General features: G+C 43.2%; 1 protein-coding gene across 7 annotated transcripts; it reads left to right on the top strand.

Moving 5' to 3' along the window:
* Positions 1-36,877: 36,877 nt before the first annotated feature.
* Positions 36,878-139,513, top strand: FAM120A (family with sequence similarity 120A). Of its 7 annotated transcripts, XM_036260272.1 has the most exons (19): positions 41,819-41,859; positions 48,503-48,552; positions 55,224-55,470; positions 58,446-58,528; positions 75,801-75,929; positions 76,647-76,743; positions 86,795-86,892; positions 87,138-87,418; positions 97,888-97,975; positions 99,999-100,226; positions 102,740-102,914; positions 113,363-113,612; positions 120,504-120,618; positions 125,532-125,741; positions 127,437-127,620; positions 128,163-128,300; positions 130,312-130,453; positions 131,062-131,158; positions 138,040-139,513. In XM_036260272.1, the coding sequence occupies exons 2-19, from the start codon at positions 48,532-48,534 to the stop codon at positions 138,346-138,348; spliced, it is 2,892 nt and encodes a 963-aa protein (XP_036116165.1). In that variant the 5' UTR covers positions 41,819-41,859; positions 48,503-48,531; the 3' UTR covers positions 138,349-139,513. The 7 variants fall into 7 exon arrangements, with proteins under 7 accessions (XP_036116164.1, XP_036116168.1, XP_036116170.1 ...); XM_036260271.1 differs by lacking the exons at positions 41,819-41,859; positions 48,503-48,552 and adding an exon at positions 36,878-37,580; XM_036260276.1 differs by lacking the exon at positions 48,503-48,552 and having other exon boundaries at positions 41,769-41,859.
* Positions 139,514-144,179: the final 4,666 nt, after the last annotated feature.

Raw genomic sequence — 144,179 nt, 5'->3', positions numbered from 1 at the left:
AAACAAAATGGAAGCAATCAATCTACCAGATGCATAGTTCAAAACACTGGTTATAGAAATGGTCAATGACTCTGAATGATGTTGTTCAGTTGGCTGAACATTGTCCCATGCGCCAAAAGATTATTGGTTCAATTTTTGGTCGGGGTATATGCCTAGGTTGTGGGTTCAACAGGAGGCAATTGATTGATGTATATCTCTCTCCCATTGATGTTTCTCTATCTCTCTTCCTCTCCCTTTCTATTTCTCTAAAATCAATAAAAACATATATCATATATATATATATTAGCCTGTTGATGTGGAAAATTCCATTGCTTTATTTTTTTAATTAATTTACTTATTTATTTTTGTTACAGATGATTCTCCTTTTTCCCCCACTGATACCTCCTCCCTCTCCCTCCCCACCCTGCCCCCGGCTTTGTTGTCCATGTCCACTGTTCATGCATACATGCATATAAGTTCTGTGGTTTATCTATCCCCCCACCACCATATATATTTTTTTAAATGGTCAAAGAACTTAGGGGAAAAATAGATAAGCGAAATAAGAACTAACACAAAAGATAGAAATCATAAAGAAGAACCAGTCAAAAATCAATACAAAAACTGAAATGGAGCCCTGGCTAGTTTGGCTCAGTGGTTAGAGGGTCAGCCTGTGGTTTGGAGAAACCCGGGTTTGGATCCCACTAAGGGCACATACCTTGGTTGCAGTTTGTCCCTGGCCCTGGTTGGGTCCAGCGAGTGGCAACAACTCAATGTGTCTCTTTCACATCAATGTTTCTCTCTCTCTCTCTCTCTCTCTCTCTCTCTCTCTCTCTCTCTCTCTCTCTTCCTCTTTCTCCCTCCCACTCTATCTGAACAAAAAAATGGAAAAATGTCCTTGGGTGAGAATAAAAGAAAAAAAAAACTGAAATGGAGTATACATTAGATAAAATCAATATCAGATTAGATGAAGCAGAGAATTGAATCATCAATCTGAGAGTCAAAGTAGCACAAAATTCCATATAGAAACAGCACAAAGAAAAAGAATTTTAAAAATCAAATTAGTGCCCTGGCCAGTTGTTCAGTAGTTAGAGCATCAGCATACAGACCAAAGGGTCACAGGTTTGATTCCCAGTCAAGGGTACATACTAGGGTTGCACATTCAATCCCCGACCCCAGTCAGGATCATGTGGGAGGCAACCAATTGATGTGTCTCTGCCATATCGATGTTTCTTTCTCTCTCTCTGTCTCTCTGTCTCTGTCTCTCTATCTCTCTCTCTCTCCCTTCCTCCCTTCTACTTTATCTAAAACTCAATGGAAAAATATTCTTGGGTGAAGATTAACAAAAAAATAAAAATACATTAACAAAAATAAAAATGAGATTAGTTTAAGGGACCTCTGGGGCATCAAGCATAAAAACATTTACAGCATAGAGATATCAGAAGAGAGAGAGTGCAAGGAATTACAACCCTATTTGTAGAAATAATAACTGAAAAATTTTCTAATCTGGTGAAGAAAATAGACATACAGGATCAGGAAATGCAGAGAGCCCCAAACAAGATTAACACAAAAAGGCCCAAATCAAGACTCATCATAATTAAAAGACAAAGTATAAAGACAAAAAAAAAAAAAAAGTATTAAAAGCAACAAGCTAAAAACAGTTAGTTAGCCCTGGCCAGTTTGGCTCAGCGGTTAGAGCATTGGCCTGTGGTCCAGAGAGACCCAGGTTCAGTTCCCACTAAGGGTGTATGCCTTGGTTGCAGTTTGTCCCCGGCCCTGGTTGGGTGGTGTGGGTGGCAGCCACTTGATGTGTCCCTTTCACGTCGATGTTTCTCTCTCTGTGTCTCTTCCTCTCTCTCCTTTCCTCTCTATCTGAACAAAAAATGGAGAATTGTCCTCAGGTGAGGATTAAATAAATAAATAAATAAATAAATAAATAAATAAATAAAATAAAATAAAATAAAAACATTTACATACAAAGGAACTTCCAGAAGACTGTCAGTTGATTTCTCAACAGAAACTTTGCAGGCCAGAAAGGAATGGCATGAAATAATCAGAGTGATGAAAAGTAAGGATCTACAACCAAGATTACTCTACCCAGAAATATTATCACTGAGAATCAAAGGACAGATAAAGAGTTTCTTTCGTTTTTCTTTTTTAGAAAAGGCTAAAGGAAGTCATCACTACCCAACCAGTATAACAAGAAATGTTAAAGGGACTTCAAGAGGAAGAAAAAAATAAAATAAAAAATATGAATAATAAAATGTCAATACCTACTTATTAAAAAGTAATTACTTTAAGTGTGAATGGATTAAATATTCCAATCAAAAGACACAGGGTGACTGAATAGATAAGAAAAAAGTTTCATACATATGCTGCCTACAGGAGACCCATTTCAGATTAAAAGACACACAGATTTAAAGTTAAAGGAATAAAAAAATATATTTCATGCCCTGGCCAGTTTGGCTCAGCAGTTAGAGCGTCAGCCTGCAGTCCGGAGAGACCCGGGTTCGGTTCCCGCTAAGGGCGCGTACTTTGGTTGCAAGTTTGTCCCCGGCCCTGGTTGGTCGTGCGGGTGGCAGCCACTCGATGTGTCTCTTCACGTCGATGTTTCTCTCTCTCTCTCCCTTTCTCTCTCTCCCTCCCACTCTATCTGTACAAAAAATGGAAAAATATCCTCGGGTGAGGATAAAAAATATATATATATATATATATATTTCATGCAAATGTAAATTTAAGAAAGCTGGAGTAGCAATACATATATTAGACAAAACAGACTTTAAAACAAAAGCTATACAGGAGACAAAGAAGAACACTACATAATGATAAAGAGCATTTATAACCGTTGTAAACATTTATGCAACCAATGTTGTAGCATCTAAATATATAAAGCAAATATTGACAGACATAAAGGGAGAAATGGAAAGTAATACAGCCATAGTATGGGGGCTTTAACACCCATTAACATCACTGGATAGATCATCCAGACAGAAAATAGAAGAGTTTATGAGACAACACATCAGATAGATTTAATTGATATTTTTAGAATATTTCATGCCCAAGCAGCAAGAATATGCATTTTTTTATAAATTGTGACAACTTTTCACTGTGACAGATAATTACTAAACTTAACTGTGGTAATCCCATCATAAGGTATATAAATGTTGGATCACTATATTGTACACCTGAAACTAATATAATATTTTTTAACAACTATGCCTGAATGTAAAAAGTCAATTTAGAAGAGATACAAGATGGCAGAAAAGTAAGTAGAAGCTACACTCACCTTCCCTCAGGACCAATCTGGAATAACAACTAAATTAGAACAATCATCCTGAATAACCACCTGAAGACCAGCTGAAAAGAAGTCTTATAACCAAGATTTATAGTAGAAGCTACATCAAGACTGGTAGGCAGGTCAGAGACACACAAAGGACAGGCCTCTCTCCCATGGGCAGCAGCTGAGGTCCTGGAAGAATATCTCAGCTGCTGGGGGTACCCCCTGGGAAGCGTGGGGATCTAAACTAAAAAGCAATCTCCACAAACCAGAGCACTAGAAGCAGGAAGAGGTGCCCACATAACTTTGGCTGTGAAAAGTAGCAGGGATTCTTTCTGCCAGGGATAGACTGGAGTTTACTAGAGACACAGGCACTCCCTTAAAGGACCAAGGCACAAAAGTTTATTCACAGCCACTATCCCTGGGCTCCAGTAATGGAAGGGCAAAGCAAAGTACAGTCACATGAAAAGAGTCTTGGGCCCAGCCAATATGGCTCAGTGGATTGAGGGTCATCCTATGGACTGAGAGGTCCAGGTTCAATTCGCAGTCAGGGCACATGCCTGGGTTTTGGGCTCAATCCCCAGTAGGGGACATGCAGGAGGCAACCAATCAATGGTTCTCTCTCACATCAATGTTTCTATCTCTCCTTTCGTCTCTCTCTAAAAAAAATCAATAAAAACATATAAAAAAAAAGAGAGAAAAGAGTCTTGGGCCTGTGGCTTTGGGGAGGAAGCTGAAGGGATAGCTGCCAGGATCCCTGTGCTGAGTCATTCTTCCATACCACAGATGCCAACTTTCATGGGTGGAGCACTCCCTTCTGAGTAGCATCATTTGGGGGAAAATTAATATCTCTATTCTCTGTACTGCTTCTAGACTCACCTTGTTAATCTTACACCCTGCTGAAAAGTGCAATCAGAAACTCTCTCAATGAGTGAGCCTAATAGGCAGCTGACAGGCAAAGGTGGAGTTCAGGGTGCCTTGAAACTTTGCCTGACCTGCCTCCAAGCCCAGTGCTAGTCAGAGCATGGTCCTTGAAGCATGGTCCTTTCTGCACACACTCAGGCCCAGCAAAGTCGGCCACAAACTGTGAATTGCTTGTAGTTTCAAACAGGTTGCCAGGAGCCAGTCACAGAAGGGTCTTACATTGACCTGCACAAGAATCCCTCCCAAAGAGGCCCAGAACCAATACATCCAGCGGCCAGATTTAGGCAAGATCAGAGCAGGATCCAATAAGCTTCACAAGCAGCATATTGAAAGGGAGATCTTGGTGGGCACAAAACCACTTCATGTTGTCAGCACCTACATAGCAGCTCACATGCTGTGGTTGGGAATGAGCTTCGCATTCAGCCAGCCTGAGGGTCAATATCATACACAAATGGGCTAATAGCAATCAATTGCAACAGGAGGGTCCACATAACCCACACAGAAGACATTCCTGGAGCACCCAGCTCAGGTGATCAAGAAGACTGCATTCACTGAACCCCACAGGACACCTCCTATATAAGGCCACACTACAAATCCTGAGGCTCATAGCAGATCTCTCTAATACATAGAAACAAACATAAAGAGGCAGTAAAAATGAGACAAAAAAAAAAAGGGTTCCAAGTGAAAAACAAAGAAGAAATATCCAGAAAAAGAGCTACATAAAATGGAGGCAAGCAATTTATCAGATACAGAGTTCAAAATAGTGGTTATAAAAATGCTCAACAGGCCTGGCTGGTTTTCTCAGTGGTTAGAGCATCAACCCACGAACCAGAGAGTCCCAAGTTCAGTTCCTGCTAAGGGCACGTACCTTGGTTGCAGTTTGTCCCCGACTCCAGTTGGGGTCCTGTGGGTGGCAGCTACTCAGTGTGTCTTTCTCACATCAATGTTTCTCTCTCTCTCTTCCTCCTTCTCTCCCTCCTGCTCTGTCTGAAGATAAATGCAAAAACATCCTCCAGTGAGGATAAAAAAAAATGCTCAACAGCATAAAAATGAAATAGAAATGATAAAAGAAGACTAGAAATAAAAAAAATACAATATTAGAAATAAAGAATACTCTGTAAGGAATAAACTAGTAGGTTGAATGAAGCAGAGGTTCATATCAGCAATTTGGAAGACAAGAAAGTACCAAACAACGAATCAGTGTAGCCAAAAAAAAAAAAAGAGGACAATATCATTAAGCATAACAACATCCACATCATAGGGATATAAGAAGGAGGAGAGAGAGAGAAAGAGAGAGAGAGAGAGAGAGAGAGAGAGAGAGAGAGAGAGAGAGAGATATCAAGAACCTATTTGAGGAAATAATGACCAAAAACTTTCTTAACCTGATGAAGGAAAAAGACACACAAGTCCAAGAAGTGTAGAGAGTCCCAAACAAGATGGACCCAAAGAGGCCCACATCAAGACACTTCATAATTGCCCTGGCCAGTTTGGCTCAGTGGTAGAGCATCAGCCTGCAGACCAATGAGTTTCAGGCTCAATTCTGGTCAAGGGCACGTACCTTGGTTGCAGTTTGTCCCTCGCTCTGGTCGAGGTCATGCAGGAGGCAACAGTCGATGTGTCCCTCTCACACCGATGTTTCTCTCTTTCTCCCCTCTCTCTCCCTCCCATTTTATCTGAAGATAAATAGAAAAATATCCTCAGGTGAGGATTTAAAAAAAAAGACTCTTCATAATTAAAATGCCAAAGTTAAAGAGGAAGAGAGAATCCTAGAAGCCACAAGAGAAAGACAGTGAGTTACCTACATGGGAGCTCCCATAAGACTGTCAGGTGATTTCTCAACAGAAATATTATTGGCTTGAAATATTCAATATGATGAAAAGCAAGGACCTACAACCAGGTCTACTTTACCCAGCAAGGCGATTATTTAAAATTGAAGGAGAAATAGATCTTCCCAGACAAAAAAAAAAGCTAAAGGAGTTTGTTACCACCAAACCAGTATTATGAGAAATATTAAAGGTCTTGCTTAAAATAGAAGAAGAGGAAGGAGACAGGTGAACATAGTTAAAAAATAAAATGGCAATAAATAGGTATCTATCAATAATCAGTTTAAATGTAAATGGCTTAAATGCTCCCATCAAAAGACATAGGGTAGCCTGACCAGTGTGGTTCAGTGGACTGAGCATCGTCCCATGGATTGGGAGGTCCCAGTTTGATTCCAGGTCAGGGCACATGCCCAAGTTTCTGGCTCAGTCCCTAGTGTGTGTGTGTGTGGGGGGGGTATGCAGGAGGCAGCCGATTGATGTTTCTCTCACACACTAATGTTTCTAACTCTCTCCCTTCCTCTCTCTAAAAAACAATCAATAAAAATATATATATTTTTTATTTTTAAAAAAGACATAATGTAGCTAAATGGATAAGAAAACAAGACACACACACACACATATAAAAGATATACAGACTAAAATTAAAAGGATGACTACAGAAATTTTATGCAAATGGCAATTAAAAATAAAAACCCTGGGGTGGCAATACTTCTATCTGACAAAACAAACTTTAAAATAGAGGCTAAAGTAAGAGACAAAGAAGGACACTACATAATGATAAAGGAAGCAATCCAACAAGAGGATATAACTCTTGTAAACATTCATGCACCTAACACAGGAGCAACTAAATATGTAGAGCATATATTGATGGCCACAAAAGGGAAGATTGACAGTAATACAGACACAGTAGGAGATTTTAACACCCCATTGACATCAATGGATAGATCTTCCAGACAGAAAATCAACATGGAAACATCAGTCTTAAATGACACATTGGATCAGCTGGATTTAATTATTATCTACAGAGAATTTCACCCCAAAGCAGCAGAATATACACTGTTTTCAAATGCCCATGGAACATTTTCTAGAATAGATGACATGTTAGGACATAAAACAAGTCTCACTGCATTTAAGAAGATTGAAATCATATCAAGCATTCTCTCTGACCATAATGGTATGAAACTAGAAATGAATCACAAAAAAATAACTGAAAAATACACAAAAACATGGAGGCTAAGTAACATGTTACTAAATAATGAATGGATTAACAATAAGAACAAAGAAGAAATCAAAAGATACTAAGAAACAAATAAAAAAGAGAACACAACCCAAAATTTATAGGAAACAGAGAAAGTAGTCCTAAGAGGAAAATTCATAGCATTGCAGGCTTATCTCAAGAAACAAGAATAATCTCAAACAACCTAACTTTACATTTAAAGAAACTTGAAAAAGAATCACAAACAAAGCCCAAAGTGAGTAGAAGGGAGGAAATAATAAAGATCACAGCAGAGATAAACAAAACAGAGTCAAATAAATAATACAACAGATAAATGAAACCAAAAGCTGGTTCTTTGAAAAGATAAACAAGATTAAAGAAACTTTAACCAGACTAATCAAAGGGGAAAAAAAGAGAGAGAGAGAGAAAACCAAAATAATAAAATTAAAAATGAAAGAGGAGAACTAACAACTGACACTAAAGAAATTCCAAGTATTGTAAGAAAATGTTATGAATAATTATATGCCAACAAATTAGGCTATCTGGACAAAATGGAAAATTTCTAGAAACATACAATCTTCCTAAATTGAACCAGTAAAAATCAAAGAATCTGAATAGACAGATTACAACTGGTGAAATTAAAGCAGTAAAAAACAAACAAACAACAACAACAAAAAAACTCCTAACAAACAAAGGTCTTGAACAGGAGAATTTTAACAAAAATTCAAATAAGAACTAATATCTGTCCTTCTTAAACTATTCCAGCATTATCCTAATTCCAAAACACTACAAAGAAAGAAAATTATAGGCCAATATCCCTGATGAACATAGATGTTAAAATCCTGAACAAAATATTAGCAAACCACATCCAGCAATACATTAAAAATATTATACACCATGATTAAGTAGGATTTATTCGAGGAATCCAAGGTTGGTACAATATCTGCAAATCAATAAATTTGATACACCACATAATCAAAATGAAGGATGAAAATCACATGATCATATCTATATAGCTATATATAGCTATATATATCTATATATATAAAAGCATTTGACAAAATCCAGCACCTATTTATGATAAAAACTCTCAGCAAAGTAGTAATAGAAAGAATGTACCTCAACATAATAACGGCCATATATAACAAATCTAGCCACCATCATGCTCAAAGGGCAAAAACTGCAAGCATTTCCATTAAGATCGGGAACGATACAAGAATGTTCACTTTCACTGCTCCTATTCAACACAGTACTGTCAGTCCTAGCCACAGCAATCAGAAAAGATGAAGAAATAAAAGACATCCAAATTAGAAAGTAAGAAGTAAAACTGTCATTTGCAGATGACATGATACTGTATATAAAGAACCCTAAAGAGTCAAACAAAAAAATACTAGAACTGCCCTGGCCAGTTTTGCTCAGTGGTTAGAGCGTCGGCCTTCGGTCTGGAGAGACCCAGGTTCTGTTCCCACTGAGGGCATGTGCCTCGACTGCAGTTTGTCCCCGGCCCTGGTTGGGTCGTGTGGGTGGTGACCACTTGATGTGTCCCTTTCATATCGATGTTTCTCTGTCTCTCTTTCTCCCTCCCACTCTATCTGAATAAAATATCAAAAAATGTTCTAGGGCGAAGATAAAAAAAAAAATACTAGAACTGATAAATGAATTCAGTGAAGTAGCAGGATACAATATAAATATCCAGAGATCAGTTGCACTTTTATACACCAATAATGAATTATCACGAAGAGAAGCTAATAAACTACAGTCACCCCTCATTTATCACGGTTAATCAGTTCCAGACTCTACTGTGATAAATGAATTTCCACGAAGTAGGATTCTTTATTTTGGGATGACTGTAATCTCATTCACAATTGCTTCAAAAAGAATAAAATACCTAGGAATAAATTTAACCGAGGATGTAAAATACTGGTACTTTGAAAATTATAAGACACTGAAGAAAGAAATTGACAAGAATACAAATAAGTGTTCATGGATATGAAGAATTAACATCATTAAAATGCCCATACTACCCAAAGCAATCTATAGTTCAATGCAATTCCTATCAAGATACCAATGGCCTATTCCACAGAACTAGAACAAATATTTCAAAAATTTATATGGAACCACAAAAGATCCTGAATAGCAACAGCAATCTTGAGAAAAAGAACATAGTTGATAGAGTCATGCTACCTGATATCAAACTATACTACAAACCCATGGTAATCAAAACAGCATGGTACTGGCACAAAAACAGATATATGGATCTGTGGAATAGTAGAGAGCACCAAAATAAACTCATGCCCTTGTAGTCAATATTTGACAAAAGAGGCAAACACATTCAATGGGCTAAAGATAGTCTATTCAATAAATGGTGTTAGATATATTGGACAGATGTGTGCAGAAAATAAGTAAAACTAGACCAACTTTTTGCACCACCCACAAGAATAAACCAAAAATGAATTAAAAACTTAAAAGTTAGACTTGAGCCCTGGCCGGTTTGGCTCAGCGGTTAGAGCGTCGGCCTGCGGTCCTGAGAGACCCGGGTTCGGTTCCCGCTAAGGGTGCGTATCTCGGTTGCAGTTTGTCCCCGGCCCTGGTCGGTTGTGCTGGTGGCAGCCACTCGATGTGTTCCTTTCACATCGATGTTTCTCTCTCTCTCTCTGTTCCTCTCTCTCCCTCCCACTCTACCTGAACAAAAAATGGAAAAATGTCCTCGGGTGAGGATAAAAAAAAAAAAAAGAACAAAAAAAGTTAGACTTGAAATCATAAAAAACCTAGAAGAAAACATAGGCAGTAAAATCTTGGACATTTCTCATAATAACATTTATTCTGATATATCTCCTCAGGCAAGGGAAACAAATAAACAAGCAAACAAAAATAAATAGGACTACATCAAACTAAAAAGCTTTTGCAGAGCAAAGGAAACCATCAACAAAATGAAAACAACCCACTGAATGGGAGAACATATTCATCAATGATACATCTGATAAGGGTTAATATCTAAAAATTTTAAAGAACTTATAAAATTCAACACCAGAAAAACAAAGAAATCTAATTAAAAAATGGGAACAATACCCGAATAGACACTTTTTCTAAAAGGACATACAGATGGCCAATATACATATGAAAAGATGTTCAATGTCACTAATAATTAGAGAAATGCAAATTAAAACCACAATAAGATATTACATCACATCTATGAGAATGACTATCATCAATTAACAAACAGCAAGTGTTAGCGAGTTCACTGTGGTGGAAATGTGGATTGGTGCAGCCACTGTCGAAAGCAGTATGGAGTTATTTCAAAAAATTAAAAATGAAACTGTCTTATGACCCAAAGATTCCTGTTTTGGAACGTTATCTGAAGACATCAGAAACACTGATTTGAAAGAATATATGTACCCTTATGTTCATTATGTGCAGTAACCAAGCTATGGAAATAGCCCAAGTGCCCACCAGAAGATGAGTGGATAAAAAAGCCTGGTACAGTTACACAATGGAATACCACTTGGCCATACAAAAGGGGTGAGTTGGGGGGAAGGGAATCTCACCCTTTGCGACAGCATGGATGGACCTGGAGAGCATTATGCTAAGTGAAATAAGCCAGTCAAAGAGAAGTATCATATGATTTCACTCATATGTGAAATCTAGTGAACAAAATGAACTAAGAAACATATTAGAAACAGACTTATAAATGGAGAGTAGGCTGACTGCTGTCAGAGGAGAAATATTCATGGACACGGACAACAGTGAGATGATTGCCAGGAGAAGTGCAGTACAGGGAAGTGGAGGAGGGGATAGGCGGGACAAATGGTGATGGACAAGACCTGATTTGGAGTGGTGGACACACAATACAATGTACAGATGATGTGTTAAAGAATCATGCACCTGAAGCCTATATAATTTGGTAAACAGTATCACCCTCTTAAATATGATAAATAGGAAAATAGGAAAATAGGAAAAAAAATAAAAATTCAATTTAAGTGTTTTTAAAATTTGAATGAATAAAGTAAAATGATCTCCACACAGATGAAATAATCTTATATATACAAAATGTAAGAATCTACAATAATATGGTTAGAGCTAATAAATTCAGCAAAATTGCAGAACACAAAATCAACACACACAAATCAGTTGTATATCTATATACTTAAAATGAACAAAATTACATTTACAGTAACATCAAAATTAGCATCAGAATAGTATTATCAGGGGTAAATTTAACCTTAGAGGTAAGACTTGTACATAAATACTACAAAAGAGTGCCAAAAGAAATTTAAAAGACCTAAATACATGGAAAGACATGCCACATTCATAAACTGAAATATTTAATATTATTAAGAAGATAATACTAACCAGAAGGATCTAAAGACTCAATGAAATCTTTCTCAAAATCCCAGTGATTCATATTACCTAATTTAAAGACTGAGTATAAAACTACAGTAATTAAGACAATGTGGTACTGGCATCATGATAGAGAAAGAAATCGATGTAACAAAATAAGGAGTCCAGACATAGGCCTGCACATTTGTAGTTGATTGAGTTTCAAAAAAGATGTCAAATAAATTCATAAGGAAATGTAATCTTTTCAAGAAGTGGTTCTTATATAATTGTATATTAATATATAAATAAAACAAATTAATACATTTGATCTGCACCCAACACTGTGTACAAAAAGTAATTCAAAACACGTGTTAGACCTAAATGTGCAACCTAGAACTTTGAGGGATCTAGAAAGAAACACAGAAGAAAATCTTTGTGATCTTTGGTTGAAGATATTTCAAATTGTGCCAAAGGCATGATCTCTAAAAAGAAAAATTGGGCCCTGGCCAGTTTGGCTCAGCGATCAGAGTGTCGGCCGCGGACCAGAGAGACCCTGGTTCGGTTCCTGCTGAGATCATGTACCTTGGTTGGTTTGTCCCCGGCCCTGGTTGGGGTCATGTGGGTGGCAGCCAGTCAGTGTTTCTCTCTCACACAGATGTTTCTCTCTCTCTCTCTTCCTACCTCTCTCCCTTTAGCTCTATCTGAAGATAAATGCAAAAATGTCCTCGGGTGAGGATAAAAAAAAAAAGAAGAAAAATTGTAAAATTTAACTTTACCAAAATTAAAAACTTGAGCTTTTAGAAAGACACTGTTAAGATAATGAAAAGACAAGTAGTTGCAGTGGTAGAAAATGTTTACAAATCATATATGTGATAAAGCACTTGTGTTCATAACATACAATAAAACTCAACAATAGAAAACCATCTCAATATATATTTGGGGGAAATAATTTCACCAGACTCATCACAAAAGAAAACAAAACAAACAGATGACAAATAAGCACATGAAATTATGCTCAACATTATTTGTTATTAGGAAATGAAAAAAAAAACCACAATGAAGTGATGTCATGGTAGATAGCAGAGCAGAAAGCTCTAGAAATTAATTTATCTGAAGAAATATTTTAGCTATTAAACTGAGCAGCTATTTTGCAACTTTGGGTGTAATAAAACTATTGCAGCATCCAGGGGAGTGCTTGAAGAGATGGGTAACTTTCATTAAAGTTTGATGAATATCAGCTTCTGCATATCTCAGCACTTCATTTCCCAGTGCAGCTTGCAGAAGCTAGGATTAGAAATATTGTAAAATCCTTGTTCTCCAAAAACTGGGATAATGGCTTTTGATTCTTGATCCCTGCTTTTGATCACTGAGGGACTGGCATAGAAGTTAGTCACTGTTTTCATCTCAAAGGGCTGAAGTCACTTCCTGGCTAGGCAAAAATGTAAAGAAACTGTACCTGCAATGAACATACAGGTGCATATATTCACTCATTAGTAAATAAGTGGATAAAAAAGCTGTGGTACATTTACCAATGGAATACTACTCAGCTGTAAAAAAGAAGGCAATCTTACCTTTTGTGACAGCATGGAGATTATTATGATAATTTAAAAAGCAAGTCAGAGAAAGACAAAGTAAACCAACAAACAAAATAGAAAGACTCATAGATACAGACAACAGACTGACAGCTGTCAGAGAGAAGGGGAGTTGGAAGACTGAGTGAAAAAGGTGAAGAAGGGATTAAGAAAAAAAATCATAGACAGACAACAGTATGGTGATTGTCAAAGAGAAAGTGGGTTGGAGGAGGTAGAAGAGGGTAAAGGGGGGATAAATGATGATGGAAGGAGACTTGACTTGGGGTGTTGAACACATAATACAATACACAGATGATGTATTATAGAATTGTGCACCTGAAACCTATATAATTTTATTAACCAATGTCACCCCAATGAATTCAATTTTAAAAGAGAGTACCCATTCTTTCCCTTTTGGGAGCCAGATGTTTAAGGAAATCTTTGTCAGGTTGCTGGTTCAATGCAAGGACAATGGAGCTGAACCTTCAGTGACCCAGCACAATGAATGTATGCTTCCCAAAAATAGTTTGGAAAAGTTACAATTGGATGGCTTCAGCCTTCAACAAATAAAACCCAGCAATCCTTGATGATGAGAATTAGAAGTTCAGAATTTCAACAGCATTATAATTTGAGTTACCGCAACTCGAAATTTTCAGTTTTCAACAAAAATTACAAAAAATACAAAGAAACAATAAAGTATAGCTTCTTCATAGAAACAAAAGAAGTTGACAGAAGCCATCCCTGGGGAAGCACAGATGTTTAAATTATTAGTCAAAGACATAAAATCAATTTTCTTAAATATGTTAAATCAGTTAAAGGAAATCATAAAGAAAATTAGAAAAACAATGTCTGTACAAAATAAGAATACTGATTAAAATAAACAATAAAGAGGGTCTTTCAGTCAAGATGGTGGGTAGGTTAATGTGGTCCCATATCTGAGACTCCAGGAACCTGGCTCACACTGTTTGCCCTGCCCTGATGATTCCCTGAGGCTCTGCCGTACTCAACTTTCAGGATTGGCCTGTTTTGACTCCTGTTTTAGATTTTTCTAAATTCTCCCAAACAAACAGCATCTGGCCTCAGCAAGCCCCATACCTCTCGTTAAGTGGCCCCAGGTCCAGCACTAGAAGCAGCCAGCCTTGGTTCACAGCTTGGCTTTGAATGGGCACCTCCAAAACCAGCATAAGAAGCAGCCATCTGCACATCACTTTGTAGCTTATGCCTGGTGGTCCTAGGTAGAACACAGGCAGAGGTTGACCTTTCCCCAGAGCCAGCACACCCAGTGGACAGCTTCAGACCATGCTGAAGCACCACCACTCAACCACCTCCACAAGTGACACACTCAAGGAGTAGATTCAGTGGGTACCAGAGCCCTGCTGAAGTAAGTCTTGCTCTTACAGTGGGCCCTGCACAGCAGATCCTCCAAGGTAGTCAGAGATCAGTGGTCAGTGGGCACAGCCAGTCCTTGCAGTTGATTAGCCTGAGTAAATCCCTCTCATTGGCATGCCAACAGCAGTCAAGACTCAATTACAACAGACGGGTGGACAGTCTACATGAGGGGTGCACAGCTGGGGTGACCACGGAGGCTGTGCCACTGGATCCTGCAGGATACCTACTACAATAGTCCACCCTAGGAAGCCAAGGAGACATAGCAACTCTACCTAATACATAAAAACAGACACAGGGAAGCAGCCACAATGAGTAGACAAAGAAACATGTCCCAAATGAAAGAAGAGAACAAAACTCCAGGAAAAGAACAAAATGAAATAGAGATAAGCAATCTAACAGACACAAAGTTCAAAACACTGGTTATAAGGATGCTCAATGAATTTAGTGAAAATATCAAGAGACTTAGTGAGAATGTCAAGGAACTTAGTGAGAACCTCGAGAGCATAAAAAGGACCAGTCAGAAATGAAGGCTGACTCTTTTTTTTATCCTCACCCAAGTATATTTCGAGGAAATTTTTTTTTTTTTTTTTGCATTTATCTTCAGATAGAGCGGGAGGGAAAGAAGGAGAAAGAGAGAGAGATAAACATCAGTGTGAGAGAAACACATCAACTGGTTGCCACCTACATGACACCGACCAGGCCAGAGACAAACTGTAACCAAGGCACATGCCCTTAGTGGGAACTGAACCCGGGACTCCCTGGTCCACGGGCCCATGCTCTAACCGCTGAGCAAAACTGGCCAGGGCTGAAGGCTGACTCTTATTTAACATAGAATTGGAAGTCTTAGCCACAGCAATCAGACATGAAAAAAAAATAAAAGAGATCCAAATTGAAAAAGAGGAAGTGAAACTGTCATTATTTGCAGATGACATGATATTATACATAGAAAACCCTAAAGACTCCATAAAAAATCTGCTAGATTTTCCCTGGCCGGTTTGGCTCAGCGGTTAGAGTGTTGACCTGTGGTCTGGAGAGACCGGGGTTCAGTTCCCACTAAGGGCACGTACCTCATTTGCAGTTTGTCCCTGGCCCTGGTTGGGTCTTGTGGCTGGCAGCCACTCGATGGGTCCCTTTCATGTCGATGTTGCTCTCTCTTTCTCTCTCCCTCCCTCCCACTCTATCTGAACAAAATATCAAAAAATGTCCTCTGGTGAGGATAAAAAATAAATAAATAAATTTTAGAAAATCTGCTAGATTTAACAAACAAATTTGACAAGGTAGCAGGATACAAAATGAACATCAAGAAATCAAGAGCATTCTTTTTTTAATTTTTTTTTTTTACCCGAGGAAATTTTTGCATGTATCTTCAGATAGAGCAGAAAGGAGATAGGGAGGAAGAGAGAGAGAGAAACATAGACATAAGAGAGACACATAGAGTGGTTGCCACCCACACAACCCCAACCAAGGCCAGGGACAAACTGCAACCAAGGTATGTGCCCTTAGCAGGAACCGAATCCAGGACTCTCTGGTCCGCAGGCAGATGCTCTAAGCCCTGAATCAAACCGGCCAGGGTTTGAGAGCATTCTTATACACCAATAATTAACTCACAGAAAGAGAAACTAAAAAAATCCCATTTACCATTGCAGCAAAAAGTTTAAGATACCTAGGAATCAACTTAACCAAAGAAGTAAAGGACCTATGCGCAGAAAACTGCAGGACATTGAAAAAAGAAATAGAGGAAGATATAAAAAAGTGGAAGCACATACCTTGTTCATGGATTAGAAGAATTAACATCATTAAAATGTCCATACTACCCAAAGTAATCTACAGATTCAATGAAATCCCTATCAAAATACCAATGACATATTTCACAGAACTAGAACAAATACTTCAAAAGTTCCTATAGAACCAAAAAAGACCCTAATTAGCCACATCAATGTTGAAAAAGAAGGAAAAAGTAGTTGAGATCACAATACCGGATATCAGGTTATACTACAAAGCTATTGTAATTAAAACAGCCTGGTACTGACACAAGAACAGGCATATAGATCAATGGAACAGAACAGAAAACCCGTAAATTGACCCAAGACATTATGCTCAATTAATATTTGACAAAGACGGCAAAAGCATACAATGGAGTAAAGACAGCCTCTTTAATAAATGGTGAGAATAAGTGTACTTCGTCTTGTTCTCAGTCTTAGGGGGAAAACATTGAATCTTTCACCTTTAAGTTTGTTTGTTTGTTTGTTTGTTTGTTTGTTTTCTAATCCTCACCCGAGGATATTTTTCCACTTTTATCTTCAGATAGAGTGGAAGGAAGGAAGAGACAGAGAAAGAAACACTGATGTGAGAGAGACACACCAATTGGTTGCCTCCCACAGGACCCTATCTGGGGCGGGGACGAACTGCAACCGAGGTATGTGCCCTTGGCTGGAACTGAACCTGGGACTCTTTGGTCCTCCAGCCAATGCTCTAACTGCTGAGCCAAATCAGCCAGGGCTCACCTTTAAGTTTAATAGTAACTGTATGGTTTGTTTGTTTGTTTTGTAGATGATCTTTATCAGGTCAAAGAAATTTCCCTTTGTTTCTTTTTTTTTTTTTTCTTTAGAGTTTTCCTCATGAAGGAGGGCTTAGGTTATCAAATACTTATTTTTTTGCATCAACTGATATAATTATATAATTTTTCTTTGTTTAGCTTAATTTTGATTTTCCAATATTGAATGAGTCTTCTGTTCTGGGAGGTGGGGGTGCATTAGGTCATGGTGTATAATTCTTTTTTATATAGTTGGTTTCTTTCTTTTTCTTTTTCTTTTTGGTACGTGCCCCTAGTGGGAACTGAACCCAGGACTCTCTGGTCCACAGGCCGACGCTCCAACCGCTGAGCCAAACCAGCCAGAGCCATTGTTGGTTTCTAATTGCTAATATTTTGTTAAGTATTTTTGTATCTATATTCATGAGGTATATTGGTCTGTGGTTTCTTATTTTTGTACTGTCTATGATTTTTATTATTATAATAATATCTGGTTATAAAACTAATTAAAAAGTTGTGTTTCCTCTTCTATGTTCTAGAAAAGATTATATGTATGAATTGGTGTTACTTGTTTTTTTAAATGTGTGGTAGAATTCTGTGTTTAAATTATCTGGGCCCACAGATTTTATTTTTCAGTATTTTTAAAGTTATTCTCAGTTGCCCTGGCCAATTTGGATCAGCGGTTAGAGTGTCAGCCCTTGGACCAATGAATAGCGGGTTCGGTTCCTGTTAAGGGGATGTACCTCGGATACAATTTGTCCCCCGCCCTGGTTGGGGTGGTGCGGGAAGCAACCACTCGATGTGTCCCTTTCATGTTGATGTTTCTCTCTTCCTTTCTCTCCCTCCCATTCTATCTGAACAAAAATGGAAAAATGCCCTCGGGTGAGGATAAAAAATGAAATAAAATAAAGTTATCCTCAATAGTTATTGAGATATTCAAGTTATCTGTTTCACAATGGGTGAGATGTGATAGTTCATGCCTTTCAAGATGGCATCTAAGTTTTCAAATTTATCTGTGTAAAGTTTTTACAGCATTCATTTCCTTGTAATCATTTCTTTGTGTAGGGGCTATAGTGATATTCCCTGTTTAATTAGTGATACCTCGGTTCTCGAACGCCTCGGTTTTCGACCAAATCGGTATTCGACCAGGAGATTCGAGAAACTTTTGTCTCGGAATCCGAACAAATATTTGGAACTCGAACTTCCGAGATGAGCCAAGTTGAGCCGAATGGCGTTCATTCGGCCCAGTGCGCCTTGCTTGCGTCATCAGTGTGAGTGCAGAGAGAGAGTCACGCTTTGTGGAGTCACGCTTTCCTATTGGGTTTCATTGCTTCGGTTCTCGAACAATTCGGTTCTCGACCGTCCTCCTGGAACGAATTATGTTCGAGAACCGAGGTATTAGTAATTTTTGTCCTCTCTATTATTAACCTTATTAGAAATTTGTCAATTTTATTGACCTTTTAAAAAGAACCAACTTTTAATTGATCATCTCTGGTTTTGTTATTGTTGTTGTCGATATCATTCCTTCTCGCTCTTCTTTATTATTTCTCTTTTCTACTACTCTGGATTTATTTAGCTCTAGTTTTTGCAGTTTCTTGAAATGCGAGCTTAGATTTGAGACTTTCCTTTTTCCTAATGCAAGAATTCAGTATTGTAGATTTCCCTCTTAGCACTGCTCTGGATGATTCCCGCATTTTGATGTGTTGCATTTTCATTCAGTTCAATGTCTTTTTACATTTCCTTTGAGACTTCTTTTTTGTCTCTTGTATTATTTGGAATATGCTTCTAGTTTTGAAATAAATGGAGATTTTCCTGTTATCTTCATGTTATTAATTTCTAGTTTTATTTCATTGTCATCAAAGAGCATATCCTGTATGTTTTCATTTTTTTTTAATTTGTTGAAGTTTGCTTTATGACCCAGGAAATGGTCGATTTAGATGTATGTTCTGCCAGTACTTAAAAAAATGTACATTCAGTTGTTATAGGGTGGAGTTTTCAATAAATGTTGATTAGATCATGTTGGTTGATGGTGTTCAGTTGTTCTACATTGTTGCTGGTTTTCTGTCTAGTTTATCAAATTGTTGAGAGATGTTGTAGTCTCTAACTAAAACTTCATATTTGCCTATTTTTCCTTTGAATTCTATCTATTTTGGGTTCAAATGTTTTGCAGCTCTGTTGTTTATTTGTGCATCACACTTAGGATCGCTAGTCTTCTTGGTGGATTGACCCTTACAGCATTACATGTCTCTCTCTTTCTCTGGAAATTTTATTTCTGAAATCTACTTTGATATTAAAATAGCAACTCTTGCATTATCTGATTACTGCTTATATGGTATATATTTTTCATCCTTTAACTTTCATTCTACCTATATTATTCCATGTGAAATGAGTTACTTGTAGATAGCAGATGGTTAAGTCATTTTTATTTTTTTTATTATAATCCTCACTGGAGGATACTTTTCTATTTATCTTCAGATTGAGTTGGAGGGAAAGAAAAGAAGAGAGAGAGAAACATTGATGTGAGAAGGACACATCAATTGGTTGCCTCCCCCACGAACCTGACCAGGGCCAGAGACCAACTACAACCGAGGTACGTGCCTTTGACCAGAATCGAACCCGTGACTCATTGGTCCTTGGGCCGACACTCTACCCCTGAGCCAAACCAGCCAGGGGAGTTAAGTCATGTTTTTTAAACTACCCTGCCAGTTTATTTTAATTGGTGTATTTAGACCTTTTATATATAATGTAATCATTGATATATTAAGGCTTACATCACCCATTTTATTTTTTATTTTGTTCTGATTTTTTTGTTTTTCTGTTTTATTTCCCTTGTTTTCCCATGGGTCACTTGATAATATTTAGAATTCTGTTTTTATTTTTCTAAAGTGTTTTTAATGTATCTCTTTGCATATCTTCTTTAGTGGTTCCTCTAAGTATTACATTATGTACATGTAAATGATCACTACCCACTGTGTCTATTTTTACTTATTAAAGTGAAGTGTAAAGGAATTGCCTCCTTTAATGTCCTTTTACCCTCCACTAGTTATCATTGTCTTAAATATTTCCTCTACATATACTGAAAAACTACCATTATTCATGTTACTGTTTTTATTTCACCATCATACATAATTTAGAAAACTCAACAGGATAAGGAATATGTATTGTATTAACCCACCTCATTTTTTACTTTTACTTTTCTTTCTTTATTCTTAATGTTCTATGAGTTCCTCGGTTATTATTTCCTTTCTGTTGGGAGAAATTCCTATAGTCATTCTTTTAGGATAGATATGCTGCCAACAAATCCTCTTTGTTTACCTTCATCTGAGAATGTCTTGATTTCCCCTTTATTCCTTAAGTATATTGAATTCTGTGTTGATGGTTCCTTTGTCTTAGCACTTGAAAAATATTTGTCATTTCTTCTTGGCTCCATAATTTATACTGGGAAGCACACTGTCATTCTAATTGTTTTCCCCCTGTAATTAAAATGTCACTTTTCTCTCAATGCTTTCAAGATATTTTTCTTTGTCCTTTAGAAGTTTGACTATGCTGTGTGTTGCCATGAATTTCTTTAGGTTTTTCATATTTGAGGTTCGTTAAACTTCTTTAGTCTGTAGGTTTATGTTGTTTGCCAAATTTGGAAGGTTTTCCTTTATTATTTCTTCTTGTATTTTCCAGTCCTGCTCTGTTTCTCCCCTCCTCTGGGACTCTAATGACATAAATGTTGGATATTTCGTGATAGCCTCACTGGTCCCTAGGTTTGTTATTCTTTGTTATTCTATCTATTTTTTATTGTTGTTGTTCATCAATCAGGGTAATTTCAACTGTTCTGTCTTCGAGTTCACTCTTCTTTCCTCTCTCTCCTCCATTTTGTATTGAGTCCATCTACCGAGTTTTCTGTTTTCTTTATTATATATTTCAGTTTAACATTTTCCATTTGGTTCTTCATATTTTCTGTTTCTTTGTTTGAAGCATGCTCAAATTACCCACTGAAGCATTTTCATGATGGCTGCTTAAAATTCATATCAGATCATTATAACATTTCTGTCATTTTAATGTTGGCATCTCTTGATTGACTTTGGTTACTCAAGTTGAGATTTTTCTGTGTGTTGGTAAGACAAGTGATAGTTGATTGAAACCTGGAAATTTCTGATATTATGTTACAAGATTCTGTGCCTCATTTAAATATTCTCTCAGTTGGCTTCTTTTGATACTTCTTTGGCAGAGATGAGGTAGAGTTCTGCCTTGTTACTTCTGCTTGGGGTGGGAGTCTAGGTTCCTCTCTCAGCTCCCTTGCTATTAGTAGGCATGCACGGGAATTCCAGGTCACCTCTAGGTTTCCTCTGATACAACCCTGGCTGGTAGGGGCAAGACTGCTTCTTTACTGCTCCGCCCATGGCTTCAACTGTCACAGCAGAGAAGTGAACTCGTTTTCAATGAATGGTGACTCTACTAGTCCTTTTCTAACTCAACCCCAGCATAGAGGTTAAGGGTTGCCTCATAACCACTGGGCAGAGATAGAAGCCCAGGCTCTCTATGTAGTGATGTCATTTGGCAGGCCTCAGTACCTTGTGGCAGGTATGAAAATCCTGGCTCCACTTGGGCTTCCCTAAAACCACTTTCACAGAGGACTTGGGAATCCTCTTTAATGCCTGACAAAGGTGGAAGACTAGGCCCCACTCTCAGCCTTTGCTGTTGGATTTGCAGGTCAGGCTGCTGTTTCTACTCTGTATTTAGCTTGAGCAGAGCATTTATTGTTTAAAATGTTTCTGTTTTTCTAGGTTTCCTCTTTTCTGGTCTTTTGGTTACAGAGAAAGCTGCCTTCCACTGAGGCTTTTTACATTTTTTTAGCCTGTGCCTCTTGGTGTTTTCCTGTTGCCAGATTCCCTAACAAGTCTTAGATTTATGAACAAAAAGAAAATCCCTAGAACTTACTACCATATTGTTCCCAGGGTAGGAAGTCCCTACCCAGCCTTTCTTCTTCTCTCCATCCTTCAGAGTTTTCTATATATAATATTTGGAGCTTTTAGTTCTAATTAGCAGGAGAAATAGCAAAAAGTACTTTTACTCCATTTCTTTTGAAGTCAATGTTCATGATCATTTGCATTCAATGTGATTAATGATGTGGTTTGTTTTAAATCTACCACCTTGCTATTTGTTTTCTATTTGTTCTATTTAGTCTTTCTTCCTTTTTACTTCTTTTTATACCTTTGTTTGGATCAAATAAATATTCTGTATGATTCTGTTTACTATCCTTTGTTGTTTTAGTAGCTACTGTTCTTTGTTGTTTATTTTAGTGGATGTTTTAGAGGTCATAGTATGCATCTTTAACTCATCTCAATCTAACTCCAAGTGATATTACACTACTTTACACACAGTAGAAGAAATTTATGACAATGTATTTTTATTTCTCTACTCTAAGATTTTTGTGTTATTGCTGTTATACAAATGTAGAAATTTTACTTCTATACTTACTATAAACTGCACAATGCATGGTGCTGTGGCAGAATTTCGTTTCCCCTACCCCTCAAAAAAACCCCTCATATATTGAATCTCTAACCCCAAATATGACTCTACTTGTATATAGGGCATATAAAATGGTAATTAAGGTTGAATGAGGTCATAAGGGTAAGGCTTTGATACAATAAGATTAGTGTCCTTCTAAGAAGAGAAACTAGAGAGCTTTCTCTCTCTCTCTGCCATGTGGGAACACAGTAAAAAGGCAGGTGTCTGAAAGCCAGGAAGAGAGCCCTCAACAGGGTCTAATCACACAGGAATCCTAATCTTGGACTTCCAGCTTCCAGAACTCTGAGGAAATAGAGTTCTTTAAGCCTTTCAATCTATGGTATTTTGTTATGGAAACTCCATCTAACTAAGGCACATAGTTATTACTTTGCTTTCCATTGTCAATAACCAGTTAACAAATCAATCATTATTTCTTAGAGTTAAATAGTAAGAAAATTACATCTAACTATGTAGTCATCATTTCTGGAGAACTTAATTCATTGTGTAGGTCTAGGCTTCTGTCTGGTAAAGTTATCATTTGACATTTCTTATAGTCAGGAATATCCTTATTTCACCTTCATTCTGTAAAGATATTTTGATGGATAAAAATTCTTGGTTGAGTCCTGGCCAGTATTGCTCAGTGGTAAGAGCGTTGCCCATGGACCAAAAACTCGGGTTTGATTCCTGCCAAGGGCATGTACCTCAGTTGCGGTTCATCCCTGGCCCTGGTTGGGGTTGTGCGGGTGGCAGCCAGTCGATGTGTCTCTCTAGCATCGATGTTTCTCTCTCTCTCTCATTCTTCCTCTCTTGCTCCCTCCATCTCTATCTGAAGATTAATGTAAAAATATCCTCCAGTGAGGATTAAAAAAAAAATTCTTGATAGATAGGGGGTTATTTTGTTTCTTGTTTTTTAGTATTTTAAAGAAGTTCCTCTACTGTCTCCTAGCTTCCATTATTTATGATAAAAAGTCTGATGTAGTTTCTTTCTTTTTGGTCATGTATCTTTTAGAGAGCACACCTTTAAAAATTTTTTTCAGGATTTTAAGCAACTTGATTGTATTGTGTGATTATGCAGTGTCGTTTTTCTGCATAGTTCTTGTGTTTGGGGTTTATTTCATTTTTTGAATCTGTGAGTTTATAATTTCTATCAAATTTGAAAAATATTTCTTTAAATATTCTTTCAGTCTGTCCCATTTAGGGAGTCCAGTTGCATGTATATTTATCAACTTGATATTGCTTCATACATTGTTGTTACGTTATTTTAATTTTCTGCTCTCTGTTTTACTTGAAAGAGCTTCTATTGCAATGTCTCCAAGTTTTGCAATGCCTAATTCATTAATCTCATTGTATTTTTTATTTTACACATTGAAGTTTTCATCCTTATGCTTAATATCTCCTCCACCTTCTCAAACATATGAATCAGAAGTCATAGTATTGTCATAAATTTTCCTGTTTATTAATTCTATCAACTGTTCCATTTCTGAGTCAGTGCCTTGCTTAATTTTTCTCCTTGTGCTAGGTAGACTAATGCCCTCACTAGAGATGTCCATGTCTTCATCTTCTATACCTGTGCTATCTGAGTGGGTCATGTGTAATCATAAGGGTTTTTATAAGAGGGAGGCAGGAGGGTCAGGGTCAGAGTGAGAGAGATGTTATGATGGAAACAGAGGTAAGTACAACGTGGAGCCATCTGCTAAGAAATGTGGGAAGCTTCTAGAACCTGGAAAAGACAAGGAAACACATTCCCCCTGAGAGCCTCCAGAAGAAATGCAGTCCTGATGACTCAGTGTAGATTTCTGATTATAACATAATACACTTGTGTTGTTTTAAGCCACTAAGTTTGTCATAATCTGTGACAAAAAACATGAAATAAATACATTCTTCTTTCAGGCTGTTTTCAAGCTTCTTCACATGTCTGGTAATTTATTTTTTATTGTTGACACAATTACAGATGTCCTCCATGCACCCCCCCCTCCCCTTTGCCACACTCCACCCAGCCTCCACTCCACCCCAGACCTTCACCACAGTATTATCTAGGTCCATAGACTATGTATATGTGTATATAAATTCTTTGGTTAATCTCTTTTCGTCCCGCCCACCCCGAGCTCTGTCAATCTGTTTCATTCATGCATGCCTCTGGACCTATTTAGTTCTTCAGTTTATTTTGTTCATTTTGATTGGATGCCAGACATGGCATATTTTACCATGTTGGGTGCCATATATTTTTGTATTCTTACAAATATTCTTGAGTTTGTTGTTAGGCTTTGTTAGGGAGGTCCAGAGCTGTGTGTCTTGTCTAGCATTAATTATTTTATTGTGTTAAAAAACATATAACATAAAACTTACTATTTTAGCCACTTTAAGTGTACAGTTCAATAATATTAAATACATTCACATTGTTGTGCAACCATCACCGCTATCCAACCCAATAACTCTTTTCACCTTGCAAAACTGAAATTTCCTACCAAATAAATAGTAACTCCCCATTCTCTCCTCCCCCCACCCAAGAAACCACTATTATATTTTCTCTCAATGATTTCTTTTTTTTACTCCTTACTCAAAGGTATGTTTTGTTTTTTATTAATTTTAGAGAGAAGAGGAGGGAAAGAAGGAGGGAGGGAGGGAGGGGCGAGAGAGAGAGAGAGAGACATAGATGGGTTGCCTCCTTTACATGCCCCCACTGGGAATCAAACGGGCAATCTAGGTATGTGCCCTGTTTGGGAATGAAACTGGCAACATTTTGGTGCACGGGACAATACTACAACCAACTGAGTCACACTCATCCATTGATAGACACTTTGACTGCTTCCACATTTTAACTTTGTGAATAATACTGCTATGAACATAGGTAGTCAAACATTTCTTCAAGACTGCTTTCTTTTTTTTTTCATCCTAACCCGAGGACATTTTTCTACTTTTTGTTCAGATAGAGTGGGAGGGACAGAGAGGAACAGAGAGAGAGAGAGAGAGAAACATCGACATGAAAGGGACACACTGAGTGGCTGCCACCTGCACAACCAACCAGGGCCGGGGACAAACTGCAACCGAGGTACACGCCCTTAACAGGATCTGAACCCCGGTCTCTCTGGACTGCAAGCTGACGCTCTAACCGCTGAGCCAAACCACCCAGGGCCAAGACCCTGCTTTCAATTCTTTGGGTAATTCCAGAAGTGGAATTACTTGGTTATATGATAATTCTATTTTTACCTTTTAAAGGAACCTTTGTACTATTATTCACAGAAGCTGAACCATTTCACATTCTTACTAATAGTACATAAGTTTCTAATTTCTCCACATCTGCACCAACACTTGTTGATTTCTGTTATTTTGATAGTAGACATCTAATGGGCATAAAGTGGTACCTCATTGTAGTATATGTTGAAATCAGGAAGTGAGAGTCTTCTAGTTTTATTCTTGTTCAGGATTTCTTTTGACTATTTAGAGTCCCTTGAGATTTCAATTGAATTTCTACTTCTGCAGAAAAAATTTCTTGGGATTTTGACCAAGATTGCATTGAATCTATAGACCATCTTTAACAATTTTAGGTCTTCCAATTCATGAACATGGGGTGTGTTTCTATTTATTTATGTCTAATTCCTTTCAGCAATGTTTTGTAGTTTTCATTGCATACATCTTTGCCTCCTTGATTAAGTTAATTCCTAAGTACTTTATTTATATTTTGACTATATTGTAAATGGAACTGTTTTTGTAATTTCCTTTTCAGACTGTTCAGTGTTTTTGTATAGAAATACAACTGATATTTGTGTCTTGACTTTGCATTCTGCTACTTTGCTGAATTTATTTATTGGAATTATTTGGGTGGAGTCTTTAGGGTTTTCTACCTATGAGGTTATATCTGCAAACAAAGATTATTTTAATTGCTTCTTTCCAATTTGGATGCCTTTTATTTCTTTTCCTTATTTATTTTTTCTGGCTAGAACTTTGAGTACTAGGTTGAATATATGTGATGAAAGGGGGCATTTTTGCCTTGTTCTTGATGTTAAAAGAAAAGCTTTTAGTCTTTTACCACTGAGTATTACGTTTGCAGTGTATATTTTATATATGGCTTTTATTTTGTAGAGGTAGTTTTATTTATTTATTTATTTATTTATTTATTTATTTATTCATTCTTATTTTGTTGAGAGTTTGGTTTTTTTTTTTTAACATGAAAGGGAGTTAGAGTTTGTCAAATACTTTTTCTGCATTAACTGAGATAGTCATGTGGTTTTTCCTTTTCATTTTCTTGATGTGGCATATTACATTGATCCATTTTCATATGTATGGTGAATGAAGTCCTTGTATTCCAGGAATAAATCCCACTCATTATTGTGTATAACCCTTTTAATATGCTGCTGAATTCTGCTTGTTAGTATTTTGTTGAGGACTTTTACATCAATGCTTATACGGGATATTTTCCTTTAGTTTTCTTTTCTTGTAGTGTCTTAAACTGCCTTTGGTATCAGGATTACTCTGGCCTCAAAGAATAAATTAGGAAGTGTTCTCTTCAATTTTGGGGAAAATTTTGAGAAATACTAATATTAGTTCTTCTTCAGATGTTTGGCAGAATTAACCAGGTCCAGGGACGTTCTTTGTTGCGGGATTTTTGATAACTGGTTCACTCTCCTTAGCAGTAGGTCTGTTTAGATTTTCTGTCTCTTCAGGATTTAGTCTTGGTAAGTTTTGTGTTTCTAAAAACTTGTCCTCATCAAAGTTATCCAATTTTTTGGTGTACAGGTATTCATATTACTCTCCTATAACTCTTTGTATTTCTCCAGAATCAATATAATGGCCTCACTTTCATTTCTAATTTTAGTAATTTAAGTCTTCTCTCTTTTTAATTTTTTTTTTTTTTTACTTTATTGATATTAGATAAAGAGAGGAAGGGAGAGGAAGAGACAGATAGAAACATCAATGAGAGAGAATATCGATTGGCCGCCTCCTGCATGCCTCCCACTGGGGATCGGGCCCACAACCTGGGCATATGCCCTGACCAAGAATCGAACTTGCTATCTTTTGGTGCATAGGTTGATGCTAAACCACTGAGCCATACCGACCAGGCCTCTCCCTTTTTTCTTAATCCATCTAGCTAAAGATTTGTAAATTATGTTTATCTTTTTCAAAGCACCAACTTTTGGTTTCATTGATTTTTATCTGTTGTTCTTGCGATTTCTATTTCTGCTCTAATCTTCTTTTTCTCTTCTGCTAGCTTTGGATTCAGTTTGTTATTTTTTTTTAAAAAAATATGTTTAATTGATTTGAGAGATGGGAGAGGGAGAGAGAGAAAGAGAGAAACTTCGATCAGTTGCCTCCCTTACAAAGGCTTACTGGAGATCAAACTCGCAACTTGGGTATGTGCCCTGACCAGGAATCGAACTGATGACCTTTCAGTGCATGGATCAGCACTCAACCAACTGAGCCACACTAGCCAGGGCTGTTCTTTTTATAGTCCCTTGAACTGTAAAGTTAGTTGTTGACTTGAAATCTTTTTTTTTTTTTAATTAAATGTATTGGAGTGATATTGGTTAATAAGATTATATGGGTTTCAAGTATAGATTTCCACAATACAATATCTTTATATTGCATTGTGTGCCCACCACCCAAAGTCAAATCATCTATCACCATGTATTTAGTTCCCTTTACCCTTTACAACTCCTCCTCCTTGTTTTTTTAATGTCAGCATTTATAGCTATAAATTTTCCCCTTAGTATCTCTTTCACTGTGTTCTATAAATTTTAGTGTATTGTGTTTAAATTTTCATTCATCTCTAAGTATTTTCTAATTTCCTTGTAATTTCTGCTTTGAGCCATTGGTTCCTTAAAACTATATTGTTTCACTTCCACAATTTTGTAAACTTTCCTGTTTTTTTTTATGTTACTGATTTTTTTATTTCATCCAGTTCTGGTTAGAGAAAATACCTTGAATAATATCTATCTTTTAAAATCTACTGAGGCCCTGGCCGGTGTGGCTCAGCGGTTAGAGCATCGGCCTGTGCTCCAGAGAGACCCGGGGTCAGTTCCCGCTAAGGGCATGTACCTCGGTTGCAGTTTGTCCCCGGCCCTGGTTGGTCGTGCGGGTGGCAGCCACTCGATGTGTCCCTTTCACATCGATGCTTCTCTCGCTCTCTCCCTCCTACTCTATCTGAATAAAATATGGAAAAATGTCCTCGGGTGAGGATTAAAAAATAATAATAATAAAATAAAATAAAATCTACTGAGCATTTATTACTTATGTTATGTCCTGAAAAATGTCCATGTTCACTTGACAAGAATGTGTATGCTGTGTATATGCTTGTTAGACACAGTTGGTTTATTGTGTTAATTCTTCCACTTTTTTTCTTATCTTCTATCTGGTTGTTCTGTCCATTATTGTGAGTGGGGTATTGGAGTCTCCAACTAGTATTGTAGAAACTCTGTATTTTTCCCTTCAATTCTGTTGGGTTTTGCTCTTAGTGTTTTGATGGTCTGTCATTAGTTACATAAATGTTTATAATTGTTATATTTTCTTGCTCTATCGAACCTTTTATTAGTATTAGTATATAATAATATTATAATATAATATAATTAGAATATATTTGTCTGTTCTAAACTTTGACTTAAAGTTTATTTTGTCTGATATTAGTAGAGCCACTCCTGCTTTCTTTTGGTTACTATTGCATTAAACATATTTTTCCATCCTTTCACTTTTAACCTGTTTGTGTCTTTGAATCTCAAGAGAATCTTTGTAGACAGGATATAGTTGGATCATGTTTACTTCCATCTTAACCATCTCTATCTTTTTTTTTTTTAATCCGCACCTAAGGATATGTTTTCTTTTTCCTTTAGTGATTTTTAGAGAGAGAGGAAGGGAGAGAGAGAAGAAGGGAGAGGGAGAGGGAGAAAGAGATAGAAACATCGATGAAAGAGAACATCCACTGACTACCTCTTGTATGCCCCCCACTGGTGATTGGGCCTGAAACCTGGGCATGTGCCCTGACCGGGAATTGAACCACTGACCTCTTGGTGCATGGGTTGACGCTCAACCACTGAGCCACACAGACTGGGCAAAGATATGCTTTTATTGATTTTTTAGAAAGAGAGCAAGGGAGAGAGAGAAAGAGAAACATCGGTGTGAAAGAGAAACATTGATCCACTCTCTCCCAGTCGGCTGCCTCCTGCATGTGTCCAACCCAGGATCGAACCACAACCTAGGCATGTGCCCTGACCAGGAATCTGACTCACAACTTTTTTAATTTTAATCCTCCCCCAAGGATAGTTTTTCCTTTTATAGTCAGATAGAGAGAGAGAGAAACATCGACGTGAGAGTGACACATCGACTGCTTGCCTCCCACATGACCCAGACCAGGGCTGGGGGTGAACCGCAACCGAGGTATGTGCCCTTGACTGGAATCGAACCTGCGACTCTTTGGTATGCAGGCCCGTGCTCTAACTGCTGAGCCAAACTTGCCAGGGCTAACCCGCAACTGTTTTTGGTGTACAGGACGACACTCCAACCAACTGAGCCACTGGCTGGGGTTCAATCTCTATCTTTGGATTGGGAAGTTTAATACATTTACAATGTAAATAATTATTGGTACAAAGGGACTAACTTCTGTCACAGTGTTATTTTGTATATGCCCTACAGCTTTTTCTGTCTGTTACTTCCTACATGCCTGACTTCTTTTGTATTTAGTTGGTCTTTTGTAGTAAAATGTTTAAAAAATATTCTTAATTTGTTTTTGTGTGTTTTACAGCAGCTATTTTCTTTATGGTTACCATGAAGATTACATTTAACATTTTAAAGTTGTAGCATTCTCATTTGAATTTATTTATTTATTTATCCTTTCCCAAGGACATTTTTGCACTTATCTTCAGATAGAGTGGGGGGGGGAGGAAGAGAGAGAGAGAAACATCGATGTAAGAGACACACATCAACTGGTTGCCATCCACACGACCCCAACTGGAGCCGGGGGACAAACTGCAACCGAGGTACATGCCCTTAGCGAGAACCGAACCCAGGACTCTCTGGTCCGCGGGCCAACGCTCTAACCGCTGAGCCAAACTGGCCAGGGCCTCATTTAAACTTATAGCTGCTTAATACAAAGACTCTGCTCCTTTACAGCTCCATTCCTCCCCTTTTAGTCGTTGATGTCACAAAATTACATCTTTGTATATTGTGTACCCAAAAAGATAGACAAATAATTCTTTTAAAAAGCATTAATCTCCTAAATTATGTAGAAAATAAGATTTGGAGTTACAAGCCCATGCTACAGTAGTGTGAAATACTAGTTTTTACACTAACAATTTTTTCTCTATATGTATTAGTCTCTTAAATCATGTAGAAAACAAAATATGATTACAAACCCTTATTTACAATAATACTAGCTTTTTACTCTTTTTTAAAAAAATATATTTTTATTGACCGTTTTTAGAGAGAGAAGAAGAAAGAGGGAGAGAGAAGGAGAAACATTGATGTGAAAGCGGAACATCAATCAGATGCCTCCTGCATGCTCCCTACCAGGGATTGAGCCCCCAACCTGTGCATGTACCCTGACCAGGAATTGAACCAGCAACCTTTTGGTGCATAGGACAACGCTCAACCAACTGAGCCACCCGGCCAGGGCAATACTGACTTTTTAAATTGCCCCCCCCTCCCGCTTTTTTTTACCTTTATTGAGATCTTTATTTCTCCATATGACTTTGAGTTACTGTTGAGTGCTCTTTCATTTCACCTTGCAAGACTCGCTTGAGCATCTCTTGCAAGGATGGTTCAGAGGTCACAAACCCCCTCAACTTTTGGTAATTTGAGAATTTCTTAATTTCTTCCTCACTTTTGAAAGGCAGTTTTGCCAGATTCAGGATGCTTGGTTGACAGCTGTTTTCTTTTAGTACTTTAACTATATTGGCCCACTTTCTTCTGGCCTCTAAAGTTTTTGATGAGAGATATTCAGATAATCTTATTGAAGATGCCTTGTATGTGATAATTTGCTTCTATCTTGCTGCTCTCAAGGTTCACTCTTTGTCTTTGTCATTTGAAAGTTTGATTATATTACGCCTCAGGGTGTGTCTCCCTGAGTTCATCTTAGTTGGAGTTTGTTGAGCTTTTTGGATTTTTTTTTTTTTTCATTTCTTTCATCAAATTTTGAACGCTTTCAGCCACTATTTCTTCAGAAGTTCTCACTGTCCCTTTGTCTTTCTGTGATTAGTGTGTTTTAGTGTCCCACAGTTCCCATAGACTCCATTCCTTTTCTTCAATCTTTTTCTTTTTGTCCTCAGCTTGGATAATTTCCATTGTCCTGTTTTCAAGCTCATTGATTACTTCATCCACTGCTCAAACCTGCCTTTGAATTCTCATAGAGAATTTTTCATTTCAATTATTATACTTTCCCACTCCAGAATTTCTTTCTGGTTCAATTTTAGATGATCTTTATTAACATTTTATTTTGTTCACACTTTATTTTCTTGTCTCCACACCTTCCTATGGTCTTTGGTAATATATCTTCCATTAACTCTATTTCAGGGACAGATTCTGTTGAATTATATTTTTCCTTTTAAGGGGCCATACATTCCTGATTTTTTGTATGCCTTGTGTGATTTTGTTTGTTTAACACTGGGCATTTGTTAACTCTGGAAATCAGATTTTCCCCATTCCCCAGGGTTTGCTGTTTTTATTATTATTATTATTTTATTGTCGCAGGCTGTCTTCGTGCCAAGGAGGTGTAAATGTAATGTCTTAGGATTTTTCTGAGCCTATCTGTGGGCATGTGCAGTCACATTCTAATTTTCCCCATATATGCAGTTGTTTTTTAATGTCCTAGTCTTTAATGCCTAACTCCCTAAAAGGGAAAACAGAAAAACTGAAGGAGAACAGGTCACTGGCCCTTTAAATCTTCTGGAATCTAGTTCAGCCAGAGGGGGAGGGACTTTTAATAAGGGGTGAGGGGTGAAGGGAAGGACACCACCCAGGGAAGTGCAACAACAATGGCTACCCACCTATTTGTCAGTATCTCCTGATCAGAACACAGATCCTCAGTATTTGGAAGACAGGTTCCTTTTTGCCCACCCTGGTTCCTGCAAGCTGTTCCAGGAACACGTGGGCAGCTGCCTGCCACAAGTCTGGGGGTTGGGATAGGTAACTGCTACTGCCCTAAGAGCTGAAATGGACCAAAATTTACCACCCTGGAAGTTGCAAGTCCTCAACAGACTCCAGAGATCTAGAAGAGTTACCTCAGACAGATTGTGCAAGTACCATTGTTGTCTGATGGGAGACAGATTCCTGGTGTTTCCTATTCCATTATCGTTCCAGAATCTTTGTCTAGGGTACATTTTATCTCACTACTGAGGGAAAACCTTTTTTAGTGCTGTAGCTGATGACTTTTATGTGATTTTCCAATCTGTTGGAAACAGTCAGTTCTGGCTGTATGAACTTGAGGAACTGTATCCTCCCCCCTTCCCAATGGTTTTCCCTCCGCCTTGGGTAGCTTGCTTGCATGCAAGCACTTCATCCTCAGCTAAAGGTTTGAGGAGCAGCCTTTGCGGATCTCTGGAGTCCTCTCTGTACTGCGTTTCTCTCTCTAGTACTCTGCTCTGTGAATTCTACCCACCTTACTCCATCCAGATTTCATTTCATTCCTTTAACTTGTGGACGCTGCCAAGTTCTGAGTTCCCTTCCTCACATCGTGGCCTGGAAACTTTCACCAGGCAGAGAGCTGGGTCCATTGAAGGGCTCACCTCCTCTGTTTCCCATCTCTCAGGGACCTCTGTGTATCATAGACTGATGTTCAGTGTCTTAAGAACTAGTGTTTGACATATTTTGTCTGTTTTTTTTTTGTGTGTGTGTGTATGTTGTTTCAGGTGGGAGGGTAATCAGTCCCTGTCACTACACCTTGACTGAAAGTGAAAGGCTGAAGCTCCAATTTAAAATTAATTCCTTTCTCATATGATATCTTAGAACATATTCTGATCTCTCCATTGGTATTAATCAATACCTTTCTGGGTAATACAAGCTATATATACACATAGTTATGTTTGCTTAGTAGACTGAACTTCTGGAGAGTAAGATATAAACCTGAGTCATACTATGTAATTTACAAATAAAAAACATGAATGCTTAATAAGCATCTACTTAATAGATTAAGTTATTAAAAACTATCCTTATTTGGCATAGGATATCTAGACATATAGGTCAGGAAAATGTCATAGTGTATGTTGATAGCTATAAGGAGTTTCATGATGTTTCTTATGAGAAACTTTGTGGTAAGATATAAATTTTCATTTGTCAGTCATGCATTTGGGAGCTTCCTATATTCTTGGAAATTTCCAGAAATGTGAATTTATAGAATTTGCCTATAGTTTCCCATTGACTTACACTTTAAAACTATAACTGTACCTGTTTGAAAAAGAAAATGAATTCACACCTGTGAAGAGGACTTTTAATTCCCATAACTAATTCCCATAACTAAAGGCAGAAAGCTCTAATTCCAGAATACCAAAACAATAAAGAACAAAATCTTCAAGACTGTAGATATACCTGTGTGCTCTTCCTGATAATTTAAGTTGATAATCAATTAACAGATTAGAGCCTACTTTCAGCTAAACATTTCAGGTTCAAATCCCAAGCAGTAATAAACTTGCTCTCTTCCAGAGTCACAGATTCCAAGCTTAGCCCAAGCCTTCTGTTCTCAATATATGCTATGTACAGATGGTAAACAACAAGGTTTAAAAATGTTAAGTAATTTTCGCAGGGGAACAGAGTTAGGACAACACCTATTTGGCAGTCTGACATCAGAACGTTAGTACTCTACACTGTGTAGGTAAAAATAAATTTATTTCCAGAATCCCAGATACTGGCATAAAAGCATTTAACAAAGTAAAAGCAAGCACCTTTTAAAAGAAATAAAAACAGTACATAGTGAATGAAGGTAAAGATATAGAATGAATGCTATAAATTAAAATACAGTGATTAAAATTACTACTTAATCTTGTGAACATGCCATGGGTAATAGAAGGAAGTTTGGATACTTCTTGGGCATCAATATTTAACTTGGTTTTAAATGACTAATTGGAGCCCTGACTGAGCAGTGGTTAGCGAGTCGGTCAGTGGACCAAAGGGGTCGTGGGTTTGATTCCCAGCTAGGGCACATACTTGGGTATGTTACGATTCCCAGCAGTTACGATTCCCAGCTGGTTAGGGGATTGTGAGATGTCTCTCTCACATAGATGCTTCTCTCTGTCCCTCCCTCTCTTCCACTCTATCTAGAAAAAATTAATGGAAAAATATCCTCAGGTGAGGATTAACAATAAAAATAAATGACTAATTGGATTTCTACATAATATGTAATCCTGGCTTCATTTTGCATGAGTAAATGGCTTAACTTGCCACAGTTTGTTTTTTAAAGTAAATATATTTATCAAAATATCAAGAGCATTTTATTTATGTTTATATCACACTGACATATGTTTGAGGTGACATTATAAAATGAAATGAAAGTTGCCTTTTCAGGGACAAAGAGTATGGGGGCTTCTTGTAGCCTACACCTGCTCAGACTCCATCTGCTCTGCACCTGCTAGACAGCCTGTTCCTCTAGAGAAGTTTCTTCAAGGGGAAAAAAAAACAAAATCCGATGGGAGAGGGCTGGAGGTAAGTAAAAAATGCCACTTCCAAACTCTTAAAAATTACAGGTTCTGACTTTCTAAATACTTCATTCTACAAGATTTTCTGTTCTTATAAACATTTTACTGAAGCATAATATATTTACAGTATTGACCTCATTTTAAAAGCATTTACTGCAGCCTGGCCAGTGTGGCTCAGTGGCAGTGACTGAGCATCAACCCATGGACCAAGAGGTGGCCAGTTCCATTCCCGATCAAGGCCATGCCCAGGTTGTGGGCCGAGCCTCAGTGCTGGGCATGCAGGAGGTGTGCGGGAGATGTTCTCTCTCATTGGTGTTTCTATCTCTCTACCTCTCCCATCCTCTCTTTCTAAAATCAATCAATAAATAAAAAAATTAAATAAATAAAAGCAATGATTGCAGTGCTCTGAGATGTAAGCCATGAAAGGATCTCCTTCGAGAAGGTGTGAAGGCCGAACAGCCTGAGGAAAGGGAGTTAGGGAAGGTGGGCTTTCACCTGGCAATGAAATAGAAAGGAGGCATTTCTCACGCTGTAACAGACCTGTTTTCAAAGCCTTCTGTGATTATAGGACACTAAGTTTACTTGTATACTCAGACCTTATAGAGTGTATGTCATTGCAGGGTCTGGGCCAGGAAACCCGTGGCCCGTGTGAAAACGCGGTATCAGGGCTCCTTCGGGCAGTAAAGCCACTTAAGTCAGAACTACTGTAGAAAACCCTGCTCCCCACTGGGAGCTTTGGTGGGCCCCTTGCCGCTCCCCACAACCCCCTATTTCTCCCAGGAAAGCCATACGTCCAGCGTGTTGGGGTCAACCGGACACCTCTTAAATTCCCCCAGAATAAGGACTCCGACGCTTTGTGATCTCTGGAAGTCTGGAGAGTATTTCCTAAGTTACAGATAGCACGATTAAGGTTGAGGAAGCAGGTGATCATTTCCAAAGCGGTATCTACACCCGGGGACAAAGCGCAGCGACACGAATCCTTTCTCCACCTGGGACAGTGGCATCTGCTCGCTCCTTCCTCCCAAGGGCACCCCGACTTCCAAGCTCCTGATCAGCCTGCCCCCCTTCCCTTCCGCAGCCACCTGGCCGGGGCACTAGTCCCGTCTTGGGAGGGACCGGCTTCCTCGGGATGACCAGACCACGGGGACGGGACTGGGCCTCCTCCGGGTGACCAGGGTGACTGGACGCCGGGGACAAGATGGGCCTCTAGAGGTGACCGGACCCCAGGACGGGAAAGGGCTCCTCAGGGGGACCAGCTCCCGGGGGCCGGCCTTCTCAGGGTGACCGGATCCAGAGACACGACGCGGCCTCCTCGGGGTGAGTGGACCGGGATAGAAGAGGGTTTCCCCGGGATGACCGGATCTGGGGACAACGCGGGCCTTGCTGGGGTAACTGCACCCGACGATGGGAAGGGGCTTCCTTGGGGTGACGGCTCCCGAGTAGGGATGGGGACAGGGCCGCCTGATTGGTCTCGGGGACGGGATGGGACGCAGCCGCCTCCCCGCGGGATCTAAGGCGCCGCGCAGACCCGAGAGCGCCGCGGGAGTCCCGGCGCCCTCCCCCGGGCCGGGCCGCGCGTCCTCTGCCCCCGGGGTGTGCTCCTCCGCGGGCCCCACAGCAAGCGGGCGCCCAGACCTCCGCTCGGCCCGCAGGCCGCGGCACCGCCTCTTCCGCCGGCCGCGTACGTCAGCTCGCCCCGCCCCGCCCCGCCGCCGCCGCCGCCCGCCCGCCCGCGAGAGGCCGCCTCTGCCTGGCCTGGGCCTGGAGCGGCGCACGGCGCAGTCCCTCCCCGCCATGGCCCTGGGAGGCGGCAGCACATGGCGGCCGCAGCGGCCATGAGCACGCCCGCGGCCCGCCCCGGCCCTCCCTAGAGCCCGCCGCCGCCCGGCCGCGCCACGGCCCCGCCGCCCCCGGCCCCGCCGCCCGCGGCCCCGCCGCCCCGCCGCCCCGCGCCCGCCGCCGTCGCCGCCGCCATGGGCGTGCAGGGCTTCCAGGACTACATCGAGAAGCACTGCCCGAGCGCCGTGGTGCCGGTGGAGCTGCAGAAGCTGGCCCGGGGCAGCCTGGTGGGCGGCGGGCGGCAGCGGCCCCCGCACACTCCGCTGCGCCTGCTGGTGGACGCCGACAACTGCCTGCACCGCCTCTACGGCGGCTTCTACACCGACTGGGTGAGCGGCGGCCAGTGGAACCACATGCTCGGCTACCTGGCCGCGCTGGCCAAGGCCTGCTTCGGCGGCAACATCGAGCTCTTCGTCTTCTTCAACGGCGCGCTCGAGAAGGCGCGGCTGCACGAGTGGGTCAAACGGCAGGGCAACGAGCGCCAGACGGCGCAGCAGATCGTCAGCCATGTCCAGAACAAGGGCACCCCGCCGCCCAAGGTCTGGTTCCTGCCGCCCGTCTGCATGGCGCACTGCATCCGCCTGGCGCTCATCCGCTTCCACGTCAAGGTGCGGCCGCGGGCGCGCGGCGGGGCCGGGGTCGGGGCTGTGGACGGGGGGCCGGGGTTTGGATCCCGGCCGGAGGCGGGGCCGGCTGGGGTCTGGGGGTTCGGGGCTGGGGTCGGGCCCGGGGCCGGGGATCGGCGGGATTCTGGGGTCAGGGGACACTAGGGTCAGAGTGTGCTGGGGCCGGCCTCCGGTGGGGTTTGGAAACCTGGGGTCGGCCGGGGTCAGGGGGGCCGGAGTCGGGGGTGTGGCGGGGTCTCTCGCGTCGGGGGGTCAGGGTTGCGGGGGGTCTGGGCCATAGGCGCCGCTCTCCCCTTCCTGTCCGCCGGGCCGCAAGATGGACGCTCGGTCTGGAACCCGGCTGGCGGCTGCGAGTGCCCAGGGGTCCCGCTGCTCAGGCCGCTCCAGACCCCCAGGACTGGCGGGTAGGTGCAGACTGGGCTAGCAGGGTGCAGCACCTCTCTCTCGGACGCCCACGAGTTCTCCCCGACTCTTGGAGGCGGGCTGGTGACTCCCCTGAACTTAGACGAGGTGCCCGTTTCCGAATAGCAGTGCTTGGACAGCAACAGGTTTTTCACGGGGGCAAGTGAGCTGGATGGCGGCAGGAAGGGGTCCCCAGCCAGTGGGGGTGGGTGGAAGCTGCCAGCTGCTGTCACCGAGTCTCAGCCAGGCAGTGACCTGGATAAGGCCTGCGGAATTGGCCCCCCTTGAAAACACAGGGCTGTGTCCACATTCCCCGTAAGATGACAGTTGTAGAGAAATTGTCTGATTTTTGCGTGTTAGGTTCGAAAATACGGTAACATTTGACACGATGAACTGGTATTAGTTCTGTGATTTAGAGTCTGTGTGAACAAACTCCTGGGCTGGGTGCTGTGAAAGTAGTAGTTCCGAGTCAGGGAAGAGCATGTGCATTAGTCTCCAGGATTTACTTCTCTTTGCCCAGTGGGGACTCCGACACTTTGGGCGGCGCACCCAGGTAATTAGAGCTTTGGCTGTGGCTGCTCAGCTGTCCCTTTGGCAGAGGGTGCCCAGCTGAACCTGGGCCATGGAGAGCTTCAGGACCAGCATCGAGGGCAGAGATAACATGCAAATCACTGACCCTTGACTTGAGTTTTGCTTCCTTTTTCACTTTTTTTTTTTTAAGGTTTCTCGTGGGCTGTGTTGGTTTTCTGGATGTTGCCCCTCTGTCTTCCAGGTTGTTTTCACTTCCTTTATTTCCTCTTGAAACTGCTCGAAGCCCAAAGTTTGTGAAATTGAAACTCTTCCTCACTGCCCCTTGCTGCCTGAACTGAGATGGTGGTGGTTAAGCCTAAAGTGATAGCGGAAGTCCCACCCCGATCCTGTTGCAATTGGTGACAGGGTTTCTAAGTCTGCAGGTCGGGGCTGCTGGCAGAACAGCGATTGGTCTGTGAGCATGGCATAGACACGGGGTTTCTCTGTGGGGAAGTTGGGGTGAGAGCCAGGGGCTGCCGCTGGCGTTTTCTGCTCTGGAGCCAGAGCTCTCCCAAGAAGTAAGGCCGGTTCCCAGAGGTGATCCACCTCTAGAAGATGTCAATGAATGTGAACAGTTGTATCTTGTTCCGAGATGGAAACTACTACTGGAAAGACAGGATGGGCTTTCTAATAAGGGACTTTCAAAAGAACACTGCAAACATCAGGATTTGAATCAGTGTGTGAACAGTCGCTATGTATCTATTGAAAGAACTGCTGACTTCTTTTTTAATTGTAAAATCCCTTTGTATTTTTCTTGGTGCCCCTGTGCATGCCTGTTTTCTCTCCGTTGCAGAATCAAGTTCTCTTCCTCATAGACTCCCCTCTCCCTTTCAGATGTAATTCTGATTTGCTTAGTTATCTCTTTCTAAACTCGGCTTGAGAAGGGTGCAGAGGAAAGTCTGCTAGAGGCAGGAGCACCATTAATCGCAAGAAGTGACACTTCACAAGGGAAAAGATTTCTTAAAAACTATTTAAAAAGACACAATTTTGGCCCTGGCTGGTTTGGCTCAGTGGTTAGAGTGTCGGCCTGCAGACCAGAGTTGTGCGGGTCCCATTCTGGTCAAGGGCATGTGCCTCAGTTGCGGCTTGTCCCCAGCCCTGGTCAGGGTCCTGTGGGAGTCAACCATTCCATGTGTCTCTCTCACATGGATGTTTCTCTCTCTCTCCCTCCTCCTTCTCACTCTATCTGAAGATAAATAGAAAAATATCCTCTGGTGAGGATTAAAAATAAAAAAAAATAATTTGGGGGCTACTTTAGAAAACACAACCTTGTAACTCATTAGCCCCTGAGGGGTTGGTACAGTGTTTATAAGGATGATTTTGAGTCAGAAGAATTTATGTTTAGCATTCTCTGAGGGAGTGAAGCAGTGTGTACTACTTTTCAAAGATGCCCATTAAAATGGCTAAGTAAGTTAAAACCATGATGAAATATCACTGTTGGAAGGGCTAAAATAACACCAACAATACCAAGTGCCGACAAGAACGCTGAGTGGCTGGAATTGCCCCATGTGGCTGGTAGAAATGCAAGAGGGCACCATGCCAACCTGGAGAACAGCTTAGTGTGGTTCCTTATAGACTTGAACATACATTTACCATAGCAATTCTGCCTCTGGGTATTTATTTAATGAAATATTTGTTCACACAAAAACCATACACAGATGTTTATAGTAGTTTTACTCATAGTAGCACAAACTTGAAACAACCAAGATATCCTTTAATAGGTGAATAGTTAAACTGTAGTACATCTGTACTATGCAATACTACTTAGCAATAAAAAGGGAGGAAGTATTGATAAATGCAACAACTTGGGTGAAAGCCAGGCTCAAAAGGTATGATTCTATTTTTATGGTACTCGTAAGGATAAGACTATAGTGATGAGGGGAAGGGCAAGAGGTGTGAATATAAAGGAACAGCAGGAGGGAGCTTTTTGGGGTGATGGAACTGTTCTGTACCCTGACGGTGGTGTTGGTAACATGTTTTAAAATCATAGAGCTATACCTCAAAAGTAAATAAAAGTTAATTTTACTGTGCAATAATCTACTTTAAAAAAAAGTTAAGTAAAAATTGACAAAGAATTGACACGAGCACCTATGTGTAATATTGGGCATCTGAGGCATTTCTCCTATAAAAATCCACCATCTTCAGGCTTTAGTCTTCAGGCTTCTATAAACTGTCAGAAAGGTTTTAATTTTCTGTGAACTTTGCTGAGATAAATCTATTTTTTTACTTAGAAGAGTATATCTTTGATAAAGTACAATTATTACTGTAAAGAAATAGTAATAATTGTATTTCTTTAACCATCAGAAATTGGCTTATGTATCAGCTAATTTTGTTCAGGTCACTAAACTGCCTGGCCTGAATTTGGCTTCTGCTAGTTACTAAGGAGCATTTCCTCTGGTGTGCCTTGAGTCATCATAACCTTTGACACTCAGTGAGGAATTGATGTTTATTTAAAAATCTTGGTGGCGTTAGATCCCTGGAGGTTTCCTAAATGTTCCTGTCACAAGATTTACAGTGTTGGTGTGTGGGTTTATGATGAAGTTCTTCAGATCTTGTCCTGAATCAGTGCTCTAGTGTATTTACTTAGATATACATAAAACAGTGCTGATGTTTTAAGTCATCGGAAAAATGAGATTCTGCTGTGGCCTGAGATCTTGGAATGATGCTCTCTTTCCTTGCATAGTTGATGGGGGCAGGGGACTAACTTGTAGGGGGCAGGCCCTTGCTAGGTCTTCTCGCACAGCACTGTTTGTCTCATTTAACCCTCAGCATTTTGTTACCCCATTTTATATGGGAAGAAATGGGCTTGCTGATTGACACCTGGGGACAGGTAGCCAGAAACCTCTTCAAGAGGGAAGTGCCCTGCTAAAGCCAAAGTTCAGTTTCATTGAGTAAGAATGCTTTAAGGGTGTGCCTACCAGCAGTTCGCTTTCAGGTCAGATTCCACAGCAAACGGCCTCTAACGCTTTTTGCAATCATAACAGGAGCGGCACAGTTCCTATCCAGGAGACACTGAAAACTAGCAATACACCTTATTCTTAAACACCTCAAATTGCCCAGGGAATACTTAGGGTTCGAAATTGACAGTATTATAACTCAAACCAGTCATTCATTTAAAATACTTATTTCCCTTAGCCTAATGTCTTCAAGGTTCATCCATGTTGTAAAATTGTGTTATAATTTCCTTTCTTTTTTAGGTTTAATAATACTCCATTGTGTGGATGGACCCCATTTGGTTTATCCCTCCAGCCCTTCACAGATACTTGAGTTGCTTTCCCTTTTGGCTGTAGTGAGTAATGAATAATGCTGCTTTGAACATGGGTGTACAAGATCTGTTCAGGTGCCTGCTTTCAGTTCTTTTGGGTATATACCCAGAAGTGAATTGCTGGGTCAGTTGGTAATTCTATGTTTAATTTCTCAAGGAATCACCATACTAGTTTCCACAACAGCTGCCTACATATATTTTATATTATACATTATATAACACATTATCACAGTATAGTTTTAATTTTTTAAGGTTACTGTAATCACACAATGGATTGTTGAGGAATTTGGGTTTTTGTAAATAGTAAAATAATCTTTCCATGTCTATGCTTATAGTTCTAATTCATTTTAATACCCACGTAGTATTCCATAATTTATTTAACCCTTACAAATGATATGCACACATACTCGGTTGCTACCACCTCAGAGTCATCCTTAACATGTTATAATCTCATCCTGCCAGTCCCTACAAAGTGTCATGTCAATTCTAGCCCAGCAGTCTCTCCCTTTCCTTCATCCTCATTTCTAATATCCCCAACATGTGAACTCACCAAGTTTACCCAAAAGGTCTGACAAGTGCTTTGCAAACCCATTGGTGGGTTGTGACATCAAATTATTGAGGGTTTACTAGCACTTAGAAAAAACAATAAGGAATAAAATAGAACAAAAAGTAGAATGCAAGATATATACAAAGGATAAATACCTTTTCATTAAACCATGTCTTGCCCAGGGGAGTAGTCAGAATTGCCTCTGGATGTGACTGGGCTCCCACACCTGGTGTCTCACCAGTGAATTTCCTCTCTGATGGGTCACTCTCCTGGTAGTGACTTGAACAAACCATCACTCTAAACTCCTTGTTCAGGCTTTTAGAATGTCCTACAGTGTGAACCCATTACACTTTCATGTTTCATAATCCTTCTGTGCTCTCAAACTGCTCACTGTTTCCCCAAGAAATGTTCAACTTCTGCTTATGTTTCTCCCTTTTGTCTTACTACCCCATTTTTGCTCGTCAGAATTTTACTCATACTTGAAAGCCCATCTCAAATGCCAGCTTCCTTCATGGAGTCTCTTCTGATGTTCCCAAAGGTGGACCAGGGACACACACACAACGTCATCTATCTGTATTTGCAGTGGTAGTTCCTGCAGTCTGCCTCCCCCCACCCCCCAATATGTTTTTATTGATTTTTTAGACAGAGAGAGAGAGAGAGAGAGACATCAGTTGCCTGCCTCCTGCGCGCCCCCTGCTGGGGATTGAGCCTGCAACCCGGGCATGTGCCCTGACCTGGAATCTCACTCACCATGAGGATCGATGCTCAATCCACTGAGCCACACCGGCTGGGCGCTGCAGTCTGCTTTCTTACAGCTACCTGCATATGGATCTGCCTCACTAACTATACACTACTTGAGACCAAGGACTGATTTTAGTCCTTGTATCTTCTATATGTTTAATGTAGGCAATCAACTTTTAAATCATATATTTGCTTTGTTCTATTTACACAGGCAGGCAAATTTTTTTTTTTTTCAACACCTGAATCAGTGGCCACTATGTAAGATTGTTTGTTATCTTAAATTTTTTATACTGTGTTTTCTAACTGGTTCCCAGTGCTGATTTATTCTCCCTTTAGCAAAGGTCGAGGCCTGCTGGTGACCAAACACAAGGAGTGACTATAATAGGAAAGAAGGACTCCTTCCTTCAAGGAGCTTAGTCTAGTGGGGGCAGGGGACTCATTTATATCATTTTTCCATGTCAACATTTGGAGCTTTCTTTGATGCCACAGAACAATCTACTTAGTCATTGAAGACCAGTGAGTAGTTCTTACAGGGGTGGGGGGTGGTTTTGACAATGTCTAGAAACATTTTTAGTACTCACAACTTGAGGGTGTATAGTGCACAGAGGCCCAGGGTGCTACTGAATATCCCATAATGCACAGGACACTCCCACAGCAAAGAAGTATCCATCCCCAAATATCAGTAGTGCGAAGGCTAGGGAATCCTGGTGTGAACAAATCAAAAAATTCTAAGTTTTGGGCCTTTGGTAAAACCATATAAATGTGTGAAATAGAGATTTCTAAGTATAGCAGGAAGAGAAGTAATAAAAAATTCAACTTAGCCCTTGCCGGTTTGGCTCAGCGGTTGGAGCATCAGCCTGCGGACCAGAGAGTCCCGGGTTCGGTTCCTGCTAGGGACATGTACAAAAAAATAAAAAATAAAAAAATTCAACTTAGTGTTCTAAATTCAAATATGCACATACACATACCCCATTTCTAAAATGTTCCTAGATCCACATTGCTCTTCTTTTGTACAATGGGAATTTATACAATGGAAAGAAACTGATTAGCACATGCCACACATTCCAGCCTTAGTAAGCAATCAACTATAGGACAAATGCCAAATACCATATAATATGAAGAGGAGGTGCTTTATTAAAAATACTTTTTTTTGAAATATAATTGACATATTACATTTATTGTCAGGTTTACAACTGATGATTCAATATTTGCATATATTGTGAAATGATCACAATAAGTCTAGCTAACACCTTATATAGTTATAAAATGTTTTTTCTTAGGATGAGAAGTTTTATTTTTTTAGAGGCAGAGGAAGGGGGGAAGAGAGAGAGAGAGACATTGATGTGAGAGAGAATCATCTGTTGGTTGCCACCTCGACTTGCCCTGACTGGGGATTGAACCCAAAACCTGGGTATGTACCCTGATCAGGAATCGAACCTGAGACTCTTTGGTGGACAGGATGACGCTCAACCAACAGAGCCATACAGCCATGGCTTATAAGAACTTCTAAGATCTGTCTTAACAACTTACAAATATACAAATACAGTATTGTTACCTGTAGTGGCCATGTTGTGTATTACATTCCCCAAGACTTACTACTTTATACTGGAAATTTGTACCTTTCGAATGCCTTCACTCATTTTGTCCACCCCTAGCCCTGAAGAAGAGATACTTTAGAATTTGAAAAATTAGATTTGTTTTCCAATGACTTTATAGACAAAATTTTAAAAATAGATCTATTAGCTATAAATAAATCAGTTTAGTTAAAAAAATACTCTAAAATTTTCCAAATGTCTCTATATAGCTGGCATCATTTGCTTTATTTTTAATTATGCTTATGTTTTCTATAGAAAGTCCTTTGATGACCTTGCCTGTTCTAGCTCTTAGAGCATTATCCGGTGTATAGTAGGTCTTTAAAATACATGTGATAAATGGATATGTAAACTAATTCCAGACTCACCAGTTACTCAGCCCCTTGTGCAAGGCAAGGCAATATTATGGCATAAAGATGGTAGAAAGTTTGTGTTCAAACCCAGTGGAGTCAATTCCACAGATAAGTAGTGTCAACCTGGCCACCTGGGACAAAAGGTTTACCTTTGAATAAGTCCCTTTTGCTTCTTAACTTGGGAGCTGTGTTGAAGACAAAAAAGAGTTAATTGCTTAGGAAAGTTGGCTGAATTCAGCCATCTTTTCTTCCTTGTTTTACCTGGTTCTATCGAACATTGTTTCTGGCATCTTAGGGCCAGTATTGAGTTGAACTTGACACACTGAATTATCTGCAAAGGTGACAGTAAGTTTGCAGTCCTTAAGGATCTGTGATCTAGAAATGTGATCCATTTGTCCCCCAGTCATTGGGCATTTCCTACTTGTCTGTGGAATAAATTGGCTGCTTTGGAAAAACTGAACCTACCATGCTATTGGTATTTTTTCTTTTAGTGTAGAAAAGTATACTGGAGGGTGTGTTGCTGGTGCGCTGACTTTTTGTAGGTCTGCAGTGCATTGTTCATCTCAGGAGCAGAAATGCCACCGGGGCAGACTAGGTGGGCGCGCCTGCCCTGCTTGGATAAGCACAAGCACTGGATTTTTGTTCACCTGCGCCTATGTGAGTCTTAAAATAGTTCAATAAAGGGTTTGTAGGTGTCACCATCTTGAAATAAATTATATTTATTTGAGATTCATTTCCCTGAATTCTAAACTTAAATTTTAATGTATTTTGGAATTAGATTTTTTATTATTTGTTTTTTTATTATTTGTATTATTTTTCTTGTATTTTATTTTATTTTACTTTTTATTTTTTATTTTTATTTTTTATTAATTTATTTTTGTTGCAGATGTTTCTCCTTTTTTTCCCCATTGACACCCTCCTCCCCATCTCCCCCACCCCGTCCCCAGCTTTGTTGTCTGTGTCCATCGGTTATGTGTACATGCGCATAAGTTCTGTGGTTTATCTCTTCCTTTTCCCTCCACCCCCTCTTCTGAGGGTTGTCAGTCTGTACCCTACTTCCACATCTCTGAGTCTACCCTGTTCCTCAGACTGTTATGTTCATTATATGGAATTAGATTTTTAACAATAATATTATTGCTAGGAGTTAGCTGAGTTATTATGTAATTAATATAGTAGGCTAAATAAACACTGAATACAAATAATGTTGGTCTTCTACTCTCCTTTTATCATTTTTATACTTTTAAAGTTTATAAAGTTTGATTTGTATTTCTTTCATGACTCTACTGTTCTATTAATTTTTTTAGCAGAGAAAGAAAACAGTTTTATTATTGAATAAGTATTGAACGCAGACTAAATCACATCACAGACAATCTGTTAAAGAGATTGCAAAGAAAAAAATAAATCTTATCCTTTTATATATCCTGGCAGATACAGTTCATTACATGTGTGCCAATGTCATTATCCAGAGGAAAAATAAAACTTCTGTCTCTTGACAAGTTGGACATTACATCATGGAGTCCAGCGCCTGAGATCCCTGAGAAGACGGGGAGAGTGGGCATCACTCTTCCTTATTATAAGTTTTTGTTTCTATTTTTAAAGTTGTGGTAAATGATACATAATAAATTTTTTTACCATTTTAACCATTGTTAGGTGTACACTTTAGTGGAAATTAAGTACATGCATGCTAGTTGTGCAACTATCACCACCGTCCGTCTCCAGGACTTATCCAAACTGAAACCCTGTACCCATTAAATACTTATTCTCTGTTCCTCCTCCCCCAGGCCCTGCACCCGCTACTCTACTTTCTGTCTCTGAGAATCGGACGACTCTAGGTCCCTCATATGAGTGGAATCACACAGTATTCCTACTGTGACTGGCTTATTTCACTTAGCGTAATGCATTCAAGGTTCATCCATGTAGTCGCATGTGTCAGAATTTCTTTTTCAAGGCTGTATAACATTCTTCTGAACATATATGCTACATTTTGCCTCTCCGTTGCTTTTACCTTTTGGCTGTTATAGATAACATTGCCATGAAAATGGGTGTGCTAATATCTGTTTGAGTTCCTACTGTCAGTTTTATGGATACTCAGACATGGAATTGCTGAGTTACATCCTAATTCTATGTTTACGTTTTTGAAGAAACACCATACTTTTTTCCATAGCAGTTGTGCCATTTTACATTCCTACCAGCAATGTGTATAATGGTTCCCACTTCACATCCTCATCAACACTTATTTATTTTTTTAATGGTAGCCATCCTAATAGGTATTAAATGATATCTCATTGTGTTTTGATTTACATTTCCCTTATGATTAATGAAGCTGAGGATTTTTTTCTATTACCACTCCCTTGTTTTTTGTTTTTTGTTTTTGTTTTATCCTCACCCAGGGTCATTTTTGTATTTATCTTCAGATAGATAGGGAGGGAGGAAGAGAGAGAGAGAAACATCGATGTGAAAGGGACACATCGAGTGGCTGCCACCCGCACGACCTACCAGGGCTGGGGACAAACTGCAACCGAGGTACATGCCCTTAGCGGGAACCGAACCCGGGTCTCTCTGGACCACAGGCTGACGCTCTAACCACTGAGCCAAACCGGCCAGGGCATACCACTCCCTTGTTTTAGGAGAAATTATTTTTCTTTGCTTTTAAGACCATTGCAACCAGTTCTTATAGACAAGAGATATGTAAGGTAGGAAGCGTATTAAGCTTGATTTCAGATTTTTTGAAAAGGAGAGATTCTCTTGTAGAGACATAGCTAATCTAGGTCATAACATTTAAATTGCCTTTTTAAAGTAAATAACAAAAATAAAAATCTTCCACCAAATTAGAATTGACTTTTGTGGTCTAATTCTTCTGCTGGACTCTCGCGTAGGGAGTCAGTAGCCTAAGTTTTACCCACCTAATACCTGGTGACTAGAGTTCAGCTGGATAAAGGTGAAAACCTGTTTTGTTCTTTTCCTTTAAAAACAGTATCATTTAGGTCAACTCATATCCTCTTATGTTTAGGTTGACTTATATTTTTTAAGTCTGGTAGCTGGCTGGAAGATGTGTCATGTTATTCCTTGAGCTGGTGTGAAATTATTCTGAAGTAAAACCACATGTAGCATTTTTTTCTTTGTGTCAGAAAATCTATATATGACAACCCACAGTGTTTCGGTGTGTGTAAAATGTATGAAGAAGCAGATCTTTTTCACATAGCATACTTAAAAACAAATAGTAGCTGACATTTATCAAGCACTTTTTATTTATGAATGATTCTGAGCTGCCCTATCAGGCAGGGGAGTACTACTATCTTTGCAGACGAAGAAATGGAAGTACAGAAAGTTTAAAGTAGGTGGTGGAGTTCACTCACCTGGTGCCAGACCAAACCTCCTGTGCAAGTGCTTCTTCACTGGAGACAGGAGTAACTGTTACCTTTTCATTCTTACAGGACTGGCTGCATAGCTGCTTTCAGCATTAATGCATAATGACACTCACGAAGTAAGCTTGGGAGTTTTTTAGCCATTAGTCCTTGTACAAATACAAGTTTTGATGTACCTGCCTTTTAATGATGAAACTTAAAACTACTGAGAGAAGCCCTGGACAGTTTGGCTCAGCAGTTAGAGCATTAGCCCACGGACCAAAGAATCTTGGGTTTGATTCCAGTCTAGGGCACGTACCTCAGTTGCAGTTCGTCCTTGGCCCTGGTTGGGGTCGTGTGGGAGGCAACCAGTCAGTGTGTCTCCCTCACATTGATGTTTCTCTCTCTCTCTCTCCCTTCTTCCCTCTCACTCTACCTGAAGGTAAATGGAAAATAGTATCCTCAGGTGAGGATTTAAAATAAATAAATAAACTTTTTGGGAATAATTTCAGGTTTATAGAAAAGTGGCAAAGATGGTTCAGAGTGTTTTCAAATATCCTGCACTCATCTTCCATGCATGTTAACATCCTAGGAACTGGTATAATGATCAAAACTGAGAAATTAGCATTGGTGCAGTACCCTTAACTGCATCATGTACTTTGTTCAGATTTCGTTTGTTTTCCAGCCGTGTACTTTATGGCTCCAGGACCCAATCCTGAGTACCCTGTCACCTAAAGCTGTGTCCTCTCCTTGGTCCCTTCTGGTGTGGAACAGCTCAGCCTCTGCTTCTTTTTTTTTACTTTATTTATTTATTTATTTTTATCCTCACCCGAGGACATTTTTCCATTTTTTGCTTAGAGTGAGAGGGAGAGAGAGGAAGAGAGAGAGAGAAACATCGATGTGAAAGGGACACATCGAGTGGCTGCCACCCGCACGACCAACCAGGGCCAGGGACAAACTGCAACCAAGGTACGTGCCCTTAGCGGGAACCGAACCCGGGTCTCTCCGGACAGCAGGCCAACGCTCTAACTGCTGAACCAAACCGGCCAGGACAGCCTCTGCTTCTTTTGACACTTTGGAGGACTGATTATTTTGTAGGCTGGCTTCCGATTTTGGCTGTCTGATGTTTTCTCAAGATTTGGGGCCACTACTCAGAGTTTTAGTGCCCATCTCATCACACTGTACCATGGGGTGCATGATGTGAGCAGGACTTGGTTGATTGTGACCCTGGTCACTTGGTGAAGGTGGTGTCTGCTGGGTCTCTGCTCTGTGATGTGACTGTTGTCTCTGGTTTGGTTTTTGGAAGCCGTTTGGTTTTTGGAAGCCGTTAACTCAGTCCAGCTCACAGTTAGAGGAAGGGGAGAGATTTTACGTTATTTGAATTCTTTAGGGGAAATTTGTGTCTTTCCACTTTATTTATGTAATCATTTATATATATCTATGTGGACTCGTGTATTCATTTTGTACTTTGGGTTGTAACCCAATACATGTTATTTTATTTACTGCTCAAATTGTTCCAGCTTTGGCCATTGGGTATCTTTCAGGTGAGGTTCTGTGTTCCTCTGAGACACCCCATGCTTTGTGAACACTGCCTTTCTTTCTGGCACCACATGGAAAATGCTCTGGGCTCCCCTTGAATTTCTCTGTCCCAGCATCATCCATTTTTTTCTCGGTGGTTGTTCTTTTTAATGGAGAATGATATTTAGAAACCAGACCTGGTTGGGGGGTTCTCACTTCTGGGGTGCTGCTGCTTCGCAGCCCTCAGCTGATAGCTGAGAGATACATGTGTGCAGACTAACTCACACGTACAGACTTACTTCTGATGATTTCTGTGCCTGCCTGCCTGCGTTGTCACCTACACGCCGTTTCTAATGGACGTCTCCACGGCCAGCCCAGCACCACAGGGTCATGCTGGCCTCTTCTCTTTGCACATTTCTACTCCCATTATCTGATGGGGGACATCGGCTCATCCACCATCTATTTTCCAAAGTTACTTTGGGGAGCTCCTCTCACCAGCATAGTGGGGTTATTCCAGACATTTCATAATACAGTTCAATACATTTGTCAGTCCGCATTCTGTCTTGGTACCCCTGACATCCTGGCAGATTTTTAAAAAATTTGTGTACATTGCAGTTCATTCTCTATACAAGATGTACAGTTGACTGAGTTTGGACAGATACGTGTCATGTTGTGTCCACCACCCAGTTAGCTCTGAACTCCTTTGGGGTTTTGGGGATTTTCTTTCCTAAGTGAGTACTGCCCCACTTCCATTGTTCGCCTATTGAGAAGGACTCTGTTACCTTGCAGTTTTTATTTTTTTTATTTTTTTTTGTTATCCTCACCCGAGGATATTTTTCCACTTTTTGTACAGATAGAGTGGGAGGGAGAGAGAGGAAGGGAGAGAGAGAGAGAAACATCGACGTGAAGGGACACATCGAGTGGCTGCCACCCGCACGACCAACCAGGGCCGGGGACAAACTGCAACCGAAGTACGTGCCCTTAGCGGGAACCGAACCCGGGTCTCTCCAGACCGCAGGCCGACGCTCTAACCGCTGAGCCAAACTGGCCAGGGCTGTTACCTTGCAGTTTTTAATGCCATGTTGCTTTTCCTCACATAAAGACAAGCAACCTTGGGGAAGAATATTCGAATTTTAGAAGTTGAAGGAACTTAAAAGATCCACTAATTTTACCTTGTTAGCTGGGCAGATTGGGCATCAAGCCAGAATTGGAGTCTAGACATTTTGGTTCTCCTCTCCATCACTGTCACTCTGGGTGCTTGAGATAGGAAAGATGAGCAAGACCAGGGCACAGATTGCCTCGCTTTGCTTTGATTTAGGTTTGAAGTCTGTGCTTATGGGCGTGATTTCTTTATTTTTGTTTTAGGAAGTTAATTCTAGCAGGCACGTATTTGTTTAATGTTGGGTGAGCTTTGGGGGAGGACTTAAAGTATAGTTAATCATTTGCTACTTAGTATTGTAGTGAATTATTAACAGTTCATTCACTTTGCTTCTTAATCCCAGTCTGTAACCAAATGTTCTGAATGAAAGAGGAACTGTATTTGGGGAAGAGGTGATTGTGGAGTGCTCCCCATTTTACTCTCTAGAGGCAGATGAAAACTCTGGAAGTCTCTACCAGATGTTGTCTTCTTCTGAACAGAGTATCTTATTAATCTTTAGGTAGTTTAGGTAGTTTAAAGAGTCTTTGGGGGCCCCCGAAATGGGACTCTCCAGTGATTTTCATTCTTTTGGTGCTTACTGTGTGCCAGGCACCAAGCTAGACCCTTGATACGCAGATGAGTAAGCTTTGTACTTTGTCATCTTGCAAGCGAGGGGCACATGGAAGGAAGAGCATTTGTCCTCAGTTTGCTGGCACAGAGGTGGCCAGTATGGGCATCCTAGTGCTGCTTCAGCTTTTTACTGGACTTTTTTCTTTAAAAAAAAATCTTTTATAAGCATAATTGTACCATTCTGACACAACTGTGGTGGGTTTTGCCTTTTTCCTTCCAGTTTTTTCCCACTGTTTTACACGGTTGTATGTACAGATAATATATTCTGAAATGGTTTTGTTTGGTATTTTGTCATAAGCTTTGCCCAGGTTTCTTCACAACACCACGTAGCTCTGTATGTACCCAGCTCTTTAATGTTAAGTTATTTTTTCCCACAAGAGTCTACCCTGACCCTTTTTATGTTCCCAACGTTTTTTTATTGGGTGTGTTGGTTTCTTAGGCTCTATTTCCTGGGGTAAGATTACTGGGTCAGAGAGCATGACCATTTTACAACTCTGGAAATACATTGCTTATAGTTTTACAACCCAACAGCCTTCCTTGAAATCATGCCAGATTAGACTGATAAGCTGCCTACTCTGCCGCCATCACCCACCACTTTCCCCAGGGTCAGCAGGGCGGGATGCACACCATGCTCACCTCCGGGCCTTGCACCTGGCTCTTCCCTGATCAAAGAGCCATCTGGGCGGTCCCCAAAGGGCTGGCCCCTTCTCTTACCTCCACGTGGTTGTGAGGATAATGTGGTAATAATGACATGAGGCACTCTACCCAGTGACTGACAGCCAGTGGGCACTCAGAGAAGACAAGCCATGTCATGTCTGGACTGCCCTCCTGGAGGTGGGCAGGGCCAGCCTCTGAACTGCTCCCAGCCTTGGTTTTTTGGAAGAATTGGGTTAGTAAACTGTCTTGCAAAATATAAATATTGAATACTCAACTTGTATGGTGAATTCTGCCTTATCTCCTCTATAAGATGTCTGACCTATGGAGCAAGCAGCCGTGCTGTCTTTTCTAGAACTCCTTGGATTAGGGAGCAAGGGCATGATAGCCCACACCCTTTCATTTCAGGGACTCTTTTTAAAAATCTTTTCATTAATTTTTTAGAGAGGGGGGAAGGGAGAGATAGAAACATTGATGTGAGAGAGAAACATTGATGGACTGCTTCCTGCCCGCCCCCTACTGGAGATGGAGCCGGCAACCTGGGCATGTGCCCTGACTGGGAATTGAACCAGGACCTCTCAGTCCATGGGCCAATGCTCAATCCACTGAGCCACACAGGCAGGGTCGGGGCCACTTAAGAGACTGTACAGACTTACTATTAAAGATGTTGGCAAAATAGCCAGGATCTACTAGTAATTTAAAAATATTTTAAGATCTCGCTATCAATATAAAGTTCTCTGTAATAAGTGATTTGAGGTAGAGAGCTTAGATGAAGGTTATCCTTTTTAGAATGTGAGATGATGAAACTGGCTTAATTTTAGAAATTTTTTTTAAACTATACTTTTCTATTTTAGTGAATGTACAATGTTTTTAGATTAAAGGATACAATAAAATAAGATTCTCCTAAGAAATAGAACATTAGTTGACTAATTTCATGTTTTATTTTTTTCTTACAGACTCAAAAGTATATTTTTTGTTGTTAATCTTCACCTGAGGATATTTTTTCCATTGATTTTTAGCGAATGTAAGGGAGAGAGAGAAGGAAGGAGGGAGGGAGGGAGGAAGAGAGAGAGACAGACAGATAGACATTGTTGTGAGAGAGACACATCAATTAGCTGCCTCCTTCTCATGCCCTGCCCGGGGCCAGGGATCAAACTTGCAACCCAGGTACATGCTCTTGACCTGGAATCAAGTCTTTGACCCTTCGGTGTGCAGACCGATGCTGTAGCCACTGAGCCACACCAGCCAGGGCCAAACTAGCATATTTTTATCAAAACTTTACCTCAAGAATACAGGAAATTATTTTTTCTTTACATGTGCATCTTTAAGAGGTTTGCTTTGCCTTTAAATGAGATTCATTATAACTATCTTTCCAGCAAAATTTGGTGACTACTTCTGTTATGAAAATCAATGAGAAATGAGAATAACTCCACAGTGATATCCAGTAGGTGACCACTGAGCACTCAAACTTAATTTCTATTGTAATTTAATTTTAATTCCATGTAAGCACATAATTGGACAGTGGCCTTGTAGAAATTTACATTTAAAGGCACATAATTTTCACCTTTAGGGGCTCTGTGGAGAGTAAATTTTCCATAGGTAGCTGAATCACCTAGTTTAGTTTAAAATTATGTTTTCTAAAATACCTTATGCAATACTCAACTTGTATGGTGAATTCTGCCTTATCTCCTCTACAAGATGTCTGATCTATGGAGCAAGCAGCCGTGCTGTATTGTAAAAACAAAAAAAAAACCCCGGCAGATTTTAATTGGGTGAACGAGTTAGGAAAACAGCAGGAGAGGAGTCAATTGTCCTTATATATTTTAGGAAAATGTTTCTCAGTGCCTGTTAGGTGTGTGTTTAGGAACAGAGAGGTTTCAGACACCTTTTACTTTTCCTTGGAAGTTGCTTCTCTGCCCCTCCTTAATATGTCACAGGCACTCGAGATAGGTGGGGTGACTTTTTGCAGTGGGAGAGGCAGTAGAAGTAAAAAGGCTTTGTCTATAGTTTTCATCACTAAAAAGGCAGTAGATTTAGACTTGGTACCCATGGTGGTTCTGAACCTGGTGCCATACTACCAGGCCTGGTTTTTGCACTGAAGAAGCATGTGAAAATTATTTTGGGGTAAATGTGTTCGTTTTTATTATCCTCATATGCTGAATGCTTCAGAGTATATAATAACTAGTAGATGGATATACTTGGCTTTTTAAAAAATTCTTCTGATTATTTTGCCTATTTGATACATTTGATCTACTTTGAAGAAATTATTTTGGTGTCACTGAGGGTGGCTGGCTTCTCTCTTTCATCTTCTTTACATGTCTTTATTTTCCTGTTCTGTCTCTTTTTTTCCATCCCTCTTTTCCTTTCCTTCAAAATACTGGGTTTGTGCCTGGCCGGTGTGGCTCAGTGGCTTAGCATCAGCCCATGCACCAAGAGGTTGCTGATTTGATTCCCCGTCAGGGCACATGCTCAGGTTGCAGGCTCAGTCCCCAGCAGGGGGCGGTGAGGAGGCAGCCAATAGATATTTCTCTCTCATTGGTTTCTCTCTCTAGAATCAATAAAAACATATTTTAAAAAAATACTGGGTTTGGGGAGGTGGCATTGTATATTTGTGAGCAAGGTGATCTTTGACCTGGATAAGAAATCAAACACTAATTTGCAGTGTGGATAGGATCATATGTTACTGACCAGGAGATGATTTCCCATTTGAGCAAGGTGCCGCACACTTTAATAAGGCACTCTGGACCGTTTGGCTCTCTTGAGTATTTCCCATATCAGGAATTTTTGGATTCTGTACAGACATGTCTGCATTTTGAGCATGTGCTGCTGTGGTATCTGGCCTCTGACCAAGTGTCCTTCTCACTTGCACAGGTCGCGCAGAGCATCGAGGACCATCATCAAGAAGTGATTGGTTTCTGCAGAGAAAACGGCTTTCATGGCTTGGTTGCTTACGACTCTGATTATGCGCTATGCAACATCCCCTACTATTTCAGTGCCCACGCCCTAAAACTGAGCCGGAACGGGAAAAGTCTTACCACAAGCCAGTACCTGATGCACGAGGTAGCCAAGCAGCTGGACCTGAACCCAAACCGCTTCCCTATCTTTGCCGCTCTGTTAGGTAGGTGGGCAGTGTGGAAGTGATCTCCAGTTGCTAAGGAGATGTGTGCCAAGAGCATACTGATATTAATAATTTCAGGGCTGGAATGTTTTGGATTCTATTTTAAATTTAAAAGAACCAGGGAATGGGCTCCTCCTCAAAAGCATTTCTTAGTAGTGTTTTTGGTGTTGCTGATAATGTGCTTCTTTTGTTTTAATGTGTTTGTTTGTGTATTGTGCCGTCTGGGCAAAAAAACTAATTTTGTGAATAAATTCACTTAAAGTTAGGGAAAATAACATTTAAAAAAATCACAAACATTAACACAATCTCACTATGAAAATTTGACCTTTAAACTTTGGCATAAATGATGTTCGTTGTAAAAAAAAGCATGGTGTAAAGTTAGTACTGTTGTGTTCCCCCTCATTTTTGAGACACACACTACTTTCTACTTTAAAAGAAAAACAACAAAAACAAGCTATCTTACCTTGTTTACAATGCCTACATTTTAAGTAAATATATAAATGTCTTTAAAAATTCCTTTGGAGTAATTTCTTACGTTAAATACCTAGAGAGGATGAAATCTTGTTTTAACTAAGATTTTATATATTTACTTATTTATTTATTTCTGTGGTACGTGCCCCTAGCAGGAACTGAACCTGGGACTCTGGTACGCAGGCTGACGCTCAACCGCTGAGCCAAACTGGCCAGGGCTATATTTACTTATTTTTTACTTAAAAAAATTTTACATTCATTTGTTACTTTATGTTTTCATTTTATAGTTATTTCTTTTCTCTTTTGTCAGTTCCTCTGTCTGCATGTCCATATCTACTTCAATATCCAGCTCTAGGTTCCTGCGAGTATGTAAGAATTATATCCACAATATAAGTCAACATGTTTTGAATGATGTCCTCCTGTGATTAAAATTTATGAATTGTTGTGATGGAATGAGGGCTGTTTGTAACACACAGACCCCTTTTGAAAGATATGTGGGCTCAAGATAGTAAGACCATGTACTTTCTCAGTTAGTATTCTGTGGAGGTTAGTGGCCCAAACAGGTTATATTAAGAGGGGAATTATATTGTGGATTATTTTTAGAAATTTCTAATTATCAGATTTTTATGAACATTACAAAAGTTATATACAATTATAAATTATTATAAGCAAATTTTCATATTTCACAAGCCACAAATTTTCAGTTCAAATTGTATAATATTCAATCAGTCAACAAAATTCTGATTTCATAAATTGTCTTTATTTATGTGGATCTAATCTCAAATAATTGTCTTTAAGTTTGTACTTGGCTGTTTTCTGTCTGTCTTCTTAGGCAACTCTTGTGACTTGTGATTTGGAGGATTAAAACTAATTTTCTAAATATACTTTAATATTTTCAAATGTTAAAATATAAAAGTGTATTCTTCTGATGTTAAAAGTGATTAGATGGTCACATTACAAAAAGTTTCATATTAAACATTATACAGAATGACTTGGGGGATTTTAATTGACTTTAATGAACTGGAAAATCATATGCTTTTAGAGTATGAATGCCTTAGCTAGCTTGAGATGTGGCAGCATATTTGTTGATCTTATTTAAGAAACATTGAATATATTTCTTGGGAGATAATACCGGTTCTCCTTTAGCTAAATTATTTTGTGAAATTTTTAAATAAATGAAAAACAATCAGTAGTAACATTTTGAATAGTTTTAATGAATGAATTTAGGGCTTGGAGTGTTTTTTTTTTTTAATTTAGCCAAATTATAGGCAAACTCTTAATTGGGTGAGCATTTTTATTTTAGATTTTGTATACAAGTTTCAATGTCCTCAAATAAGAAAGATGATTTTTCTTTTTTAATAGAAAATATAGCTATATAAGCTGTTTTGTTTTATCAAAGTTGGGTGGAATACTCATTTAAAATATATTTGACTCATGTTTTAACAGACTTAGTGATGTTGGAATTGGGTTAATATTTTTTGTATATAGAAGCTTTAAAAAGTCTCAGACAGTTCATACTTCTCATTAAAGTTTTGTGCAATCCATGAAAAGAGGAAGGCAGCGCAGAGCAGTGCCTGGACAGGACTTAGCTATGTCCTCTGGGCATCAGGCAGTTCATTGCTTCTGTGTTGTGTTTTTAGAATATTGTGAGTAGGAATGTTACAAATGATATCACCTCACTTTGCTTCCTGTTAGCACCTAATCACTGAACTGCTGTCCCTGTAGTGGTGACTAAATTATATAAAAATCACAGAATTACTTAGGAAATTACTGCTTTTTAAAATTTCACTGTGATAACATATTGAAGATGTCAGTGTATTAGACTGCAAGCACTATAGTGAAGGGAGAATGTTTCCTTCAAATATAGCTTCTCAACTGAACACAGTTCTCATTGGTGACATAGCCTGGTGATTGGGTGCATAGCTGAATGACATTGGTTGGTGGTAGTGTGGTCTCTACTTTGTCACATCCATTTGTGGGTGGCAGTGGACATGATATGAAGAGGGTGTTGACCTATGCCACAAGCAGTAGTCGTCACTTAACCTTGCATATAACTGCCGATTTCACCTTTGCTGCTGAACTTGTGCACAGAGTGCAGTCTTGTCTTGAACCAGTGAAAACTTATCAAGTTGGCATTATCGGGCTGACCTTAGTCCTGGCTGGGAAGTCACTTAGGTTGTTACATAGTATGCTCAGTTGACTGCTGCTGGCTGTCACATAGTATGCTCAGTGTGACTGCTGCTGGAGGGAGGCTGCAAAATCACCTTGTGCTTCAGGCAGCCCAGAAGTCGGCCTGCTGTATGCTTTATATTCAAAGATGAAGAAATAGTCCAGATTTCTGTGTGGAAGTTTTATGTGGTTTATCAAATGAGGTGGTCCTAAAAAGTTACATTTTAAAGTCTAAATCACAAACGAGTGTAATCTTTGGATTATACCATGCAGTGATAAGCTTCCCTGTGTCACTCATAGTGATAGCTTTCATAGTCTCCGTGTTTGCATTCCAGGAAATCACATTCTACCTGATGAAGACCTGGCTTCCTTTCACTGGAGTTTACTTGGTCCAGAACACCCACTTGCCTCACTTAAGGTACAGATTCATTTCATTTCCAGCCTTTGTAATCATCAGCTGTTGATTTTGCTATTACTTTAATATACATAATGTTCCTTTATTGTAGAAGGAACTTAACTATGCCACAAAGTTCACGATGTCATGCTTTCCCTTGAGGCAGGATCTGCACTGCCTTAAACACAACCTGTCTTGTCTTGTTCCCAACATCTGTACTTGAGAGAAACTATAAATGTCCTTAAAAATTCCCTTAGAGCATTTCTTTATGCCCTGCACTTACAAGGGAGCCTTCTTTCAGCTAGTTTTCCTATATGAATTTTCTTACTTACAGATATGTATTTTTCAATAGCTAGTAGAGTTACCTGTTACTTAGATCAATGCGTTAGCATAATTTGATAAATTTCATAACTTTCTTAAGCATTTTCTAAAACTATAAAAGTCTATATAAGGGTTTAATGCTTTTTGAATGATGGAGGAAACCAAAGTTTATTAGAGAAATAGTTCCTTCTTACTTAATGTTGTTCTTTTTTTTTTTTTTTTTTTATCCTCACCCGAGGATATTTTTCCATTTTTTGTACAGATAGAGTGGGAGGGAGAGAGAGGAAGGGAGCGAGAGAGAGAAACATCGACGTGAAGGGACACATCGAGTGGCTGCCACCCGCACGACCAACCAGGGCCGGGGACAAACTGCAACCGAAGTACGTGCCCTTAGCGGGAACTGAACCCGGGTCTCTCCGGACCGCAGGCCAACGCTCTAACTGCTGAGCCAAACTGGCCAGGGCCTTAATGTTGTTCTTATAAAGTGTCTTATTAACACTTACTATTTATTTTATTATCTTTCCTTCCTGTTTGTGAAATGAATGAACATCTGAGAAGATGGACTTAACTTTGATTTTCTAAAGTGGGAAAGTTTACGGTTTGGCGTGAGCACAGCAGTGGAATTGCCATGAGCCACTGGAAAGCTTGGGGTTGTACGTGTGCCCAGTTCCCTTTGTTGGGCAAATTGGCTGCGACTGCTCTACTATTAGTGTTGTACTCACAGTTGTAGTTTGTTAGGTGGAGAATCCTGAAGTTGGGGTGTAGACTGGCTAGCAGTCTGTCCTCAGTTCCTTGTAGTGAAGGGAGATTGCATGGGATGGTTCCGGAGGCCCATTTTTCTGTAAAAGTCCTGAGTTCTGTCAGAACTGCTTTCCCTCAAGAAGTAGTCTTAACTGGTGGTGAGTTTCAAATCAGAGTTCTATATTTTCACTGAGAGTGAACTTGGGTGATACCTGAAAGGTCAAGTGGAATTCCTTTCCTATCTCATCTTGTTCTTTGCCACCAAGAACCCACTATCTGTCCCCTCTTACTAACGTGTCACAGTGTTTTTATTTCTAACAGTTTTTGGTATGGGGGTTTTCCACATCCACTGAAAGTTAGCCAGCCTTTCTCCTCTTGTTAGAAATGACTGGTTGTCTTTCTGTTTTTTGTCTTTGAAGGAGGAAAGCTTTTTATTTTTATTTTTTTATTTTTTTTATCCTCACCCGAGGATATTTTTCCATTTTTTGTACAGATAGAGTGGGAGGGAGAGAGAGAGAGAAACATCGACGTGAAGGGACACATCGAGTGGCTGCCACCCGCACGACCAACCAGGCCGGGGACAAACTGCAACCGAAGTACGTGCCCTTAGCGGGAACCAAACCCGGGTCTCTCCGGACCACAGGCCGACACTCTAACCGCTGAGCCAAACTGGCTAGGGCGAAAGCTTTTTATTTTGTTTATTTATTTTTTAATCCTCATCCGAGGACATTTTTCCATTTTTTGTACAGACAGAGTTGGAGGGAGAGAGAGGAAGAGAGAGAGAGGGAAACATCGACGTGAAGGGACACATCGAGTGGCTGCCACCCGCACGACCAACCAGGGCCGGGGACAAACTGCAACCGAGGTACATGCCCTTAGCGGGAACCGAACCCGGGTCTCTCTGGACCGCAGGCGGACGCTCTAACCGCTGAGCCAAACCGGCCAGGGCGGAAAGCTTTTTATTTGCTGTTTACATTTATGAAGTGTTACAAATTTGTAATCTTGGTTCTGAATTCTTGGCGTGTCCATTATTGAAATGCAGATTGGGGAAAGTACAGCTTAAATTAGGTAGACTTCAAGGTGTTGTGCTCATTGGGTTTGCTAAGCAGTATGCTGTAAGTGGAGACAAAGCCAAGGCTTGTTTCTTTCCGGGTTTATGTTTTTTGAATAGTAGGGTGAGAGGCTCCAGGGATCCTAGGCCAGATGCATGTGTCTAAGTTGAACTAGCCTTGCTTCGTTTGTTAGAGAGTGGAAGTGAGGAGCTGTTTGAAGAATTACTGAGAAACTAACTTGGTCTGTAGATTGGTCACTGACATCATTATCATGTGTTTTCCCTAATATTTTTGTTAAGAAGAAGATTAAGTATCTAAAAAGTTAAATAGAAGATTATCAATATATCCATCATCTTGGTTCAACAATTAACATTTTGCTATAAAGTATTTATATGTTTGTTTGTTTTTTTATTGAACTATTTGGAAGTAAGTTGCAAATATAACACTTCACCTATGAAAACTTCCGTTTATATCATTACCACCAAAATATAAGATAATCTCTAACTTATTCATGTTACTATTATCACATCAACTAAATTAGCAGTAATTCCCTAATGTTATTTAATATTACGTTTGTATTCAAATTTTACCAGTTGTTCCCTGAAAATCATTTGTAGCATTGTTTATTTGTTTAAATCAGGATCTAGTAAAGTTTTATGCATTCTTATCATGTGTGTATTAAATATTGCCTGGGTGTTTTTTTTTGTCTGTCTGTTTTTTTTTTATCTTTACCTGAGGACATTTTTCCATATATTGTTTAGATAGAGTGGGAGGGAAAGAGAGAGAGAAACATCGACGTGAAAGGGACACATTGAGTGGTTGTATCACCCAAGTTCACTTTCAGTGAAAACATAAAGGGACACACCTGTACGACCCAACCAGGGCCGGGGACAAACTGCAACCGAGGTATGTGCCCTTAGCAGGAACCGAACCCGGGTCTCTCTGGACCACAGGCTGACGTTCTAACCGCTGAGCCAAACCAGCCAAAGCTGCCTGGGTGTTTTTATGGCATAATAGAGAATCAATCCAAAATAATTTTTTAGTGACTTGATAAGTTGTAGGATTTTTAAAGTCACATTATGAAATGCAAGCACTTCTGACTTGGAGTTCAAAAATTGCAGTGGTTTTATGTTTTGACCTTACATACACATTTTCTGTGTGGACCATCATTTCTGTCGTCTTAACGTAGATGGTGGGAGATTGGATGTGGTGATTTTTTTCCCCATGAACATTGCTGCTGTATAGAATTGTATGCATCCCATCTGCTTTTTAGTCTCTTCTTTTTCCCAGGTTGAAAATTTGGTTAGTTGTTGCTTATGAAACTTTCTCATGGTTTTTATTAATCCTTTTTAACACACTATTTTGTATGCACAGCTTTTAAAGATAGCTAAATTTGCATTCCCAAGTTCAGGTCTTTGTTGATCCATTCTTTTTATCCTACAATATTTTGCCAGAGTCAAATCTACTTGTTTATTGTACACAAAGGGTTGGTGATTTATGAACTCATTATTTAACAAATTCACAGCACTACTTAACAGATATTATCATGATCTTTGTGCTCTCAACATTTCAACCTCACCATCCACAGTGCTAGTTGTGCTAAGAGTAAGTGTCTGTGATGGACCTCTGAGGGTTAGGAAGTATAAGAGAGACCTGCAGGGTTGGGAGGAACATAAGATAATTAGCTCATGGAATGGCATCCACAGAGAGGAAGCCAAGAAGGAAATAGAATTCTGTTGTGTGCTGCCTTACTTGTTTGTTAATCAGGGCTCATGCTCACGAGGAGCACGAATGCATCGCTAGAGGTACTTCGTGTCTAAAATCACATGAGAGCTGTAGGAAGGGGAAGTAGGCCGCCAGTTAGCTTTTAAGCTTTTCAGTACTTCACTTTTGATATTAAGAGTTGCTAGTAAAATGGTATCAAATTTCTTAGATTTGGAAGTAAAGGATATTTTATTTGTATTTAGAACAGTGGGAGGCCATTTCGTGTAACGTAAAATTGTAGAAAGGGGTGTTTTCGGGGGTGTGGAGCCGCCGAGTCTGGTGGGACCACCTGGCCATTAGCATGGGCTAAATAAGCACCCTTTTTAAAAGGAGCTTTCTGACTATTTTGTTGTTCTTAAGTTGTGGAATTTTTTTGTTTTGAGTAGGTATTTAGTTATTTTAATTAAAGACTTTTTAAAAATTGGACCATTAGTTACAGGTCTTTGTATTCATTTTAATGGTTTTTGTGTTCTTAAACTTCATGCATCTCTCATTTTTATCCCCATGAGTTGTTAATTACCCCCAAGTATTTCCTGCCATGGAGTCTCTTCTGCCATCTTCTTTTTATTGGATAAACCACCTTGCAGTTTTATTCTGGCCTTTCCTCTCCCAGACCTCCTGCAAGCATTGTTCTCCTGTGCAGTTACTCAGTTTCTGTATTGCTCTCCCTACGTCACAGCCCAGTTGTGGTGAGCAGGCAGAGGAGACCACCCCCACACCCCCATCCCAGCTCTGTCCATCAGCCTGGGCCAGGCCTGTACCTCTGTGTGGCTGGTTGACACATTTCTTCCAGAGTCCCCTTGCTTCTGCTTCTTCTCAGAGCTCCATCCGAGACCCAGCCTTTGCATGTCTCCCTTTCTAATTTAACAATTCCGGAGTGTTTACAGCCCAGCCTTCCAATCCACTGATATTTAGTCACTCACCTTCCTTTAGCAGTATTACCTTACCGTAGGCAGCTGGGTGCCAGGGCAGCCTATCAGGTCACATCAGGGACACTTTGTTTTAATTTACTTAGATTTTTTCCCAAAGTTATCCCTAACTTTGTATTTTTTTATGTCTTAACAGTCTGCCATCAAAAGTCTCTGAGTAGTGTTTTTTACAAGTGTCTTTAGGAACAGCGTGTATTCAACCCCAGGGAGGAGGAAGCTAGGCTGGTGTTGAGAGAGTAACATGTTAGGATCCCAGGAACATGGAGTGGACAGAAGGGTGAGGCTGGGGCACATGGCAGGGCTCTCGGTGGAACCTGGGATGAAGTGCCAGCTCAGAGGTTCTTTTTCCTCTTAGCTGCACCTGCTGCCCAGTGTCTGGCCATCCTACAGGCCACACATCCCCTGTGCCTGGGTCCTGTTTGGGTTTCATGTCATATGTGGAGCCAGCTTCCAGATAGAAAAGCAGTATAGCCCTGGCCGGTTTGGCTCATCAGTTAGAGCATTGGCCCCCAGACCAGAGTTGCGAGTTCAGTTCTGGTCAAGGGCACGAACCTCGGTTGTGGTTCATCCCCGGCCCTGGTCAGGGTCATGCGGGAGGCAACCAATTGATGTGTCCCTCTCAAATTGATGTTCTTCTCCCATCCCCATTCTATCTGAAGATAAATGGAAACATATCCTCAGGTGAATGATAAAGGAAAAAAAAAAGAAAAGCAGCATAATTTCAGGCACTTTGAGGGTGTTTGGTATATCTAGCATTCTGTGCAACCTTATAGGAATGAGGCAGGCCATTAGATCTTTTGTGAAATCTTTTGTGAAAGTAAGTTGGGTATAAATTGTACATAAATAGAAAGATGGGCTTCATTCGTTCTGAGTTCTACCTTTTAGGGCATTGTGGGAGGTGACAGTTTGGGCACTGTAGACCTTCCGAAGAAGGAATTCCTGCTTGCATATCAGTGTTAATTGAAGTTAATTCAATATATTTCCTTCTCAAGAAGTTGTCCTATATTTTTGTAAGAGCTAAGCAGCACTTCCAAATCCAAGGATGTTTTGGGCTCTAGAGGAAATAATGTTAGGGACCTGGGAGGCTGAGAAAAGTAAACGATTATGCAATGTGGAGGCAGAGCTACTTAAAATCCCACTCCTGGAAGATAACCACTTTTAATAGACTGACATGTGATCCTCCAGAATTTTTTTTAAAATGTGTATCCTATTAATTTGTCATTATAATGTCACTATCATTATGCACATGAGTTGCACCACATTTGTTTTTTGTTGTTGTTGCTCCTCAGCCAAGGATATTTTTCCATTGAATTTTAGAGAGAGTGGAAGGGAGGGGTGGAGTGGGAATGGGAGAGGAAGAGAAACATCGGTGTGAGAGAGAGACATAGATTGGTTGCCTCCCGCGCACACACCCTGACTGGGGCCAGGAATTGAACCTGCAACCCGGGTATGTGCCCTTGACTGGGAATTGAACCTGAGACCCTTGGGTGGTCAGGCTGATGCTCTTACCACTGAGCCACATTCTTAATGGTCCCTGTGGGACTTCAGTGCACAGAGTCTCTGTACTGGGTTGTCAGCTTTTAGGTTGTCAAAACCTGTTTTTAATTAAGAAGGTTTATTTTGAATTTATATATGGAATTCTTAAAAGGAAAAAATGAAACTGAACCCAAGAGTTTTACTTGTTTATGCCTGTCTATTCATTAGAGTTTCCCTCCATGTTGGTTCTCAAGTGAAGGTGGAAAGTTTGAAGTTCCAAGGAATCTGCTGAAATGGTTGGAGCTCGGTATAGCTTTTCTGTCTGTTTTACAGATGGGGGAGGGGTTCCCACGTCACATTTCTAGGAAAGGGGCAGAGTCTTGGGAGAGATCTGTGCTCTCCAGTCGTTACAGGATTGCTTCAGCCTGGCTGTTCCCTGAGGAATTGGGCCTGCCAGCGGCTTCTTCCCGAGCTGGAGTGCACGGCCCATCCAGAAGCAGCAGGACGGAGGCATGAGAGGAGGCTGAAAACTACAGTGTTGACATTGCCTGATTGCTGAGGCCTTGGAGGAGCATCAGAGAGACAGGGAAGCTCAGCCAGTGGCACTTTTGCTCTCTGTGTGTCTTCTCATGACCTGGATGCTTCTGGTTTTATGTTAAATTTAGCAGCATATTCTCAGTCTTAAAAAAATAAGTGTGCAGACATTTCTAGCTTATTTCCTCCCCCGTGGGTCCAGAACCCTAGCACTGTCGGGGAGGGTTCACGTGTATTGGAATAGGGCTCTCATGGCGGTTTTCTGACCCTGTCTGTCTTCACACACTCTGCGCCTCACCTGTGGTCCTGCGCCTCACCTGTGGTCCTGCGCACCGGGCCCCTGGAGGCAGCTCACCCAGAGACATTACCTTTCTTGAGAGCAGACAAATCTGGGACCAGAGGACATGTGACAGAGTTGGGACTTCCCAGCCAGTTATTTCTAAAACTGACATTCTTGGTTAGAAAGCTTTTCTATTTTTATGACAGCTTTATTGAGATAATTCACATCTATAAAATCTACCCCTTTAAGATATACAGTCCAGTGTTTTTTAATGTTCACAAAGCTATGTAACCATGATCACTACATAATTTTAGAATATGTTATGACCCCCCTAAAACCCTGTGCCTATTGTCAGTCACTCCTCACTTCTCCCCCTCCCCCCCCTCCTGGTAGCCACTGATCTGTGGATTTGCCTCTTTTGGACCTTTTATATAAGTGGAATTATGTGACATCTCGTATCTAGCTTTAATAAGCATATTGTTTCACGGCTCATCCATGTGGTAGCATGTGTCAGTACTTCATTCATTTATGGCCAAGTAATATTCCACTGTATAGATATGTATGTCACAGTTTATCTGTTCATCAGGTGACAGACAGTCAGATTGTTTCCACTTTGGCTGTTGTGAATATTCATGTGCAAGTCCGCGTGTGGAGCTACCTGGGACTGGAATTGCTGGTCAGGTGGTAACTGCTTCACATTTTGAGGAAAACAGTGGCTGCACGCTTGCATTGCTCCCGGCACTGTGAGGGCTCTGATTTCTCCACATCCTCACAGCACTTGTCATCTGGTGGTTCGTCTTCAGCCCTCCTGTTCATGTGGTTTGGTTTGCATGTCTGATGACTGGTGATGCTGAACATCTTTCTCTGTGCTCACTGGCCATTTGTATGTCTTCTTTGGATAAGTATCTATTCAGATCCTTGATCTGTTTTTAAGTTGGGTTGTCTTCTTATTGAGTTATAAAAGTTTTTTAAAAATATATTCTGGACCTACATCTCTTACCAGATACATGATATGCAGATACTTTCTATGATTGTCTCTACTTTCTTGATGGGGTCCTTGAGATAACTCTTTTGAGACTCAGGCCACCTAAATGTACCACCTTTTACTGCTCCTAGTCACTCCACTCAAGTCACTTTTGTCATTTGTTGTAGCTTTGGCGATCTTGTCAGTCTTTCCCCGTTGCTTTCCAGAATCCCCTGTGAGCTCAGTGTACTGGAGGTTGCCCAAAGACCTCATGGTTTTTGTTTCCCTTAACTGTAGAGGTCTGCCTCCTACTGCACTGTAGCTTTCTAGGCCCAGAGTCATCCACCAGTTCTTCTCTTGTCGTAAACGTTATTATCTTTTCTTTCCTCTGTCACCACTGTCTTCACCTGTAGATTTCCACAAGCTGACATTTTGCTCCTTGGCCCTCCGTGGGACCCTCTGCCCATTTCTCATGGGTTATCTTTCCCTGGCCAGCCTGGGACCTCCTGGTAGGTTACCTTGAACTAGTTGTAGCAGCATCACTCTTTTCTTGCTCCTTCTTTATCTCACCTGCTCAGCAAACCCCTCTCCTCTAGGCAGGTGCCCCAGTCCGCTTTGTCTCATCTTGAGAAGCACATGACTGAACAGATAGATGCCATTACAAATTTGTGGTCTAAGTTGAAGGACCTAAAATGGAGAGAGGGACTGTGCTCATGGATCAAAAGATTATTGTTGTATAGATTTACTCTGTCTTAATCAAAATCCCAACAAGCTTTTTTGTAGAAATTGAAAAACTGATTTTAAAAGTCACATGAAATTCCAAAGGACCTAGAATAGCAACAGAAATGTTGAAAAGGAAGAACAGAGTCTCCCGGGGTTCCCTTCATAGACGGCAGGGGTTTGGGTTTCATGGATTTGTTTTTAAAAAGTAAATTGGGAGGACTACTTAGTTGCTCTAAATCTGATTATTAGAAGTAAAAAGGAACCCACTATCTGCCATCATTTCATAGAAAAGGACATTTCAACACTAACAGAGGCACTGTTTAGAAGATTAAACCAGAATGCAGTTGCCAAGTGTGCAGTCCGTCTACAGGTTTGGATGGTGGCCCAACCACTTACCTGGTCTTCTCTCAACTGGGGACATTCCGAGTGCTCCCCCACATGGTGGCTCTGTGAGGACTGCATCAAGTGGTACGTGCCGAGGGCAGTGCCGTGCCTGACACAGCGCTCAGAAATGCTAGAACATTCCCCAGGAGAGGGACGCAGCCATAGAACACTGCAGACCCCTGGATGTGGACACGCCTGCATGGGGGAGGCCAGGCCTGCCTTTCCATCAGGGCTGCTGGTGCTCCTTGCCTGCACATTGTGATGAGAACCTCTTTTTGCTCAGTTTCAATACATTAAATACTTAAATTTTCAGTAAAATACTTTAGTATATCTGGGTAGCAATTTCTGTCTGCAGAGCTATCGTCACACTTAACGTTATTTGTGATTAATTGCATTTTAGCAGCTTCTTCATAGCTTTATTTAGGCAAATATAAGTAAGATAATGATACTGATCATAGCTTTCCAAGAATCTCAAAGGTATGGCCATTTGTGATTACCTAACAGCTGTAGTGGTTAAGTGTTTTCCTCACTCTTGACTCGTTAGTAGAAAACACTGGGCCTGGGGGGTGTGGTCAGTGAGTGGGGAGGGGGGCACAGCTGACCTGAGAACCAACCACTGCCACTGAGGATGATGCAAAAGCCTTCCTCCCTCCTTGGCAGGGCTGAGGTGTCCCGCCGGGTCCTGTGAGCCCTTTGTCTCCAGCAAGAATGTAAGCCTCCTGAGGTCGGTGCTGGGAAGCTGCTGCACGCATTCCTGTTTCTAGCACAGGGCCTTACCCATGAGCGCACGTGACCCAGTCAGATTTCCCGTTTTCTTCCCTAAAATTGCCAAGACTCAGAGTATTTACAGTCATCACACTTTGCTATTTTCCGAGTGAAAGGGAGATGGATCAGGCTCTTCTGCTTTGGTAGTGACATTATGTGAAACAGGTTTGTATTCACTCGGTGTGATGAGCAGACGAGAGTTTGGGAGCTGCGGCACCTGTTGACTCAGAATCATGGTTTTTCGTGGCATTTTCAGTTAGCACACGAACTCCCTTAGGGATGGAGTGGCGGAGGGATTTTAGAGATGAGCCAGAGGTGCTGCACAGAATCAGCATGGGAGAGACTGCGAGCGACTGTTCTTTGAGACCCCGTGCTGTGCCACTGTTGTCCCCTAGCTTCATGCTGAGTGGTTGGTCTTAAGATGGTAAGAAGTTAAGCCACCGTTATGCTTGCAGAAATCTACATGTTGTACACATTTATGTGAAGTTTGCATGCTACTGGGAGAGAGCATCAAGGGTTTTACTGTTCTTGTTTTTTTCACTTAGTCAAAATTTATTTCAGACTAATCAAAATGGTAGTACTGCAATTTCTTATAATATATAAATACTTCATATAAATCTTTTTGACAATGTAGAAACTATTACCTAATCCCTAACAGCATACTACAGGATTTTTTAAGGCAAAATAAAATACCAGTAAACTTTGACATGATTATGTAGACATAGCAGTAAAATAATTTATATATACCTACAATACTATTCAAACAAAACAAACACAAATCTTTCTTTACACTTTGCATGTTTAATTTTAACTTTGCTTTATTCTTTCAAGTCTTTGGATTTCTAACATTGTTACATTTTCTAAAATTCTTTATAAAGAAAATATTTTAAGCTACAAACGGTATTGTCTACTATATACTAATATGGCATAAAGTAGAACATAGTCCAACTAATCATCTTTCCTACTCCAACATGAGTTCTAGACAACTTTTAAAATGTACTTTATAAAAGGTAAAGAGATAAAATTACTGAGATCATATAGCTGGTGAGCATCAGAATTAAGGTTTGAAGCCAGAACTCTTGATTTAAAGTTCTTTTATTCCCTAGCATTTAACTAGTTATAACTAGTGAACATGTAGAAGTAGCGGTCAGAGAACTAGTATTTCAGGCACTTTCTTCAAACTTCATTACAGGCAAATGGGTGTGTGCCGGGTAGACAGCTTTCTGTGGGAGGTTGGAATAGAACTGCTTGGGAAAGGGAGCCAGTTGTGCTGAAGATAAACTTGGATTCCCTCACCATTTTCCCAGGGTGCACACTTTTTATATGTAGACTATATTCCCATTTCACACAAAAAGAAGCACACATCTATCTTCACACAAGTTTATTAGCAATAGATCCGGGGACAGAAGCCTTGTTCTGGTTCACAGTATGGGGCTAGTGCAAGCTGTCAAGTCTCTGGAAAAAGAAACTTTTTCTCAACCTTTCTTTCCTCAGTGATAGCCTTTGATGTCTTCAGAGGAGATCTCAAAAACACCTCCAAACAAAATGAATTAATATTCCATTTGCTTTTAAAAATTAGAGTATGGAGAAAAGGGAAAAGAGTGTTTTAAAATCAAACAAATGTGTGCGGTTGAGATTTCAAAATAAGAAAAGAGAGTTTGATTTTTAGATTGCCATCTGCATCACCCAAGCAGGACTTTTCTTAACTAACTTGATGATAGTGAGAGTCAATGAGAAAGCAGATGAGGAAGTCACATGTAGTGACTGCAAAGGGTTAATTGTACAAACAAGAGAACTGCCTGGCTGATTCAATCTATTTAATTTAATAGAAAATCTCGTTTTCTGAAGTAGCTGTCTTCTCTCTCTGCTACGTGAGCTCTCCTGGTACTGTCCTGACACTGAAAAGCTGGAGGATTATGTCATTATGTGCGCATCCTTGACCAAGTAAGGGTGGGACTAAAGCATGCAGGAAGCATGGCTTTCCCACATGTACATCTAGGTCCCAGAAACACAAGTTCCAACGAGTACACACAACGTGGCTGAAAGCAAATATCATGGGTGGATATGCCATGACTACACGGACCCAATCTAACCAACTCAGCCGCCACGAAGGCCCAGTGTTTCATGTCTGTCTTGGGTCTGCACTGCAAGTATCTATCAGAACAGATTAAAACCCAGATATCCTGACTCCACATCTATCTTTAGATGACCAAAGAGGCTCACCTGTCACAATTTAGATAATGTTGGGAAACTATATGTAAATTAAATATTACTAAGTATTTTTTCAGTGATTAAAAAATAAATAAATAAAATGTACTTTATAAATATTTTTACTAAAGGCAGATCTCAGGCTCACCTGTGCAGGCCTGGGGGAAATGCTCCGTAGTGAGTTGTCACCACCTCTGAAGTTTCCTCCTTCCCCTCAGCTCTTACCCACAGTCGGGGGAGCAGTGGTGCTGCTTGTTTTTCCAGGGGCTTAATTTATGCCTTTAGTTTCCTGAATAGTCAAGAATTTTAAATTTCTACCAATATAAAGGAGAAAAAAAGATTTTCGTTGCCAAAAATGATATATTCTCTAAAGGAAAACTGCATAGGATGAGGATTATTTTAGAAATAAGTATAACTTTATTATTTATACCTTTTCCCAGGCTATGTACACTGTTTAGCCTGACATTAAATTACATGTGCACACACCTCTACAGCAGTTTAACTGGGTGTACATAGTTTCCTGGGGGTGCTGTGAGGGTGGCAATAGCTAACTTTTGTGTTAAGAAGCTGTTGTTCATCTAAGTCATGTGGCAAACCTGATGCTGGCGTTATTCCTAAAGATGCAACATGGAGGTGTTTGCTGGTCCCTGTTCCCAGACAACAGGCACAGACCGGTGCAGGCTGGTGCAGATTCCTGTCAGCACACAGGTGTAAGATTTAAAGGAGAAAGGAACTAAAGTAAAAAAAAAAAAAAAAATTGGAACAAGAATGTATTCTTTAAAAGAGAGGGAAAGGAACCCTGTCCAGTTTGGGTCAGCGGTTAGAGAGTCAAGGGTTTGATTCTGGTCACATACCTCAGTTGAGGTTCCTCCCGACCCTGGTCGGGTTGTGCGGGAGGCAACCAGTTGATGTGTTTCTCTCACATCGATGTTTCTCTCTCTCCCTCTCCCTCCTTCTTGCTCTATCTGAAGAAAAATGGAAAAATGTCATCAGGTGAGGATAAAAAAAAATGTTCTGGAGTTTTGACAGCACTTAGAATTGGAACAGGGTCTATAAAATAATGGACCTCATCAAAGAAATGACTAATTAAAACAAAACAAAATTTCACAGGTTTCGTGTCTGTAGTACAATATGTTAGTGCATGATGTAACAGGGGTGCAGTAGCTGGGTTTCCCCCGAGTGCATAGTAGGCCACCAGGTCTGCGAGTGCACCTCCATGTGAGGCAGCGCAGGCCGTGGGCTGCAGACCTGGAGTTTCCTGGGGGAGGGAGCTGCTCCTCTCCGAGGGGAAGCCTGCCCTCTTGTGAGAGACAGTTCATTTCCATCGTGCGAAAGTTAATACCTGTCAGATTATCCTTTCTACTGGTACATTTTTGAAAGCTTTGGAGATTTTTTAATCAACACATCACCTGAAAGAGAATCTTGGGTTTTAATTGAATTCTTTGCCATGGTAGCATGGTGGGTGTAATTTGATTAAAATATAATATGGTAACTACTTTGTACTATTTAAATGAATTTACAACTGTAGAAAAATATCTGATTTTTAAAATATAACTGAGATGAGATTACAGAATTTTAAGCAATGAAACACTAGAAAACACTAGTGGATAAAATTTGATATTTAATAGGGACCCTTCATTATTTAGTGTTTAGGAGTATGTAAGAGATTGGTGATTTTTTATTTTTTTTTAGTTGCAGATATTCTTATAATGCGGACTGGGATTCTGACAGAGGCAGGTCTGCAGAGGCCAAGCTGCGGTGGGCCTGCCTCATTCAGTGCCTTCCACGCCGTCCCCGTGCCGTGGGTGACAGCAGTGCAGGTTTTCAGTGGGAAATAGGGAACTGGGGGAAGACGTGACAGTCTGTCACGTGAGAGGATATTTTGTATGGAAGCAATCATAAATTTCCACACAAACAGTATCTATTTATTATTTAACTATCCTTGAAGCGAAGGGGTGAGTTTATACCATGTCTTAGAGATCTTTTTCGCTACAAAATTTTATTTCTTTAATCATAAGAAAGGTGACCAACAATGACTGAAATTGCTACAGAGTACCATAAAAAGACAATTTGATGATGAACATTTGCTTTTTAATTAAACAGAATTTACTGTCTATTCTTGGAGATAGAAGGTACATATGTTTTCACCTTTAATTTAGATATGTTGTGGTATAAACTTTTGAGCTAAAATTTTAGAAAAACTTCTAAACTGCTCAAAGAAAGGAAAAAGGGAGAAGAAACGGGACTTTCATTAAAATATTTTGAAGCCTGTTTTGAAGCAGCGAACACTTCACTTGTTCGGTGTGTTAATTTTGTTGTTATGAATAGCCCAGGACAGATTGCCGTGACTCTGTGTGCAGTTGCCGCCGCAACAGGATGAGGCTAATGCCATTCCCCATTGTCTTTTCCAAGAGTTAGCAACATAAGGCGATGGTCCTTTTAGTGCTTCAACAAGTCTCAAAGTGTTTTTTTCCAGTCAAAAGTATGTAGATAAATACCTTCCTGTACAGGAGGTGTGTATGCGTGGATGGATACAGAGTCGTTATTTAAGGTGGCCAGGATGTCGAGGGTTTTTCTTTCCCCATCGAATTGGTTATGATGACACCCAGTTTTCTAACAGGGATGCGTGATTTCCCTCACACACACCGTGGCAAGATTTTTAAAAAAATACAAATTAAAAATTAGCAAGAGTGTCAAAATGTTAATAAATGGGATGTTTGTAAAAATGTCCATACTGTAATGTACCAGGAATCTTAATACTAAGCACAGTTCTGTGGTTAGTCATTTTGGTAAAACTCAGTATCATCCGAATTTTGAAGTCATTTCATAACACTCTTTCTTCTAAGCTAAAGCCTCTCCTGGACAGTGAAGCCCCCCAAGTGTGCACTGGGGTGCTGCATACTGTCACTCCAGCTCTCCTGGGTGATTGGGCCACTGTGGAATCCCCACCAGGCTCTGCCCTGAGCACGGGAATACTGGAGTCCTGAGTCGGTTTGCAAGGCTGTATTAGGGGTGAAGCAGGGAGGCAAGGGTAGGTGAGCAAGAGGAACGAGTCTGGGCCATGGAAAAATTATAAAGGATACAGGTTTCCAGTGGTCTTAATTAGCTACTCAGAAGGATCTGGGGACCCTTTAATTATAGGGTCTGTTCACTTAAAGGATGTTTTAGCCAAAGTGTTATGGGAGGCGGGTAGTGAAGACATGCTGTTATTTCCATTTGAGGTGGAGAGGACAGTGAGGGACTGCCTGTTCATCCATGGTGTCCTGGTGTCAGGGTGCATACCTGCAAGAGAGTCATCTTTCATCACCCCAAAGCTCCCACTCCTGGGGGAAAGCCTTTTCGTATTTTGGGCTTTTTATATCCAGCAGATTCTGTTCTTACCATGTTAATTGTCATTTATTTGTTCTGTATATAAAATCCTTAAAATGACTAGGATTTCCAGTGTCGTATACAACATAAGTAGGTAATCCTAGGCTTTTAGAGTGACATCAGGCATGTGAGGCCAGATAGTCCCCTGCAGTTAGAGAGCCTCAGGCGTACCTGTCCCTGTCTCTGTGGTGTGTTCACTGAGGGAACATGCCGCATTCTTCTGAGAGTAGGACACTCAGGGTTTCTGTCCCCACACTCTGCTGGCTCTCCTGCCTGCCCTGTGGGGGGACTGTTAATACCCTGACGGTGGGGAGTGGTTAGAACTTCGTGATGTCCAGACTGGCTGGAATGTGCTGTTCCAGGGACTTGATCACCGTGGAGCAGGTGTGTCAGAGGTTTTTCATTTGTCCACGGGAGGACTTGGTTTCTAGGAATGTGTTTCTGACCCACACCCACAGACACTGCAGTGGTCCTCTGCAGTCCAGCACGCGGGCCTCACTCTCCTGGGAGAGAAGGGCAGCTGCTCAGTGTGGGACACACGGCTGCAAGAAGAAACTAGTGTTTTGTTTTGTTTTTAATGGAAATTAAATGTACTGTTGTGCATCTGAAAGTTGGCATGATAATAACCTAAAAGTGTATCTATTTTCCAGAGGTTTCTTCCTTTTCATTTAGTTAGGCTAAGAGTTTCTAATTTTATTTTCCTCCCTCCTTTTTCTTTTAGTGTCTCAAAACAACACAACTTTATCATCTTACAGTTCTACAAGTCACAAGTCCAAAATGGATCTCACTGAGTTAAAATCAAGGTGTCAGCAGGGCTATGTTTTTTTCTGTAATCTCAGGGAGAGTGTTTCCTGCCTTTTCTGGCTTCTGGCGGCCAGCGCACTGTAGCCCTTCCTCCTCTGTCAAAGCAAACGAGCTGGCGGAGTCCTCACACTTCATCAGAAACCAGCTTTTTTGCTTCCCTTCCCACAGTGGAGGACCCTGCGAAGCGCTGAGCCCGCCTGCATAGTTCAGGGCAGTGGGCTGGGCCGGAGTCAGCTGGCTCCGTGGAATACCCCTCAGTCACTTGGGGCGGGGCAGGGGTGCACAGCTCTGGAGGCGCAAAGCCTCAAGTCCTTCTGCCCCCTTCCTTTCTGTATGCTCTTCACACGGAATAGGAAATAAGATGTCATTTCATGCTGTCATTCAGCTCTTTTAAATTGCTGGAAACAAAGTTAGTACCTGACTCATCTTTGTTTCTAAGAACACGTGGGCATATTTATAATTCTATCTCTGTTTGCTTACCTTGTCCTGGTACCAACTATTCTGAGACAATAAAACATTCTATACTTTATTCCATTTATCTTTCATCAGACATGTGCCTCAGTAGGAAGGGATCCTGGCTTCCTCCCTTGACTTTCTGTAGTGGACTCGGGTGCTTGGGACCATGTTCCCTGGCACAGCCCCTGCTGGCTAACATGGAAAGAGGAAACATCTTTGGCTCAGGGCTTCTCCATGGCTGTGTGCTGGCTGTTACGGGGCTTAGGGTCTCAGGCTTGGAACTGATCATGAGCAGGTCGCAGACCTGATCTCAGAAGTAATGAAAGGCTGTCAAATGCTGCTTAACCTAACCGAGCTGTATTTCAACAACTGAATGGAGACCCAGGGTTTGAACCTCAAAGCACCAGAGTCTTGGGGCCAAGAGCTCACAGATTGGTCAGTTTTGGGCTCTTAGAAGGAAATACCACCTGGAGTTCTTGGGCCCCACGTTTGGAATCAGCGTGTTGACGTGTGCTTGTTTTCTCAGGTCCGGGCCCACCAGCTGGTCTTGCCGCCATGTGACGTGGTGATCAAGGCTGTGGCTGACTACGTGCGCAACATCCAGGACACCTCGGATTTGGATGCCATAGCTAAAGATGTTTTCCAGCATTCTCAGGTAGAAACGCAGGCTCCTGGGCAGCTCTTTGCACAGTGGTGTGCGCTGGGTTTGGAAAGGGCTTGCGAGGCATACGCCAGGAGCGTTTGCCTGGATATCAGGCCTCCATGCCGGCTGGGAGGGCTAGCAGCTCGCCTCCTCCAGCCTCCCCTCTGGCCTGCACTGAGGAGGGTCTGAGGGAGACGAGTGGCAAGGTCTCTGTTGCTCCTCAAGTCTTGTTCATGACTTGGTAGGATTTCTGCCAAGAAGACAGATGTATCAAGTGGGTCAAATGGAATTGTGAGTCTCTGACTTGTCCTTCCCTTCAGGTGATGGTCAGGGGCTTCGTACTTTTGTGGGAAGTAAAGAATTGGAGGGATTGGGTTAGTAAAAGAGGTGAAGTTTGTGTGACTTCTGTCTGCTCCCAGAAAAGCTAAAACAGCTGCCCACTTGCTGGACATAGAAAGTAAAACTTGTTCTGGTGGCACCAGGGACCAGGCCAAGGAGAAGTTGGGAAAGTTGAGGGCTGTACCCAGAACCCAGGTCTCGACAGCTGCTTCAAATTCTGTGCTGACTGCCTTGCTCTCTTGATTTTCCTTGAAGGTTTTAATGTCGTTCTAAACTCTTACCTAGCTTGAAAGGCTACAGATTATTTATACATGTACTGATTATAAAGTATGTTGAAACACGTGACCAGTGGCATGCTAATTTACAAAGGTTTTCCTATGTTTATTTTAGTCTAGAACAGATGACAAAGTTATTCGATTTAAGAGAGCAATTGGATATTATTCAGCGACTAGTAAGCCTGTGGCATTTCACCCACCACACTACTTAGGTAAGTAAATCAAGGCCTCTGTGATGGATGCTGACCATGCAGTAACCAAGGAGATTTAAATATTTACCTGATAACCTTGTAGGTTTCATCTTTTAAGAGATTTCTGCAGCTGTACAAATAAACCTAGCTGAACCTCCTGGGCAGACTCAGTAGTAATCCCTGAAAGTCCTGAGGAACAGGAGGGAACTGGAGACTTAAGACAGTGGAGGAAAAAAGTAGGGCCCTGAGGACCAGGGTTGTAGATAGTGGTGGTGCTGAAGTCTGTGTCCCCGAAGTCTCCTCTTGCAGAGTGTGCAGAGGGCGTAGAAGACCCTCCAGATCTACAGATGCTTTCATGACTGCATGGATGTATCTCCTCTTTTGTTGCCTTTTTTCTTTTTTGCAAAAGACCAAATTTAACTCAGAGATTTAAAATTGAAGAATAAACATAATTATAAGCTCTTTGCCTGAAGCCTAGTAGTGACTGTCTCTTGGGAGGTTGTAAAGTACTAACCTCGTTCCAGAGTCCGACTGCCTTTCTTAAGGTTCAGAACAGCAAAGCAATGAGAAATCGTGCTGCCCGTTGTTCCGTTGTGCTCACTGCATGTACGAGAGGGGGTGTTCCTAACATCGTCAGAGAAATACATCTTTTTACTAGTTCAGAAGATTAATCCCAAGATTGAAGATGTATTTGTCCTTTATGTTCAGTCACTTCTTCAAGCACATTGCTGCTATGTTGTGTACACGAGGGGCACAGAGATAAAAGGCAAGCGCTGCCTGTTGATGGCTGTCTATGGGTGGGTGCTGGCTCAGTCCCCTCTCGAGACTGCTTGTCACAGGGACCTCCTTGTGGAACAGGGTGCTCACTCTTCTGTAGTGTCTCCTCGCCCCCTTCCCCACCATTAATTTCCTTCCCTGCAACCAAATAATGTTTAAAAATGTATCGCTCCATGCTACTCCCATGTCATCTGGAACACACTCCCAGCTGCCCGCCTGACTCCGGTGGCCCTCTGCCCTCACTCGCCAGGCCCCGGCTGCATTCCTGCCTGGAATGTGTCACCCTGGCTCCAGTCCTGGGGCCTCTGCCCTAGCTGTGGGCCTAGAGCTCTCTCCCCGATATGCTATGCTTGGGATATTCCCGTCTCTGAGATCTAGGCTTCACTGTCACTTCTCTGGGGTCTTTGGTCTGTATCAGTCCACCAGGCCATGTTCGTGCCACCTAACTTTAATTCCCTTTACATCTCCTCACACCCACTTTCCACTCCTGAGAATGTCAACTCGGGGGGAGCCAGGGCCTCACCAGCCGCCTTCACTCGTGTACCTGCAGTGGTCAAGTATTTGACTGAATGACTTAATTCATGAAAAGCTGTTGAATCAAGAGAGCGAAATGATTGGATATGATTTAAGATTACTCTTGGAAGGGGGGTTGGGATCTAGGGGTGTTGGAAGGAGGGACACTCGATGCCATGTATTACTTTAGTTAAGACAAAACATGATGGAGAGGGAGCACGGTGTCTTGGTTTTACTCCTAGTGCCGGGGATGTCCAGTAGATGCTGTTGAGACAGGTGCGAGACTGGGTTCTGAGGTGTATGCGTCCTAAAGCCTCCCCTACGAGGCGCAGGTGTCCTGTTTTGTTAAAGTGGGATACTTATGTGACTATGGAAATATGTATGTAAAGTGCTTTAATGAATGCTTGTACATAGCAAGTCCTGTCACTGTTATTCTTATAGGAAGAATAGCTGGAAAAGGCAGTGAATGATAAATGTTGAATGAATGTCAGAAAGCCTGAAGGGAGCCACTCATAAGACATACTTGGCACTTCCTATAGCTAAGTGATGTCTGGTCCTGCTGTGACCGTTGGGGTATAATCATTGTTATGTACTTAGGACTAGAACACTTATTTAAGAGGGTAGAAAAAGACACTTAACATCTGGCATTGATCTGAGCTGATAGATGAGTTTTAAGTTTGAACTTTTTAAAAATATGTGCTCTTCTTTAAAGTGCTTTCATATTTTATTAAGTCATCAATGATATTTCAATGTAAGTATTTCATAGATGAGGTTGACACTCTTGGATTCAGTTTCACTTCCACTCTAGTGTGTTTTATGGAGGGCAGCGGTGTACTTGGCAAAGAATCAGAGGGACGTTTTCAGGCAGGTTGATGTAGGCGGTAAGTAGCTATGAACCTTTTCTGTGAAGCATTTCTTGAGGCCTCTGACTGTTACGGAAACCTTCCCTGTGCTGCGAGGGGCTCAGAACCAGCGCTGAACCCCAGAGGGCAAGGCCTGGGGCATTGCGGGGCTCGGGGTGGCCAGTGTGGTCTGGAGTGCCAGGACGAGACTGGAGAGTTTGGGGCACTGTCTGGAGGGAAGTTTATTTTAAGTTACGTACACACAATTTGGAGTCAGCAAAAAAGGATTCATGCAAAAATCACTTTTGTTGTTTTACTTCTGATAAGTGCAGATGGAAACAAAAGTCATCTGGAGAGCTAGCGCTCGTAGCGCTCATTGGTTTTTGCCTGTGCTAATAGGGTCCCACTGTGGAACTAAGCGGACAGTGAGGACTGAGGTGGAAATCGAGAGTCTGGAAGCAACATGGACACAGGGAAAATGCTTTCTTGGCATCCCAAGTTAGACTCCAAGACATGCTTTTCATAAAAATGTTCTTGTAAGTAGAAGGTAGGTCATAAGTGGCTTTTGCCAACCATAATCTGTTATTATTCAACAGAGTTATATTATCATATTATCATTTAATTTGACCAACCAGTGTTGGAACATAATAACTTTCTTGTTCATTAGAACCTGTCCATGTTAATCTATTTAGAAATTGGAATATGTGTAGTTTTGAAGAAATTTTAAAAAATTATACTAGAAGTTTTGAGTATGACTATCGGGAATAAAAATGGGAGAGCTAACTAAACCAGAGTTTTCTAAACCTGCCTGCAATATTAGGCTCTAACTCAGAACTGTATATCGGGATCTTCATTGGCCTCAGAGTTCTATACTCCCAAAAGAAATGCCTTCCTGGCTGGCCCCTGTGCGATGCCTTTGGGGAAAGACCGCTTTGTCTTCGTGATTTCCTTCTGAGCCTGGGGTCCTCTGCAATGCTGAGAAAACCTCAGCTCTCTATGCAGTAATCGGGTGCAATGGACTTCACAGAAGGACACACAGATGCCCCTGTCCCATTGCTAGGAGGCCTGGTCTGCACAGGGTGTGGTCATTTTCAGGGTGAAAAGAAAAGGTGTTCCTATCTATACTTTGTCAGAAACACTGTATTGGGAACTTGAGATATAGAGGTCACTATAATGTCCTTTCCGTCACAGCACTTAACATCCATCTTGTCTCAGCAGAGAACCCCCAGTCTGAATGAAAGCACCAGTAAGCCTTGTCAAAATTGACTTGTTAGCATCGTTTGGTTTCGTGGTTGAATCAGTTCTCAGATCCCAGCTGTGCCTCTGAATCTTTGGAAGAATTTAAAAAATAACAAGATGCTAGAGGCTACATCAGGTCTGCGAATGAAGCCTTTGTAGGCACAAGCTAATTGTAGTATATTTGTAAAAAGCCACCCAAGTGAAAACAAGGTCCAGTGTGTCTGAAAAAGCACGTGCCGTGTCTTCCTGGCCTTCCTCAGTGAAAACTCCCACCACACACCTAATTGCGTGGCCAGAATCTGGAACACTGGATGCTAAATGCTGATGGATGTGGAGCGCATTCCGGAGAGAGGTCCTGAGACTGCCTCAGGCCGGGGCGAGGCGGGGGGGCCAGGGGTGCAGAGCAGTGCAGCCAGCAGAAGAGTCCAGCAGAGGTGAGGCAGGAGGAGGCTTCTGTGGCACTCAGCTCCCAAAATAGGCTTTAGCTTTGCAGCTTCCTCCGTGCTGGCGGACATGGGAGGGGGCGGGGTAAGTAGCCAGCACCAGTCCGCCAAACCGACCTGGGTCCTTTCCATGGGGCTTTGACATGGGAGGGAGGGTTGGACAGGCTTAAGCTGTTATGATAAAAGCTAAGGGGTGAGACTGTGCCCCTGCTGTCTTGGAGCACAGAAGTGGGGGTTCTGGTGGGGACCTAGGGAGACTGCTAGGCAGCAGGACTGCATAGCAAATAGAGAAAGGATTGTGCAAAGAACCATATTGAAATAGGCGCTGTTGCCGCTGGGCAAAGAACAGGCTACACAGCAACTGCAAAGAAAGGACCTCTGGCTCTCATGACTGCCAGCATGCTGGCAGGGGTGCCCATGTCCTGTCATTCTGACAGGCCCCCAAAGTTGGCCACAGTCCACCAGACCGAGTGAGAGGATGCCAGTTTACAAACTGCCAAACACTGGTGGCCAATGTACAGAAATGGCTGCCATCCTAACTACAGTGATAGGACCCCAGCTCTCAGGCCAGGGCTTAGAAAGGTGCTTGTGCCAGTCAGTGGGCCCTGGCCTGGGTCCTTGCTCTGCTGGAGGTGGTTGCTTTCTGGTGACTGAGAAGGCAGATTCCTGTAGCCGCACGTTTTGCACATCTGGTGCTCACCAGACTGTCCATCGACTGTCACTGGGTGTTCTAGGTCCTGTTAACAGTCTTCTTGAAAATACAGCTTGTCTGCCAACAACGTGCCCTGTCATAGTGTGGGGCGATTGTCAGGAGATGTCACCCCTGAATATGAAGACATGGCACAGCGCCTGCAGGGCTTCCTCGTCAGGACCAGGTCTCCAGCCGGGACCATGGTGGGACACAGGCAGAATCCACAGCGTGACCTACTTGGAACAGGCAGCAATGGCTCGCACACATGCCAGGGAGGGGACAGAACGGACGAGCTGGGGTGAGAGCGAACACGACTGCCCACACGGCTCCTGCAGCTCGAACTGACCCTCAAGCCTGGTCCACCTGCCCCTGGCCCACACGGCCAGGCTCAGCGTGCAGGGCAGCCGTGGCTGTGCAGTCGCTCGCCCTGCTCCACAGGTAGACCTCTGAGATTCCCAGCACGTCGCCTAGGTCTGCCGTCCTTCTCAGAGCTCGTCCAAGAGCCCACACTGCACGTGTGCTGTGCTCCGCCTGACCGTGTCCTGTGCTCTCTATCCAGAGTAGTGTCCATTTTTTTCTTTAGCACTTTTAGAAAAATTTTGTCACCAGGCAGTCAATATTATACTGTTGATACACTTTACTAATAAGTTCTTAAAATTTAATTCTTTTTTTAAAATTTTTTTTTTTTTTTTTTTTCTTCTTTTTTTTTTTTTTTTTTATCCTCACCCGAGGATATTTTTCCATTTTTTGTACAGATAGAGAGGGAGGGAGAGAGAGGAAGGGAGAGAGAGAGAGAAACATCGACGTGAAGGGACACATCGAGTGGCTGCCACCCGCACGACCAACCAGGGCCGGGGACAAACTGCAACCGAAGTACGTGCCCTTAGCGGGAACCGAACCCGGGTCTCTCCGGACCACAGGCCGATGCTCTAACCGCTGAGCCAAACCGGCCGGGGCTCTTTTTTTAAAATTTATGTAACTGTCTTATAGCTTTGCTTTTTTACTAAACTCACACTTTCCAAGAGTTTTACTTAATTTTATTTTCATTCAGAAAAGCTTTGTAACAAGAGTACAAAAGATAGTATCACGAGCAGTATTTGTACCCACTGAGCAGGTTTAACAAATAATATTTGCTTCACGTTTTTCTTTCCTTAAAGAAAGACCTTCGGCTTTTCTGAAAGCCATGTGTCCCCTTCAAGCAGGCTTTCACATCTCCTAAGCTCATAACATAGAGGGAATAGTGGTGCTTTGATTAATGAAATGCTGTGTTGTTCGTGTCATTCTACGCTTGCTCGTTTTGAGATGTGTCCATGTTCATCTTTCTTGAATTATATCTTTTTAAAGCTAATGTAGATGGCTTTGATGTCAGCCCTCAGTTTCTGCCGGTGGAAAGCAAAAGATCCCCAAGCAGATCATTTGGGGATCCTCGGATTCTCTCAGTCAGTTTCTGTGACCATCCATTCCGTTTTTAGTGAGTTTTATTTTAGTTGATGTGGTATGAATTGACATAGACTGTCTGGTCTTACAGCTTTTTGAAAGATTAGTTTTTTTAAAACCTGAAAATTAGTCATTTTGGAAGAAGTGAAAATACATCCTCTTTAGTGCTGCTGTCTGGTTAAAAGACTGCAAGGTGTGCCTTCCCAAGAGGAGGATTGCAGCTCAGCTCACCAGTGACTTCCACACAAAGGCCACTGGCCTGTGGTTCTGGGTTTGCTTTTCTAAAATACATGGACCGACAGAGACAGATCTGTCCTTTTTCATCCTTCCTCCCACCCTCCCTCCCTCCCTTCCTTCCTTCTTCTCTCACCTGAGGACATTTTTGCATTTATCTTCAGATAGAGCGGGAGGGAGAGAGGGAGAAACATTGATGTGAGAGAGACACATTGACTGGTTGCCCACACAACCCCAACTGGGGCCGGGGACAAACTGCAACCGAGGTACGTGCCCTTAGCGGGAATTGAACCCGGGACTCTCTGGTCCGCGGGCTGACGCTCTAACCGCTGAGCCAAACTGGCCAGGGTGATCTGTCCTTTTTCATCACAGACTTATAAAACCATGTAGGTGGCTGAATAAGAGTTGTGTCCATTTCTGCTTTCTGGATCTGGACTCAGACAGTGGAAGCAAAGAATCCTTTGCTATCAAACACCTATGATTCAAACTGACTCAGTGAAACCTGAAATTGAATAGATTTGGATAATAATTTGGATGAATCTGTCACTACCCATACTCATGCTACTCAAGATTCAGGCACCAAGTGGACTTAACTGATACTGTGTCCAGTGAGGTCCACACGTGTGCGATCTACACTCGGGGTCAGAAGGCACAGCGGGTACTCATAGGAGCAACGGGCCCCCTCCTGGCCATGGGATGTTCTGTACACAGTCAAGCAGCCAGAGCAGCCCGTCGTCATCCCCCACCCCAGTTCTCAGATCGTTATTTACGTTGACCTGGAAGGTGCGTCCCTGGACTGGTCTTTCTCCTTGCTTGCAGTTCTTTCAGGTGGCACTCTGAATGTGCCTGCTTGCTTCTTCACTGTCTTCCTTTTCTCAGCTCATACTGAGGCTTCCGTTTTGAGGGCTTCTGTCCTGGACAGTGGCCTAGGGCTCTTCCTGCAGGGCCTGGCTGGCACTGCGCCTTTGGGCAGCCATCAGCTGCCTCAGCTCTGGGCTTCTGGGAGTTGCTGCTCACGGGAAGCTAACTGTCAGTCCTTTAAAAGATGGGGATGTGCCCAGCTGGTGTGGCTCAGTGATTGAGCTTCAACCCATGCACCAGGAGGTCGCCAGTACCATTCCCGGTCAGGGCACATGCCCAGGTTGTGGGCCAAATCCCCAGTGGGGACATGCAGGAGCAGCCAGTCGATGTTCTCGCTCATCGATGTTTCTCTCTCTCTCTCCCTCTCCCTTTCCCTCTCTTTCAAATCAATAAAGAAAAAATAAATAAAAGCTGGGGATGCCGTCTGTGTCCTCCTGCTCCAAAGCCCCCTACCTCCCTGCCTCTGCCTCCCAACCTGACCTTCAGACTGGCTCCACTGGTCAGACCAGACCCCGTAGGCCACACCCATCTCCTGGCGGTTCCCACTGTGCCCCGCACCCAGCCTGCCTTCAGAAGCCCTTCACCTCTGAGAGGAGGGAACAGTTGCATGAAGTTCTTGAGACAGCATAGTGACCCGAGCCCAGGACCCCAAGGACTCCAGATGGCCAGAAGGAATGCTGGACCACAAAAATGTCACCACCTTTTACTCCCTACTCAGAAATGCAGTGGTAGCTGATTTTTTCTCCTGTTTAACTGCCTGCTTAAACGACTGACCTGAATGTGCAGTTGATCAAGGGCTGGCAGCTGTCCACCCTTCCCATGGTGGCGGTAGTGAGCAGTCTGCCATCTTGCCCCACAGTGCAGGTGCCAGGTCGTTATCGGGCACAGCAGAGAGAACAGGAGTTCACCTGAGCCCTGGAATGGAAAATTCCACAAGCCCACCTTTCCAAAAAGTCTGCCTTTTCCCTCAAGCCCACTCTACCCCAGCTTGTAACAGCAGCCAAGCAGAGCCAGCGTCAGCCCGTTCGGAGGCCTTTCCTCTGCTGCCCGCCTCGTGCTAGCGCATATGCTTAACACAGTCTTCCTGGAGACTCCTCCGTGGTTTCCTCTCGCTTCTGTCTTGGGGAGTCCAAGAACTCCAGGGAACTGTTTACGGACAAGAAGACACGAGGTGTGCACACACGGGCCATGGCTCCGTAGGCGCTTCTGCAGCTTTCAGAGAAATGCAGACCTTAGTGCATGGGTTGGACCAGGTTGTGCTAGAATAGTGACTAGCTCTGGATACGTACAGGTTTATTTGAGGTCAGTGATCGCAGTGTGATTTTAGAAAATATTCTACCCTTGGGAATCGTTTTTAAGTTTTAGTATAGTTCAGGGTTTTTCTTGGTTTTATAGAAAGTTTGTGCTTTTCAGGAAGTTTGTAGCATGGAATGGCCAAAAATAGAGTGAAACAAAAATGCTCATCTTCATTTGAATGCTGACACTGTGTTCAGCATTTCACTTGTATTGTTCAGTTAGTGTGGTAGGTCAGCCACAAGAGACTGCAAATTAGACTTTTTACAGGGATTCAAATTACAATATTAGAGCTTGAATGGATTTCATGATATTTTTGGGCCTCAAATCTGGCCACAATTCAGAATTACCTGAGAAGGGGCTTTAACAGGTCTTATGTCTTACACTCAGAGGTTTGGATCTTTATAGACTTACTCCTTGATCAGGAGTACCTCATGTGCATGTGTGTGTGATGCGAGTGTATGTATGATGAACGTGTGTACGTGCGTGTATACCTGTGCTACCAGCCCCAGGTGTACATGTGCCAACATAATCGTCCCCAGCTCTGTTTGGTGGGAAGTGGAAGGTGGGTTGAATTTTCTCCTCCTGTGAGTGGGGGTCACAGGACTAGGGCATCTCTGAGCACGTCGCTTTGAGATGTGGTCTTCCAAGGGATTGGGCCTCCAAGGCTCGTGAGTCCCTGTGGGTGGGCAGAAGTGAACAGAGTGGTTTGACATCAGACCATGCTCATTCCTTGTCACCGGATGTCTGGGTGCAGCTCGCTGTGCTGACTTTGTTGTGCGGCCGACTGCACCCACCCAGCCACCTCTCCTCAGACCAGAAGGGAGACCAAGGGTTGTGGACATGCAGGTATCCCGGCTGCTGGCCAGGTTCACTGATCTGTTATGTCTTCAAGCTGACAGAGGACCCAGTCATGTGTGCAGCTATGTGGCTTCTGTCTTGTGGATCACTAACAGCATGAGGATAAAGGCAAATGCCAGCGAACATCAGAATGGGTTTATAAAGTCATGTTCTGAGAGAACACAGAATCCAACATTACTGATCCTGTATGCATGGGAAAATGCGTCCCCTGATCATGGTTTTGCTAACAGTGAAAAACAAGCTAAAAGTATAGGCAGCAACAGCCAGCGACCACAATTTACTTTTTATATTTAAAAGCTTGCTAGTAGCTAAGAACCTAGTTTAAGTTTAAATAGAGAAATTCTGGGAAAATGCGTCCCCTGATCATGGTTTTGCTAACAGTGAAAAACAAACTAAAAGTATAGGCAGCAACAGCCAGCAACCACAATTTACTTTTTATATTTAAAAGCTTGCTAGTAGCTAAGAACCTAGTTTGAGTTTAAATAGAGAAATTCTGTTGCTTCCCAAATGGAAGGGGAAGTGTTCTGTTCCTTACTGCTACAGTATCAGGGACAAGCTTTATCAGCAGTGAGCAGAGAGACCTGAGAACGCATGGCCAGGTAAAGATGGACAGACTAGGCATTCAAAGAAATAGGCAAAAGCAAAACACTATCAGAAGTTAACTGAAAATTAAGTCTAGCCCCATTGTATAAAATTGATCACCATGAAGTATTTTTACTGTTAAACATGATTTCCTAGAGGTTTCTGAGAAGTGGGACCAGTGGTGTTGGTACCTGAGAGGTACAGGACAGATGGGACATGTGCTGGCCACCATGATGTCCTGGGGAAGTGTCCTCTGCTCACAGTTGTTTTATTGTTTTCTCTCCATGTTGCTGAAACAGCCAGACCAAATCCATTTGGAATGCCTGGGATAGTGCCACCGTATGTCCCCCCCCAGATGCTCAACATTCCACAGACCTCTCTGCAAGCCAAGCCTGTGGTAAGGCCTTTCCTTTCCTCCTGCAGCTGGTCTGCCCTGCCTGGGGGCAGCTGGCCTCGACAGCTGCATATGCATCGAGTCTTAATGAACACTAAAACAATGTCTTAAGCTCTTACGTTGATATGTGAAGCAGGTGCCAGTGTTTGTTGAATTAAAACTTAGCCAAGACCGAGAGTGCTCACGGGAGCCAGGTCCTGTAGGCAGCTCGTACACGTGTGACCTATGCCCTCTCCCCTCTGTTTCAGGCTCCGCAGGGGCCCAGCCCAGGTGCTCCGGGTCAGGGTCCACACCCATACAGCCTCGCTGAGCCGGCCCTCACTTTGGAAACAAGCGGAAAGAACCTGACTGAGCAGAATAACTACAGTAACATTCCTCATGAAGGAAAACATACTCCACTGTACGAAAGGTCCTCCCCCATCAACCCAGCTCCGAGCGGCAGCCCCAATCATGTGGACTCAGCATACTTTCCTGGTTCTTCTACGTCGTCATCGTCAGACAATGATGAAGGCAGTGGAGGAGCTGCAAAGTGAGTGGTGGTTTCTTATGTAGCTCGTCCCTGGGGAAGCCACCTGCCGGCTGGCTGGCTGGCCTGCCCGTGGCACCGAGGGTTGTGTTTGGAGATGCCATTTGTTGCAGGTAGGTGAGGGTCACTGTGCCGAGACTGGGGCTCAAAGTCTACTCTGCCAGCCTGTGGCCTTGGCCTGTTCCTCTGCTGGTGTGGAGTTTTAGGAAAATTGGTCTGTGACCACCAAATGTTGTGAAGTTACCTGGTCAAGTGCTGCTGACCTTTTCTCTCTGATTTTTCTTGTTTTCCCCCTATCCCTATCCCAGAAAGCATTTTGAGTTAGACACCTGTGCCTTTCAGTCTCTTGGCTCTTGGACCAATGGGAACTGTGAATATTCTTGGCTCCTGAGTTTAACAACTCATAGGACTGTTCTTGAAATAACACTGTTCACCTAACCAAACCCTAGAAAGTTGCCACACCCAGGCTGGAGTTCTCCCAGAGCAAAGTATTTTAAATGTGTGTTCCTAAGTAAATAAATTTTCAAGTATGTAATTTGTTATAATTTGGTTGAGGAAGTCTTCCTCTCCTTCTTAAATTTTCTTAAGAATCCTGATTCAAATCAAAGAAAGAAAAAAAGGAAAAGAAAGGGTCTTTCCTTTCTACGTGCATCTCCTTTTCCTGGATTTAAACTCTAGTTCTTGGGTAGATGCCTCGGGCGCGTTGGTTTCATTGGTTTCTGCTGCAACAACTGCAACAGTTTCCATTCTTCCTGCAAGTTCTTACTGGGTGTGTCACCTGAACTGGAGACTTTTTCCTCTTTTTCTCCATCTGTAAAATGGTCAGTAATGTCTGCTCACCTCAAGCGACAGTAACCAAGGAGTTGACTGCCGTCCAGAGCTGTGTGCTGTCTGGAGCAGAGAACGTAGCATTCATGCACTCTTACTGCGTGTGCAATCCTGAAATGAAGTGAAAAGTCATAATGCAGCATTCAAACTTTTAAATTAACCTTTTGGAAAAGAAGTCTATTTAGGACCTACTGAGGGAGAATTTCGGGGCTGGAGCTCAGAAGTCTGTGTGTAAATGAGCACGCAGTGGCTCTGCAGCTCGTGGGTGTCTGAAAACAGCTGACAGATGTCTCAGAACCCCTTCCACTCTGGGATTCTAAGGCACTGTGAATTTTCTTTTAAAAGTTATTCATGTCAGCAAGGTCAAGGCATCTGTATAGTACAGGTTCATCTTAATAAGAAACATTCTTCCCAGACTGAAGTACAGTAGACATGAAGCAGACATGCTCTGTGGCCCAGTCTGGGTGGTGACGCGTGTGGGAGCCATGGAGCCTGCGTGGGGGGGTTTGGTGGCAACCTTATTGTTTCAGGTGGGGAGACCGAGATAATGCGAGTTGCTAACCTAACCTGGCAGACTGCCCAGTTAGGATGTGAGTTGAACTTGGGGTGAGTAAGATTGCTCTTCCCTTCTCTGGCACAGATTCTGCTCCACCCTGTTCCCCAGGGTCCTGGCCAACATGCCTTCCCTGAAACTGCCCTCAATTTCAGTCACCTCTCCTACTTTTGAGCTCTGTCTCTCACTTTCCCACACCCCAACTTGCTGTTTCCACTGTGATTTCTGGAGGAGCTTCTGGAAGGTGGACGCCGTGTAGGGTCGGCGAGGACATCGCCATCCTTGTGATGTCAAGTGTGGTAAAGCAGGTAGACACGCACGTCCACAGCTAGGAATCCAAAGAGGGGGTCAAGTTGTGTGGCCCGGCAATGTCTTCATTTCCTTGAATCTGCTTCCCCATGTATTTTAACAAATGAGAGACAGAAGAGTTCAAGTTGAGAGGAAGGAAGAGGAAATGGGGTGCCTGAGGCTTTGGAGTCATAAGCCTGGCAGAGTAGGACCTGGGATCAGCTCTGGCCATTGGCGGCCTTTGCTTGTGGCAGGATGCCAAGAGAAGGGCAGTGTTCTTGATGTCAGGGTGAGGATTCTGGTCTGTTGAATGAGTTGTGTGTGTGCACTTGAGGCCATGTGTAGGATAGAGGGTCACTCTGCTACTTGAAAATCCGGTGAGAGCAGTAAGTCAGGACATGGTTACCTTTGGTTTGGATGTGAATGAAGACCCCTGGACCTATAGCACTCACAGATGGTCTTGAGGGAAAGAAATCATCCATCCATGCAGCCAAGTAGCACTTGGGCACTATGTCTACCATTGAGCATGGTGGCAGGCAGTACGGACTCAGTGTGGTGCTGGTGGTCTGCAAAGACATGGACAGCCCAGGTGGTGAGTGTAGGAAGAAAACACTGGACAAAAGGGACTGGAGGTGGAACTACTTCCCTGAGAGGTGAGATTTGAGCTGTGGCAGCAGGGACAGAGCTGGAGGGGTGGCTTGACCAGCAGGAAACCTAGCGAGCTGGAGGCTGGATGGTGAGGAGTCCATCCTCTGTTCTCGATGTGACCTGAAACACTCAGTGCTTGCTTAGAATGGCCCTGCGGCAGGAGAGAGTCAATGTTTCTTTGGGGATGAGTTTGCTCTGATCTGGGTGTCATTGTCCTCGGGATGGACAGGTGTCTGGGTGGCCAGGCTATTTAGCTGGGAAATGACTCCACAGTTGGACTTCAATATGACTCTCTTGTAACAGCTTCTGCAGGTGGACTATAGAAATGTTTGCAGTTGCTGTACTTACAACCTTGACTTGTGCAAGAGCAGAAAAGGTAGTCTGCACCACCCCAGCAGGGTGTGTCCTCTCGGTCACTTCATCACCTTTCCCTGTTCTGTGCCCTCTGGCATTTGCACTCCATTCACTGTTTTCCATGGGTGGGTAAGCAGTACCAGAATGTGGTAGAGTCCATAAAATAAAAGTACCGTTTCTCTAACAGAAATGACTTTTTTAAAGCAGGGTACTGCTGAGTGATGAGACTGTTACAGAATAAAAGAGAATTGTCCCCCTCCCCACCAAAAAACAGCTTTCTAAAATTAAAGAGGTAAATGCTTTGAATGGCAAAGCATATAAACGTGCAATTTACAGAGGAAACACAGATGGTCAATAAAATGCAACGCTGTTGTAGCTCACTAAGAAAATCAAAGGAATGCAAACATGATACCTTTTTTTTAACCTGAAATTGGCAGATACTTGTTTTTAAAAATAGGTTCATTGGGGGAAATGGGTAGAGTTGATGGGACACAAGTCCTTGGCTCTCCTGGCAGGTCTTTGGCATTAAGTGTCTAAGAGCCGCGGGCACTCCCCAGATGGTTAGCACCGTTCGAGCTCAAAGGTGGGTGTGCGAGTGCATCGCAGCCTTGTTGGCAAGAGCAGAGACATGCCCCAACTCCAGAGAATGTTCTCATGTGAAAGGAAGTACATGCTGATGAGGTGTCCTGTGGAACAGCTGAGTTTGGAAGTGCCTCCTGGCTGGTCTTCGGGTTCAGACAGTGGCACTTTCACTGTGGGTGTGCACATATATGAACATGTATGAGTATGTGCTGGGCTGGCCCTGTCCTGTGTCTTCCCTCCTTTTTTTTGGTAATACCTAACCCAGGGTGTTAGCCTCTTCAGATGTCTTTCCCACCACCCTGCTGAAATGGGCATCCTGTGTTGGTACTGTCTTGAAGTGGGCACGTGTCCCTGGACTGTTTGCAGCTCTGTGCTGGACAAGGGGTCTTGGGCTGTGAGAGGCCAGGCCCCCTGTACACAGGGGTGCAAGTTGGGTGCCGCCACCTGGACTGAGATGAACTGCATGGGTGCCAGTGGAGCGTCCTCAGTGTCCCTTCACTTCTGCAGAATTGTAGCCTCCTGCTCTCGCAGTGACTCTATGTCTGTCAGGGGACTAGACGGGTGCATGGACAACTATTCCAGACCCATGACCAATATTTTGAAGCAAATAAGAAAGAAATGCTGCTTTCTAACTAAATAATCTTTTCTTCTGTTTTTTTACCCTAGAGTATAATCAACATATACTTCTTGCTCTATTCTTGGTGGTGTTTTTGTTTTTCTACTCTTCCTGGTCTTTATCAAATCTTTGTAATTCTATTTTGGTTGAATTAATAATTACAATTGAATCCTTGTGGAGATGTATATATTATTGGCTTTTAGAATTTGAATCTGATCTGAGGTTGCTAATTGGAAGATTTTAAGTTCTTTGATCTTTTTTCTAATTAATATCTCAATACAAAGTTATAGAATTGAAACATTTAAAAATACAATATGGGAAACCCCCAATGATTCCACATCTGAGATATCACTGTTTTAGAGAGATTGGTGAATATTCAAACATCTTGTTTATTGCTGTATAGCTGACATGGTTTTTACAATAATAGAGTCCTTTCTCAGGAACAGCAACGTACCTTTTTCTTTCTTCCTTTTTCACACTCTATAATGATTTGTATATAAATGTAACTGTGTATGTGCACTGAATATCACTTCAGTGGTTTTGCCTGTCATTACTGACATTTCTAACTGGATGTTTATTTTTTTTAATTTATTTTTTTATCCTCACCCGAGGACATTTTTTCATTTTTTGTTCAGATAGAGTGGGAAGGAGAGAGAGAAAGAGAAACATTAATGTGAAAGAGACACATCGAGTAGTTGCCACCTACACGACCCAACCAGGGCCGGGGACAAACTGCAACCAAGGTACATGCCCTTAGTGGGAACTGAACCTGGGTCTCTCTGGACCGCAGGCCAATGCTACAATTGCTGAGCCAAACCGGCCAACTGGATGTTTAAAAAGTCCTATTAGGAGAGAAGACAGACTTAATGTTTCTCCACTTTGCTGACTTAGTTTGTATAGAGTTACTGCATTTCCTTGTACACTTACATACACGTTGATTTCAAGGCGTGGTGTCCAGGTGGCATCTGTGGTATAATCTCTGCAGGCCCCCACGTGACTCCTGTGGGACCAGGTCTGGGCTGTGGACAGACACTGTCAGTGCCCGAAGGACTTCTGACCAGCATGGAGACCCATTGCTGCCAGGGTCCAGTTCTCTTGATGCCCCCTGGCAGGTCCTGCCGAGTCCCATTGCCACTTGTTCTGTGTGACCTGCAGCTACCTGGACCCAGTGCACCCAGCGTGGATGGGAAGTCCCTGGGTTGTTTGTGAGTTAAATTAGTTGATGAGTAACCACAGTAAGTGATAGCTATTACTATGATTAATAAAATAATAATGGGTGCAATAAAAAAACAACATTTTTTTAAGTAGCACTTTTATTTTAATTTGTAAAATTTTTTTCAATTGCAGTTGACATGTTATCATTATGTTAGTTTCAGTTGTACAACGTAGTGATTAGACATTTATATAATTTGCAAAGCAATCACCCTGGTAAGTCTAGTACACATCTAACACCACACATAGTTATTACAATATTATTGATTAATGTGAAATACCTAAAGAATTTTACTCATTGCCTTTGATCTAATGTCCCAGGAAATAGGCTTCTAATACATCTTTTTTTCCTTCAAATGGTGTTGGTGATTTTATTCTGCTGTGAGTGCTCTCAGGCTCCCTTTCCGAAGAAAGCGTGTGGTTCACAGATTATATTTTACCTGTCCTGTTTGGTACCTGGTTGCAGACAGGCTAAATAAGCTGCAGGTGTTTTCTTTTAGATTTTTACACTACTGTGCCAGACAAATAGTGACTTTACATTTATATTTTGAGTTTTTAACACAAAGCAAGATTTCTAACATCTCATAAAAATGATTTTGAATTAGTTACTTGTATGTGTTAGCAAAATGTAATAATCATCTGTGCCGGTATGCGTTCTGCCTGTCTGATGACCCCCGTAGACACTTTATGTTCGTTTTGTCTGACTCAGTCAGGTGTGTCTGAATCCTCCCTGTGGGCAGGAACTGGACGGCTCTGGAGAAAAGCCCCATCTGACCACTGCATAGGAGATCGCTCAGTACCAGCACTTTCTCTGCCCTGACTTTTTATGAAAGAATCTGAATGTATGATATTAGTTTAATTTGGAGCCTAAGAAGACTGGACCTACAAGGTGTTTGTGTGTGTGTGAACCTTGCGACTCCCTCATGGTGGGAGCTCAGGTTTTCATGCTGTGGAGTGGGAGCCACTGCACTCCATCAGAACTCGGGGTGGGGGGTCTGGTGAATGCGGGCGGCTGTTGGGGAGCAGACAGAAAAAGGAAAATGCTGTACTCTCGTTGAAAGTCTGCTTCACTCGGTTTGGCCATACCTATGACCTTGAGCACACTCTGGATATTGCTGCTGTGGATTTGATCTCTTTACCAATCTTTCATGTGTTTTTCTTCTCTTGAGGTTTTATTTGCCTTTGCTCTTTCTTTCCTATTGACAAGTCAGTCGGCTGTGGCCAGCGCTGTTTTCCTTTTCTGCACCATCAAGGCAAATCGCACCATTGGCAGTGAGGCAGGAGTGAGAAGTCACTGTGATGGGCTGGACACTTCCACACTCGGCATAAATGTGCACCCATCCACTTCCACCCTGGCATCGCCAGCCTGCTGACTAGAATAATGTGCAGGAGAGTGCTCAGTGGTTAGGACAATTTGCTGTCTTCAACCAGTGCAATAAAGGGCCCAGGAATCCTGGAGTGAGGGAGGCCTTGTAGCGTCTGTGAGAGCCCGCAGATCCGAGGGGGTGGTGCTGGCCTTTCTCCCGCCGCTGTTCTGGGTGGTGAGGATCAGTTTCTGTTCAGTGCCTGCTGCTTCAGGTGTCTGTGAAACCCGTCCTCACGCTGGCTTTTTCTTGTAACAGCATGTGATAATGTCTGCAATGGTGGGTCAGGGCCCAAGTCCAGACACTATTGCTATAGTGGTGAAGGGGTTTCTTCTTTCTCAGCCTCAATTTTATCAGCTGAGAGTTAGCCTTGGAGTGTACAGGGAGTTCATGGAGACTTCCTGCCAGGCCATGGCCAGTGAAATATCACGTGTACGTGAGAGGTTTCTGGTGTGACTGGTGTGAGTAGTCATGTAGAATGAATTGTATGTACAAATATTGTGAAATCTCTTCATTTGTTCTTCAAAGCAAGACATTTGTTGTCATCCTCGAAATGTTGTTTTTTTAAATTGTGAAGTAGTATAGTTGTCTTATTGAAATAGTCTAGACTTGAAAAAACTGGCTATAGTCAAGATACTTTTCAGGCAGAATTTTAGATTTTATAATATTATTAGATCATTTGAACATATTAATTGCAACATTTTTTTAGCTTGTGATAATCTATACAGAACTAAATTAAGATTTGCAAATATAAGTTCTGTGTGATCTTAGGCGGGACAAGCTTTCTACTTTAGTAGCAAACCAAGGTCCCCCAGTCACACTGTTCTTTGTGCTCTTGCTGATTGGACCCCAGGGCCAGTCACTAGGGTTGTCACATTTGGGGGGCTGCAGGTTTATGAGTGTTTCTTTGTTGTGCTTTATATCACACAAGAGCTGCCTTCTTTGCCATATATCTTTAGGCTGTGGTTATGGGGTTCATTCATATAGTAGTTACATACATGCTTGATGGTGGCTGTTAGGTCATATCTTCACAGAGTTTATAATTAGTTGTAGAAACAGACAGTAATTGGAAATAGTGACGAAGTGACACATGCCATGAAAGAAACAACAATGAGAATAGCGGGGATGGGGGTGGTCAGGGAGACTGCACTAAGGTGACATTGCAGCCAGGACCTTTAAGGTGAGGCATCACATATAAAAGACTTCAGTGTGCCCTGGACAAGGAGGGGTGGCAGTCCCACAGTGTGGGTGTACTTGGAATCCTTATACTTGACCAAGAACCTGCATCCAGAACATATAATGACTTTTTTTTATTACATTTATCTTCAAACAGAGTGGGAAGGGGAGGAGAGAGAGAGAGACAGACAGACAGACAGACATCGATATGAGAGAGACACATTGAGTGGTTGCTACCTGCACAACCCCAACTGGGGCCAGGGACTAACCACAACCAAGGTACATGCCCTTGGCTGGAATCGGATCCAAGACTCCTTGGTCCGCGGGCCAACGCTCTAACCACTGAGCAAAACCAGCCAGAGCATAATGACTTTCTGTGTCTATGGGAAGTAGCACGTAGAAAATGTGCAGACTATTTGAACAGGCATGCCACAGAAGACGTCACTCATGGAGAGGTGCTTATCATCATTGTTATCAGAAGTGCACGTCAGACTTGCTGAGGTTCACTCTCTTCCTTCTCAAAGGCTCATGTGAGACTGACTGGAAATACTACGGGTGTCAGGGAGGGGGCCTGGGGTTTCTGCAGGGCTGGACCATAGACCCCGCTTCGGGGTTCTCCTGTGACAGGATTGGTACAGTGATGAGTGTGAACCAGCATTGTGTGAATCCAAACCACCAGGCACAGAAAGTGTACAATTGCACTATTCTGTGTATATGGTGTTCAAAACCAGATAAAGGCATCTTTGCTGTTAGAAGTCAGAATAACTGTTGTTTTTAGGAAGGGAGTCACTGGAGTGAATCCAGGCGGGGTTCCTGGGTGTCCGCCCTGCATCCCTGGCTGCTTACGTGGCATGTTCAGTTCCTGGGAACTTACTGAGGTGTTCACTGTGACTAGTGCATTCTTTGTAGCTTTATTATACTTAAATGTTTAAAATTATAAAAAGTAATAGATGTTATGGCTCTATAAAACTTGTATGTATCCAAGTAATTTGTTCTCAGATTTCACTCAATAAATGTCACTGACTTTTTTATGAAAAAGCACATGAACAGCTCTATTTATACCACATTCTAGATCATATCAGAGCTGCTAGCCTTTCCTCTTTGTTTCTTGGAATACTCACTCTGGATGTGTGTGTGTGACAAGGTTGTCTACCCTCTGTTTCCCTATTTCACAGGCCGTGGCATGCTTGTCACATAATGGGTTTACTGATTCACGTCCTGACTGGTATGTGATCAGTAAATAACTGAGATTCGTTTCCTGAACCTTCACCCCCAGTAGCTGCTCTTCTCTTTGATTTTGAATAGGACTCATCACTGCGCTCTTGAAATACTGGCATTTCTTTTCATGCTTCCTCCTCATCACTCCCTCTGGTTTTGTAAAGTGTAGCCTGAGATCACACACATGAACAGGAGATCTGAGCAGAGCAGTGGTATCTGAGTCCTCACTGAAGACCGGGGGCCTGGGTGTGGGGTGAATGGGCAGCTGGGCTGCCCCCATTTTGGCGGAGGCTCTCCTGTGTCCCATCCTGGTGTCCCACTCCATGACTGGGATCGAGGGGCTAGGATGAGGCTCCAAGATATACCATGTGGGGCACAGTTCTTGGTTTAAGACAGTACAGGCTCTCATCTCTCTGTAGCAGACTTCTTTTTTTTGGATAATAGAACTAAAATGAAGTCAGTTAGAAGGTAGGAGGATTAGTGGGTCTTAAAAATCCCTGCGTCTGTCACATGGGTCAGTTAGAGAGGCAAGCCTGTGAAATGCTCTACACTGGCAGGCCTGTGTCCAGCACTGGTTTTAGAAGCTACTTTTGGCTTACAGCCTTGCAGGGGAGGGGCGAGGAGCAGGGAGGCCTGGGCTGCCTGGCTGTCTCACAGTGGCATTGTCCTCTTGTCTGCCGAGGGCTGCGGTCAGGCCTCTCCAGGTTCCCTGCTCCTTCCAGAGTAGATCTTCTCACAAAGCTTGCCCAGCACTGCTGTAAACTTTCTCTCACTTCATGGCCTGCAATGAACAAATGAACAAATGATTTATGAAATAATATTATTCATACCACATTCACTGCATTCTGTTCAGTTCCACTGTAGTGCTTAAAAAATGCTGGTTGAACCCGCTAAATCATTTTCCTAATGGGTCACAACTCACAGTTTTTTTTAAAATACTGATTGAAATACCTCATTCTGGCATTTTAGATACTCCGTAATCTTTTCGCACCCTGTTTTTTACTACTTTGCTAAATAAAGTTATTCCCCAAGTAAGATTAAGTTAACTCTCTGTTCTCTGAGCTCACAAACCCATTTCCTCTCTCTGGCCTGGAAGGTGTTCTCCACCCCTGATGTGGCCTGTGTGTCACCCAAGCCTTAGCTCCCTCCCATGACCCTTTCCACGAGTAGGCTGGAACGCCCTGTGTGTTGCCACTTGGCACAGAATACCTCACATTTATTTATAAATTATGAGTAACATGATTCAGATAACACTTAAAGTTCTACTGCCTGATAAATGTGATTTCTTTTTTATCTTGTTTCTCCAAGATGACTGAGCTCCTTAAAAGGAAGGCTTCGTTTGTGTCTTTTGTACCTCATGGTGCTAGCACATCCTGGACCATCTTTAAGCTGAGTGGTCGGCATGGGCCAGGCGCTTGATGCTTTCTCTTCTGCATTGAGTGGTTATCATCTGCTCGATGGAAATAGGCAGAAAGCGCCCCGTATAGGATTCTCTCTAGAGGTGCAATGTTGGGGCTGCAGGATCAGTGAGGCACAAGGTATCCTCGAGTCTGTAACACAGGCCCTTCTTGTCATTGTGCATGTGTGTGGGGAGTGGAAGCACTAACAATAATCATGTGCATTTTCTGTTCAGCCATATCAGTGGGAACAAAATTGGCTGGGAGAAGACAGGAAGCCACTCGGAGCCTCAAGCACGGGGAGACCCAGGAGACCAAACAAAGGTAGTAGCCTCTTGTGGCGTGTGGTGTTTGGATTGTTTGAAAGTAAAACGTTCTCTCTTTTTAAGCATGTTGTCATGCTTTGAAATACTGTCATTGTTGAATGTTTATCCTGTAAGTAGGCTTCATGGATGCCTACTGTTTCTGAGCACCTTCCGGTGTCTGCACTCTGAAGTGGGGCCTGGAGAAATATTTGTGAGGCGGCTAACAGTAGCAAAATTATAGTTATGAAGTAGCAACGAAAATAATTTTATGGTTGGGTGTCACCACACCATGAGGAACTGTATTAAAGGGTCACGGCATTAGGAAGGTTGAGAACCACTGCACTAAGGGCACGTACCTCGGCTGCAGTTTGTCCCCGGCCCGGTTGGGGTCATGTGGGTGGCAGCCACTCGATGTGTCTCTCTCACATCAGTGTTTCTCTCTCTCTTCTCCCCTCCCTCCTTCCCACTCTATCTGAAGATAAATGCAAAAATGTCCTCGGGTGAGGATAAAAAAGAAATAAGACTGATTTTGGCATTTGTGTGTTAAGAGGTAAACTTAAGCACTTAATTACATACCATTGTAAAGAGTGTGTATTTTTTTCATAACAGAAAAATGTGTATCTAGGGTGGCACAGAATCAAACAAGCAGTATTATTTCCAACATTTATTGGGAGAAAGAAAAAAATCATTTATTGTGCAATTAATCATTGCTCTTGGTAAATAATTCCAACTTCTTTAAGGTTTATAAAGAGAAACTAAGAGTCCCCTCTGCCTTCCCTTCGGGACTGCCTCGAGGTGATCCGCTCTTGTTCCTATTTACGTACATACATTCCTTGTTTTGGCAGTTGTTAACGAATGGGTATTTTTCACCTAATGCTATAACAGGCACAGATTTCTGTGTCAATATATATAGATATGACTCATCATTTTAATGGAATTAGCTTGTTTTTCATAAACACTTCCCTGTATGTAATGAATTTGAGGATTTATAATGACCACAGAGTTTGGATTTTTGTTTATTCTTTCTTTCTTTCTTTTTTTATCCTCACCCGAGGACATTTTTCCATTTTTTGTACAGATAGAGTGGGAAGGAGAGAGAGGAAGAGAGAGAGAGGGAAACATCGATGTGAAAGGGACACATCGAGTGGCTGCCACCCGCACGACCAACCAGGGCCAGGAACAAACTGCAACCGAGGTACATGCCCTTAGCAGGAACCGAACCCGGGTCTCTCCAGACCGCAGGGGGACGCTCTAACCGCTGAGCCAAACCGGCCAGGGCTGTTTATTCTTTATTTTGTTAATCCTCACCTGAGGATATTTTTTCCATTGATTTTTAGACAGTAGGAGGGAAGAAGAGAGGGAGAGGGGGAGTTGGGGAGAGAGAGAGAGAGAACAAGAGAACGTGGGTGTGAGAGAGTTACATTGACTGGTTGCCTCCTGCATACCCCAACTGCGATCTGGAATGGAACATGCAACCCAGGTACGTGCCCTTGACCAGGAATTGAACCCATAACCCTCTGGTGCAAAGGCTGATGCTCTAACCATTTAGCACACCAGCCAGGGCTTTTGTTTGTTCTTTCGATTCCAGCTGTGGTGAAGAGCAGACCTGAGCCGGGCCTAGATTTGAGTCCTAGTCCATAAGTTACTGGTCACGTAGCCATGGACAGATGACACCATCTCAGCGTTCGTTTCCTCATCTGTAGGGAGGGATGTTAGGCAGGGTCTCCAAGGAATGTGTCAGCACAGGAATTGTCCACAGGGCTTTAGCAAGCACTGAAGGCCACTGTCAGCCCCACAGGGGCCTCAAGAGAGGAGCCATGGGTGGGGACACCCAGCAGAAGCTTCACGTTCTCCAGGCTCTCCCCCTCCAACACAGGCAGGTGGGCATCCACTCGCTGCTCCCTCTGTCCAAGCAGGGGTGGGCAGTGCTCCCTTCTCCTCAGTGGCGAAGGTGTTCATCGTGTCTCTGGGCAGGATTCTGTGTCATGGGTGGACAGACAGCGTGACATGAACCTGTGTTCCCCTCACCCATTGCTCTGTAGGCAGAAGGTTCGTCCACTGCCTCTTCAGGCAGCCAGCTTGCTGAAGGAAAGGGAAGCCAGATCGGCACTGTCCAGCCAATTCCGTGCCTCCTGTCCATGCCCACCAGGAACCACATGGACATCACCACCCCACCTCTGCCCCCCGTCGCGCCCGAGGTGCTAAGAGTAGCCGAGCACCGTCACAAGAAGGGACTGATGTACCCGTACATCTTCCACGTCCTGACGAAGGTACGTGCAGTAGTCACCCCTGGGTATGGCTGCTTGCTTTTGGAACTGGTTTTCTACCTTAAAAATTATTTGAAACAAAATTCATTTTCTTCTTTCTAATCTTTGAGAAAAAATTGATGAAAATTTACACTTGTAAATATAATAAAAGAACTTGGGAAAAGTCTCCTTTTCTCCTTCAATATAGTATAAAATATATTTTAAACGTCTAGTTAATGACACATTACATCATTTTCAGACTTGTAATTTTATTCTCTTCATATCTAATTTCAAAATTTCCTACACCACGTTTATGCCATAATGTCAGGTTTAATTCCGACATCACCTAGTTCTGTCCCAGAATGCCCCCTGTGGGTGGCTGAAAGTACTTGGTGTGTTTTGACTTGTTCTTCTACCTCATTGCATACCATTTTTATATCATTTATTGCAAAGAGTGGAATATAGGAGTTGTAACATATAGTAAGAAAATGCATTTCTAGTTTTGCACAATGTAATAATTTCATGTTATTAGTCTTATTAAATGTGTGCTTAGTTTATACAGTGTGGCATTATTTGGTTTTGAATCTTGGTGTGTTGAATGGATCTATGTGTATTTAAATTTCTTTAATCATTTGTAGTCTTTATCTTGGTATTTATTATCATAGACTCACAATTTAACAAGTTACCTTGGTGACCAGATTTCTCGTGCAGAATTGATATATTACTATATGTATTATTAATGTTTTCATCAGCATCTACACCACCATATATAATCAGACTCTCTCTTTCTGTTTTCTGCAATCCATCTGTGGTTTGTAAAATGGAGGCAGTGAATGCAAAAGTTACTCCTGTGCCACAGCCCCAGCTGGACCTCGGCTGTTAGCTAACTAATTCGAACATTGCTTACTTTCATACATTAGCAGACATGAAGACTACTTAGGCCAGCACTATTTACTCAGCTTCTTTAATTTATTTTTAAATTGTAATTGCCTCCTAATCTCAACTATTTTTTGATATGGGTATGCATGGATGGTATCACTTTTGAAATTATGAAGGTAAGCATTTGTTTTCCAGGTTCGACATAAATGGTAAGGGTAAGTGAAAAGTTACTGTTGATAGAAAAGAGTTTTGCTACGTTTAAAGGGACCAAGGGTTTTGGAAGAGTGTGCCCTTTCCCCTGTGGTGGCCTGGGCTGTAGAGTCCCTGGGCCCTGCTGTCTGCCCGCCACACCCATGGGCACGGCTGGGCCGTCTGCTAGGTCAGCGTGAGTGCCACACATTGCTCGTCCTCTGCAGTACTCACTGGTTTCAGGGGCAAGTTTGGATCAAATACTGTGGTTAAGAAAAGTAAACTTGTCTTCAGATTTTAAAACGTCACCTAAATTTTTTTAGTGTGTTAGAGAAAAGTTTAGACTGAAAGGCCTGCTGCTTCCTGTGAGCTGAACACCTCTGGTATCAGGTTGTTGATGCTGAGACATTCGCACTAAGAGGAAGCTCTGTAGGAATGTAGAGTTAGCAAAACCTCATCATATTGAGGGAGTAAATGGCCCCTAGATGAGAGCGTTAACCATGGTAGCTCGAGTGTGAGGTGCTGAGGATAAGGGGAAGACCAATTCTGAAACTGGATTTGTGTGAAGAAATAGCAAATGTTATGAAATTATTATTAAAAGAGTATATATAAGTTAACTTAATAGACATTGAAGGTCATAAATTTATTTTTATGTTATAAATATATATAAATAAAATCCTTTGCAAAATCTCTTGAGATGTACCCCGATGCCATAAAATATCCAAGCCTGGACCACAGGACTTTTGCAGATGGTCACAGTAGTGATTTGTCTCCTGGAGGCGTGGTCCTGTGCACAGTGAAGCCCTGCCACGCTGGCCTCGGACCAGGGACAGAACGGGCTCCTTCGGTTTTCTGTCCCAGGCAGCTGTCGTGCCCTCGCACTCAGTGAGACCCGGCTCGAGTGCCTGGTGCCCGGGGGTGGAGGCTTGCTGCCTGCCTCACAGACAGACAGACACCTCTTCAGAGAGTTCTCAGTCACGTGATTTGTGTATGGTAATGTTTGTGGAAGAGATTGGTAAAAAAGAAATTGACCATTTTATATTCAGGACACTAGTTTCTTGGATTTCATGTAGGTCGTTAAAAATTATTAATTTCATCACATATGACCATCTTGACTCAGATAACATTTGCAAGTTCTCAGCATTTTCTATCTTATTTGTTGTCTGATGTTATCTGTTTAGATTGTTTCAAAGATTTTGGGATCATCTATGTGGTTTTTCTTTTGTTGTTGGTTCCAGCTTGAAAATAAAACCATGTAGATTTTATTTTGACTCTTTCAGCATATGTTTTGACTACAATCTACTAAATAAACTTTCCCTAAACATCTTGATGTAGGCAAGTTGTTAAGTAATTGATTTGGAATGGAATTGCAATGTCATTAACTGGAGATAATACAGTATATTTCTTTGAGTTTATTGTAAATTCAACATGAAAAATGTGCAAATTATTCTGCTTTCTTCCATGCAAAGGGTGAAATCAAAATTGCTGTTTCTATTGAAGATGAAGCCAGCAAAGACCTGCCTCCCGCCGCCCTGCTCTATAGGCCAGTTCGTCAGTATGTTTACGGAGTCCTGTTTAGCTTGGCAGAAAGCAGAAAGAAAACTGAGAGACTTGCTTTTAGAAAGAACAGACTTCCACCAGAATGTATGTACTGTAAAATCCATTGTTTGTTTTCCTCGGTTCCTCATAATCTCTTGTGCATTTTCTAAAGCCTGAGAAGGATCGTGACTGAGATCACCCTGAGTGCTCCCAAGCAATGAGAGTGGGCTTCGTCCGGACTCTTAGGAAAGGAGGCTACCGTGGGCTTTTTTCCTCAGTAACCTCCAGTAATGGTGGTGATTTGGTAAAATGCTAAATCTGCAGGTTTATGCTTTAAACTGATCTGCAAATGGTCCTGACAGTCACTGTCCTACTGTGGTTAGCATGTCCCAAGCAGGGTGACGGCAGTGTCTGCTCTCCACAAGTCAGTGTTCCTGGGAGATCCCACCAGCTGTCCACGCACCATTTCTGTGCGGCTGGTGTGTGGCTGTGCACGGCCCTGAGGCCGAAGGGCATGATGGTCTCCCTCAGACCCCAGCTGATCACTCTGGGCTGGAGGGAGAAGGGCAGAGACACAAAGTAGTCTTTCAAATGTTGGCAAACACTGAGGTCAAAGCAGTTCCATCTTCTAGTAAAACTGCCTTTCTCTTCTAGGTAACATTATCTACTAATTAAGGAATACAAAAGTCACTGTATGTTTAGTTGGAAATATAGAAATGTTCCCAAAACTTTGAGTCTGAAATAAGAATATTATGACCTGTGGAAGCTATAGACTACTATCTCATCCTCCTAAGGATAAGTAGAGACAGATCACCTGCGTGGGGCAGGTCAGTGCAGGCCTGGCCGACGGGTGAAGCTGACCAGCTCGAGGCGAGTGTATGAGTGGGGCTTACCTTCGGAATTCCACACCACAGGGATTCTAGCGATGCTGAAAACTCAGTTTCGTAGATTAAGTTTTGTTTCTGATGACTATAACAAATTAGGATTTTTATAAGCCTTTAAAATGAAGCCTCTGTGTGTCTCCACCCTTGCTCGAGGACAGCTGTACTGAGTTGTACTGAGCTGTTTTTGTAGCTGGAGCTGGAAGGGTGGTGCCGACCCCGCAGGGCCGCCTCTGGCGGGTGCTTCTGCTGCCTAGGCCAGGGCAGGAGGCGCCGGTGAACGTGTGTCTTTAGGGGCCCGGTGTGTTCCTGATGTACGTACTCTCACTTCTTTCCTCACACAGTAATTTATTTGCTCAGAAAAGGAGGACCTTTCTTATTTTGCACAGGGTTGGTCAGTTTTTCATGCTGGCCTACCCAGGCCACCTTGGCTCCGCAGCTGTGACACCCCTCCCCCCCTTTGGTTCTCTGCTGCCCCGAGTGGCTGAGCTCCATGGCCCCTTGCTTCTCTGCTGGGCCTAGATGCATGTGCTGCAGGGTCCTGGGCAGCCCACTTCCTGCAGTGTCCTCAGCACCATACCACCATTCTGGCTTTATTTATATAAGTTCCAGAAACATAGTTCTTTATGCAACCAACCAACGCCTTGGGAGTTCTCAGTGATTACAACCTAAGGCCCTCGGGTGAATCCCAGGCCAGCTCCCCTTTGCAGTGTTCACAGCTGCCTGAATGTGGGTGGTATGCTCTGTTCATGCCTTCAGCAGTGGACAGCGTGTGTCCTGTGAGTCTGCTTTGTCCTTGCCCCTCCAGTTCAGGAAGTTCTTGGTCGAAGGTTTGCTGTAGGCACTCTCAGGAAGTAATTCTTCATCTCTTCTGCCCTGCTGCTGTTCTGCAGTTTAAAACACTATGGTGTGCACAGCTGGTGACATGCAGCACACTCCCTCCCTCTTTGTCAGTATTTGTGCCTGGTGCAGGTGTCCTGCTGGCCTGAGAGAGGCTGTCCTGTTAGCAGACAGCGTGGGAAGCAAAGGGCAGGGGTGGGTATTCACTAAATGGGCTGGCATCTTCTTAGCAGAAGCAAGAGATGGGCAGATCGTGGTGAAGGGCTGAGTGTGCAGCCCACACAGCAGGACGCAACAAGGAGAAACGTCAGGGTCACCTTGCTGGTAGCAGGCTGCAGCTCTGGCTGGGGCTGGAGGGCATGGGAATGGAGTGATCAGGGAAGAAGGGGGAAGGGTGGTATGGTCGGGATGACTCAGGTGGGCTCTGTGAGGCTCTGGATCGGGTGGGAGAGGCACAGGCACAGGGGGACACGAAGGAAGTGGAAGGCACCAGTATTCCGCATCAGACGTGGCAGAGGTGAGTGCAAGGGCCTTAGCTTCAGAGACAGCTCAGCAGGAGTCTCTCTTTCCTTTCCTTCTTGCTTCCATTCCCCACCCGAGTCCTCTGATTTGTTTCTAAGGGCAGGAGATGGACTCATTTGTTATTGCTGTGCTAATTTTGGCAAATGGAAGGTATTGAGAAGGGAAAGGAAGGTGAATTTATCAGAGAGAACACAAATCTGGAAGAGGAGGAGTGATGTTAGAGTTAGGTGGGAGGGAGGATGGAGTCTGTACTCGGGCCACCTTTCTTGGTGAAGGCAAGAACCAGACTGGAGATATGTCTGGTTTGGTTTGGAAAAGGGAGCCAGCTGTTACAAGGAAAGGGGACTGGACTTCGGGGTGACACTGGGATGAAGAGCTTCTCCATCATGGGGCTGGACCAGGACTACTACTGCACAATTGTGTGGTCTGACATTCAGCACTTCTCAAATGGCACATAGGATGTATTTCTGTTAATTGCTGTGTTTCCCTCTCTTATTGTCTACCAGAAATAAAATGAATGAATAACTGATGTGGTTACATGGCTTGTTGGAATGGAGACCCTAGTGCAGCGTGTAGAGGACACTTGTGCCCGAGAGCATAGTCACGGGGGTCGGGGGAAGGCTGCGCTGAACAGTGCAGTCTCTTCTGCTCAGGTGACTTGGGAACGTGGGCCTTGACTTTTCTGTCGGCAAGGAGGAACCATTGAAGGTTGGATAACAGTGTTATTTCTCTTTAAAAAGATGGGCTGAACTGGGACTGGGGCTGAACTGAAGCAGAAATACAACCTTGAAAGGGGAAGGGAAGGGTTACTCAGATGCCCGCTGCCTAGACAAAACTGAGTCAGCCTCTAGGACTTATGTGTTGTCTGGAGGAATATATTATTAAAGTGCTGTTACAAGGAAGCTGTGTAAATTTGACCTCTAAATTTGCAAGTTGAGAGACCTTAATTAGCTTGTCATTTTGGTGGGTGAGACCGTCAATAAGTGGCTTCAGAATCTTGGTGTTTTGGTGGAGCTGATGAAGTTGAACTTCTCGTGCATTGGCCGTGTTAATGAGGGGGAAGCAGCCTGCAGAAAGGGTTTGTGTACAGCAGCACACATCCGCCGACCTCACTGACTGGAAGGCCAGGTCTCCACGGTGCTGCATTTTGTCCTTTGAATCTTCTGTGATAATTGGGCTTAAATGCTCACAACTCACTCAGACTAAACCCATGCACTGTGCCACTGTGCATCCTCGGTAGCAGTGTATTGAGATGGTTTCCTGGCCTGGCTGGTGCGGCTCAGTGGATGGAGCGTTGGCCCCAGGACTGAGAGGTCCCGGTTCAATTCCCGGTCAGGACACATATCTGGGTTTCGGGCTCAATTCCCAGTAGGGGGCGTGCAGGTGGCAGCTGATTGGATGTATCTCTCTCACATCAATGTTTCTCTCTCTCTAAAAAATCACTAAAAACTTTTTTTAAAAAAGAAGATTACTTCCTAGGGCTCCTCATGAGATTCCAGCTAGACTAAACTCTGATTCTGAAGCTGGCACAGCTTTAGGTGTCCGTGCTTGGAACATCTAGGGGACTACACAGTTTATGTTCTTAAGGAGAAAACATCGTGGCTTCTTGACGCTCTGGATGAGATAGGAAAAGGACAATGTCTGGTCATGCTGGAAAGAGGTTGGCCTTGAATAGGTTCTTGGGAGTTCTTGGTTGACAAGATTTCAAAAGTGCTGACATCTTATTTTACCTCTGATCATTCTTAGACCACATGTAGACGAAATGAAGTCAGTGGCACTTTGCAGAAGATTCATGAACCATGTGAAAGTATACTGTGGGGTCTTGGGACATATTTGCTCCTTAAATACCTGCTGGCTTTGCCGTCCACTTTGGTGGTATGGAAACTAAAACCACGCTTTGAGGGTTCCAGTGAGTTGCCTACTCAAGTGGGTGATGCAGCCACTTTTGAATGTGAGGGTTCTGATAGAACACAGCCTCGGAGTGCTGTTCATGCACCCTAGCCAGTTTGGCTTAGTGGTTAGAGTGTTGGCCTGCACACTAAAGGGTTGCGAGTTCAATTCCAGTCAAGGGCACGTACCTGGATTGCAGGTTTGATCCCAGGCCCCAGTCGGGGTCTGTGCAGGAGGCAACCAATCCACGAGTCTCTCTTGCGTCGGTGTTTCTCTCATTTTCGCTCTCTGCCCCCTCCCTCCCTTCCACTCTCTCTAAGAATCAATGGAAAAGTATTCTCGGGTGTGGATTAACAACAATAAAAGAGTGCTGTTCGTGCAGATGGGTGTTGTGGTGTGGTCACTGACAGGAATTTCTTGAGAGGGTTGTAGTCAGAACTAGTCAGGGGGCATATTGAGTCCAAAGAGTTGTTTGAAAATATTCAACTCTCCCTAGATTTAAGACATGTATCCATTATGATAAATTGATCAATATCTACAATGAATTTTTATGTGATTTGTCGACATTTTATTTTAAAGTAACTATATGGATAAAGTAGGATATCTATAATCAGGTCCTTAAAAAAAGTATAGCCTTTGACAATCATATCTGATCACATGCTGGCAGTTTATTTTCTATTGCTCTCTGTCTGTCTCTAGGTTCTATGATACTGCTTTTAAGAAGTACTTCAGAATACGTGTCTGTGATGACAGTATGCTACTGGAGACACGTTGTAGAACTTCACGTCCCACTTGTGGGGCCAGCAGAAGACTACTGACCCACATACGCGAATTTGCCCAGATGTGCTGGGTGGTGGCATAGCAGCTGCTTTAGGAGGAGTTGGGACCAGGGAGCTGTTTCTGTAGCTGCTCGGGTGAAGGCTGGGTCTGGAGGCAGGCATTGGTCCCAGCAGCCCTGGCCTCAGGCCTTCTGTGTGTGAGATCAGTCCTGGGAGCTGCTTCAGAGACCGGCTCCTGCCGGAGGCAGCCGTGGCCTTGGCGCCTCCGAGACTCTTTTCCCTGGGGCAGCCTCAGCCGCTGGGCACGGGCTCCCTGGGCACGGGCTCCCTGGCGCACTCCCCAGGGGAATGGGAGGGGCCAGAAGAAAGGGCTCAGGCCCTTGGCCTCTTTCCTATAACAAGTTTCCCCAGTACCTTAAAGTTAAGTAAGTAAAAGAAACAGGCGTGTAGACAGTAAATGAAATAAATTATAAACATGAGATGAAGTTATAGAAATAGTTTATAGAAGCAGTTTATATACTGTAAGTACTGTTTTTTAAAGGGTTTCCCCATGAAAGCCATAAGGAACATTGAGTTTTCCTGGTCCAATTTGCTTTGAAAATTTTGTTTGTGTCAAATAATTGAAACTGCTATTAAAAATAATTAAGCCCTGGCCAGTTTGGCTCAGCGGTTAGAGCGTCGGCCCAAGGACCAAAGAGTTGTGGGTTCGATTCTGGTCAAGGGCACGTACCTCAGTTGCGATTTGTCCCCTGCCCTGTTTGGGGTCATGTAGGAGGCAACCAGTCGAAGTGTCTGTCTCTCATCAATGTTTCTCTCTCCCCCTCCCTCCTTCCCACTTTATCTGAAGATAAGTAGAAAAATATCCTCAGGTGAGGATAAAAAATTTTTTTAATTTGTTCACTATGGATTATATTACAAAACAAAATACTTTAATATGACCTGTATTCGTGTGCTGGTTTAATATATGTGAATTTGGTTATCATAAACATTTTCCCATGGTTTTATGAAGACTGCTTTCATCTATTAATCTGAAGGTCTTTATTCTATAAAGCTTTCTAGGAGTAGCATTAGAGAACTGCCCCTTCCTCAGACTGAGCAGCCGAGCTCCAGACATAGGAGGGCGGCCTGGCCCAGAGGGCAGTCTTGTATCAATATTTACGTCAGAGGTCCTTGAACTTGAGTTTGTAGTATACTAGCAATGATGTTAATAGGGAAAGTGAAGGATAGAATAGCATTTGCTGTGTGTCTACAACACCATGCTCTTCCCTGTACCCGATGGCCTACTGAAGATGTATATTTTTGTGGACAGAGGGCAGCCCTTAGCCTCAAACATAAAAAGCCTAAAGGGAAAAACTCACAGCCTTTCACCCCTGAGAGTCATGGAGGGTGTGCACATCTGCGCTGTCAGCGTGAGGCCGTGCGAAGCCAACTGGACCTCTGCCCACACACAGGCTGCTGGAAACTAGCTGGCAGTTCCCCTTAGGGGAGGAGGAGCCGGCTTGTCAGTGCATCGATGTTTCTGCCCTGATGTGAAGGGACTGGAGTTTTATTTCTGTTTCTTTGTGTACTGTGGGTTTTTTACCACAACCCCAGGAAAGCTCAGCAAGTGAAATACTCCTCCCCAAATACACACATGCGCGCACAGACACATCCATGTGTGCACGCACACAGATACAGACCAAAGATCCAGTTGGCCCGTCTTGGAAGTTGTCTGGCCCCTTCCGCTTCCTCTCATCTGTAGACACGCATGCATGCCCCAGCGGGCACTCCTTAGCCCTGAGCAGGCACTGGTGTCGATCACGGTGTCCTGGCACTGAGTCTATGTACTTCATCACGTGGCACTGTAGGCAGCCACTGCCAGTCAGCTGGAATTGGCTTACAAAATGAAACATACTCATACATACTCATCACTTCTGGTCTGGGATGGATCTCAAAATCAGCATCATAACAGTCTTCCAGGGTAGAAGATAATTACTGTCTGGAGGTAAACATTAGGTTTTTACTGAGAGCTTAAGTATAATCGTGTGTTGTCTACTGAAATTGTATTTGGAAGAGGTACTTTCTAGAAAGTACATTGTAAATGTAGCCTCTGGTAGCAAGAAAACTGATGCTCTGGAGTTGTTGTGAATGTAAAAATTTAGTTTAGTGTAAGGTAAGGAAGACGGTCTAACATTGTCTTACATAGGCTACTTCTCCCAGTTGTCAGATGAGACAAGATGAAGGTTTGTGATAACACAAGGTTTTTCATGGCCAGCGGCAGCCAGCTACTCTGCTTTAACGGCAGCGTGAACCTGTCTTTCTAAAGTGATGCCATCACAGGGATGGTTTCACACTCTTGGCTGGGGCCCAGATGTTCTTGAAATGTGTTCAGGGTGTTCTTGAAATCCAATTGCCCCATTCTGTCAGGATAATCCCTACATAACAAGTGGTTTTGCAGAAATATGAACCCAGATGACTTGTTAGCTGGCTCCTTTGCATCTGCTCGTTCCTGGGAGCTGCATCTCAGAGGCCGAGCCCTCATTCCCAAGCAGTGACTCAGGGAGAGGCCAGGAGCCAGAAAGGAGGTGCTGTGTGTGCCAGCCACCCCGTGGTAGGAGCTTTAAAGCAGAGGCTGCCACAAGTCAGCCCAAAATGGGATGTTCTGTGGAATTCATTAATAAAACACTAATCTAAAGCACTAACTCTGATGTAATGAGTCCGTTATAACCATATAACAAAGGTGTAAGGTACTTTTGTATGTCCTCATTAGGATCATGTTGCAGAATGGGTTGTGGGCCCCTTTGTCATACCTGGTTCCAGGACTGAGGGTGGGGTGGCGAGGAAGCCGGTGAGGGGCCCAGCTCAGAATTTAAGGAAACCCTCATTCTCATATGGGCACGTGGGAGTTGGTGCCCCAACCCTGGCCACCTCACTGCCTCACCGGTGTTTCAGCCCTGTCTAGTACATAATAGGAGGTCATTTAATTTATTGGGTATTTATTGGGTAATTGGACAAAGGCTCCACAGCTCTTAAGTGCTGGTCTACTTAAAAGATTTCCAAATGTTCAGTTGTTTAGAAACAGATGCACACGTTAAAAATAAAGCAAGCCAGGAACAGCTTTGCTGTGGAATAGAGCTTTGTGTTACTGCACACTTATTTTGTCTGATAAAGGTATGGATTGCCTAAATTATATTTAAGCCATTCTTGTCATGAATAGTGCAGCAAGGCAACAAAAAATGCTTAAAAGAGTGAGAGGAAGTGAATACATCTGATCCCTTCCTCCCAGCTGCAGTCTCAGGCCCCTGTCCCATCCTGTGCTCCTGGTGGGCCTGGCTGTGTTTCCCACCAGGACTGGGCAGGCTTTTCACAAGCATAGCTGGGGGGCCTGGGCGCTAGTGTGTAGAGGCTCATGTGTAGCCATTGCAGAGCGTGTAGGGTCAGCACACAGCTTCATGCCACGTCAGTTCTGGCACTCTGCTCCCTCGGGGCTCTGGCTAGCTGTCCAGGGCAGTCTCAGGTAGGTCTCATGTGGAACGGCCACCAAAAGGCATTTCCTGCTGCCACTTACCTTTGATGTAGGACCTTGGAGCATGAAGTATGTACAGGACTAAGCATTCTGAACTTGAGAATGAACATCCTCCAGCAAAAATTCATTTCTAGAATGCAAACAAGACATAAAATAATAAAATGATGCTAAAAAAAATTAGTAGAGGCAAGAACAACGCTGACAAAAAGGAAAGAAGTCAGTGGATGGAGATAGATTCAATGAGGATGCCTCTTGAGAAAACTCAGTGGAGACTTCTAACTGTAATCTGAGGTTTTTATTAAGATTCAGGAAATTCATGCTTGTGTGTGTGTGTGTGTGTGTGTGTGTGTGTGTGTGTGTGTTTTAGGAGAGGAGTGAGAGAACCTAGAAGCTAGTTCTACAACCAAGAGAAAATCTAATAAATTACTTTAAATCAGATCTTTGCCACCAAAATGAAGGTGTTACTTAGAAATAGATTTGTGCTTTTTGGGGTGCAGGAAAATGAATTTTGTGGTGTAACCTGATCGAAACTGGTTGATGGCTCATGTTATAGGGCCACACTCTGCAGGTGGGAGGGGGTGGCTAGATTGTGAGTCCGAGGACAGGGTCTGCAGGGTGGTGGGGGCTCACCTGAAAATACTGATGACACAAGATGCGTGAACTTTAACCTACATGTATATCTCTGTTTCGGCTTGATGGGCTTTAAAGTAAGCATTTTAAGTGTTTGAAGTTTTAACATTTAAACATGAAGATATTAAAATGTAAATAAAAGGGACAAAACAGGAATTCTTTTGTAAGAGGAAGATTTTCTGGAACTACCTTGACTTGCACCCCTGTCTCTTGTTCAAGGTTCCTGCACGAGGGTGGCCCCCGTTGGTCACACACTGGGTGTGTCCGAGTACCTGACTCCTGGTGTTCTTCCTGACCTTTGAAGAGATTATTTCTCACCTTACTCTGTTTAGACTTGGGGTGCAGCTAGAGATGACCCATTAACTATTTAACTTCATCAGGATTGGGGTTCCTTGGTCTCTCAGCTGCTACAGACATTACTTGAGGGAAAATGAGCCATGGTGGGGTACTGTTACTTGGGAAGAAGTGAGGTGTGAACGATCTCATTAGAGGGAATCATAGTGGCAACCTGGCTTCCATATTGGCTGCTGTAGCTCAGGGGCTCTGCTTCTCTGATGCGGCGTATTCGTTACGCAGTGCACATGCACATTTACCACCAGGTTGAGAGGTTAGTTCAGCTGGTATGGAATTATAACACTTCTCTGCAGTAGGCCCAGTCTTCGCTGTATTCCCCCATCATAGTTTTCCTTTCCTTTATTTGGAAATTGTGTGGGAGAATGTGCACATTTGTGACACTAACAGTGATAAAACAACTGTGGGTAAAAGCCATTGTTTTGTATTATGTCAACTTAGAACTTCTTGCCTTTTTTGAGGTGAAATGGGGCATTTTACACTTTTGTCTTCAGTCTTGCTGACTAGAATTACTAAGTGTTGGCGTCACCTCTGCTTTCATAGCATGGGCTGTCGCTTCTCGCAGCCTCACTGGGTTTTCGAGGTCTTGCTGCCTAGCAGTTTGCCCTTGTTAATCCTTAAAATAGAGTTTAATTTTGTTCTGTTTGTTAAAGTAAGAGATCCTTAAGTAAAGTGGCTACCAAATGCAATTTCTCAAATCTTTCTCAAATCTAATTAATAGAAGTATTTATCTATGTAGAAAAAGGTTAGCTATCTAAACTGGATTTTCCATGGACTTCCATGATAATCACATACTTCTGTGAATTATACCAGTTGTTATTGATAAAACTATTAATGGTTTTTTTAATTAAAACAAATTTTACCTAACATTTTGTATTTATATATATTAGTTACATGGGGACATCGAGTGATGATTTGATTGAGAAGAAATTTATTGGTGACTTCACTAAAAATATAAATGAGTGATTAAAGTACATAGAGTAAGAACAAATCTCTCAGACGTGAGGTCTGATGACTAGCGGCTTGCTAACTAGAGGATGTATCGTTACATGATACGACCTCTTCAGGCTGTAATTACTAGAGCAGTTTGTTTTTGTTCAGCTGAAAGGAGCTGAGACGGGCATAAATGGTTCTCTTCTGATTTCCTTCTTGCAGTTTCACCCGTGATCATTAAAGAGTGGGCAGCTTACAAAGGGAAATCCCCGCAAACCCCGGAACTGGTGGAAGCTCTTGCCTTCAGGGAGTGGACCTGCCCCAACCTGAAGAGGCTCTGGCTGGGGAAGGCAGTGGAGGACAAGAACCGCAGGATGAGGGCTTTCCTGGCCTGCATGAGGTCAGACACCCCAGCCATGCTCAACCCAGCCAGCGTGCCCACTCATCTCACGGTGCTGTGCTGTGTCCTACGGTAGGTGCTGCGCAGCTGCTGCAGCCAGTGCTTGTCCTCCAGCGGGTCCCTGTCCTCCGGCGGGTCCCTGTCCTCCGGCGGGTCCCTGTCCTCCGGCGGGTCCCTGTCCTTCGGCGGGTGCATGTCCTTCGGCGGGTGCATGTCCTCCCGCGGGTTCCTGTCCTCCGGTGGGTGCATGTCCTCCGGCAGGTCCCTGTCCTCCGGCGGATGCATGTCCTCCGGCGGGTCCCTGTCCTTCGGCGGGTCCCTGTCCTTCGGCGGGTGCATGTCCTCCCGCGGGTCCCTGTCCTCCGGTGGGTGCATGTCCTCCGGCAGGTCCCTGTCCTCCGGCGGATGCATGTCCTCCGGCAGGTCCCTGTCCTCCGGCGGATGCATGTCCTCCGGCGGGTCCCTGTCCTCCAGCGGGTGCATGTCCTCCGGCGGGTCCCTGTCCTCCGGTGGATGCATGTCCTCCGGCGGGTGCATGTCCTCCGGCGGGTCCCTGTCCTCCAGCGGGTGCATGTCCTCCGGCGGGTCCCTGTCCTCCGGTGGATGCATGTCCTCCGGTGGGTGCCTGTCCAAACGCCTCTCAGAGACGTGTGTGTGAAGCAGCGGGGTGGGGGGTGGTATTCTAGAGGAGCCGCATTTTGTTAAAATTTGTTCACATCATTTGGGATTGTTCTGTCACAGGTCTCTTCTTTTCCTCTCATTTGTTTCACCGTACATAGATCATTACACACTTGTGGTTAGCTGGTATGTTCCTAGCATTATAACCTGATGTAGTATCCCTGTTTATTCAATTGCTCAGATTGTTCAGCTCAGGCATGGGAGCTCATTCAGTGAGCTCCTGTGTCCTTTGTACCCCAGTATGTTCTTGCTGTTTGGTGCCATGTGATGCTCAGGCTCGTGTGCATCTTCCTGCCCTGGAACCTGCCACTCGGGCCAGCTCCTCTCCTTGGAGAGAGCGATTGAAACCCGGGTCTGGGCACTGTGGTTCCGGGCCCTCTCAGCTGACGGGCCGTGAATGCCTGTGTAGACACTGTTTGGTGTCAGTTTGAGTTGGCATGCATACCTGAGTCAGATTCATTTGTTTTTTGGGGGGTTTTGCTTTCTTTGTTTGTTTGTTTAACCAATTTCAAACTCAGAAAAAGTTGCAAGTATGCTTCTAAGAGCTTTATTTTTACCCAGATAGTTGAGTGTGATTTTCTAACAAACTTAGACACACTTATATAATCATAATACTTCCTTTGGGACCAGTCAACAACCACACTCTATTTCTGTCTTCATTTTAGACCCTCTCTTTGTGAAGTTCCATTGGTTCCTGGAGGGCAGAGGCTGGTGGAGAGGCGTGCCATCCCTCTGCTCTTCATGGTCTCGCCAGGCTCTGCGTCTGCACTGGCCTCGTGGCAGAGGGGGCATCTGCGGGACATCTCCAGCGGGTGCTCTACTCCCTTTGTAACTGACATATATTTCACAGGGGGCGTTTGAAACAGCCTTCAGTGGCTTTTCATCCACGCATCATCTTTTAATTTGGTACCTTGTCACCTTTTGGACTAGTGGGTCCTTGTCAGTCTAGCCCTCCACACTTGTCTTTGTCAGTGTATGAGCACTTCCTGACTTCTCTGCAGAGGTCTCTGGTTGCTGGTGGTGGGGATGATGTGGGACACCAGGCCCTCCCAGCATGCTCACGGGCGCACAGCCCACAGGCACCTCCAGCCTGCCTACTTTAGCTCTCTCTCCCCAGGTTGGCCTCTGACACTGAGAGACAGCAAAAGCCTGGGGTCAGCTGTCATCCAGACCCTAACCTGCCCTAGCCCCATGTGTCCTCCCCAGGCCCCTTACTGGGTCTCACGTGCTTGACTGAGGCTTTAGTAGCTGCTTACTTCCTGAAGTTTCTTAAATTCAGACTTTAAGGCCAATAACTTACTAGAAGCCTTTCCTTAATTGAATTGAGGCTGACTAAAATGAGCCCAGTTTCTTATCTTTGTCTCCATTGAGAATGAGCTAGTGAGAAAGACTAGTTCTTTATTTGGTTTTTGAATCTTCTGGTTTCCTCCGATGGAAAATTCATTTATAGACCAGTTTTTATCCATAAAAACTACCTTATATTAGCCAAAGATTTAAGATTAAGACTTGGAGTGCTATAAAATCAAATTAGCAATAATGAATTGGGTTACTTTCTGTTTCTCTTTCAAGTTTAAAATGATGTGTGGCCTTTCATCTAGTGAGGCAACCTACTATGCACCATGCACCTGCCTGAGGAGCCCCCTGGACCGGACTGGTGGGGCTGCCCTGGGACTCAGGTGGCCATGCATGAGAGGAGGACAAGCTGCTGCTGTTGGGGTGCAGCTCTCACATCGTTTTGTGCCCCTGGGGCGGAGACGCCTTCGTGTCGTGCCTGTTTGTGCATTCAGCCATGTGGGTCACCGCTGCTTGGACCTGGTCTCAGTCTTCTTTACACGTGTCTTGGTCCTCCTGGACTTTCCTCTGCCATTACCGCAGGAAAGGCCTTCATCAGTTTTCCTAGGTTTCAGGACTGGCCTGGTTCCTGTTTTTAAGACAGTGTTTATTATTTTTATGTATGTATGGTTGTTTATTAAGAAGTACTTATTTTAGACCTTGAAAAGGCTCATAAATGAACTAGTAATCTTGGATCTGAGCGAACAACTTCCTCTGTCATGTGTGTCAGTAAGAAGCCACAGCAAGCGCAGTGCAAGCCCCGGGCTCGGGCAGAAGCCAGGTACTGTGCTTGGTGTGAAGAGACTGCATGTGTGCGGAGTGGGTGCCTGTGACGAGGACGCTTCTCCCTGGAAAGACGGTCACAGATCTTGGGGAGGAGCAGTGTGAGGAGGCGAGGGCTTGGAGAGATGAGGGATGGTGCCTCTCGGGACAAGCCCCATATCTTGGGCTAGGACACTGCAAACGGGTTGGTCCAGTTCCACTAAGAGAATCCATTCTACCTTCTGTGCTTGGGGTCCCAGGATAGCAGGTGAACGAAGAGACCCTGCATGGCTTCTGTTTGGTCAGTGGATGTAACCTGCCAAGAACATGGGGATGGGCTGAGTAGGAGGTCCGAAGTCTTGGGGTGAAGAGTGTAGGGGGCATGGGAGGGGGCGAAATGAAGACAAGTACCAGGGTTGGTAACAGGATTAGTAGCAAAGAGCCCATGGGAATAGGCTGTGGGTGGGGCTGGCAGCCCAGTGGGCATTCTCTGGAGGAACTGCAGCTGTGTAACAGGAGGGGGACTGCCCAGGTCAGGCTGAGGCTGTGGTGCAGGGGACAGAGGGTGAGGCCCTGCAGCCTGACCCTTCTCCTTGATAGCTGGGGTGGGACAGAGGTCAGAGATTTCAAGGCCAGGCTCTCATCTGCAAAGACTTCTTTCCTTTCTTCGATCTAGTGTGTGTGTGTGTGTGTGTGTGTGATTTCAAACTGGAAGAAACTGAGATGAATACCAAGCTTGTGGCTGTCCTTCACCAGATTCTCCACACACTTATGTTCTGCTGCAGGTGCTTTTTCTTCCCATTTGTCCTCAATCCCTTGAATGTAAGCTGTGGGTATAATGCCACTTTGCCCTAAGCTCTTCGTTTTGTGTTTTCTAAAAAACCAAGGACATTATCAAAGTCAGAAAAATAATACTGATACACCTTATGTACAGATCTCACTCATATTTTGCCATTTGTTCTAATAACATCTTTGATTAGCAACAGAAAATCCTGGCTCATGCTCGCATTCAGTTGCCCTGTCTTCTCCCATCTTGACTGCTTCTTGTCTTTCTCTGGGGTGATGCAGAGATGTTTCTGGAGAGGGAGCCCTAGTTTTGTGCATACCTGGGATCTGCAGACAGTCCTCTTACACACTCACACACAGAAACAAATTGAGACAGTGTTGACACACAGGTGGCAGCCCCCAGCTGCGGTTTGTCAACCTCTGAGAGCTGCTTCTCAGTCTCGGTTTGCCCATGTTCCTTCAGGGAGAGATTCCATTTCTGCGTCTGGAGTGGGTGTGCCCCAGCAAGGAGGTGGCGGTCTTCTCCATGCTTTCACTGGTGGTGTCGGCACCCATGTGTGACATATGTCCGAATGTGATGTCAGGTGAATCCCTGGAATCCTTACAGCAGAGACCAGGAGGGGCCAGTGTCTGAGCAGAGGTCAGCATGAGGGTTAGCAAGTGTTCAGAGCAGAACAGAGGTGGCCTTTCCTGGGGTGCAGCCCAGAAAATAGGTGAGGTCCTTACCCAGGAGAGCGCATGTTCTCCTGAGGGGACAGACTGGGTTGTGTCTTATAAGAAGCAAAGTCAATAAGTAAAATATGGGGGTGGAGGACTGGAGCCCCAAACAGGAAGGACTCAGGAGAACTGGTGGAGCCTGTTCCAGCATCTGAGACCCAGCAGGTGCAGCTCCCTCTCTACCAGCAGAGGCAGACGGCACTGCTCCCAGGAGGTGCGGGGCCCTGCTTCCGCCCGCACCCACACTTCTCAAGGGCAGCGAGAGGAGTGGGAGAAGGGAACTGTGGATGCAGGAAGCGTGAGGTCCTCGGAGAAGGCATGGAGAGAGTCCAGAGAAAGCTGCGCCATGGGAAGGCAGCAGCTGGGAGTAGTGTGAACATAGGAGATGACCGAGGGGCGCGTGCCAGCCCTGCCAGGGTCGTCTGAGCCATCGTGTTCATGGTAGGGAAGCTGTGTGCACGTGCCTGCACATCTCTGTGCGCTCCATACTCCTCCAGAGAGGCTGTCCCGGGACTGACATGAGAAAGAAGTGGGTGGTCACTCTGGGATAGTGTGACAGGGAGGAACAGCAGGTATTCCAGCCAGACAGACGGTTTGTTGCGGTTTGGGTACTGGGCGTCTTTGCTGCCAGGAACACCAGGGCAGATCTTGAGAAAACCAGCCTGCCCCCAAGACATTATTTTTCCACTTCATCATTTTTTAAAGTGCGCGCTCAGCAGGGGCCGGGAGTGGGGCGAGTTAGGGTCTCGTGGGCGCGCAGGTGAAAGGAGCTGTGGGCTGGGCGGGGGGCGGCTGCTCGACACTGAGCTGACGGCGCCGCGCTGGCCTCTTCCAACGGTTCAAACGGGAAGTTTATGTTTGTTTTATCACAGTTTTTAAAACATAAGAAATAAAAGGGATGTATAACTTGGACACTTAGGCAAAGAACACTGTGTTGTACTTAGTTCTTTCCACGGTCATTTTTTTCAGGCTAAAGTGGAGGGACTTTCTCCATATTTGCTGTTTCTTTTTCTGTGGTCCTGGGACTGGAGGCTTATCCCGAGACTGCAGCTTTCATTCCTGCCCCGGGCTCCCTTCCACTTCGTCCCTGTCCATCCACCTCATTAAAACTCACCGTTGCAAAGGATGTTATTTTTGTCACTGCAAATATTGACAATTTAATGAAAAAAAACTTGTACATCAGTCTTTTAAAATACCTGATTGAATCTGAACACCACAGAGATTTTACAATTATTATTTTTTTACCTTGAAAATCATTTTCTACTAAGGCTACATAATTTTACCACGAAGTGTATACGCTCCATGCTTCCATTCTCCATCTCTCAGATGGGACAGGGACGGCTCCTCCTCCGAGTGTCGGTGGCCACGTGGGAAGCCAGTGGGTATGATGTTCAGACCAGTGCCGGCACCTGGTGAGCAGTGTGGCATTTTATTGACAGTACTTCTCTTTCTCAGCTCAGTGGACCTCCTCCCTCTCCCATTGGTTCATGTTCCTGTGGATGAATATTAATTATTATAAAGAAGAGATAGTGCTTGGCACCAACTGATTCTTGTTTTTGTTGACTTAAATTTTTTTATTTAACCTGTTTTCATTAAATTGTGCCTCTGAAATTAGCTATCCTGCCTAATATACTTCTTTTTTAAAATTTGTCTTCATTGTTGAAAGTGTTATGTCTCCTTTATTTTCCCCCATTTGACCCCCTCACCACCTTCCACACTAGTGTCTGTCCATCGGCTGTGTATATACATGTAAGCCCCTCAGCGGGTGGGACTGGAAAGGTTTTGTGAGCGGGCCACGCAGACATGTGCCTGCAGGTAGAAATCTATCACCAGGAGTTATTTTTAGTGATCAGCTGGCACCCTGACTAGGTCATCTTTCAAGTTTGCTGGATGCAGAGAATTAGGAACTGTCATACTTGAACAGGACTTGCAACCAAGTTCTTAGTGCTTAGCCCCTCATGCTCTCACCCAAACACTGTCTGTGGTTGTGCCTTTGCTTAGTGCCCCAGGGTTGTCAGCTCTGGGCTGTGCGCATGGCCAGGTGAACAGGGGGAAGAGGATTGGTGGGAAAAGGTACCGTGGACGCATGGCGCGCTCAAGCAGGTAGTACAGTGGAAGCCATCTGCTTAGAAATCGGTTCCCATCCACCGCGCACGCCAGGGTGGCCCCCAGTAAGCCTGTGGTCCTGGGACTGGAGGCTTGTTCTGAAGACTATGTCTCCCTTCTTGTCCTGGGCTCCCTTCCCACCTCGTCGCTGTCCATCCACCGGCCCCGGTGGAGCCCCTTGTGCAGGTGGCTCACACAAGACACGCTTTTTATCAAGAGGATCATCTGTCTTATTTGGACCTAGGGTCTGCCTCCTGAGTCTCCTGTCTTGAATTAAAATAGCTAAATTATATAAATGTGGTATATATAGTGTGTTGTCAGGATTTAAACACTTCACAAAAGCCAAGTATCAGAAATCACAAACCAGTTGGTTTGCAGTGTATATACATTCACTGTGCTGTTTGGCCAGGTGATTAGATTTTTGTAATTGGCATATCACTGAAAATAGAAAAGCTGGGTAAGAAATCAATATAAGCCTCTTTTCATGTGTCACCTGAGTCTCCTTCGAACCTGAACACTGTTACGCATGTGACTGGTGACGGCTGCTCCTAACTGCAGGCCTTCTGTCCATCCACCCTGCAGGTATATGGTGCAGTGGCCTGGGGCACGGATACTGCGTCGTCAGGAGCTGGATGCGTTCCTGGCTCAGGCGTTGTCCCCCAAACTCTACGAGCCTGATCAGCTGCAGGAGCTCAAGGTAACTGACATCTTCTTCCTTGTCCTGGAGCCTAGCTCTGGAGCTCAAGGGACAGCTCACCTCACCTGGCAGCTGCTCAGCACACCAAACTAGTAATGCTCAGGATGAGAACTTGAGAGCCTTCAGGGCAGAGGGAGTTTCTTTCCCTTGTTTTCCAGTGGGTGTTTTATTCTTGTTTTTCACATCAGGAAATAAACTTGCCTTGTATTTCAGGTGGGGATCCCAAACCCTGGGAGGGCTTGGTCCTAAGAATTTCCTAACATCTGGCCAGGATCTTTTTCTTATTTCGCTCTGTTGTTCCTAATTACAACATTCGTTTTCTCTAAAAAAAAGAAAAAAAATAGTCTTTGTCCTCCTAGTATTGTAAATCCCTTTTAAAAAGCCACTTGAAGAACAACGTTGTACCATCATTCCTGTGCCCTTATAGTCAGCATTTAACATCGTATTCCTTTTAATTTTCCCTTCTGGTAATTCCTTTTCTTTGTTTTAACAATATTAATTTTCTCCACGTTGTCACCTGATTTTTCAGTGTGCTTATCTTTTCAGTGCACTTTTATTAGCTGCTGTGTTCGCATGGCTATACTTGCTTTCTAATTTCTACACTAAATTTTAGAAAGTTCAAGACTTTTCAGAGTTAGCTAAATTAGTGAATCGCCTTTTCTTTTTAATGCATAGGGTTTTGGTTTTTTTCTTTGCTGCTGGTTATTTATTTGTTTGTTTATTTATTTCACAAAATTTGATTTGTAGTTAAGTACTCTCTTTAGAAGAATTCGCCTTCACGTTTAGATCTTTTCGCTGTTCTTTGTGAAGGCGTTCTTTCCCTAGAGAGGGATTTGAGGCTTACTTTATCGATTTCAGTATTCTACAGTTGGGGTCAATAAATTTCTGGTTTCCCCTAAATTATTGAGTTAAATTTAGTAATTTGGTGTTGAGTGACCCTGGACTGTGGGGAGCCCGTGTCATTTGTGGTCACCTAGGCTCTGATGACTTTGAAACAAGCTAAATAAGACAATAAACCTTAGCAGAATCTACCTCAAATTGTATTCTTTACTTTGTAGATGAAGCTTCTCTGATTGCTAGACAGAAATTATTATTATTTTTAATGGTTTCGAATTTAAGTTTTTGTTCTAGAATATTTGGCCGGGTGTCCCCTGAGAGGCTGGCACTAAGCACAGGCCCTGCCTCCTGTGTCCTAGCGTGTGGTGCCATCACCACCTCTTCATCGCCAGGCTGCTCAGGGGTGTTGTAATACTTTGACTAGAGTGTGGTGCCATCCCTCTACCTCTACTCCTGTTTCTCTTATTTAGATTATTACATCAGTATTGACATCCCAGTTCTGAAAATCAGACCGCCAGGTATCAGGTATGCCCACCAAGCCTTTCACCATCAAGTTGCTTTTACTTCAAGTTCATCTTTTCTCCCATATCCTTTTCATTTTTGGATCAACACATAGGATATAACTTTTGAAAGACAGTCACACTCTAAGCTTTCATTTTGGTTCTTTTGAAGTCTTAGTGCTTTCATGGTTTTCTCCTGATTCTTCATCTAAAGCTGGGCGTTTCTAGAGCTGTGCTAGAAAGTGCAGGTGTTTCAGGCCCACCCTGTCCGCTGTCTTCTGGGCTGGAGGTCTGTGTTCCCTTCACCAAGGGCAGCCTGCACGTCAGTGCCCCGTTCACGAGCATGGATTCTGAAGGAACCGGAAGAGAAAACAGCAGCTTTCCTCGGGGGTAGAGGTAGTTGGATTTTTAAGATTGATGATCCTCTCAACTATCACACTGAGAACTGATAGGAATAATAGGAATAATCCTTATTTAAATGCTACAAAAATTCCTAAAGCTGAGAGTGGGTCCCAAAATTCAGTGATAGAAAAGTAAATTTTAAAACTTTTTTCACTTAACCATTAAAAGTTGCTTTGATATATCAGAATCAGTGATGATGCTTTCCTATAAAATACCTTTCACTGTGTGGGATATAGTCAACTCTTGATATTTGGTGTTGTTTTAGGGGCTGTTATCCAGTTTGTGGATTGCCCAGACCCTGTTTTTCTTCTCCTACTTCTGTCTCTGTTCTTTGAGAATAAAGAAGAAAAGAAAGAGAAGACCTAATTTTGACAGTTTGGCCTCTGGTTGGCTTTTCTGGAGGGAGGTTTGGTGGGGAAATATGTTGAAACCACTTGTTAAAATGACTTTATAAGAATTTCCTCCGGTCTGGGCTCTGTCCGCCTGCTGCAGCCATGAACAAGTGGGTGTTCTGTGTGGCTCATCAAGGACCTGGGACGGTGACTGACACCCACTCTCGTCTGAAGCATTAGGCGCTTCTCCTAGGTGACCAGCTTGAATGAAGTCATTAGGGTGGGGGCAGCACTGATGTGTTAGGAGGAGCAGATACAGGACCAGGAGAAGGGCCTTTGTCTAGTTTCTTTCTCCTTGCTCTCGCCATCCCTGTCATTGCTCACAGTCTTCTAGCAGCTTCCCATGCCGTAGAGATGGAGACGAAGAGCTGTAAGGACAGCGCTGTGGGCCGCAGCACCTCAGGATGCTGAGAGGAGTCACTGTGCATGGAGGCAGATAGGACACGTCACAGCAAGAGTCTGCTGCCCAGCAACTAGAAGTCAGACAAAGTCACTTCACTGGAGTTTGATTCTTGAGCTAATTGGGCAGAGATTAAATTCCATATTTGTTTTTACTATAAAGTCAGAAAATGTCGTCAGCATTTCTCTAGTGGAGGAACTTTGGGTGATGTTGAATATTTTATCCTACTTGGTGTAAGAGATTAAGGTTGGAGTGTGAATATTTCGGCCATTTCTGTGGTCAAGGGTTCAGATTCTGGTGTTAACAGTTACCAGTATTGTGACCTTGAGCTCTCTGTGACTCAGTTTTTCCATCTATTAGATGGAGTACTAAGAGCAGTACCTGTGTCATGATTGTTGAGAGGTAAATGAGACAATACATGTAAAAATACTTAGAGCAGTGTCTGATACTTAATTATTAAATTTCCCATAAATGTTAGATAGTATTCTTTGTATAATTAGCTTTTAGGGACAGAAATATAAACTGCTATGTATCATAATTTAAAAAATTGTCCTATGAGGCAAAATCTACACAGCAGTTGAGATTTTATTCCCATTATTTAGACAACTTTTAAGAATTTTTCTCTGTTAAATTAATGGTAGCTGTCATTACTAAAACCAAGTGACTTAAAAATAATTTTTTAAAACCATAGAAGCACAGTTCCTTAACGAATGGTGAGACTATTTAAAATAAGTACTGTGTATGGGGGTCATGTAGGCTTCTCCATTCCTCGCATCAGCTCATCAGCTCGCCATCTGCCCAGAGCAGTTGTGAGCTCTTAGTCAAGGGTTTGGTGTCGATGGGACCAACACAGCAGTGATGACGAGGTGAGCGCTGCATCCTGCTCCCACGGAGGGCTGCTGCACTATTCCGGCTCTGGGTCGGAGCAGCGTCTTTGAGCGGCGCCAGCACCAGTGTTGCCTTCCCCTCAGCTTTGACCTCCTGAGGCCATGGCCACAGTGAGAGGGTGGCTGGAGGCCAGGCTGCTGCTGTGCTGAGGTCCCACAATGTCCGCTTACAGGGAAGAGAAACCCCGTCACAACCTGGGACTCCTAGAGAGGCATTTCTACTTCCTGTCTGCACTCTCTTCACCTTCTGCTCATAAAATATGAAAATGCATCGAATTCCATTACCCCAGCCCTACCTGCCCTCAACTGAACATACTTAGTTTCCCTTCTCAACATTGCATGGGAGCAGCAGGAACCAGCAGGTGGGCCAGGTCGGGTGGACAGACTTCTCCAGATTCTGGAAGTTCTGAACTGCATTAACTTACAATTAAAAAAAAAAGTTGGAAAACAGTGTTAGCTGATCATGGGGACTGACAGCACAAAACAACAGATATTCATAAATTCATCAGTATTTGGCACTAGAATTATCTTTTTTTGTTTTTCTCTCTCTTTAATGAAAAGCCAGTTTACCTGCCACAATTAAGTATTGCTGAGGTTGATGCCCATACAGATAACATTCTTGAGACTTGATCACCTTAGAAAATAAGCATGCCAGGAGGGAAGACAGAAAACCAGGACAGCTAAAACTCAGTCCCGGATAATCCACAAACTAGGTTCTTCACAGACAGATAATCAAGAGTTGACTGTATTTGTCAGTGTTTCTCACCCTGCATATCAGGTGCTAGGAGAGAGAGCCGTGTGACACAGGAGGGCTCCCAGCGCTAATGACCAAGTGAGGGGACCGGGAGACAGTCTCTAGATTCTGATAGTCTGCATGGTTCAGATACAGTGTTTTTGTTGTTGTGTTCTTTCATTTATAAGCTATCCATTTTCCTAAAACATTTTGACAGTCTCATTAATAAGTTGCTATCTAAAACATTAACATATAAAATAATGTAAACAAAGTACAAGTTTTATAATGAAATTATACCAAGTAATTTTTTAATCTATTTGAAAAATGCAAAATCTTATTAGAATGTTCCTTTTTACAATCTTTCTGTTAATACATTACCAGTGTGTAGAATCTGAAGTGCAAAATTTTATTTCATAAATGAATTGTGGGCTTCTTAACTGCTAAGGAGACTATTAATAATTTGTTACTTTACCATGTGTCAGCCTTAAACATAGTATTATGTTATGCTTGCTTCACACATTCCGAACTGAAATGTTTCAGTATGTTTATAAAACAGTCTCTGAAATTTAAATTTGTTAACTAACATAAAAAGTCTTTGTGTTGAAACAGGCCAGTGCTAGGTCACTATGGTGTTGATTAGCAGATTCGCTTAGGTCTGGTTGAGGGGTGTCCTGGTTAACCATGAGAACTGTAGTCAGACATTGATACAACTTGGTAATGCGGTACTCTTACTCCATAGAAATCACTCTTTTCCATTTAAAGATTGAGAACCTCGACCCTCGAGGCATTCAGCTGTCAGCTCTCTTCATGAGTGGCGTGGACATGGCCCTGTTTGCAAACGACGCGTGTGGCCAGCCCGTGCCCTGGGAACACTGCTGTCCTTGGATGTATTTTGATGGGAAGCTCTTCCAGTCCAAGCTCCTCAAAGCGAGCCGGGAAAAGACCCCACTCATCGACCTCTGTGATGGTCAGGTCAGTCGCAGGAACATAGGCTGGTGGGGAGGAGTAGCTGACCACTTTTAACCAGAGGGAAATACCGCTCACGGTCTAATCGGTCGTCTTTCATACCAGTTTCATACCCATGTGACAGTGTTCTGTTTTAGATTGGGCCCAACCCATGTGTGAGTTAATGTCATTTCAGTGCCCATGTAAGCTGAGCTCTGGATACACAGTATACTCGATCCTCATTAATCACTGTAATTATGTTCTATGCGTTTGCCTCAAGCATTGAATTAACAGATATTGAACCTTGCCTCTTAGGAGAAATACAGGGCTAGGTTCCTGCGATCTTTTGGTCACGACATCTTTGTCAGTTGATGAACACATAACCTTGTCTATGTATGTTTCTGTTTAAAGATGTCTTAATGAATATATATTGCTAATTTGCTCACATTGAACTCAGGACCAGCAGCGCTGTAACTCAGCCTGAACAAAACTCATCTAAAACATCATTTTCTCTATGAGGCGCATCACAGCCTGGCACTTAGGAACACAGACAGCACTCAGCGCTGCACTTGGGGCTATGTCAAACAGCAATGTCACCCACAGAATATGTGTAAATGGCACTAAGTAGATGGCGAACAGGACACTTGTTTACAGTACAAAAGCTGAAACAGAAAGGCAGAACATCACCTTCTTCAACTGAAACTGGCAACCCAGTGTCCCCTGCTCTGCACATCGGTGAATGACCACAAGAATGCTGCAATATTGATTTGGGTTACAAATACATTTTAGCAAGTAGGTGAATTCACAGATGTGCAGCTCACGAATAGTGAGGATCGACTGCTTTTTTAGACTCCTGGTTTAAAAATAAAATGAAGTAGGTTATCAGGTTCTTTTGCCCCATTGCCTGAAAGAGGCTCAAATTGGCTTCAATTTAAACCTTTAACTACAAAACATGCATTCTCTAAGGACTGATTTATTATGGAGTCAGCAGACTTTTAAATTTTCCGGAAAAAGATTGGTTCACAAGACACTCCAGTTGAATGTTTTGGTTTAGATGAGCTCTGTTCAGGCTGCGTTCTAGTGCTGTCGGCCTTGAGTTCCATGAAATTTGACACGCACAAGTTGTATATTCCACATCTGTGCACATTGCGTTGTTTTTCATGATGTAACAAACATGAAATAATACAACAGTCATCTCACAGGCAGCCTTGCAGACAGGTCAGATCCCGTCCTGAAGAGAGAGCTTCAGGCTTCCCTTAGGAAGCATCTGCTGTTCCGTACTGCAGTTCACTCTCTGTAAAATGCATTGAGTATCTGATGATAGGAAAGTTAGCTTTAAAAGATGTAAACTAGACATCATATATCCTGCCATGCATGAGTATCAGGAAGGAAAACTGGGTGAGATGTCTTGACTTAGCCATTGATTTTTAGAACCAAATTCACAGTTTCAGCAATAGCTTTTAGAGTAAATGGTTGTCACCCGAAGATATCTTTCATGTTTGTTTATAAGATTAAGAGGTATCTTTTTATTTATTTATTTATTTTTGCGTTCCTGCTCTTGTGGTCATGTTTGCATTCTGCAAACAAGTCTTGCTAAGCAGACCGACTGTTTGCAGGTAAATAACTAGGCACAGCAGCCTGTGTGTCATTTCGTTATTGTTTATTCAAATTCAGCTGAAACCTCGTGAATCACGTTTTCACGTGCTGGTGCTTGACTTGCAGGCTGAGCAAGCTGCCAAGGTAGAAAAGATGCGGCAGAGCATCCTGGAAGGGCTGAACTTCTCCCGGCAGAGCCTCCCGCTCCCCTTCCCACCGCCCTCGGCGCTGCCTTTCTACCCCACCTCTGTGTACCCGCGGCACTTCGGGCCTGTTCCCCCAGCTCAGGGCCGAGGGCGGGGCTTTGCAGGTGAGTAGTCCACCACCGCAGGTAGGGCCTTGCCGGTGTGGGACGACGCACACACAGCTTGCAGGCATTAGTGGGCCAGGTCTTGCCCTGTTGAGACTTTGTAATTAACTGTCAGGCTTGGTAATGAAAGAAGCACATTGATCCCAGAAGGGATCTGGGAAAGTGAGAAAGGGAGCTTCCAAAGCTGTTGCAGAGATGAGACTTTAAAATTAGTCAGTATGGCTGAAAACTCTGCTTGCGCTTATGATCTAAGATTTTCTCTCATGTGAGGTCAGAGCCCTCCCCTACTAAGGCCACCTCCCGGCCACTGTCTGGGCCACGTGGTAGTGCCTGGTTGCATGAGGCCCCCTCAGTATCGGTGGAGGTGACACGTCAGTGTTCAGGTATTGACAAGAGGGGCTGGGAGACCCCTCCCTGGCAGTTGATGGTGTAAGAACAAACTGGAGGAAATGGGGATCAGTCTGCCTGAAAGCCCACTGGGGGCTCTTCCCAGAACCAGTTCCTCACGGCTTCTCCCATCTCTCTCCACCCGGGTCCCACAGGAGTCTGTGGCTTTGGAGGCCCCTATGGGGAAACTGTAGCAACAGGCGCTTACCGTGCCTTCCGCGTGGCGACGGCAGCAGGACACTGTGGAGCCTTCTCAGGCAATGACGGCAGCAGGACTAGCAAGTCGCAGGGCGGTAATTATGCCATGCCTCCTCCTAGAGCTTCTGCCCGCCAGCAGCTTCCCTGCTCCTCCGGCTCTTCTGTCCTGACTCCAGCAGCACATTCTTCCCATGAAGCCCCTGCCCTGGCATTTGTTTCTGCTCCTTTCCCAGCCCCTGTGTGCCCCAGGTCTGCGGCAGCTTTGCCGGGGCCCATCTCTGCCTGCCTCCGGAGATCACGTGTCCGTACATAGCCTTTGTGCACCTGGCCCTCTGACCATCGCCTCCCATGACAGAACCAGCTGCCCAGTAGTACCCAGTGATGTGTCTTTCCCGCCTTATTCCCCAGCAGCCCATCTTGGTAAAGAGGATTACGCATGTATAGAAGATTCTAAGGCCACAGTAGAATTCCTGGCATAAAAACTTATCACAGTTTGAAACATTTTAAAAGAAACATCTGATATTAGATGTATTAGCTTACAAGAGAGAAAAATCTCTTAACATTTAAGTTTTGAAATAATGCCTTGTGATTTTGCTGTAATTTGAAGCCTGTGACTTGTGGCTTTGTCACAAATCCTGCATTTTGGGGCTGTAGATTTAAACCTGGCCATCAAGCCGACATTACAGGGTTATTCAGATACATTTTTAAAGTAACTTCGAGGGTAGGCAGGCCTTTCTCTTTTAACCAGGAATGTTTTCCAGCTCAGTAACTTAGGTGCTTACAGAAGCTTGCAAGAGAAGCCTTGTGTAGCAGTGAGGCTCTCGCAGATGAGCGCAGCCCTCTGTGCCGCAGGAACATTGTCCCCTCCCCGCTGGACTCGCATGCCCCTTCCTGCCTCCCAGGGTTCCCTGGCTGTCAGCGCTTTTTCTTCCCGTCTCTGTCATGTGGCACACAGTGCGGTGTGCGGTCTGCTTCACTATTGGCTTCAGCTCCTCACAGCCCTGGCCTGGAAACTCCTGCTAGCCTGCAGTTGGGGTAAAGCCTGGGGTCTGGGAATCTTAGGGTGAAATGACAACAGGAGCCTGCTTCCTAACTTTCCCAAATTGTGTCTAGAACTCAGGTCTGCACTGTCCAGGGTGGTAGCCACTAGCCACATGTGGCTTTCAAGTACTTGAGCTATAACTCATCCAACCTGAACTGTGTCCTAAGTGAAAAACACTTTATTTTAAAGACTTAATATGGAAAAAAAATACAAAATATCTCATTAATAGTTTTTATATTGATGACTTGTCGAAATAATATTTTGGATATATTGAGTTAAATAAAATAGATATTAATACTTATTTTATATGTTCCTTTGTATTTTTGTAATGTGGCTATTAGAAAATGTAAGGCTTGTCATAGATTTTGTTGGACAGCACTGCCTGGCTGCTAAATCACCATGGCTAACACCTCAATGATGAGATTGCCTTACAGTCCGTTTCATCTCCAGAAATAACTTGCTTGAGGTTCTGTTTTGTTATGTTTTTATTAGAAATTTTTCTAACAGTTAATTATTTGAGAATCTTCTTAGGAAAGTCAGAAAACTGTAGAATATGCAGGCTCCTGGTAATTAGTAGAAGTTAGTGAATTAGTGACCCAGTATAAAGGAATTCTAATTTAACAATATAATCAGAAATAACAGGCTCTGTTTACTTTTATTAATTTCCATAATATTGGGTTAAGGTAGTAGACTTGGAAGTAATTATCCAAAGAGGAGATAATGTATAGCAGCTGTACCATCTGTACCCAGGACATTACTTGATGGAATGTATTTCTATCCTACACACTTCAGTTGTAACCTATTTCGGTTGTTGTGGGTTCTTTGCCCAGTCAATACATTTGCCTTACTTTCAGGTGTATTTTTAACAACGTTAAAACCATTAAAATCAAACAGTGTGCACACAGATATTCCATATAATAAACAAGAAGCCTTCACAAAGTAAAAGAAAGGGCTTCATATGAAATACAAACCACAACTGAAAAGAAATTGCCTGCCTGTTTCTCTTTGCCATTCTCAATTCTGGGATTGTAAAGACATTTTGTTTTTGTGTATTTTTCATGTAGGAATCCAACCTATACCTTCTCAGGGAGGGAAGCTAGAAATCGCTGGCACCGTGGTCGGCCACTGGGCTGGGAGCAGGCGGGGCCGCGGGGGCCGCGGGCCTTTCCCCCTACAGGTTGTTTCTGTCGGAGGACCAGCAAGAGGGTAAGTACACTGAATAATGAAAATGTGTTTATACAAATGAAAAACTGCCTCTTATTTGCTTTTTTTCAGTTATGAGTTTACTAGAAACATTTTTGTATCATTAAATACATTTTTCTTATATTCTTAGTGGTTGTATAGAATTACATTATATATACCATTATGTAATTTTTTAAAAATATGTTTTTATTGATTTTAGAGAGAGAGAAACATCAATCAGTTGCCTCTCGTATACACTCCAGCTGGGACTCTAACCGGCATCCTCTTGGTGCATGGGACGACGCCCAGCCACCTGAATCACACTGGCCGGGCTATAACTACTTAAACCATTTAGTTATCCACACGTTATTCAGTTAACCATTTTTTAATGTTTAAAACAGTAGCATTTTGAAGTGTGCTATATTTCAGATTGCGTGCACTAGATATGGACCAAAACAGTAAGATTGATTCCTTGGAATCGATCTTTGGCATGCCCATGATTTAATAAACTCAGTGCTTCCTATAGCATAAGATTAGATACCTTTAAATCCATCTGATACTATTTTAAATGTTTTAGATGCTGTTTGTAAAAGATTCAAGTCTTTCTGCTTCTGTCCTCGTTTATTCTTCAGGCGTCCAAGAGGAGTTATTTCCACCCCAGTGATCAGAACATTTGGAAGAGGTGGGAGGTACTATGGCAGAGGTTACAGAAACCAGGGTGCAATTCAGGTAATAACACGACATAATGCTGGTGCTGGATCACTCCCTCCCTAGTGTTTTGTATTCCAGGCTAGTCTTTCAGTGCTGGTGTCCAGACCAGGGGGCGGGGCGTGTGGGTAGCAGGGGCATGTTGGGATGTTTCTGTGAGCATCTAACTTGATGGTGGCATATGGTACTCACCAGCTGTAAGTCCCTCAAGTCATTTCTATAAGGTCTGTCCTCATGTTCACAGCTGCTTGTAGGCATTTACTGAGAATAATCCAGGGCCATTAATGGTGTTTATATTAGAAAACATTATTAGGTAAATAGTATTTAGGATTTTAAAAGAAAATTGTGACTTTTAGTGCTGGGACAGTATGTCTATTTCTCTTCCTGGGCCATCTTTTTTTTTGTTTGGTACGTGCCTCTAGCGGGAACCGAACCCAGGACTCTCTGGTCCACAGGCCTATGCTCCAACCACTGAGCCAAACCAGCCAGGGTATGGACCATCTTTTTTAATCCTTACCCAAGGATATGTTTTTACTGATTTTTTTGAGAGTGAGAGAGAGAGAGGAGGAGACAGACATCGATGTAAGAGAGAAACATCAACCGGTTGCCTCCCTGACCAGGAATCGAACCATAACCTTTTGATGCACAGGACAGCACTCCAACCAATGGAGGCCCCCTCAGGGCTCTCCTGGACCATCTTGGTTAACTTCTTCCGGAAGGGGTCAGCCAAGACAAAACAAGTCACGTGCTTGTCTCCAGGAAAGAGCTAGAACGTGTGTTCTGCTTTGGATATACCATTCTAGGATCTGGATCCTGTGAATTCCTCTTGAGAATGATGTTTTTAAAACAGTCAGCTATAACACCATAGTATTTGTCTCACTTCTTGAATTATGATATTTAATCATAGTGTGCAGTTTATTCTGATGCTGCTATTCATGTAAACATTAAGAGAAGTGCACCTTTGTGATGCATATTAATAACCCATATTTAGAAACTTAATTGGCCAAGGGAAGATAAAACTACCTTTACCAGGTGATCTTAGCTCCTTGGTCACTTGTTTTAATGAAATACATCAAACAAGTCCAGTGCAGAGACGGCCCCTCCCCTGCCAGTGGGCGCGGGCAGTCCAGCTTTGCGCACAGCAGCAGCCACGGGTGGGGCTTGGCTCGGTTTCCTCCAGCCCCTCCATGCCCAGAGCTTTTCCTGTGAAAATGACCTTGGCGGTGGTGTCATCCGTAGTGGATAATGGGGCCATTCCTGAGTTGGTAGTAGGGACTGTGTCCCCACATTGCTTAAACAGTTTATTTTAATACAAAAATATATACCAGAAAATTCACCAAACAGATGTGTAGCTTAATTAGTTATAAGGCAAATACCCATGTGCCATCACTACGTGAGCCTCTCACTCCGTATCCCAATGCCTCCCACCTCCCTCTGCCCAAAATAGCCACGGCCCGGAGTTGTTCTCAGTTATCTTGTCCTGTCTTGCTGTGCTTTTATCCTTCATGTGTGTTGTCCCTAGACACTGTAGAGTTTTGTTCATTCTCTGTTTGCTGTCCTTAAATCTCTCTCCCTTTGCTGTCCTTCACTTCATCTGTGGGAGCACAGCCCAGGCCTCCGCGACAGGCTTCAGGACTGGCTGAGTGCACACGCAGTGCTGTTCCTGTGCGGCCCTGTGTACTCACATGCTGGTGGCTGGGTTGGTGCTGCCTCGTTCTAGGTTTGTCGCCATGGCAAGGCGAGTGCAGCTGCGTGCTTTCATGAGTGCTTGTCTGTTCCGGTGTGCTGGGCCCCATTGGTGCCTCGGTGACTGGACCCAGTCATTCACTAGGGACTGCAGAACAAAGATGTTTTCAACCCATCATTTCTTTTTCTTGATTTAGTGGAGTAGTTTTTATAAATAGATGCTTCCCATTGCCTTCTGTTTGGTGCCCACACATTACAGTTCTTACAGGAAAGGCAAGGTTTGCATGAGATGCTGTAGTCACCTTGCCCATCTAGGCCAATGGGCCCTTTGGCTGTGACCTCAGGTCCTCGGGAGCTTTCTATCTGGGCTGTCACCTAGCCCAGAAGACCCATAATAGCCACTTCTCTTAGTTTCTTGGTTTCTTCAGTGGGAACACTTTTCCAGACTATAGTATAGGCACTGATATTCTGACTGCCACGGGGTCGGTCACTGTTCTGGTGCTCTCTGTACACAGGCACTGCTCCATTTCTTCATACATGAACATGTTCACACACCTACATGCTTTTTACTGTATATATTGTCAAGGTAGAAGCCTCATGTATTCATACCAATGTTTCCAAGTCATACTGAGGACTGCGGTGCTTTCACTTGGGCTCTTCATTGTCTGGATGTCCTTCCTTCTACACCACATCACGACTTTGGGGCTTTTTCTGCGGACAGCACTAGAGGGGAAGGTATGTGCGTGTACATTGTGCATGCTGTGTACTCACATGTATACGTGTATGCTGCGGCCTTTTTCTTTTCAGTGAGAAGCCTCAAGAGTCCATATTGACTCTGGATTCAAATTCAGACCTTCAGAAATTTTACTGAAACTTTAGTGTTTATATCTGTAAATGCTCCCATCCTGAGAATTTTAGTTCCTAAGATCCTAGGGGTTGATTAACTTAGAATGTCCCATAACTTGTTATTTAGTTCATCCCATGTTGTACACCCAGGCAGCTCAGAACATAAATCCTGCCATTACCAGCACCATCACTGAGGTAAAATGTTGGCCTATCCAATTCTTACATTTAAAAACAATAGCTGTGCTGTTACTGTCTGGATTGCCCAAGCACCCCGCATTTAACTGCCTCGCTCTCCTTTAGCCTCATCTGTCCACATTCTGTACATCTGCATCCTAGGCCCACCAGCCTATGTCTGCAGGTCCCTTTTGTCCCTTTGAGGCTCTTTCTCCAGTGGATTCCTCAGTGAGGACTTCGGGAAAAATATTCAGTTTGAAAACAGTTGTTTTCCAAACATAGGGATACCTTGGAGACTGGGTGTGTTTCCAGACCACTGCAATGCAGTGAGTACTGCAGTAGAGACAGTAGTGGTAATCTTTGCTGGGGGAGGGTCTCGCTTCAGTTTGTAAAAACGGTAACATCTGTGAGACACAGGAAAGCAAAGGGCAGTGAAGCAAGGTGGGTCTGTGCTTGAAAACACTGACTCAGTTCTCCGCCAGCACCTTACATCCGTGCTGTCCTTTTCTTCTGCCATAAAGCTTTGCTGTCAAAGACTGATAATAATCTAATTGTCTTTCCCTTTGAAGTCATTGCTGGTTTGGCTTAAATGCTCAAATTATTTTTTGTTTTTCTGTCCAAGTTCACTGATGCGTGCTGTGTTTGCTCCGGGTCAGTGCACTCAGTACATGGCACGCTTTCAAACCAGTTTCAAGTCTTGTTTCACATCAGGAAGAGTTCTTGAATTACGAGTTTGTCATTTCTATGCTTTTTCTTTGCTTGTTTTCATCTCTGGTGCTCCTGTTATCCTTCTGGGTCCATCTTCAGTATTCATCACACTTTTTACTTTTTATCTTTTCCTTTCTTTTTTGATATAACTCACAAACATACAGTTCACCTGTTTAAAGTGTACAGTTCTTACCCTGGCCAGTTTGGCTCAGCGGTTAGAGTGTCAGCCTGCGGACCAGAGAGACCCGGGTTCGGTTCCCACTAAGGACACGTACCATGGTTGTAGTTCATCCCTGGCCCCGGTTGGGGTCGTGTAGGTGGCAGCCAGTTGATGTGTCTCTCACATCGATGTTTTCTCTCTCTCCCTCCCTCCCACTCTATCTGAAGATAAATGCAAAAATGTCCTCAGGTGAGGATAAGAAAAAGAAAGAAAGAAACCACATACTCATGAGCGGTCACTGCCCCTCCCCCTAACCCCCAGCCCCTGACAGCCGTGTGTCTGCTTTGTGTCTTGGTGACCTGCTCTCTGTACCTTTCATGTGAATGCATGTGTGGCACATGCCAGTACTTCATTCCGTCCATTGTTGAATTATTGCTGTTGTGTGCATGGAGCACATTTTGTTTAGTCATTGATCAGTTGATGGATATTTAGGTTATTTTTATTTTGGGGCTATTATGAATAATGCTGCTATAAACATATGTGTATAATTTTGTGGGTTTTTCCCTACAGTTTTATTCAGATATAATCAACAGGTTACATTAGTTTCAGGTATACAACACAGTGATTCAATATTTGTATATATGGCAAAGTGATTACCACATTAAGTCTAGTTAAAATCCATAACCTTACATAATTTACAAAGTTTCTCTTTTTGTGATGAAAACGTTTAAGATCTGTATACAGGGTGGAACAAAAGGAGGTATACAGTTGTTTGGATGTAAAATAATATAATAATAAATACATGAATACAAGAATAAACTCTGCTTTGTATATGTACAACTATAAACCCACTTTGGCCCCACCTTGTACAATGGAGTATTGTTAACTAGAGTCATTGTGTACAAGTCCGTGTGAGGACATGTGTTTTCAGTTCTCTTGGGTATACAGGTATACAGTGACTCCTTGAGTGGTATCAGTTTAACTGATTGAGGAAGCACCAAACTGTTTTTCCAAAGTGGTGGCACCATTTTCCATTCCTCCCAGCAGTGTCTGCAGGTTCCGACCACTCCGCATTCTCGCCAGCACTTTCTGGTGTTGGTCTTTGAGTTTAGCCATCCCCGCAGGTACGAAGTAGTATCAAGTATAGTTTTGGTTTGCATCTCCCTATCTTCATTTCTTCTTGATTTAAAAAATGTTGCTCCTTTTCACTTGCTTCAGATATTATAATGTTTATTTGGTATGTTTCTGCTGGTTTAGTCTTTATTTTTGGAATAATCTTTTCTTTTTGTTTTGAATTCTTTCCTAAGATTTTTACCTCATGTCCTAGCTTTTCTTGGTTTGATTTGTGCATATCCTGTCCTGTCACGCTCCTTTTTAAATTAGGGGAAGCAGTCTTGGTCTTTATGGACATGCTTTTCTGACACGTCACTGTCCCTAGGACTTTTATTCTGTCCCTTGCTTTTTCTACAGTGGCATCATGTGTGGTTCTACCTTGCTACTTTCCGTTGCTCATCTTTAGGGACATTAGTATTCTTGCACCTTGAGAAGGACAGATGATGAAGGGCAGCTTGTCTCCTGAGAGTTTCTGACCTATCTCTCCTGTCTGTGTCCTGGTGGGGCCAGTTCTCAGGGGACGTGTGCCGAGGAGGCAGCGCAGCCCTGTGCTGTGGCCGCTCGGTGGGGGGCGCCTCACAGTGGCCAGGGCTTGCAGGAAGATAGAAGCCGGCTTCCTTCTCTCTGTGCATCCTCCGTGCACACCCCTCCCCCCCCAGCAGTTCCTGTAGCAGGCACCTGTGCGGGGCGCCCCCAGGGCCGGCAGTGCTGCTGCAGGTGCTGGTGTAGTCCAGCGAGTGGCCTTTCCTGAGTGCAGGAGGGCTTTGAGGTTTGAAAGCATGTCTTGGGATCTTCAGTATTATAATTTTTTTTTGCCCCTTCTTTATTTTATTCTTCCTGTGTTTTTATATTACTTATCATAAAGTTCCAAGAAAATGACAGTAGTATAGCCTTCTGGATAAGTTAGTGTTTCTAGGATTGAAAACTAAAATAAGAAGACAGTGTGGGACATGAGCCCAGAGGGGAACATGGTAACTGCTAGTGTAGGAGAGGGCATCTCTAAGGCCAGGGTGGTGGGCACCCTCAACCCACTTGGGATGAGCAGATGGCCTGTATTTTTACCAGGCAAACACCCCGATTCTCAGAGTAGCAAGGACTAGGAGGGAGTGGCTGCATTGCGGTCCTGTGTGGAAAGGGGATGGGGTGTGGAGCTGGGATTTCTGTAAGCAGCTGACCTGTTCTGGGCCTTGGTTTTCTCATCTGGAAAAAGACCATTTGAAGGTGAAGACCATTAATGTTTTCTTCAGCAACAAGTCAGTCTCTGACAATGGTTCTAGCCCTGGCAATGTCACCTCTAGGGGACACTGGCTTTGTTTGGAGACATGGTTGCCATAGCTTGGGCTGCAAGTGTTGCTGGCTTTTGTGGGCAGAGGTCAGTAATGCTTCTAACCACCCTACGGTGCCCCAGATGGCCCAAGACAGAATTATGAGGTCCAAAATGTCATGACACCAGGTTGAGAAACCCATGGTCTAAGAAGTAAGCAACAAAGATCTCAGTTTGTCTTCACGGTTCCTTATAGAGAGGCCTTATCTTTCAGGAAATGTACTGAAATCAGTCTCAACATTCATTTTTTCCCCCCGAGAATTGCTTTTAAATCTTTTAGGAGGAGAGGAGACCCATTCAGAAGAGATAAGCCACAAACACATAGAGCGATTATCAGTGCCGACTTCCTTGCTGAGGATGCCCAGCAATGATTGCTTCATTGCCCAGTAGAAATGGGCATCCTGCCACCTGTTATGGCAGATGTGCCAGTTGGTGGTCTTGTGGGGGACAGGTGTAGTCTGAAACTTCAGGGTAGACTTATTGAGGGATATTTTTTGCTTCAGATGGCTTGATGCTATACCAAAGGATTATTTGGGACTCTTCAAGTGGGTATCTCTCTCGTCCATCAGGACATTAACTACAGGAAGGTGAGGGATGGCTGGGACACAGGAGGAACTGCTGAGACAGAAGCTTCTGCCAGATGGTCAATCAGAAGCAAAGATAGAGTGTGTTGTAGTATAGAGAGTGCAGATAGATTATAGAGTAAATAACAGAATCAAGTGTTTACAGACTTCCAGAGTGTATGGAGTATATCATAGAATGTATAGAGAGTATATATAGTGTATTCTATTCTTGAATCTGCAGCAAGTATCATCAGGCCTCAGTTAGCACTCCCCTTTCCCACTATAGATCAAAAGCTGCCTAATTGCTTGTGTAATTCATTTTAAACAGGGCAAGCCTCCTTATGCTGCTTCAGCAGAAGAAGTGGCCAAAGAACTGAAGTCGAGATCCGGGGAATCCAAGTCCTCCGCTGTGTCTTCAGACGGGTCCCTGGCTGAAAACGGAGCGATGGCTGAGAAGCCAGCTTCCCAGATGAATGGGAATGCAGGTGACACCAGGGCCCCCAGCCACTCGGAAAGTGCCTTGAACAATGACTCTAAGACGTGCAATACAAATCCTCACTTAAATGCACTAAGCACAGACAGTACTTGCCATGGAGCTGATGCTCTGGAGGCGGCTGTCTTAAAGCAAGAAGAATAAACTTATTTTTTATAGAGGGTGAAGGATGCTGGAAGGGTAAGGATTTAGGAATATCTGGAGAGAAAGAGAGCCTACAGTTATGTACATTTTTTCCTTTCCGTAAGAGAAAAATGAGGACTTTGGAAATTCGGATCCCTCTTTGATATCAGAGATTTAAAAAACACATTTTTAGTTTTAACCAGTTGTAGTCAAAATGCTACAATAAAACAAAAAGAGAAAGAAAATGAAGAGCATTTGACTCCCACTCTTAAAATGAAGTACACACACAGTTTAACTGGTTATGACAAAAGCCTATAGTTGTGTTTCTTGAACTATAAAGAAAACAAATTTTGGCAGTCTTTAAGTATATATAGCTTAAAATATCATTTTTAGCATTTGGCACCATATGTATGCCATTATCTTTGATTTTGCATTACTGTTCACAAGAAAGCTTTGTTTAAGGCTTTGATTTTATGATTATGAAAGAAATAAGGCACAACCACAGTTTTTCTTTCTTACTTAAATTTCATCACTGTTGATGTGGTTCTTTTGTGTTAAAAGAAAAAGTGCAACTATCAAAACAAAATTATAGAGTAATATTGCCGTTCTGCTGATTTTAAATATACAGTACATCATACATACTTTACAAGCAAGTTAAATGGAGATAAAGTTGAATCATAGAAGATGCAAATGACCTTTCAAAATCAACATAATGTGTTCTGAAACTTTTTGTGACTTAAATACCATGCATCTGTGATCAATGAACTATGTGGTTTTGAATCGAACGTAGACCATTAGTGCTACTACTTGAGCTAAACTTCTGCATGGTTCATAATTTTTAAAGTGTGTAGTTAATATTATGCATGTTATTGTCCTTTCTTCCATTCTTACCAGTATGTGCCCATTTGCAAAACAAAAAATGCTAATAATCAGTAATAGTCCTATAAAAGATGTTAACTCTGTTTAGTCATTGACTGATCTTGCTCTAACCTTAAAATTTTGTGATTATTGACCTCTGTTGCATTTATTCTAAACCCTCCCCTCCCCCCAAATTATCTAGCTGTTTCGAATATCAACATTACCCTGGTGTATTCACTGCTGTATGCATTATTGTTCTTTGTTGCTGTTTTATGCCTTCATATTAGCAAAATATGAAATTCTGTGAAAAAAAAATCCCTTTGATCTTTAAAAAAAAAAAAAAAAACAACCCCCCTTCTGTAGCAGGAAACAAATTGCTTGTTCTTGAGAACTTTCCCATCAAGAATTTAGTAGAAGCAGGTATACTTATATCATTTTGATGTTTTTGTTAATGTTTCCAAACAATGTACTTTGAAATCAGAATCACTTATCGTTTTCATATAATTCTCCTGATGCTCTTCATCACACATTAGTGATCAGAAACGAGATGTAATTCCCCAATCCCTGCCCGCAAGACCTGAGTAGGATCTTACTGTAAGTTGAAGGGAGTTTCGCCCTAACTCATGGATTGTGCAAGAATGAACTGCTGTTGGGTTTGACTGATTGTAGATGGGTTGTGGTGTGGTGTATTGAAGGCTATTGAATGCAACTTACAATGCTTAATAAAAATCTTTATTCTTTTAGTATAAAGTATGGTGTGGGTTTTAAATTCTTTGTATTTTATTGAGGTTTAATTCAAATTGAAACGGCTACAGAAAAGCTTGGTCAAATAAACAAAATTGAGAAATATTTTGTCCTTTGCAAATAATTCCAGGTTTCCAGCTCTATAAAGAAACTTCCATACATGGTTAATATGAAAATTATGCAGATTTCTGAGTTTCAGTTACAAAAAAAGACATTCTCTGATAGAGCAGGCTTAGAAATAAAAATTTATTTTTTCTAAAAAAGCCCAAGGAAGAGATACATTTGATCTTGATTAAACCACTTTTTAAAAAATTAGCCAAATCCATACTGTGATTTGTTTAGTTTTTACCCAATGTCCCTTTATGTCCTAGAATCCACTACATTACATTTAGTTGTCATTGTCTCCTTGGGCTCTTCTTGTCTGACAGTTTTGAGGGGCTCACAGGTATTTTGTTTAATGTCCCTCAACTGTAATTGGTCTGATGTTTTTCTCATGAGTCATTTGGGGTACATACAGTTAACATGACTTAACCACCGTTGCCTGACCTTGCTGGTGACTGACCTTGATCATCTGGCTGTGTTGGTCAGGTTTCTTAGCTCTAAAGTTGCTCCCACCCCTTTCTATCTGTTCTTTGGAAGAGTCACTCTGCACCGTCCACACTAGAGTGGGGAGTTATGCTTAAGTACTTAAATTATTTGGAGTTTGTGCATGACAGATTTGTCTTCACCATTTCACCATGCTTCTATGTCAGTGAGTTCTGAGTGCTTAGCACAAGGCAGGGTGACTGAATTCGTTTTTACTAGTTCCTGTTTACTGCAAAATGATCCTGTTCTAAAATAGGAAATGCTACTTTAAGAGCACTATTCTGGTTGTTTTAGCCCCTTTCATCCTAACAACGATCCTGTAAGGATGACCATCACCGCCAGAGACGTTTTTCCTAGCTGCGGAGACGCTAGAAAGCGGCAGAAGCGGTTCCGAGCCGCGCTGTCGGACTCGAGTGCGCGCAGGCTGCAGAGCCGGACCGTCAGCTGGCCCATCCTCGAGCTGGCCCTGCGGGGACCGCCGCTGCAGGGGCTGCGGGCGCGCTGGGCGCCTGCTGCGCGGACCCGGGGCCGGAAGGGGGACCTGGCGGGACCAGGCGGCCAGGCAACTCGCCTCGGCTCCACCCGCTACGCAGTCGGAGGAGGATGAAGGGCGGGCGGGGCGGCGCGCTTCCTGCTCGTGCGAGGGGGACGGAGTCTCGCGTAGGGCGGGGCTACGCGGAGCGGGGCGTGTCTGCGCGTGGGTCAAGTGCGGAACCTTGCGTAGGTGGGGCGGGGCGGGAGGCGGGGCGCTCGATGGCTCCCGCCCCGCCCCGCCCCGCGCAGGCGCTGCGCGCGCACACGTCCTGGGATGGGCGGTCTTGCGTCTCCGGCGCTGCCGCTCAGGCCTGGCGGGTGAAGGCCTGGCGGGTGAAGGCCCGGCGTCGTTCTCACCGCCGGCACCGGGGCCGATTCCGCGCGCGGACCGCCGACAGGGGCTTCCGGGGCCTTTCCTGCACGGTCAGCGCTCAAGTCATGGCTCCCGGGTCCGGGCCCCAAAAGACCCTCCGGACAGGCACCTCCCCCCCATCCTGGGTAGCGCGTGCCCACTGTCCGGAGCTCCGCGTCCCCGCGGGAGTGACCAGACGCGGGGTGCTGTGGCCCTGCGCGCGGACCGGAAGTGCAGTCCGTTTGCACCGCCGCGGCTCCGGTTGGCGGTGACGGGAGCCCACGCCACTCCTCCCTGACCCGTCCGATCAGCGGTGCTGGTCTTGCCACCGCTCAGGGACGGGGTTTGAGCCCCCACGCTCACGCCGTGCCATGTCCACAGCCCCTGCTCGGCGGTTCCGTCCCCAGAATCGGAGTCTGGCTGGATGTCCCTCGTCCGCGCGGTACCCCAGACCCCTCGGGGTGGACCCGTGCGCCCAGTGCCGCCCCTGCCACGACCGGGCACGGCCTCTACCTCCCTGGGCAGGCCCACCGCCCGGAGAACAGCCCGCGGGGGCCCCGGGGACGCGGAGGGGTGTGGAGGGCACCACACTGGGCTGGGAACGCGCTGGCCGTTCTGCCCACGTCACCAGGACCACATCGCAAGACGGGCGAGGGCCCCTGTGGGGCCTGGCGGGGGCTTGGACCGAAATCTGACCCGGCATTGACCGTTTATTTCCTTTAAAAACAAAACAAAACAGTTTTTACTACTTCTTTTTCTCGTTTCAAAAGTAATGTTTATTGTAATAACTTTTAAAAATGTAAGTAAACATAAAGGAAAACAGTAATTCTTCCATCCTGCGACACCTGTTTTTAATATTTGCTCTTTATCTTTCCTTTTTCTATGCAATATATAGATGGTTTTTATTTCCTTTGCAGAAAATAATCAAGTTGTCCATACATATTTTGTGACATTTCCCCTCACCTAGCATCATTTATGTCTGTCTCTCCCTGTCGTTCCATATTGTGCCAAAGCCCCACAGCTTCAGGGGGTGGCTGCACCATGATGTACCTGCCCCCCAGTGTGCTGTACATGGTTTACTCCAGCACTCCCAGTATTGATTGTTCATGTCAGGCCCAGTTCTAGGCCCCCAAGGCGCAGATAGTGGCAAGGGCCCTGCCTTCATGGCCTTTCCATGGGGGTGGGAGGAGGGAGTATACATGTATTGTGTACAAATAAACTTTCAGACAAGATAAGGAAAATCAAATGAGGTGATAGGGCATTTGGCAGGGAGGACCTGTGGGACCAGGGGCAACAAGGACAGTGGTCTGTGCAGAGAGGGGTCGGATTCAGGCCAGGTGGGAATCAGTGAATGGAGAGAACCTGCCCATAAGGGGTGAATCCACCCTTGCAGGGTGAGGCTTTTTGGGCGTGCTGGTGGCCCTTGGAAGGTTGTGAGTGGCCTCTAGGTGGTCAAGGGAGGGGATGCTTGCACACCCAGCAAGCGATGAGCATTTTGCCAGAAGATATGCAGGAGGGTGGGAGGCACTGGGAAGGGCCTCTAGGTCCTCTGCACTGACTGCACCCCTCCCACCTCTTTGCCAGGATGATGGGAAACCGCTTTCTGGTTTTCATGTGCTTCCATTCATTGCCAGTGAGGGTAGCATTTCCCTTCTTATGTTTACTGTGTCTTCAGTTTCTCCCATTTTTCAGTGGACAGGGAACTTATAATGCCTTGGCTCTTTTATGATTCTAAAAACCCAGGCCAAAACACGAATTTTAAGAAAGAATTCACCATCAGTATCATCACCTGCAAGGACACAGGGGATGCCAGTTCTTTCCTGATGTGGGTATCCTCAGGAGCAGCTCTTCCAGTGATTTTATTCTACCTTCAGTTTTTATTAGGATGTCTAACTTACTGCCCCCCTTTACTCCTTACTCCCCACTTGGTAGAGTGACCCTTGCAGAGGCTGCTTTGTCTGGAGCTGCCTTTGCTCTCCCCAAGTGGACCCCGGGCTGGGGGATGCAGGGTGTCCCTTCTGTCCTGTTAGCTTCCCTAGTACAGACCTGCAGACGGTCAAAATTACCCAGGCAGAGTACGAGCCACTTAAGGGCAGGTGCCTTGTATGGCCTTGGCCTTGGCAGCTCATGAAACAGTTACAGGCACCCTTTGCAGACCTACCCAGTCACACACTCCTGGGATTTGTGCATGTCCATCCCTGCAGACATGACTGACCATAGTATGAGCTGTGGGAGGGTCACCCTGGTTCCAGTTTGCCTAGAAAAGCCTGTTTGCCCCTGTTCTGGTATTTTATTAATAGCACCTTTATGGGTAGTAAATTATATGGTCACCCAGTTGAGGGGATTTTGTCTACAAACACAGTGCATGAAAACACCACAGGGTCACAACAAAAAAGAGTACACTTTTTTTGTTGAGATGGTAAACAAAAAAGAGTACACTTTCACACCTGTCAGAAAAAAACAGAAGGCTACCGAAGTTCCCATGGGTCATTGTTTATTTCATTCAATTCTGGATCAGACTAGCTTGGTGCCAGCACCCCAAGAAGGGCCCACTCTTATAAGTCTCTTTGTATTCCTAGATGAATTCATCTGTTACAAAAGCACACATCCAGAGCCGATCTCGTATCTCTTTTATGACATTTCCCACCACCCAGACAGTTATTGGCTGTCTGTCTTCCACTCTGGCATATGAGCTCCTTGGAGGTAGAAAATGTGTCTGCCTTGTTCACTGCTATAAAATCTGCATTAGTTGTAACCAACACGTTGGATAATCTAGATG

Source organism: Molossus molossus, unplaced genomic scaffold (assembly GCF_014108415.1).
Source record: "Molossus molossus isolate mMolMol1 unplaced genomic scaffold, mMolMol1.p scaffold_m16_p_14, whole genome shotgun sequence".
Lineage (NCBI taxonomy): Eukaryota > Metazoa > Chordata > Mammalia > Chiroptera > Molossidae > Molossus > Molossus molossus.
Note: the sequence above shows the minus strand (reverse complement) of the source record. Positions and strands in the feature narration are given on the sequence as shown.

What these genes read in the sequence shown, in the direction of transcription:
- FAM120A (XM_036260271.1), top strand. Translation starts at nt 37,107, where the DNA reads ATGGGCGTGCAGGGCTTCCAGGACTACATCGAGAAGCACTGCCCGAGC. An exon ending in ATGTTTTCCAGCATTCTCAG is followed by an intron (nt 75,930 to 76,646) that starts GTAGAAACGCAG and finishes TGTTTATTTTAG; the next exon opens with TCTAGAACAGATGACAAAGT. An exon ending in TCGACCTCTGTGATGGTCAG is followed by an intron (nt 125,742 to 127,436) that starts GTCAGTCGCAGG and finishes CTTGACTTGCAG; the next exon opens with GCTGAGCAAGCTGCCAAGGT.